Source organism: Chaetodon auriga, chromosome 10 (assembly GCF_051107435.1).
Source record: "Chaetodon auriga isolate fChaAug3 chromosome 10, fChaAug3.hap1, whole genome shotgun sequence".
In the NCBI taxonomy this organism is placed as follows: Eukaryota; Metazoa; Chordata; class Actinopteri; order Chaetodontiformes; family Chaetodontidae; genus Chaetodon; species Chaetodon auriga.
This window is the reverse complement of record NC_135083.1, coordinates 13,932,825-14,035,573: the sequence shown is the minus strand read 5'-3', so window position 1 is coordinate 14,035,573 and position 102,749 is coordinate 13,932,825. Positions and strand designations below refer to the sequence as shown.

Below are 102,749 nucleotides of genomic sequence, written 5' to 3'. Positions count from 1 at the left end.
TCCAAACGCCAGCCACATCAGCAACCCAGGAAGTGTGCAATCAGTGGACAGGCCCTGTAGGAGAAGAGAGCTGTTGAATCTACCTCTGCTCGCCCACTTCTCACTCCTTTTCTATCTTTGGCTCTGTTGCCTGTCACCTTTCTCTCTCTCTCTCTCTCTCTCGTCGCATCAATGCTTTTTTTCCCTCTTTCCTCGGTGTACTGTTGGCTCACTGCTATCTTTTTTTATCTTTTTTCTGTCACTCTCTGTGGCTCCAAGCACCTCCTCAACACTCTCAGCACGTTCTCACTTTCTTATACTTTCTTCTAGCACCGTGTTCGCCGCACACTCCAGTGGAGGAGTCCGGACAAGGGCTGCCACATATGATCCTTTTCAACATGGATGACATTTTTTTTAAACGTTTTGATTGTCTCTTTAATTATTTTATGACTGAAAAATGGTGAAAATGTCCATCACAGTCTCTCGGCGCCAGTGGGCCTTTTTCACAGCAGACATTTTTGACGTATTACAGTAGGAGAAGCACAGGTGTTCCCACTGTGAAATGCCAAAATGTCTGCTGTGAAAAAGGCCTATAGTGATGTCTCCTAATAGCTTGCACTGTCCAACCCAAAGATAGGCCTTTTTCACCAAAGACTTTTTGAGATCACACTCGGAAAAGCACAGGTGTAAATGATAAAATGAATACTGTCACTGTGGAAAAGGTCTGTGATATAAAGCAGAGGAAAGCAAAATACTCACATTTGAGAAGCAGGAACCTGCAAATGTTTTGCTTTTTTTTTGCTTCATACATAAAAAAATAGATTTGGGTTAATTTTCAGCCACTTAAATAATCAGTTTATTGACTGATTCCTTCTGTAAGTCCAGACCAGCCGTCCAGCAGTCCAGTTGCTAGAACTTATTTAGGCTGCAAATATACTTTAGCCATCAGGGGAAGGCTGATTTTAAAGTCTTAGTGCATCCAAAAAGGGCCTTTACTCATGATCTGGCTCAGACACTTTGTGTACACAGCACAGAAGAGAAGGCACAAGTACTAAAATGTGATCTGTTATGAAGAATGCCGGGCAGCTTTAAATACAGGTCATGCATTTTATTAGGTAATTCAGAAGTAGACATTAACAATAAAAATGGATTGCATGCTAAAAAACAGTACCATAGCCTCCAAACAGCTGAAGAATGAGGAGTTTCAGTTGCAGCAGGTAAAATGACAAACCTGTATTTTTGATTTATTTGTTTACCTCTCTGCATTTTTATTGTGCTTTGTTTGTTTGGTTGTGTATCTGTTTTCTCTCCAACTAGTCGAGCAGAGACTGTTTGTCTGGAATGGGTTGGGAGGGGATCAATTTGATGTTTGTGTTTATTCCTGTGTTCATGCTGTTTTTACTCTCTTGTCTCCCAAAAAAGAAAGAACATAAAGGTTTTTACACAATAATTTTGAGTAACATACAGAAAGCTGTCTTTCTGTCTCTGTCTCTGTGATCGCTGCTGTTGTCACTTGCATCCTTGTTTCTGCTTCTTTGCTCAGCTGCCTAGTAAGAAAAATATTTCTGCAAAAAGAAGGAAAACATTGATGTCGCTGAGTTTCTCTTTATAAGCAGGACATTTCCCAGAATAACACAGTTAGTCAATCAATCAATCAAAGTTTATTTATATAGCACTTTTCATACATAATAAAATGCAACACAAAGTGCTTTACAACAGTTAAAAACATTATAAATGAAAACAGAGAAAACCCATCCCTCCCACCCTCCGTATGTACTTAAACACACCCACAATTACACACACACACACACACGCACATATGCATGCACACACACGCAGACAGACATTCTCACCACAGACAGTAGCGAGACGTGCCAAGGCACTGAGGATCGAGGAAAACGCCACCTTTGGGGCCGTCCACACTGAAAGGAGTCGTTTCAGACTATGACCACAGGAGGTGCCGGCACCCGGGCCCCCCTGACTCCGACAGACAGGCAGACCCCCACACCAAGGTGGGGAGCCCCCCGACCAGCCGGGCTGAAGGAACCCGAGGACAGCACCCAGAGCAGCAGACCAGACACAGCTCTCAGTGTGGATTCAGATTGAGCATGAAACATCTCATGATGGTCTTTATTTTAGTCTTTCAGTTTGCTTCTGTTGTTATTCCTCCACTGCTGCAGCTGTTGCGTCAGCTGTTGTGTCTGTTGTAGGCTGCTGTGACTGTTTTCTCCTTTTAGCCTCATCCTCCTGTGTCCATGCAGCCTGGTATTCCAGGACGTACTTTCTATAGATCTAATGGGCACTTGAGGACATGACAGCGATGTCAGCTTTTGTAGCCTGTTTTTTTTTTTTTTTTATACCTGGATGTATGTATATGTGTCCACCACACCCCCCTCTCTGACCCAGTGTCCTCTTCTCCCTTCCTGATTTAGTCTGGCATGCTCTCCTCAATACCTCTTCCCCTCTCTCTCTCTCTCTCTCTCTGAATCTCCACACCCATACTGCAGCAATTTACTATATTGCCTCCATCCCCTCGCTCTTTAAGCTTATGGAATTGTCTCTCTGCATTTTGCTGACCGCGTCTGTTTTTCCTGCAACTCCAGACTTTAAGTTGTTCATTCATAGCCTTCCCCTCTCCCTCTCCCCTCTCCCTCTCCCCTCTCTCTCTCTCCACCCTCCCGTCTTCCTCCTCATATATCATTCCATCTCTCCCGCCAGTCTGCCAGCTGACTCACTTACAGTTGAGTCGGGAGGAAGGAAAATGAGCGGAGAGCTTTTTTGCAAGGGCAAGTAAGAAGTGTCTCACAGATGAATGGTTTTGAGCGAAGGCCCGGCCAGTAGGTGCTGTAGGAAGGAGTGACGGCTGAGGTAAATGTCTTCTTACAGATAAGTTTATGCCGCAGAGGTCAGGGAGGTGGATTTGCTCTCTAGCTTGGGTCTCTTTAACATGGAAGTCTGACTATGAGCAGGTGAAACAGTCAGACAGGAGAGACACTCCGTATTGATCAGTCTGAATGAGACTTCCGACTAGCTGCATGCTAATTTTCCTCTATCAACTTGCAACTGCCTTCTAAATATTACAGTGTTGGTTCTGTTAGTAGCTGGCTCTGAGTGGAGGCAGTGAAGGTGAAATGACTCAGGCAGTGGTTCCCAGACTCACACTGAATTTTAGATCCTAGTAACTTCCTGTTGATGAAGTAAAATCCAGTTTGCGTTATTTATTGTGCCATGTGCATACAAGTGTTTTTCATTCCTGACTCTTCGGGGTCTCAAAAATATTACAAAATGGAGTGGATTGCTCCTTTGGGACAAACAGCTGTGTGTGTGATTCCAGATGAATCTGTCCTGTCCATCCTGTCTCCCATCCTGTTTTTGTTCCCACTCCTGGCGTTTATCCAGCCACAGTCTTGACCCTCAACTCACAGCCTTTTCTTCAGCCGTCCGACCTCTCCTGAGGATAATGGCAGAGGTTCTCGCCTATCTAAACTGGCCTGATCAATCATTATTCCTGTGCTGTCTGCTTCTGTGGCAGCTTTTGTCTGCATGCCTGGCATATCCTCGGGCACCGATGGCAGATGGGCCTGCTGGCAACCCCAGGTTGGCGAGGCACAAAGAAAAACTACAGCAGCATAGTGCGAATGGGGTTTTCTGACTGGACATTGTGCTGCCCCAATTACCTGAACTGTACTTTATTTTTAGGTGCAAGTGTAGAATGAGTGTGTGTTTGTCCTCATGTCTGTGTGTTTCTCACCCCAACTTTTGTCTTCGATTCTCGATCCTCCTCTGTTCTTATTTCAGGAACAGATTGAAACTCACCTGAATATATGAAGGGGTCAGCACTGCCCAACCTACAGCAGAGTGAGTATTGTGTCATTTAACTATTTCGTCTGTTTATCTCTAAAGTACAACATACAGCGGTATTAGAAATACAACTAGATGTTCAAAGTTCAAACAAATCATTTGTCACATATTCTAGTGGACTACTGGGGCTAGATTAGTTTATTCATCCTGAGGGAAACATGAATGTCTGTACCAAACTTCATGGCAGTCCATCCAATGGTTGTCAAAAACCCATAAATGTGAACCTCTTGGTGGCACTAGAGGAAAAGTGAGAGGATTGCCAAAATCAGTAGGATTCCTCACCAAAGTTAATTTATCCTGTTAAAATCTGTTCAAAATTTAATGACAGTCCATCCAACAGTTGTTGAAATGTTTCATTGTGGACCAAAGTGGAGGATCAGCTGCCATTGCCATCCAGAGAGCCATGCTGCTGGTGTTGGTAACAACAACACCAAAAAGCATAGGAGACAGAAACAAAGAACAAAAGTCATCATGTAGTTACAACAACAACTTTGTAAACTCAAAGGCACTGCAGTTAGTATTTATTATATGCAGTGTTAGTTTCTACTTGCTCAAGGACTACAGTTGGAAAGAACGTAGTAGTTAAATATGGTACAAATCATACAATGTCTTTGTTTTATGAGGATATTTTTGGACATGGTCCTTCCCAAATTTAGTAGAATGAAGACGTAAAGATAGAAATGAAAAAAAGAGTCATTTTGAGATATTTCTTTGAAAATGTCAAAGCCCTCCTGGCAGAGAGATGCAAATTGTTTAACAGTCTGCAGGCAGCAACGGGGAAAACACAGCGAGTTTCACATTTTCACTGGAAGCGTGGAAGAGAGGAGTAATTGTTTGGAGGATCTGAGGGGTTTAAAATGTAAACTGGTGCCAGTCCAAGCAATGCTTTGAAAGCAAGAAAAATAAGATTGAATTTTGTATTGCTGGATTTTGGATGAGCTGGAGGGGAAATAAGGCCAACTGACCAAATTCACAGTAAACAAGATACAAAGAGATAAAAGCACGTAAGATAAAACATCTGTAGATCTCTATCATCATTTGTGATAGTTGCCTCGTGACACTTATCTTGTCACAACAACAGCAAACACAGACAGACAACCCCTGGATTACTCAGCCCTTTATTACCCTGAAATCAGTGCATCTCCTCGACCCGCCCCCAAGACTCAGATAAGAGACGGCAGTAATTCCTGACACATTTTTATTCACCAGCATTATGTAACACTCATCCCAGTCATGCCTTTGATTACGCTGTAATGAACTGAAGCCCAGTCGATGTATTAGTGGCAGAATGAATTAAACGAGCTTCTGAAAGTTGAGCCCAGTAGAGCGTAGAGATTATAACACAAAACCTCATTCTCCTGGATTGGTGCAGGAGGAGAAGGGATAAGAATTGCTGAAGGGCTATATGCTATGTGCTATATGCTAATGCACAGGATGCATTATTATGCTTGGCACTGCATGGCTGAATGCAAGAGCAGTAATAAGAGCAGCTACTAATTTAGACTGTAAACAGGGAGGAAGAGGAGGACAGAAGCAATAGATAGAGGACAGGAAGAGAGGGTGGGGGGTGGGGGTGGGGTGGGGGGGTACAATAAAGGAATGGCCAGAATCCACAGAGGGTGAGGTGAAGAGAGAACGAGGGACGGAACAGAGGAGGAGGAGGGAGGGAGGGAGGCAGGGAAGAAGGGTGATGTCACCTCTAACAGGCAGCCAATGAGAGTCAGGGAGGGAGAGAGAGAGAGAGCGGCCAAAGGAGGGTGTGTTTTTCTATCACTGCAGCATCAGCAGAGAGGAGAGGGGCACAATCAATTTCATAGAAAAGAGGGAGAAAAGGCACAAGTAGATAAGGAGAGAGAGAGGGCAAAAAGGGACGCAAGGGGTTGTCAGAGGAAAGGAGCGTCACTGTGAAGGTAAGAGGATGTTTTTGTGACGAGGTGCACAGTTTGTCATTAAAGAGAAAGAGAGCGGGGGAGAGCTGGTGAGCGGATTAATTAGGCTGGTAGGTGGAGGTGGCTTGTTATGGAATCACACTTTTGCCTCGTCTTCCGTTGGCAGTAAAAGATGACAGTCTGGTTGATGTAAATCACTTTAACAGCTCCTTATTTGAATGTTTTCTCTCTGGGCATTTCTCCTATCTCCATTAAGTGTGTTGATGTGTCAGAAAACTATGAAATTAGAGCTATTTCAAGCCACTTAGTTTGAAAAAATGTGAAAATGTTAGAGCGCTTCTCTAGTTCAGTAGTAGTGGCGGTTGTGATTAAATCCATGTTAGCACTGCATTACTTTGAATTGTTAGAAGAAATTTGGAGTGTTAAAGTCAGGAGTCATGGATAACCTGTTGGTGCAGATTACTTTGAGAGAAAATGGCTTTTCTTTTGTTTTTGTGTGTTTGTCTTGCTGATTGAACATTCAGTGCGTTGCATGCAACAGGGTCTCCTCTGACATTAATATTGAATATGCAGCAGTGCTGTGTGCCATTGTACTGCCTCATTTCCTTGGTCAGATTACAAGATTTACTCTCTAAAACTGTACAAACCTGGATGCGTTTTGGATTAGCTGTAAAGATACATGTGATTTTTAGTACCTGCAAAGTGTACTGAACTGCACTTTGAATCTGTTGCATTACTATAGATTTATAGCAACGGTGTACTTTACGATTTCTTACCAGATGTGAAAACTATGTAATGCAAATATACTTTTTGCAATTCATGTCACATTATGCATTTTTCTGCAAACTGCATTAAATTTCTCAGGCAAATTAATTTCTTTGCCTGCCCTCCTGCTTCACTACTTTAATATGAATATTCGTTTTCTCTCCACATTCCCCTCCCCCAGCTAATAGCTGGCTTAATGCTAAAGTACTGCCCATGATTGCAATGTGCTGCTGCGAATTTCATCGCTGTGGAGGATGAAACTCAGCTGTATGGTGAACAGTACAACAGAGCAGACAACAACAATTTTCCAGTCTACCAATCTGATCTCCTGCAGCTGCAGTGGGTCTGTTTCGCAAGAGCAATGACAGAGATGGGTAACCTAAGACTACAGACCTTGGAGGGAAAAAAGAGAAGGAATCTAAAAAGAACTGGAGGAGGGAAAGAAAGAAAGAGAGATTCAGATATCAACAGGAGACGGAGAGTGAGAGATATTTATACGGAAGGAGATATCAGGGGAAGTACAAATAAGGGTGGGGCAGCGATGGCAGCAGACTGTGGAGGTGTGCCCATGAAAAGGAGGCACTTACCTGGCTGTGTGCCATACAGCTGCCTGCTGTCACCCTCTGCGGCCCGTCACACATCTGTTCCATCCAAAGGCAGAACATAGACAATGTTCCAGCAGTTGTGTTAACGTAGAAAACTGTATTGCCAGAAGCAGCTGCCAAAGGCTGCGAGCTTGTTTCGTCTGTAGGTTGTTTTTGCACGTCTTCCACTTCCACTTCCATCGTAAAGCTCTGACCAGAGTCCCAGAAATATGACCGAATGCACAAAAATATGGATGTGTGCGGATATACATACATATCTTTGTGCATCTGCTCATATCATACCAGTGCATGTGTGTGCTGGTGTTGTAGTGAACCCACTGTCTCTCTCTCTCCCTCCATCCCTCCCTCAGTAGCCTGCAGCTTGTCCCAGATGAACCCAGTCAAGGGACTGGAGGGGAGGGAAGGCACTGCGCCTGACAATGACTTGTTACCATCTGTACAACATCCATAAACATACTGCACTGCACACATTCACACAATAGATCAAGATACAGCTGCTGCTGAAGAGGGCGTGTTGGAGTGAATGAGTATGTGTATGTGTATGTGTGTGTGCCTGTGTGCGCGTGCATCCTCTCTGTGGCTGCAATGCTCCAGAGACCCACTGCTGGTCACATTATCATACTATTTAATGCAGTGAGGTTTGTATGGCAGTGGCAGGCAGATCTCTAGACGGTGTTGGGAGCTGCTGGTTTAGCAGGGATGTCGGAGTAGCTCGACTTGGACTATATGATTACCTTTGCTATAGTGTGGTGCAGAATGTAATCTCCCCTTTGACGCTGGGTTGGTTAATTGAGCTGTACCATCAAAGAGATGGATGGAAACAGGGATTTATGTGAGGAGAGAGGGACACAGAGACCGCAAAAAGAGAGGGAGAAGGCAGGGGAGGATGGCAACATAAAAAAGAGAGAGGAGGAGAGAGAGTGGACTTCCTTTTGAAAGGCAAAGCACTTTGCATCCTTTAATGTATGTGTACTGCTATAGCTATTGAAGAGGGTAGAGAGAGAGACAGAGGGATCAACTAGGATATAGAAAAGGGCAAGGTCACAAGGGAGGATGGGCTGTGGCAAAAGAAGGAAGCATAGAAATGAAAGGCGAGAAGATTAAGAGGAGGATTTCCAAACATTGTTTTTTACAGATAACTGATTATGATTGAAGAGTATGAGGGAAAAGCCCTGCAATGTGTGCTCTGATATTTCTGATTTTACCATATCAATTTTTATGGGATGATAATGTCAGAAGCTGGCCTTTTTCCAAATGCCTTTAGTCCTGCAGGTGAAGTGTAGAGCTGGTGTTGTGTAGGAGGAGAGGAGCGATCTGCTCTCACACTGCCAGCTAGGAGCAGCTCCAGGGAAGAGCAGCACTGCACTGGCCCTTTGCTCCTCAGCAACCTGTGATATCCTCAGGGCACCTTCGCCAGTCATCCTGCTCACCAAACACAGATATACCAACATACACGCATAAACACATCTGCGCACGCACAACTTCTGCAACACGCGCAGGCAACCACTCTGCAGAGATCCTGTTGCAGTGCGCCAAATTAAAGATTCTCTAATGTTGTCTCCCTGGCCTGATTACTTTAACGTCTGCTGCTGATCAAAGACCGCACACGCCACTTTCTGGGGATTCAGCCATTAAAACAGCGACGGGGTAAAATAAGGGTTAAGAGAGAGAACTATCGCTTAGACTGAAGTGCCAACAATAGCTGTTTCATCTGTGCTTTCCCTTTTATCCTCCTTTGAGAATAATAGTTGTAAAGTTACAAACTCACAAATGCAGATTCAAAGGTATGCGAGCGAACTCCCTTGAGTTATCTTCCAGTGTGTGCATGTCTTTTCGATGCCCTGCACGTGTGTGAGCGGACTTGCATGTGCACCTTCAGGATGCTGTCAAGATGGAGTCCCCCCCCCCCCCCCGACCCCACCCTATCCTCCCCTGTTTCAGCTTGGAGGCTGTTTGATTTAGACTGTGCAGATGGGAGTCAGCCCACTGCGTGTCAAGTAGGGGATCGTGTAGACATGCTGTCAGGGTTTGGAGGAGAATACATTGTGGTGATTTAGGGAGCTAAGGGTCAGATGGATTGACAGGCCAGCCATGGGTAAATGATTATAGAGAACCGAGGAGGAGGGAAGGAGGCCAGGAAAAGGGGAGAATGAAATTTGCAGAGGTGAAATGAGGCAGGCAGGGAGGAAAACCTAAAGCTGGAAGGGATTGATTTAAAAGGCAGCAGGATGGTACGGAGATGGCGGAAAGATAAAGGCTGTTATGGAAGATGAGACAAAGTAGAGGAGGATTGTCATGGCAATCTCTCTGAACCACCTTGTTCCAGTCATCACTTAAGAGTCACGTTCTCTTCTTAGAAAGCCAGAGCAAACCTTTCAACCCAGGTAATTCATTTTTCCTTTACCGCCTCTGCATGTCTGTTCTTCTCCATGCTCCTCCTGCCACGCAGTTCTTTGGTTTCACAGTATTCATTCAGTGGTGGACAGAGAAGCCATGTCGGGATCTTAATCAAAATAATGACTAAGGCTCCTATTAGTCTTCCTGGAAAGATGCTCTCAGACAAAGACTCATAAATCCAACCCCGTTATACAATTGAACCTGTGATGGAGACGAGGGCACAAATAGAGGCGTCATGTATGGAAATGAATTTAATTTGGCAGAGTGAATTACCTTATTAAAGCGTTCAGGAGTGATGGCATGAAGGAGGAGAAATTGTCGAATTCCCCTGGGTAAGAAATATGATATTGGCAGTTAAAATTACAAAACTGGAAACCCATAGTGGATATTACTTTGAATCGGGAGAGAAATTAATCACTGCCAAACCAATAACGGAGGCGCCAGATATTGTTAAAAAAAAAAAATCTTTAAATGAGAGAATTAAAAAAACTGCAGTGCACATTGAACACAGAACCAGTCAGGACAGCAACATAGCAATAAAGCTACACTGAATATGACTTAAGGCACAGAGGAACCTCGTGTCTGACCTTCTCTGTTTCGTCTTAATGCTGTCCTCATCTTTTTTTTTTGTCTCTAACAAAATTATGTCTTTGTCTCAGCGAAACAGAGAATTCCCCTTAGCGTTTCTCCATCTGGACAACAGTCAGCTCTATCAAAGAGGCTTTATTGTCCACATCAGTGGCTATAATTGGACTAAATTGACCCTCTGTCCAGTGTGTTTCCCAGTTGCGTCTATGAAGTGTTCTGTTGATTGTCAAAGATGTTTCTCTGTGCATTTATGCGCATGCTGGGCTCATAATGAACAGTGGCCAGTATGAGATGCCCGCATGAATGAATTAATTGTACATCAATACCAGTGTTGGATTATTGCCTTTCATTTGTGAAAGATAATGTCAAGTGTCAGATGATCAGTAAGTACGTTTTATGGCTTCTCAGTGAAAATAGCTTCAAGATTAGGTTGCGTCATACCTTTTTTCTGCCTCACAGAAAGTTATTAATGGTTTCATTTTGCCTCTAATTCTTTCCACCAGAAAGATCTTTTCAGTGCAGGAACTTTAACTTGCTAATCTGCTAATCGTTTTCAAAATCTTTGTAATCATTAAAAACTTATATAAAGAGCCCCTTAAGATTTTATCAGAAACTGAATTGAATGCTAAAGTTAGCATGCTTTTTGACAAAAACATTCATTTTGTGGGTTGTTTTATAAAGTATTCGATATGTCCACGGGGAAAACACTGTCTCAGAATCCAAATGATTGAGCATATTGAGCTTCAATTGTTTTCCTCACATCTTTTGCTCTGAGAAAAAACAACCGCAGACTGTAGCTACATTAAAAGTAATGTTAGATAAGTTAATGGTCAGTGAAGCCACCTAACCTCCATCATACTGCCTTTGGGTGCTTTTGGAAATTCCAAATAGCAAATTTAGAGTATAAAACATTACGATATAATACGTTCGTTTGTTGTATATGCTCATTTCTTAAGGACAATATCTCAGACAACTGTGACCATATTGTGATACTTTGGGGAATTATAGTCATTGCACCGTCCTGGCTTTGATTACATTGCACAGGCTGTTTATTAAGGGGACATGACAGCATTGGTTTACTAATTTATTGATTTGTTGCTGAAAGGCCAGCTGCATTTTTAATTAAACTTGCGGGCATGTTGCACATATCCCAGTACTGTCAGCTACTTCAGCACTGTTGCTTTGCTTGTTCTGGTAAGCTTTTTACAGGCCTTGTCAATACTGTTGGAATTAATTCTTCAGTTGTGCTCTGCGTTTTTCTCACCGGGTTCCTCTTGACAATGTTTCTTCATGTGAGGCCCAGTTTTTTCCTTTGCCAATACTAACATTTTAAAACAAACTATTTATTCCGATTACCATTCATACTCACCTACATCTGTTTCATGTGTCATATTTGACTTTTGAGTTGAAGAAGTTTATGTTCTGGCACTGAAGCATTATCACAGTTGAGTTGTTGGCATGTTTCCGTTTGCTCCATGAAAGCCTGGACTTGATTGCAACATTGAGGCTTATGCCAGAGAATATCCAGTCATTTGAAGCATCCCAGAAGCACATCCAAGAGTTTGCTGATTAAGATGATGTATCCTGGAACTCTGAAATAAACTTGTAGATTAATTAAGTCTATAAATTGAAGTGAAGCAGCGTTTGGTGTGTTGCAGCCAAGAGATGCATAGTCAGGAAAGCAAACATAAATTGTGCTTTCCGAGGCCTCGGTGTGCTGAATTGAATGTGACTGCCTCACACTGACTGAGCGGCGCACATCATCATTTTCTCACAGGTGAAACACAGTGTGGTTTGATTCTGTCCCAATCCATCTAAAGACTTTTTTATTTGGATTGTTTACATTGAAGTGCATTGATTTTGTTTCAGTTGGCTCTTCCCCACTCAAACCCACACTTCATTTGAATTAACTGTAAATGAAATAGATGGGGTACGAAACAAGAGCATCCATACACACTTTAACACAGCATCCTCAAGTACTGCAGGTGATGTAAGTAAACATGCTGTCTGTATTTGTCTCCTTTTCATGTCTCTGTGATGTTGTGACTGCAGTTTCTCGCAGGCGCTTTATCTGCTGTGTCAGCCATGATATATTCATTAGGGTTGGATTACAGAGAGTGGGAGGGGATCAGGTTTTGAGTGGGTTGTAATCCCCATACACTGGCCTAATTTAATCTCACCTACTGTGCCATCCTATTACACACTGCACCCACCACATGCATGCAGGCGTTGGCTGGGACAGAGCAGATGAGGGCCATGCAAGGTTAAAACAGGGTAATGTCAGACAAGAGGCATGGAGACAAAGAGGGAGGATTGTAAGAAAGGAGCTGCAGAGGAGGGAAATTGATTATGAGCAGCAGGAGAGGGATTCAAGTACAGGGAAAGAAACAAAATGTCAAGGAGTAAAGAAATGTCAGGGACAAAAGTAAAGACAGATGGGATTTAGAGAGGGGTGCTCTCTGTAATTCTGTCTGTCATGAGTAACAACAGGCGTATTGGCTTGCTTCTTTTCCTTCTGAGTGGGCAACCTTGTCTTTCAGAAAGCATATGAGAACACTTCTTTCATGTATCTCATGATATAAATGCAGGGAAAGTGTGCACATATAGAATTTAGTTCAAAAAGTTTTTTCCTTTCTCCTTTTAGCCTGTATTCACAGTATGTGTGTCTGCCTTAGTTTTTAAGGCACTGGCTACCCCTTTGGCGTCATTTCTCGAGGTGCAGGATAATCTGATAGACTTCTATAAACTGACCGTTTTATCTCCCAACATGTAAAATGTCGTTGTATAAAGAGTGAGAAAAGTCCACCTGTGGAGGAGGTTGGAGTGGTTGGATTGGTCAAACACAGGACTTTCATCCAGGAGACTGGGCTTCATGTTCATCCTGTGTGAAAACCAAACCAAAGTGCAACTGTTTCATAACATTAACCATGTCCTTATCATTGCTCTCAGCAGCCTTTATTTTGAAAGTCTAACTGGACACTGGTGCCAAGTGCCCGACTACATCTCCTCACCTCAGCTGGTGATGAAACATTAAAAAGATTGTCCTATATTTTTTGCATTTCCAACATCATAGTCATCATTATTGGCTTTTTTTGGTTATTAGACCTGTTGTGTCACATTTTATTACACACTCCCTACCTCACATTAATTCGTCATTATTGGGTTGGAAATAAAAACATTTACAGCCTGTCCACTGGGACGTCTCCCCATCTCATTCTATTTATTTGGCCAAGTTGCAAATAATTTGCACGTCAGGGAGACTTTACACTGTGAAGTGAGGGTTTATACAACATGTTCTGCTGTTTTCTTTACCAATATGACCTACATCCCTTTCATCATCCCTCCTTATCTGCTCATAGCCAGAATAAATTAGGCCATGCTAGGCTGCTACATACTCTTTCCACCTGAAGAGCTGGATGTCAGTGACTCTGTTCTGGTTAGCCTCTTCTAAATGCCGGCTTTGTGTTTTTAAATCAGGTTGTTGTTGGAGTTGTTGGAGTTTGTTCTCTGAATTGATCAGGGGTAATTGTGCATGGCGCTACAGAGAGCCTCGCACAATGCCCAAGCTGCAATAATGAGACACTATATTTAGCTATAAAACTGTCTGTTTACATCAGCCATCATGCTCTATTGCACAGCGGGAAGAATTGAGCAATTGTGTTTTTGTGGCCAAACTTCCAGGGCGCACTTTTCGTGTAGCGATTTTTGTAAATCATTTGTTGAAGAGAGGACTGAGTGATGTAGCAGGAAGCGATAAGGAGACATAGGGTGAGGAGGCCTCTTGTTAATATGAGGAAAAGATAAAAGGCCCAATCCCCAAGAGAAAACACAGGAGCAACAAGAAGGAAAAATAAATTTATTCAGGGGTACAGATGTCACATCGGGGGAAGGTGGGAGATGAGGAGAGAAAAGATGCAGAGCAGAAAACAAACCACATGGAGATAAAGAGAGATGCTGGGGAGAGTAGACAGAGCGCCCGGATATTGTTAACGAGCTTAACGAGGTAATTATAAGCAAAGACTTCATCCTCCAGGCCTTACACAGTTGGGTGGGGCAGGAGAAGCAGGAGAAAAACACTGAGAGAGAAAGAAAGGACGTTTATTATCAGTAACCTTTTAATAATGTTGATTGTACCGCTAAAGTGTGATCCTGCTCGTGGCTATGAGCAGGAAGTGTGAGAGGGTGGAGGTTAAGATGGGAAGACAATGTGGGAAGATAAAGAGAGAGGAGATGTGGGGAGCAGAGAGAGATGGCGGGGTAAAGGACAAAGATCCTGTCGCGATTAAAATGTCAGTGTACGCGGAGGCAGATGCACACCTGCCAGGCACACACACATTGACACACATGCACTCACCTGCATCTTCGCGGGCTGTGTACAAAGCGACTACGTGGCGCTAATTAAATAAGAGGAACACAACCCCTTACACAAATAGTAGAAGTCCCTAAAGGCTGAAGTGACAGGATAAAATCCACCCGGATGACTTCATCCTCAATTCTCATATATCATCCGTCTTTATAGCCTGTGTCCTCATAACTCTAGTCCCCCCCCCCCCCCCAACGCCTTTCCATCTCTCCTTCCATTTCCTCCATCCAGTGGTCCAGACAGTCTGTGTTTTATTTATGAGTGAGTGGTGAGCACTGTTTTGACCAGCCTGTGGTTCGGAGGGGGACAAACAGTCCAACGGTAAACGTTAGTGACAGGGCTGTTACTAGCCGTGCGGCCGTCATACACACTGTTCCCCGTGTCTTCGGCCTGTCAGCCCGTCTGCCTCCACAAGTCTCAGAAAAGCTGGTTTCTCCTTTCAGTTTGAATCAAGGAAAAAGTCTCTGAGGTGTCTGAGAAATGTTGTCATGCAAAAGCTGTGTTTGTTTGGCTATTACTAGCTGGCAGGAGTTGCTGACATGCTGTGTGGGTGTCCTATATAGGAACCTGCATGATCAGCATGCTTTAAGCAATGCTATCATGGGATGGAGATGATTTAGATATCTGCCACTATCGCTGGGGATTTAGCATACTAGAATATTGCCACAGGTTTATTTTCACCTTGAGAAGGTGTGGATCTGTGTGCGTTGTGTTGCTGTTTAGCCGTGGGAGTATACACAAGAGTATCAACAGCTGGCTGCGAGCATCTTTGCTTTGCGTGTGTCTACAGTATAAATGTGGATTGTCAGACCTCGCTTGCCTAACTCTCTATGAAAAGCTCATCAACTGGTTGTTTAGCTGCAGGGAAAGGTCACCACAGCTTCCTCTGCATCCCTGTGGCCTCTCTCTCTGTTTCTATCTGTTTTTCTTTCTCCCTTTCTCTCTCTGGAATTGGGGCCGAACCCTTTCTGTCATCTCTCATAACTGAGGCAAAATGGGAGGGAAAGAGAGATGAGAGAGTGCGGTGGAGTTGTGGCCACAGCTGGGGCTTCAGTGTACGGGGCAATACCCCAGGAGGAAAGGGAAGAGGGGGGGAGAAAAGAGAATGCAGGTGGAGGGGAGCGAGGAGGGAGAGGAGCAGTGAAGCTCTGCAAAACAGTATAAATAGAGAAGAGATGAAACAGCAACCTCACTTTTTTTTTGCTTATTCACTCTGTCTGCCTCCTGGAATAGATAATATAATACCAGATATACTTGTCACTTCCTTTAACTGTCTGGCGGGAGATGACGCACACACATGCACACACACAGACTGACGCAAACGCAGGCGGGACGGAACAGGTTGTCTATTTGCTCTCTTTCATTTTGCGCCTTGCTGAAAATTGCTGCGCGTTCCGGAAAATGTCATGTCCTTGATCTCTTTGCACCACTACACACTGGTGCGTGGAGGGGCTGGAGCTGCGTGGAGATGTGGGGTGGGGGATTTACAGAGATGTGGGTGGGGTGGGGGGGTCTGCAGCAGAGATGGGGCTGTGCGCCTCAGATAACGCTGCAGCTTTTGATGGAGCCTGGCCCTCCTGTGTTGGAGAGCACAAGCCGCTCCGCCTCAAATAGATCTCCGCTGCGGACTCCATTGGTAATGATTGGATTTAGTTACAGAGCAGAAATGGTGTGCTGATGATAATGATAACAGATGTGATGGGAGTTAGTCAGCCACTTAGGGTCGCGGGATTGTATCGATGCTGTGCCAGCCTGCAAATTTCCCCTCAGACTGGACAGTCTCTCTCGGGCTTGATAAAAGTTGATGACAGAGGTTGATAGAATGCTACCTGTAATTGCATTGTGTATGATCTTGGCTGGGTGGTAGTAATGAAGATGTAGTGCAGGACAGACGGAAGGTAGTGTTCCATAAGCTTCGTTCTGCAGGAGACTGGGAGGGAGGGGTGGGGTAACGGAGTTCAGGGAGAGAAAAAGGGGGAAAGAGAAGTTTCATTCTGATATAAGGAGTGAGAGGCAATCAGCGGGGAGCAGAGAATAGAGAACAGAAGTGAAATAGTTAGAGCAGTGCAAACAAAAGATAGACTTTCTGCAAAGACGACAGTCAGGAAGGAGCAACTCTTTCAAGTGTGGGGAGCATGTAGACATAACGGGAAATGGAGAAAGCTGGAGATGGGGAAAGAGCAAGAGATGGAGACACTGGAGACAGGAGATGAAGGTAGAGAGTATAAAGTAGAGATAGATGAGACAGAGAGGGAGAGAGGGTATGGGGGGATGGGGTGTGGAGGATGAACATGTATGAGGGGGAGGGGAGAGAAATATTTGCTGTGTGCGGCTGAGCTGGAGTCAGGAGGTTGTCATGGTGATAGCGGGGTGAGAAAAGGAAAGGGAGGCAGGAGTATTGACACCTAACCCTAGACACTGTGCACACACACACACACACACACACACACACACAATCACACATGTACACACACTACAACAAATAAAATCAGTCATGCATAACAACACTGACCTGCCACATCCTAAGTAAACACACTCACACTTTTTCACACAAACACACTCGCACAGGTGGCGCGTACAAATAAGCTGAGACCATGTTTGAAGCTCGGCGGCCATGTCACCATGCAAACCCTGTTTCCCATCTCTCTGCTGCCCTTTATCCTCACTCAGCCTTATTTGAATGACAGGCAAATCCCCTTAAACTGACTCGTCTTGTCAGACAATTACCTAAACTTCAGTTTGCTGCTGCGTGTGTGTTTGTGCATGTGTGCAGGTTTGAGCAACTGTGTGTGACTGTGTGTCTTCACATATCTGAGCCGTGCTGTTTGCCTGTGTGTGTTGATGGCACAGAGAGACGAGAGACAGAGGCAGAAACAAGCTGATGCAGAGACAAGCAGCACCTCCAGTGGGGTGTGATCTTCTGAGCTGGTGCACTCTCTTATATAATATCTGTATTTGTATATTGATTTTTCTTAAAAACAAAACGTACATAGAATGAAACTGCAGCAGAAAGAAACATCTCCAAACTGCAGCAGTCGCTGAAAGAAATGTAAAAGTTATCACTTTCTTGCATCAGAGTGCTCACAACAGCAGATGTTTATATGAGCTGAATGAATGGTTCATCACTGTGACCTGTTAGTACAGAGCATTTCCATAGAGAATAGTAATCTACTGAAGTGAAAATGAGTGTTTCTACCTTCAAAATGGAATCGAATCATATGAACTTTACTGACATTAGAAGTCTGCCTGAAAATACCTGGACCTCACACAGATAAATAGGATAGAGATTGACTTGTCGCTGCTCTGTGGTGAGAGAGTGTGGGGCATAAAAGAAATACAGCAAAGTGCAAACACAGCAGGAAGAAGGAAAGATTTCCATACTGGACAACAAACAAATCGATGAAATTGCTCAGTCAGAATGTTAGCACTTATATAAGACGTGGTTTTAGTCGTGTCCTGAAAGTAGACAGAGTGCTGGGGGATGCAGTTAAGGTAGATGATGGGACTGCGATCATTTTAGTCTGGACTTAGGAGACTGGACTGTTTGAAGAGAGCTACAATATCCATTATTTTCTCTTCTCTCGTTTCTTCTCATTCATCCACACACCATCACCCCCTTCTATTTCCACTCTGTTTCCACTCGATAGACATTTACTAGGTGTTGAGGGGCGTTGCATCTCCTTCCTCGTCCCCAGAAGGCTTTGTATTTGATTAGATGAGGAGCACTTAAAGGGAAGTGCTGCTTTTGCAACTTTTAACAAAGTTAATGGGATTTCCAAGAAGCCGTTGGTCTGACCTGGTTAATCATTTTGAAGATGCCAATCACCAAGTCCTGTGAGCTAAAACTGCATCTGCTCCGCCTCTAGTCAGTGACATCTGACTGGTTATGCTCACACTGTTTTTGTTTGCTTTTGTTGTTAATTTTTTTTTTTCTCAACTGTGGCAGTGGTGGTGTGAGTTTGTACAGTATTTTCTGTTTGTGGGTGCAAGCATGTCTGATGTATGTTTTTTATTCATGGTCTTCATGTATGACTCCTGCATGTCTACACAAGCCCAGTACTGGGCTAGAAAAAAAAAGCTCCAGCCACTTTCCCACAGTCGTTGAACCACTGGGGCCCTTCCATGCAAATGTGTTAGCAAAGCACTATGTGTGACCTTGCCCTGGCAGCAGCTCATTTCCCTGAAGTGGTGGGAAAAAAAGGATTACATAAAACCTAAGGAGACCTTGTCAGATGTTTCAAGTTTAAATCTTTGCAAGAAGCTGTCTGCAGGGAAGCTTAGAGCCAAAATACCTTTTGAAATTTTATAACAACGAACGTGGTTAAGAACCTGGGAAACACAGAAATGTCATCAAAACAAAGACATGCCACAATTTCAGGCAAATTTGTATTTTTGTTATGTTTCTTGGGTAAGAGGGCTTTTTTTCAGTGTGACACAGGTTTCTCAAGTGTCTAACCTGTTGTGATAGAGGTTGAAGGTCACACACACACACTCCGCCCCTCTTCTCGGGGTGTGGCTGGCCAGTTTTCCCTGTGGAGGCGCACACGTGTCCTTGCATGTCACACGAGCCTCTGGCAGCTGTGTCCTCCAGCACTGTATGGACCACTTATCACCTGACCCAAGGGACCACTCCCTCCTCCCCTTCCTCCCCTCTGTCTGCTGATGACTGACTGCACAGCCCCTCCTCAGACATCACTACCTGCAACAGCTAACACGAACCTGCCCCCACCTGCACACTTCACTTGACGCAACCCAGAAACACATACAAGTGCACACATATGCTCCCGTTCACACCTGAGGCTGATCAGATAACCTTAGCACTACAGCTCTCTCTTTGAGGCTCGTAGAGCTTTCTCTTCTGCTGCTTTATACCGTATTTATGCATGGCTGACTTGAATAACAATGTGACCTGTATGGAAAAATCACCATTAAGTCATGTGTAAGGTTATGTTTTGTTCCCTTCTTGCTCATATATGTGTTTATATATGTTAATGTGTACACACACACACACACACACACACACACACACACACACACACACACTATGACTGTTTGAGCATCTGCTTCAGTGGCTGATTTCCCTCTGGTGCTGTTGCATACTGTTTGTTGTAGCTGGTTTGTCATCTCCAGCAGTGTTAAGCTGCTGCATCTGGTTTCAGGGCTAACACTGACAGATAACTATACTGATGTCAGCTTCTTTTAACTGGCCTGTCTGGCTCCAGTTAGATCCCTAAAGGCTTTACTAGCATATTCGCATAAAATCTCCTTTTCACCCGCCTGATCTCCCTCTAATTTGTCTCTCCAAGGGATGCACGGCCACATACAAACACGTTTACTGTAGAATCTCGCCGAGTATCACTTCCTCAAACAGCACATATCGTCAGGGAAGAAAGACAAAAAGAGAGAGAGAGTGGCAGTGAAGGTCAAAAATGCTCATCAATATAAAAAATACAAGCGAGGCTGTTAGCTCAGAGGAGAAAAGGGGAGAGGCTGACTGTGAGAGATAAAGAGCGAGAGAAAGCAGGGGTATAGGACGGAGCAGTAATAGGAAGCAGGGAGGGGAGAGAGGGAAGGTCACTCCTAATAGCTCTTCCACGTAATTTCATAATGTCATGATTGCCTCTATTTACTATAGCAAACGCCTTTAACCATCTACTGTATGGACACTAAACCATTCTGCCACAAAAATGTACCTCCATGAGCCGCATGCATTCATCATTTCATATTCCTGCTGCACACAGAGTGCCTGTGAGGATGTGTGGCATGCACAACGGCGTTTGCATGCATCGAGTCTTATATCTCCTGCGTGACACGGAGGGTGTGTCTGTAATTACTATGCTTTGTGCTGCAAGCGAAGAATCTGACTGATGCTGCAGCTAATGAAGCAAATGACGCCCACAGGCAACAGTGCAGCAGTGTAAAGAGAGTTTATGCATGTGTGTACGTACAGAATACACATGTCTCATTTAGAATACAGAAAGCATTTCTTATGTCTCCTTGTCTGTGTGTATTTTTCCATTGGGACAGAACTCTGTTTTTGTCCATGTCTATTGCCGTTAGATTACAGGCAAATTCAAAGGAAATGCAAAGAAATGGAAGAAGAGATTCAGTAATGCAACAGTGTCCACATGTTGTACCCATTTAACCTTTCCATACAAAAGTCTACAGTCATGTTTTTATCTTCCCCATAACACAAGCTGCGCTCCATTCTGTTTTCTTTTGTGTATTGATGCCATGCATCTCCATTTCCTGTTACTAACTGACTGACAGGCAAGCCATAAGCAAATTACCATATTAGTTGTGGACTTAAGTGAGCAGCAGCTAACATACTAGAAGCAGAGAGAGCCAGAGGCAGCGCTCCATCTGCAAGACTGGCTCCATTAGCTGACAAGAGAGATTAGCTGACCTGCCGACATACTGGCTGATCTTTGCTGATATACACCGCAACACACATGAACTCACATGCACGCAAACACTCACACATACAGGGAATCTGATACACTATTACATGAGGGTAACAGCCCTGTTTTTGATCATTACCGAGGTTTTACCGGTCAGTGATCTCATAACCTGATCTCCTTCTCTTTTCACATCTGTCATTTACACTTGTCTTTATTTTTTACATTTATTTCTGTTCCGTCTTTCTCACTTCTCACTCTCTTTGTTTTCACTTTCTATTAATTTTTCAGACTTTTTGTCGTCAACCCACCCTTTGATCTCCCGCCGGTGTTGCCCCTGTTTCTCTTTGTCAGTTTTCTTTCCGCCGTCCCTCCTTCCATCCATCCACCTCTCTGTCTTTCTCAGCCCTCACGGATGTCTTAATGAGTCCACTCCCTTCCCCTTGAATTATTCACCACTTCTTTTATTCTACCATTCCCATTGTGTCTTAAGGGGGAAAACATCAATAAATAAATCACACCAGAGGTAGCTGCATTTGCAGTCTTGGCAATAGGAGGGATGACTGTCTGTGTGTTTGTGTGTTTGTCTGTGTGAGGAGACTTTGGGAATCTTGTACTTCTGTTTTGCATCTAAAATTTCAGTTGGATAAGTCTGTGAATGATTTCACCTCACAAATCTTTGAGTAACTCAAACACATTTCTGCCAAGCCTTTGTGTTTTGTCTGTTAAAGTGTGTGTAAACAGTAAAGACATGAAGACATTTAGTATTTGCACTTAAGCATGAATGTGTGTGTATGTGTGTGTCTGAGGGACGGCCTGTCAGTGTGCGCCAGCAAATGACTGAACGTGTGTACGTGTGTGCGCATATCTAAGTGATACCGCAAACCTGTTAGTGTCCATGTGTGTGAATATCTGAATTTGTATGTACAAGGGGGGATGCTGCGTGGAGACCCTGTTGTCATGGTAACCAGGAGAGAGAGGGAGGGAGGGAGAGAAAGTGGGCGGTTGCCCTCACGGCTCTTCTGACAACCTTTATTTTCTCCAGCTTTGTGTCACTCCAATATTAACCTCTAACCTTTGACTGAACGAAGGGGGGGGCGGGGTGAGGCGGGGTCTTCCAAAGAGGTGCAGGCGTTTGGAATATGAGGAAAATTTGGCGTGCACTCTATCGCTGCATTTGACAGTAGTGGGAGTAGCAAAGTATGTAATGGCCAAGCTTATGCTAATAGTGGTATTGATAAATGTGCTGTCTGTATACTCTGATTCCAGATAAGCTGTAGCTCTGCAGCTTTTTTCCTCTGGTAAATTTCCATTTGGTGTTGACCATGGATCATCGGTCTTGAAACACATACGCGTTGGCCTTTTAAACAAAGAGTACCATCAAGAGGGAGATATTGGTTTCCCACTGTGCTGTAAAGCCCCTTTTCCATTAAAGTTGCAAATATTGAATTAATCAGCCGCGTTGCCTATTGTCCAAGCCAGAGTGCTACCGCAAGCAGTTTATTAAATTGATGGAGAGAGAAAGCGTTGAATAGAGAAAGAGGAGAAGGAGAGGAGAGGAGGAGGGACTCTGAAGTGTACTGTGAAAAGTGATCGGAGGGGAATTGAAGAAAGCTTTTAGTGTCAGCTACCAGGGGGGCTGAGAGAGGAGAAGGAGAAGACTGATAAAAAGGTGACAGGAAAATGGGCTCTCATCAGCCTTGGACAGTTCCTATTATAAGTCTCTGCTCCTAAGCAGAAACACTTGGAGAAAACGTGAAAAAAGCTTGTAAGAAATGCAATCTTCACTGCGGTGAATGATGAAAGACGTCTGCATTGCGAAGTGAGCTGTGGAGCCGAGTGGAAACAGGTAGCCAGTGTTATTTCACATGATTTGTGGTATTTTTCTGCTGTAGCGACAAAGTGGGTCTGAGACTTGTCTCACTGCAACAGGCTCATGCATTAAGTATGACCCTGCCAGAGAGAGGAAGCGGGGAGGGACGGAAGGAGAGAATCAGACGGCCACACCAAAGACACCAGGTATAGATGGACGGCATCAGTCTGGGACCAAACCAAATGTATTGCGAGGGGTGGGAATGAATTATGAATTTGGGTGAATTTAGGGCAAATTGCGCCTACAGGAAGGGGATTTCTATGAATAATTCACTCTGTAGGGGGCCTGATCATCTACCCCCCGCCAGGATCACCTTGTTTCTAAGCCCCCCCCCCTCACTTTTACTATCCATTGACCCTTATAATCTCTCACTGCCTTTCTCCTGTAATTCCAGTCCATTTGCCTTAGTGAGCGCTCTCTTTTTTCATGGCTACATCACTCCCCTTCGTCCTCCTGTCCCTCTGTCCGTCTCTTTTCAGCCTGATGATTCACCAGACAGACGAACCCTGGGGGAAGAGTAGGGGGTAAAGGGGGGCATGTATTCATTTATTTTTCTCCCCCCGCCTCCCTTATCCCGCATCCTCTCCCCCTACACATCTTCACAGCTGGAGGTAGTTAATATTTAAAAGCAAGGCATGACAGGACACGAGACCTGCACACATGTTTGAACATGCACATGCACACGCAAACACAAACACACACTCGCTCGCACACAAATCCAGTAGAGCAGCACATCTGATCAAAGTACAGAGAAGCGTTCAGAATTGATATCTGCGTGACTCACTGTGTTGAGAGAAAATACACCACGCTGCATTCATCAACATCGCAGCTCCTCAGACTGATATGTGAGGATTTCAAGCAAACAGTGAAAGTCTCACATGTGTATGTGGGTGGTTGGCACGACGGGGATCAGAATATGCGTGAATCTCAGAACATGATTTGACTCTTGAGGTTTGATCTTGTGTGTCCTCAGCCTATTCAGCACTGGAAAGTCCTTGGCAACGCCCAACATGTCTACTCAATCCTAATCACTACATTTTGTTGCGCATAGAAGGATGCAGTTTTCTGTCTATTAGATGACAAGGTGGGCACACGCCACAATGATGTGCAGCAATTAAATTCTGCTTTTGATAGTGAGACTAACAGCATAATACAACATGCTTGGCTTACTTGTATTTTTGTAAGCAAAAAGCCTCATGCAAGGAATTCATGAATAATTGAAGGAGTAGCAAAATTGGCTTGTACCATTTGCCTTGTTTGATACGTGGCCTGTCGGCGGCTAATTTTCTGCCGTCAGTCTTTCTTGCGGGAAACAAGGAAACAACCACGCCCTCAAGTCTCAACACAGCGCTGCTCATTCTACAATCTCCCTGTGATTGAACGACTTCTGATGGCGCCTGTTGACGTCCCAGCGGTGATAATAGTTTTTAAAAGCACTCAGGAACACCATGATGGGTCATCTCAGCCCAGCTGCAAACAGTCATTGTAGGAGTGACCTTTGACCCTGTCCAATGAAGCAGGTAAAGGGGCTGGGATTGGATCTCTGACAGCTGCACAGCAGACACTCTGAAGAAGTGAAATCAGGCATCTGCCTCGATGTCAGTGGCTCTCACCCCTGTGATAATGGAGTGCCACAAGGCTCCATGCCGTGCACACAGCTCGGTCCGTGTGTCCGTGTGTGTGTGTGTGTGTGTGTGTGTGTGTGTGTGTGTGTGTGTGTGTGCGTGTGTGTGTGTGTGTGTGTGTGTGTGTCAGGCCACATCAGTCTGTGCTATCAGCATGTTTGTGGTGGCTGGGTAATCCTCATTACATGGCAGCCTTCCATGCCACTTCTCTCTCCCTCTCTCTCTTGCTGTCTCAGCCTCTGTCTCACTCACTGTCCCTCCTTTACAAACCCTTCCCAACCCATTATAGTGTTCCCCTTTACTGCTCCTACTCAACATGAATGGAATATTCCTTGGCAAGGTCGACCTGCTGACTGGAGCCCACTGGACCGTGCCCTTTTATTTGTCTGATCTCTTCTGTCAGACCACTGGAGGTGTGTGTGTGTGTGTGTGTGTCTGTCTGCCTTCCTTTCTGTCAGTCTATCCATGCATTACAAGCTTCTTTGTATGTCTGTTACTGCCCATGAGTCTCAGCGTATGTGTGTGTGTGTGTGTTTGCCAGCTTGTGCATGTGCATCACACTCCCTTGGTGAATTGTGATTGGCGGCATGACAAGCTACGGCGCGCCACATCGTTAATCAGCGTCTTGCTTTGCTCCACTTGCATCTCCCTCTCTGTCTCTTTGGTGGGGGGTGGGGGGCACTGATAGGCAAGCTCCCACCTTAGATCACATTAACACTCACACTAATACCCTGACTAGCCCCGCTTCATTCATCTGCTTCTAATGGTATTTTGGAGAGGCCTGTTTAGGGCCGGATCACTGTAATTGGCCGCCTGTCTCCAGAGAACCAACAACCAATTAAAATGGCTGATGGAAGGACAGGAAAATAAGAAGCAGAAGAAGAGAAACAAGAGGAAGAAAGTGAACAAATGATGCGCACTGATTGGGAGAGCTTGCACGTGTGTGTGTATGTATGCGTGGATGGATAGGATTAGTGTCACAGCTGCCACCCTTTGTCATCCCTCCTCCTCCTCCCCTCTTTCCACATCCCTCCACTCCTCCCATCACCTCTCACCCCCCCTCCACTCTGCCTCTCTCCTCCTTCCCCTCCGCCTCTCCCTCTCCACTTTCCTCCTCAAACCCACTTTTCCTCTTTATCTTCCCCTAAAGTCCTCCACCCACATCGCCCCTCCTTCCTCTCCCTCTCTGTGTGTTTGTTGTGCCATTCTTCTGACAAGGCAAGCAAGTTAGTGTAATGGCTCATTTAATCCTAAAGCCGTTAGTTTAAACTGCCTTATTAAGGGATCAGCTTTTGTTTGGTCTTTAATTTAATCTAAATTGGCTTTATTGATGTAGACAAATCCCATATTCCTGTTTCTTTTTCTTAGATGTTGTTGAAAAGGTTGTTCACAGAGTGACGTGGAAAAATCCAAAGTAATTACCCGGCCGGCCATTACTCACTGTAAATCCGTCTCTCCGTCCTTTTCTCACCTTCCACTCTTCTCCATTATCTTCATCTCCTCACTTCTCTGACCTTCCCCCTCTCTCCAAGGTCACCCATCACTCCGCTGTGGCATTGCCAGCAAACAGAGCGGTGCGGAGCCAAGACTCTTTCAATCAGGCTGCCATTATTGCAGAGCTGCCAAACGGGCAACCTCTCTCTATTATCGCCATTTTCTTTTGTCTCACATGTACGTCTTAATCATGGTGCGCTATAACAGTCCTTTGTGTGTGATACTGAGTAGTGTAAACAGTCAGCGGGCTGCGCCACGTGGTGCTGCGGGGGAGGATTGCCTGCATGTCATGGCGTGGATTGGATCCAAGGGTACAGATGGAGAATGGACAGACTCCTAGCAGGGGTGGCTCGCCTTGCTCACCATGACTGATAGCATCTTTATCGCACACTTATCGCAGCACCATCACCCAAACGCACTATGAACTGTTCAGTTTGTGCAAGCAGCTCTGAGCAGTCAACTTAATTATCAACTATTTGTTTGGCTGTCTTGCGTATTATCTGATTTGACACTTCATCCATCTGCATTTGTCTGTCCACAGCCCATCTGGGAGCTGGGAGGCTCTGTTCAGCTTCTTGTTGTGGTATTCTGTCCATCTGTCCTGCTGACTGGTCCTTCCATATGGGACACTGGCTGTGTAATTAACCAATGAGAGATCTTTCTTTGTAGGAACAGGTTCAGTGATCGGCATTGTTGGTGTCATTGTTGAATCTTGATTGGCGTGTTAACTCCATGTCCTAGTCTGTCTATAGGTCTGACCACATGGTGCACGGTAATTTTTCTCCCATTCTGACACATGGCCCCCTCTCTGCCCCTCCCTCTTGCCCCCCCCCTTTATGTTTCAGAGAGGGGACCAGCAGGAGGGCGTGGACCTGACTTACAGAAGAAAAATAAGAGAGAGGAAAAAAGAATAAAGACAAGAGGGACCAAAGACGTACGAGGCAAAGCCAAGGCCTCCTGCGAAAGAAACATCGCCTCACACTTGCTCTGCACAAGTGTGTGTGTGTGTGTGTGTGAGGTTGTCCTCTGTGTGCATTTTACTGTACGTGTGCGTGAGCAGGTGGGACTTTGATGGGACTTTGAGCAATGCCTCACACGCAGCGACAGCAGGTTGGCAGTAGGGGGCAGTGCTCCTCATGCCTCCTCCCCCTCCTCCTCCTCCTCCTCTCCCTCGCTGCCCAGCCCAGCCAAGCAGCCATACACATACCCTCCAACTGTGAGTACAGATTCATATCGTACCATTCATAACAATGGCAGCTGAATGCTTCCATGAGGTTCAAAGATCTATTTGTTGTGTTAATTACATTGTTGATTCATCAAAGCACGCTAATAATGATCTTTCATCATGATTAATTAGTGCAAATGAGCAGAGTGAACATGTGTTTCTCTTTCAGTAACCTCAGTATTCAGGGTTGGATTGTGCTATTATGCTTGAAATACTACACTGTCTGAGGTTTCTTTGGTTAGCACTCATCTGTGCCTGGTGTGTCTAATTACTTTGTAATTGAGCCCCTCATTCTGCATTGATTAGCCCCACTATTGATCTGGTTTCCTTGGTGCAAACCAGAATCTGATTGCGGAGTAATTTAATCAACGATTGAGCTACACAACAAAAATCCAGCAAGCTTTTTCCTCAGTCGCTTTCATTTCTTCTGCCTCCTCGATGCATTATGTGGGCATTAGAAATACAACTGAGCTTGTGGCCCTGCAGCGAAATTGATCTTCATCTTCTCGGCTGCTGCCGGCCTACCCACAGAGCTCCAATGGAGGGAGAGAGAAAGAGAGAATATTGTTTCCACTGCTGCCTCTGTTCACTCTTTATCTAAGACTACTTGCAGTGAGTCACAGTCCTTCACCGCCCACGCAGCTTTCAAAAGTGTGTGTACAAACAAGCAATCGCACATGCGTGGACACACATGTGCTCACACACTCACAACCCGTAAATGTTGATGAGACACAGTAAATTTCCCAGTCTAATCCCAGAAGGGGCGAGGTGACACAGGGGTGAGAGGGCCGAGGAGGATGAAGGGATGATGATGAGGAGGAGGAAGGAGGAGCGGGTCAAAGATGTGAAAGGTCAAGGTGTCCCCTGCCTTTCAATTAGCAAGGCCCTGCCACGTCAATGAGAGCCACTGAGGCAGTGATTGGGATCAATAACGGAGATGCATTAGAATCTGTGTCAAGGAGGCTGGGGTCAAAAGCTGCACCCCATTACAGGAGACATTACACTGCTTTATCGTCCATGTGTCATAATTGCTGTTCAATTGTCCATCTATCTATCTATCTATCTATCTATCTATCTATCTATCTATCTATCTGCAGTAACTTTCTATGTGCCGGTTTTTCAATCTGTTTTGTGTTTAAATATCTTTCCCCTTCTTGTTTACTGCAACTAAAATCTTTTTTCCCTCATTGCCTTTTCTGTTGCCACCACTGTGGACAAACAGACCACATAACTGATCGTAAGTGCTTTTAACTTTGTTGATGTCTATCTGTCTTAATGCAGGTGCTGGCAAAGCTGGTTGTAAACACTTACACTCTGCCAGAGATGTTATTTTCCATCCAGCACACAGCAAAAGTCTTGTTGAACTGTGCTGCACATTAATGAATCTGGCATTAGTGTCCATTTGCAGAGTGTGCGTGTTTATGCATCTGTCATCGTGCATGTGTTTGTATGTGAGGAAGTGTGTATGTGTGTGTTGTACTCTGCGAATGTGCCTGTTTCTGTGTGCCTCGTTCTGTATTTGGGTGTGTGTTTAGCCTCATTGGCTCCCAATAGGTGAGATCCCCGTGAGAGCAGGGAGGAGGAAGTGTGAGGAGCTGCTCTCTGGAAGGAGGCAGCAGGGCTGTCAGATCAAAGACACAGAGAAATAAAGAGGAGTTAAAGCACTAAGCACCGGCTCCTCTCCTCCTCCTGTGCCAATAATGGAGCAGCGCCTGCAGCCTGAACTTCAATTTGATCAGCTGAGGACACGGGCTTATTTCTTCTATCAGTGGGAATTCTTTCATTAAATTCCCTCACTCTCCCTATCCATCCCTACCCCTTGTTTGTTTGTTTTTTTTCCCTCTGACTCTGTCTCCCTTTGTTCATTTTTTCTGTTGCTCTGCTTGTGCTCTGTCTTTGCTGCATTTCCATCCATCTCCCCTGTCCGCTCGGCTCTCCATCGCCTTCTTCTCATCCACCGCAGCGCCCCCCTCCTCCATGCTGTGTCCTCCTTTACCCATTTACCTACATAATGTAAATTCATCTGTGACTCGGGCTCTGTCTCTTTCCCTTAAAGTAAAATGAAAGACTTTACCAACAAGTACCAAGCTGTGACCTGTATCCTGCTGCACACAGCCGATGTGTGTAGTTACTGAGGCTCTGTGGAGAAAAAGATTTAAATTTCTGTCTATAAGTATTGAAAAGCAGAACATAAAAACACGACATGGGCAATAAAGCATGTGGAGGAATCAAACACGCTGGGTCAATACATTGTCACACAAAATCCCAGCATGTTGGTTTTTATGAGTCTGTTATCGAGGCTTTGCTTTATGGCTGTTGAGGACAGCGGTGACAGAGAAAGAGAAACCTCTTCTTGTGGTCATTACTTTCTCCCCTTTGAAATCCCTGCTTCATTTCCCCGCAGACTCATTCCCTCGCCCTCCCTGTCTCCGAGTCTCACCGGGGGCACTGTACCGTATATCTCTTTTACATGTACTCTCCCTTTTACATTATGCTATATCAATTTCCTCTCATCTCAACCCATTTTCTGTGCCTGCTCTCTTACTCTCACTAGTTTCCCCGGCCTACATTTCATCTCTTTCTCTGGGGAGTCTTTTTAAGTGATATTGACTGAATATACTTATCGGCAGCTGTTAAACTATGAAAATGAGTGGTATCTCTGGTTATTCTCTGCTGTTTGCTAAGCCTCCTAAAAGCCATAGCTACGTGTGTGTTACGATAGGATGATATATGAGTGCATGTCACAGCTGGAGCTATTACAGCAGCGTGCAGAATGAAAGCAGGTCATGTGAAGACTGCTGCACTATTTTTGGTGTATGCATGTGTCTTTATCTATTTTAACCATATAGGTGTGTAACAGTATATACACGCCTGCTTTTTAACTGACAGAAGTAATTCTGTTTTTGGTCCTTGCAGTCAAGAGGCCTCCAGTGATCTCCACACAGCCGGAGTCTGTCACCGTCTTTAGCGTGGAAGACCTCGTCATGAGCTGCGAAGCATCCGGCAACCCTTCACCCATGTTAGTCAGCACACACACCCGTCCACACAAACCCATAAAGTCTGGAGATGCTATATTAGTCATGGAGGAGCCTACCGGTTATCTTTTTAGACAACTGGGAACACTGACCTTCTCTCTCCTTGTTCAGCTGACATCTACATATTAGTATTACATGAGAGCACAGATTCTCCCAGTCAGAGTTCTCATTTCAACAAGGGATAAATGTCATTAAGCCCTCGAGCAATCTTTTCAGAGTGTCTTAGCTGCTCTGAAGTGGAAAACTGCTCCAGTTGCCAAGGAAAAGATGAATATCGCAATTACACAGTGCAATCTTATGAATCCCACTGTCGCATCTAGTGTAAATTTTGCAGTTATTCATTTGTAACCTCAAATTCACTGACATGTAAGGGCATTTTGTGGTAAAAACTGCTTTTTTCAAAGGCATGGAAATGATTTGTCTGACTTTGATATGTGCGTGAGCCCTCTGCCATCAGTGTTACTGATTTTTTTCTTCTTTGCTCAAGTTTCCGATGGACAAAGGATGGAAGGGAGTTTGACCCAGCCAGAGACCCGGAGCTGAAGGTATCTGAGCACCCTGGCTCAACCGCTTTCTACACACTCAGTAATACTATGGACACCCTGAAGCAGTACCAAGGCAAATATGTCTGCTACGCATCCAACGAGCTGGGGACAGCTGTGTCTAATGAGGCCATACTCCGCACTGATGGTAAGAACATACTGATGGCTGATTGATCCTAAAGCAACCACTGACCGGTTATTGAGAAAGAGTCACTACACTTTGACCGTTTAACATTCAAATTGACTGGCTGAGTATTTACTGATTTGTAATCGTTTGAGAGACAGATCACACCATTTGAAATAGCATCAAACTAATCAAATATCCTCTGAAATGTCTTCAAACAAGCTGTAACACATCAGAGGAGCTCCGTGTCTTTTATAGATGTCAGCTTCAGCGTTAGCGCTCCTGTGAGTGCCTTCAAGGTCCAGATTAGAAGCGAGCTGTGTTGTTGTTGGTTTTATCAGCAATAACAGAGCGATTTACAAAGCTGTGAGCGGAGCCGACGTTTAAACCGTTCCTTGCCCTGTTTTATAGAGAGCTCATTTGTTAGCAGATGGAAGCTCACACCGAGAGCTCCCGGTGCCGCCACCCAGAACATAATTACATGCAATAACATGATAATCAGCATATACTGATGTACACACAAGCACACGCGCGCACACACACACACACACGGACCCCTGGGCAAAAGGAAAGAGCACCTCTGTGTATCCATCCACCTGTGCGACTGGCTCTCTCCTGGGCAACCTCCTTCCTTCACAGTTTCCCTGACAACGGTTTCCCCAGAAACACTCTTGAGTTGATGTCATGTGAAGCGCTCTTCAGCCGCTCCTGTGGGGTTATCAACAATGATCGGTGAACACATGTGACTCACAGATTATGTCGTTCCACTTCTGCGAGACAAAAGACAACCTGGAGCCTTCTCTGAACGCACTTCCCTTCAAATCCTTGGAGTTCCTCAGATACTTCTCCTCATCCAGTGCACCGTGTATTTAAGTTGCGTTGTGATGTGGATGCTTCAGGAAATCTTGACATGATGCAGTAAATGTGTGCACAGGTGGTTGTGTACATGCTTGTATGCACTTGTGTGTATCTAAGCACACTAACAGGTGTGTATTTTCTCTCACTTGCCTCCCTTTAGCTCCTCCATCTCAGCAGAAAGAAAAAAAGGTCAGTGTGAAGTCCGAAGAGGGAAACAGTATTGTCCTGAAGTGTAACCCCCCGCAGAGCTCTATGGAGCCTATCATTCACTGGATGGACTGGAGTGAGTACATTACCTTTCCATCTCTCCTTCCATTACCTCCTTCCTGTCTCCTCTGCCACTTAGACCATCTATCCATACGTTTGTTGTCCACTTTTATCACATCATAGTGAAGTACTTGATTATTTAGTTCTGAAATAATAGGATCTTTTTCCTTTCTCAATGTCAAGAATATCCTTTCATGCATTTATCTATTCCTGACGTTTTTTTTTTTTTTTGAAAATGTCTTCAGTACCTTTTGTGGACAGACTCTATTCTCACCCCTATTCTCCGACATCTCTTTATCTTCATTTTTCTATTTCTCTCATCCTATTGTATCTCTAAGGCCTCCCTCTTATATTCCATCTTACTATTTTATTCTTAAGCTCCTCTGTCTCTCTCCCTCGTTTCTCATTTTTCGTCTGCCACTGTTTGTCATCATTTCCTCTCTCTTATTTCCTCCCCCCCTCTATCTCCACAGGTCTGCGTCATATCCAGCTGAGTGAGCGAGTGGTGGTGGGGAAAGATGGCAACCTATACTTTGCCTATTTGAAAACTGAAGACAGCAGGGATGACTACACCTGCAATGTCCAGTACCTGGCAACACGCACCATTCTGGCAAAGGAACCCATCACTCTCACTGTCAGCCCCTGTGAGTTTTGCTCTGGATCAACTGATCTAAGCTGATCTGAACCGAACTGAGTTCCAGAGATGCATCTTCAGGCTAAGGCTGCTTTTATTCAGATTTTAAAGTGTCATGGGCTTGCTCACCCTACGGATAATTGTACTGCCATATCAAGAACATAACAAATAAAACATTACAGGTGTCCAAACTTTATTCCAAAAATGGAGTTCAATGGGAAGTGCAGGCCACATTACATTATACAGTATGTATGTATGTATGACAGCCCCACTTCTGTTCATGTATTCATAAATGATATCTACTCACTTGAATTACAAAAAGATGTTTTGTACCTCTCACAGTGTCTAGACAAGTAGATAGATTTGGGTTTCAAGATATCTGCCTGTGAGATTTCTGCTGCCACTTCACTGACAAATTACATTTTAAAAATTCAGCAGCTACAGCTCTTTCCAGAAACGCTTGAGAGAAAGTACTGTCAACAGTTTTTAAAAGGACAATTTCTTTGCTGTAAAATACTTTAAATGAAAAGTTAAAGTCGGCGCTAGCGGCTCTGTGAGGCTGTACTTAGGCACAGTGATGATTGGAGCTGAATGCTAATGACAGCATGCTAACATGCTGATGTTTAGCAGGTATAAAGCTTACCATTGTTAGCGTGTTAGCGTTAGTGTACTGGTTAATTTGCAAAACGTGTTTTTTTAGTCTAAGAAATAAACAAACTGAACTAAGACCAGCTTAATTGCCAAGTCAACTCATCATAAAACACACTTCATTCAAATTCGACAGAAACAACATAAAACTCATCAAAACCATCTTGTTTTCCCAGTGTTACAACAATCACCAACTCTGGTTTGGTTGTCCGACTCAGAAGATTTTGGCTTTAGATGCTGCTTTTGTGATGAAGGGGTGACCTTGCTGTCGCTGCTCTCCCATGGCTTTCCTGTCCCTGCTTGCAGCTAACTAGCTGACGGCAGCACAACTACAACCAAAGATCCCTATAGAAAAGACAATAGTGAGCAGTAGTCAGCCAGTTCTTACACATTGTACCTTTGATGCGTGTATTTAGTTTTGTCATTAATTTTTAAAGACAGCCAGTACGGTGTGAGAGTAACATCTCCTTAAAATCAGTCTTCTTACTTGTTTTCTATATTTAAATAAATCCCTTTAAGTAAAATACTATATAGGCCTGTATATCATATTGGCACACACAAAGTGTGATAAATAGCATAACAATCTGTTGAGAGCAATTGAGGCCCCATAGTTAAACCAAAGTCAACTCACCCCCATGTGGTGGCATGTTGTGCTGACCAAAGCAGTACCGTATCCAGTAGACGGTCCCAGAGCACGCAGGGGGCTCATCGCCTCCTCAGTCCAGCGGTAATGAGATGCAGCTCACACTGAGTTGTGGCTGCCAGCATCTGTGGCCTAACTAGAGGTCAGAGAGATGAGTACATGTTAACATGAGACCTCTCTGTATGAGTGTGGGTTGAGAAAATCTGTATGATGATGCATTGTTTGAAAGGAAAAGTCTTCTCCACATGATTCCACACCCTGCATCTTTGTGCGTGTGTGTATGTGTGTGTGTCTGAGTCTCTTAAGTGGCTGCTGTGTCAGCAGCAGGGCAATTTGAAAATTACCCATACATATGTATGAGTCTTCCTCTCTGTCTTTGTGTTTCCACCTTTATTCCTCCAGCCAACTCCGTACTGCGGAACAGGAGGCCCCACATGATGAGACCGACTGGAAGCCACAGCACTTACCATGCGCTCCGGGGCCAGACCATTGAGCTTGAGTGCATTGTCCAAGGCCTGTGAGTATCTGTGTGTGCATATGTGTGTGTTACATCCCCCATCAATCAGAAAGCTTGAGCCGCTCCTTTTAATCAATCTTACCTGTCTCTCATCCATCTCTCTCCCCTCCTCCTACCTCCCTATACTTGCTTGACTCCATTATTTCTCTTATGCTGTCTCCTGCCAACTCTGCCTCTCGCTGTCTTCTCATTTTCATGCATTTCTTCTCTTCTGACCCTGCATGTCTCTTTCTTTCTTTGTCTGCCTTCTTCATTTTATGTCTCACTTTCAAACTGTATTCCCCACTTCGACTTCTCCTCCATACATCCCGTGTGTCAATTCCTCTCCTCCTTCCTCTGTTGCATCCCTCCATCCACATCCTCCACATTCCTATTAAACCTCTTCCTCCCCTCTCTCCTCCTCTTCAGTCCAACTCCCAAAGTGTCGTGGCTGAGGAAGGATGGCGAGCTCTCTGAATCTCGAACCACTAAAGACATGTTCGACCGCCGCCTGCGCTTCAGTAACATCTCTGAGAGCGATGGGGGCGAGTACCAGTGTATAGCCGAGAACTCCCAAGGGAAGGCCACGCACACTTACACTGTGACCGTGGAAGGTATGTCACACACACAATGGTATCTACAAACTGCAAAATCATTATCTTCTCTTGATCTTCAGGAATCAGGTGAAAGCACATTGGTCAGAAGAGGCAGACAGATGGAGTGCCCTTTTAAGTATAACAGATCAGTTTGATGATCAGTTGCTTGATTTTCGAGACTTTGACAACTTGTACGGTGTGACCGATCAATCTCTACCCATCAGTCTCACCGAGTACTGTCTTGTGTAAAGCTTTGCTGCTGTGTAATTTAAGAATGTAATGTTTTGCTTGTACTGTATGTAATTAGTATATTCTGTCTCTTATAGCGGCTCCATACTGGATCAATGAGCCAGTAAGTCAGTTATATGCCCCGGGTGAGACAGTCAAACTCGACTGCCAGGCGGACGGCATCCCGTCTCCTACCATCAGCTGGACCATGAACGGGATCCCCATCTCAGGTTGGTGCACAAAGTGGCCTACAAATACAAACCTCAGCACACAACCTCAAACAGTGTGTGTGTGTGTGTTGACTGCGTGGTTTTTTTTTTTGAACAGCAACTGACAAGGACTCTAGGCGCACCCTGACAGCGAGTGGATCTCTAATCCTAAAAGATGTCAGCTTTGGAGACACTGCCATCTACCAGTGCCAGGCCTCCAACAAGCATGGAACCATCCTCTCCAACACCAACGTCTATGTCATTGGTGAGTGTTTGCTTTGTTCACTTATTTGACAGAGTTTTTGTGTGTGTATGTCTGATTGTGTCTCATTTCCCCTTATGTGTGTTGTTTCAGAGCTGCCTCCCCAGATCCTTACTGACGATGGGAGCACATACACATTTACAGAAGGCAAGAAGGCTTTACTGGATTGTGAAACCTTTGGCTCTCCTAAACCTAAAGTCACATGGTGAGGCACACAACCTACCTTGTTCTATTCTGTTGTGTTCTGTTGCGTTGCATTGTACTGTATTGTCCATTCTAGTGTGTTTGGCAGATTTTCATATTAACAAATTTCACAGAGGTGATATTTTTGCGTAGTTAGCTATTCATATGCATAAATTAACAGCCAAATGCTGTTACATCTGGACTGTGACTGTGAATTTTGTCAGTGTGACTGATCTCCAACCAGGCTTTGTTCTCTCTGGTGAAATAGGCAAAGTGGCAGTTGAACTGGTGAATTCATCAGCACCTGCTGCAGCTGAAAAGCTTTATTTCTACCTCTGCTTGCCAAGTTTCTAATGTGTGTTTTTGGATATGTGTGTGTGTGTGTTTGTGTGTGTTTGCCAGGGAGAGCAGCAGAACCGCCTTCCTTCTGGCAGATCCCAGAGTAAACCTGCTCACAAACGGGGGGCTTGAGATCTCTAATGTCACACATGACGACGAGGGCTACTACACCTGCTCTGTACAGAACAGCAACTTGTCTGTCAGTGCTGAGCTGGAAGTGCTCAGTGAGTGAGACACTGTGTCCCTTTGCAGCTGATGTTATTTGCACCTCATGCAGCTTGTCTCAGCATTGTGTGTCTCCTTGCTGTCTCCTCCAGACAGGACAGTGATCCTGACACCTCCACAGGCTCTGAAGGTGCAGCCTGGACACACAGCAATCTTCACTTGTCTGTTCCTTGTCGACCCCAAGCTTGACTCTCCACTCATTCAGTGGAGAAAGAACGATCAGAAGCTCTTTGAGTCCCACAGTGACGAAAAGTAAGCTAAATTCTATACATTAGAGAACTGACAATGATGAGGACAGTGTTAGAAATTACTGACAGGATGACTATAATTTTAGCCATTTGTTTGTTTAGTTGTTTTATCCTGAATTTCCAAGTCTAACTCGGAACAGTGTCCTTTATTAATTGTCTTTTTCTCACGTAATATTATCCCTGTTACATAAACAAACAAACAAATGCGTTGCTGTGGTGACAAAAAAAGGAAGGAGGATGAGATAGTGGCATAGAGGCAAAGAAGATAAAGGGGGAGGATAACAATGATGACCATATTCCCTCAGATACACATTTGATGGACCAGACCTGATAATAGCTAATGTGGAACCAGTTGATGAGGGCGTGTACACCTGTCAGGTCATTACAAAACTGGACATGGCTGAAGCCAGCAGCACCCTCACTTTGTGTGGTAAGATCACGGACCATATACTGTATCATCAAAAACCAGCAAGAGTCTGAGACTGAGCATACTTGTCTTGTAACAATATGCAAAATTTTGTAATTTTCTCCAAACTACACAGACCTATTTGTTTAAACTTGAGGTGTGGATAAGTCTGCTGGTAGTTCTAGTCATAATATTATTGTTGTCCCTTTCAGATCGTCCAGACCCTCCTGTCCTCGTCCAGATCACTGATGCTAAGCATCGCGCAGTCACACTCAGTTGGACTCCTGGAGACGACAACAACAGCCCTGTGCTAGGTTCAGTACAAACACAGACACACACACTCACACTAAGAGGCGCACACATCAGCATACAGCTGTCTGGCTCTTTCTGTTTTTATTCTGCTCATTGCTAAAACTATTTTCATATTGATAGTGACTAGAATATTTGGCATTGTTGGGAAATGTCTAATTTACCTGGACTTTTCCACTTGTGTCACTAAGTGAGAGAATGCACTGACACACACACACAGAAATGCAAACAGAATTGTTCATCTTGTCTAACTCTAACGCTCAGAGCAACAAACCCATATAATTTCTCTCTCTGGCAAGATGAAAGGCTGCTCCCTTTTCATTACTTGGACAGGATTATTATTTGAACATCAGACTCGGTAAAGCTCAAAGTGACGCTGAGTGTTTATTTACGTTTCTGTTGCTGCCTTATGGTTTACCTCCTGTCTGTCCCCATTCCTCCTTGAATCTCTCTTATTATCTCTGCAGAACATGTGGTTGAGTTTGAGGACCAAGGTTTGAAGGAGAGGGGCTGGGAGGAGCTAAAGAGAGTTGGAGGAAACGTGAGGCGTGCCAGCCTCCCTCTATGGCCATACATGTCCTACCGTTTCCGGGTCATTGCCATCAATGATGTGGGCAAGAGCGACCCCAGCAAGCCATCCGATATCCACAACACACCTGCTGAAGGTTAGAGTCAGTGTTTTGTAAGCGCATGTTTTCATTCTCAAAATGAACCCCAAACGGCACTGCAATGAACTTTTTTCCAATCACAGTTCCAGACAACAACCCTGAAGATGTTAGGAGTGAGTCCACAGACCCAGACACGCTGGTCATTGCCTGGGAGGTACGTCTGTTACCTCAATGTACAATTATCAGAGGCAGAGTCAAACAACTTCCTAAATACACTTTGTGCCTTATTGACTGCTGTTCCGGCCTCTCCAGGAAATGGACAAACGGAACTTCAACGGACCTGACTTCAAGTACCGGGTGATGTGGAGGCAAGTGGTGGGCAGTGGGCCCAACTGGCACACCAACTACACAACGGCATCACCATTTAGGGTCAATGACATTGGCAACTTTTCTGCCTTTGACATCAAAGTTCAGGCTGTCAATGAGAAAGGGGTGGGACCTGAGCCAGACCCCATCATTGGCTACTCAGGAGAAGATGGTAAGATATGTATTTAAAAAAAAAAAAGAAAAAAAAAAAAAGGGCAGCTAAGCAGTTTTTCAGCAATACCCTTTTCTTAGTATTCTGCCTCACATATCACCATCCTGTCTGTCATTGTCTCTCAGTTCCATTGGAGGCTCCTATGGATGTGGGAGTTGTACTAATAAACAGCACTACCATCAGAGTGACCTGGGCAGCAGTAGAGAAAGAGACGGTCAGAGGACACCTGCTGGGATACAAGGTACTGATCCTGTATCTCCTCTGTTGTATGGCCTAACATATTCAGCCCCTGTTCTCATGAATAATACATACATTGGGTTTAGAGTGGAGACAGCCAGATCTTTGCTTGGCAAGGACTTCAGAGTTCTCTTTAGTTTCAAGGTTGTGAAGAATAAAGCCTTTTTTATTTTAGATGATCTCACCTTCAGAATGTATCACACTCCAGTCGCACTGCTTCTCTTTCTGTCTTTTGGGTCTTTGCTTGTCTTTGATGTTCTGTTCAGCACCCAAGCCATACTCTTTATCATTTTCAAACTGTTTTTAGAAAACTCAGTTCTAATGCAATAACAAAATGTCTCAGATGTGATTACATCCCTCAAAATAGTCATGGTATGGAATGACTTAAGTATAAGACATGTGAAATGTTTCAGACTTCAAATTGTTTTTTGTGGTCCAGATCTACTTGACCAGAATCGGCTCCAGGGGCCACCACCGAGGCCGGAGGGCCAGGGAACCAGAGAGCACTGTGGTGGTGGAGACTGGGGCCAATGAGGAGAAGAAGGTGATCAGTGACCTCAGACCATACTCCCACTATACCCTGGCTGTCACTGTATTCAACAGCAAGGGAGAGGGACCCCCCTCTGAGACACTGTCCTTCAAGACTCACGAGGGAGGTGAGAATGAGAAAGAGGAGGAAAATCGGTGATGGAAGACGGGAGAGGGACAAGGCTGGAATGGGGGAAGATGGTAGATAATGATGGTGACAAGGTTTAATAACAGACAGGGAGAGAAAGATGGGGCAAGATGGGATGGATGGTGGGTTACAGCAGAGGAAATGACACTCATGTCCAGAGAGTAACTGGGTGGAGGGAAACAAAGAGAAGGAGGGTGAAATTGATGCAGGGATAGATATTATTGAGCAGGCAGGTGTTGGGGGAATATAGGTGACAGTAGATCAAAATAGTACAATAATGCCCTTTAAGCCAAGTGCATTTTAATCAGGCCTTTTTGTGTTGCTGCTAGTTCCTGGTCCTCCCACGTCCCTGATGCTGGACAGCCCATCAGAGACAGAAATGACCCTCCACTGGATGCCTCCAAGCCAGCCCAATGGAATCCTCATCGGATATCTACTGCAATACCAACAGAGTAAGCATCGTTTACACCCGATCCCACAAAATAAGGAACACGAGGAACATAAATTCTTTTCTTTAATAAGCTCTTTTATGCTGCATCAAAGACATCAGTAAAAACATCACCGGTGCGAATGACAGCACATGATACATTTACAGCTAAATCAATGACACTAGAAAAGTGTCAGGAGCATAGCCTCCTAATGATGCTCATCAGTCAGTCACATGTCACCCAGAACAGTGTGTCAACCATAACGATGTGTTGAAGATCAAGTAGTGATTGAATGTTTTTCTGGCTGTGCTGTGGTCAGTTGTAGAGAGTGATGACAGCCCCATGCAGGTAGAGACAATAGACGACCCCATGGTCACCCACCTCACCCTGAGGAACCTGGACCGCCACAGCCACTACCGCTTCTACCTGAGGGGGCGCACTGCTGCGGGGGACGGTGAGCCCATCATGAAGAAGGGGGCCACCACGCTGGATGGAGGTACGAAGCAACTTTCTTCAGCATCACAGATGTAGAGGACCAGGGCGCACTAGATCAAGAATTGAATTCCTCTCTCTCAATATCTTGCAGCGCCTCCTTCCAACATCAGCCTGTCTGTGGGGGAAAACTCAGTTAACTTCAGCTGGGTAGCCAAGAAGAGACACAGAAATGTTAGCTTCCAGATCCACTACCTCAAAAAAAATGGTATAGTATCTACACTAATAAGTGCATAAGGAAAACCTCATTGCATTGAACCTTTTAGTTCATCATGGCAATAGTCTCACAATCCTCAATGAAAAGGAAATCAAGGCTCATGTTGTGTCTCTGCAGATGGCAGCAATTGGAAGAAGACGGAGAAGGTGAACTCCTCTCAGTCTTTCTACCAGCTCCAGGGCCTGACTCCAGGCTCTCATTATCATCTACGCTTCACCTACAGCAATACCACCTTCTGGGATACTGACATCGAGACAGAAGGAACAGGTACTATGAGCGTTCTGCCTTCATTCATCCTCGTTCCTTTCATCTTCTCTGCTCTCTCCTCCGGGCTTCCCACATCTAAATATAAAGTCTGATCCTACTGAGAGTGTCTTGCAGTTCTCTCCATCGCCTGTGAAGTGCTTTCAAAGACTGATGTGAAAAGAGAGCTTGGTTAGCCATATGAAATGATCCATTACTCGTGTTTGTTTGCCGCATTGTGCTGTATTCTTTGGTTCCCGAGTGAAATGCCATCCTGTCAAAATGCATAATGCCCTGTCTGTTTTGCTCTAGATTCTTCTCCCTCTTTTATCTTGTTTCTCTTACCTTTTTCATTCTTTCCACTCCTTGTACCTGTACTTTCATGCTGGTTCCCCATAACAAAAAATACTCTCTCTCTTCTTTCTGTCTCCTTCTTCTTTTCCCACTGAAGAAGTTACGGAGGTGCAGCCGAGCTTTGCGACACAAGGTTGGTTCATCGGTGTTGTGAGTGCCATTGTGCTGCTGCTGCTGATACTGCTCATCCTCTGCTTCATCAAGAGGAGTAAAGGGGGCAAGTATTCAGGTAAGTGCAGTCTATCATCCGTGTTAAGCTGTCATCAGTACAGATGTTGAACTGTTGATGAATTCAAAATGTTTGAGGCCTTAAACAGCTTTTTGCACTATATTTGTTTGTCCTTCTACTACATCTGTATGCAAGAACAGTACAATGTTAGACACCTACTGAGTCACCCTCTACACAAGCTGTGTGGGCAACACTAGACAGTCTGGAGCCATAAAGCTGTCTGATAATGGAAATGACACTGTGGTAAAAAAAAAAAAAGAAGCCAAGCAATTACAGGAATGCACAGCAGTAAACAAGATTATTACTACTGGAAAGAAGTAAAATAAGATTGCACCATATTTAAAATTCTCGCCAAACAGCCGGCTGTACGATCCATATAGTGGCTCCAACTCTAGATAATTGGCCGGTTTTCACTCGGCCAGCTTTCTCCCTTGCAGCCTTAACATCAAACATGTAGTGAAACATACCTCCGAGTCTTCCTTACTGTGATAGTAAGAGAGAGGCTTTGCCCTGAAAAAGGACTGAAGTAATAATCACAAACCACAAGAGGAACTGCAACCTGCAGGCCACCGTCTGAACGTTCAGAGCAAAGCACCACTTTCATCCCTTTCCACAGGGAGAAACAAGTGGACGGCTCCCTGTAAAGTAGACCTAATTGTCTGTGCGTGCTAAAAGCAAAGACTAATAGAATAATAAATAAACCCATTCTGAACAATTAATTATTGAAACTGTTTTGAATTTGAACAGTAATTTTCGTAGTGGTAGCTGTTACACTCAAAGCCAGATGAGAAATGACATCAACCAAAGCTTTGTGCTCCACATCCACAAACATTTTTTTTTTTCCACTTGGTGTTTCTTGCTGTGCGACAGAATGTCATTATCGATGTCTGAGACAGTGGCTTAGAGAGAAACATGGTTGAGATCATCCTGATAATGAAATCCAATAATCTCCTTCTCAGTGAAAGATAAAGAAGAGGGTCCGATGGACTCGGAAGCACGGCCGATGAAGGATGAGACTTTTGGAGAGTACAGGTTTGTCGTCTCAATGCAGATTATGTTACATTATGTTTCTATATATCATTTAAAGCCTGACTCCTAACACAGCCCTGACTCCCTCTACACTGTTTGGCTTTCCTAACCCTTTGTGTTCCTTTCATTGTCCCTCTTCTCCCTAATGCCTGCTCCTGTTATGCAGATCTCTAGAAAGGTATGCTGTGATGTGACTTGCTATCCCAAACCCACCTTTTTATTATGTCCTGCCAATACCTTACGTACCTACTGACTTCCCTGTAGCATCTCTTATAATCATGGTGTAATGAATTATGTAGACCTGCAACTCAGGATCATTTTTAGTATTGATAATCTGTCAATTATTTTCTCTATAATGATTTGGTCAGTGAAGAATTAAAAAGCAGTGGAATGGCCATCACAGGTCATCAAAGGTCTTGTTTTGTGTGATAAACGGTCCAAAACTCAATAATGCTCATTTTACTATATGAAAAGCAGAAATTTCTCACATTTTAGAACCTGGAATGATCCAATTTTTGGCATTTTTGCATGAAAAATTACTTTACAGTTGCAGCTCTAATATTAAAAATAATTGTAGTTTTAGTATTCTAGCATTTTTCCCATGCCTTATGATAATATTTCTTGCTTTTGACCCCCTATGTGCACTCACATACTGTAGTGACCTTGAGGAGAAGCGCACGGCCAGCCAGCCGTCCCTTGGCGAGGAGAGCAAGCTGTGCAGCGAGGACAACCTGGACTTCAACGGCAGCAGCGCCATAACCACGGAGCTCAACATGGATGAGTCTTTGGCCAGCCAGTTCAGTCGGCCCAGCGAGGGGCCGGAGGGGCTCCGTGGCCTGCCGGACAACTCCCCGCTCAACCCCACCACCATCTCCCCAGCCACCAATGGGATGCCCAACTCAGTCACCATCCTCGATTAACCCCCACACATCCACCGGGGACCATCAGACCAAAACATGTCAACACATATGTGCCCATACGCTCCTGTTCCCTACTGAATTTCTTATCTGTAGTTTAACGACTAATACACAATCAATATATTGACTATTCAGATGCACCGGGTGGTCATCTGATTGACTGGACTATTTTGACCAAAGGAGTGTCCAAAGTAGTGGACAAGTCTGACTGACCTGAAGATGTCCCCCCCCTCCTTTATCCGTGCAGTTTACAACATATATTAATGACTAACATTCATTTCTCTCCCCTTCCTCTCTTTTGTTTGTTTTGTTTCTCTCCGCAGACAACTTTAAAGAAAGATAAAGACAGAATGTTGTATAGGTAGACATATCAGAGGGACTGTAGGTGTGGTCCTATAGAGATGCACAGTAGTGCATTGAAAGAGGAGGATGATGGTAGAGCCAAGTGTGGGGAAACAAGCAGCACACGCTGCTGTAAAAAGTCTTGAATCTTACATTTACCATGCCTTATATAATTTCACCGACAATTTTGTACGCCATTTGATGTCTTAGATTGGACTTCTTGCCAGTGACATTTTTTTATTTATTTTTTACAAATGTGTATGAATACAAAACATCATTTTGTCATCTTTTATTTATATCATCACTTTTTCATACTTCTACACTATTTGTTAAAAAACTCATAACTTCTCTTTATTGACACCTTTCATAGATCAAGCTGTTTTAACTGAAACTAAGTGAAGCCAAGTTTCTTACTATAAATAACATTGGATGCATAAGGGGAACTTGCTGTGAAAATGCTGAGTAGCATCTGGTGTATATAGCTGCATCTACATCTATCTATTTAGCCATAATACAGTATTATAGATATGTACATGCTCCTTCTAAGTTCCTGTGCCTGCTGGGTCTGCATAGAGCACCAGATTGATGTCATTACTCTCTCGCCTTCCCACCAGAAGTGTAATGTCATTATTGGAAATGATAGTGTAATTTTTTGTGTCGAGACCTATGTGTAGCTTTCTGTATCTGTCCTTGTCTCTTTCTACACTGTATTAAAAACATTGTTGTCTCTAATTAACAATCTTTTCATACCTGTCCATCTCATACTACTCAAACTGTTTGAGGAACAGTATTTATGTATATTTACAGATCAGAGAGTGGAGTCTTGTGGGGCAAACACTCCCAAGTTTTATTTTGAGACCCTCATCAATGCAAGTTGATATTGCAGACAGGCGTGATGATTGCCAGCTGATGTAAAATAAAGGCATGCAGTTGGTATATACATCAAACACAGAGAATGTATTCTTATTAGAGCTGGACAGACATTGTATTTACATGCTACTGATTAATAAAAATCTGAGCTACAAGGTAATGGAGAGATAAGAGTGGTTAAGAGAAGACCTGGAAGAACAGTTTTTTTTCCCCACAGAATGTAAATACAACCCTTACAGATTGTTTTGATGAACCCAACCATGTTTGATATAAAAATGTGAAAAATGTGCAGGTTTGAAACCACTTAAATTAATTTCAAAATGTTGCAAGTTGTCATTTTTCTTCTTTGTGCTATTGCTATGAATTCAAACTTTCCGTTTTTGACTAATGATTGCAGTGCGATTTGGCTGTTCTAGCGAGAAAAAAAAAAAAAAGTTCATAGTTGAGGAAAAAAACACAAAAAAGGGAAAAAAAAATCCACATTGTTCTGTAGGTGTTTGCAAACATTTCAAAATTTGAAAATCAAAAAAATGTACGTTCGTGTCATTTAGTGATAGTAGTAGTTACATTACAATGAAAGCTAAAGATTGCATTCATGCCCATAACCATCCAGCAACGCATTGCAGCGCAGTGAATATCTGTGGAGTTTTTGTCTGATGCAGTTATGAGAGACAGGGACGCAGCGAGACAGTTTGTGATTACCACAGGGAGTAGCTATATGCAACTTGGCTGCCTCAGTTGTCTCTTTTCAAATAAAATCTTGACACTGGCCAAACATCACCTGACACTCCCTGAGGTGAAAGTATACGGGGATGTCTAAAAAGGCTGGTGGCACTGACCGAGGTGTGTGTAAGCTCCCTGTTGTTGGTTATTCAGACACACTCAGGACAAATAAAGCTTTTAAAAAAAATCTATTTTCATACAGGAGCGGTGAATGACACAAAATATGCCAATATTCTAACTTGACTATCTGCTGCTAAACATCTGTGTTTGTCAGTGTTCGGGGCAAATGTTAGCTTTGAATGAGGAATGAGTGCACACACACAGATACTCACTCGACTGCCACTCACTCTTTGCTTTTCATGCGTCGAGGGGAAAGCTGAGGACACTGGCCATTGCTTTTCCGCTGCTGTCCCCCCCCCCCTTTTTTATAGTTAAAAGATAAAAACCTATTAAAAAGTGAATTGGTTTGTTTAGAGAAGCTTCTTCAGAACTCAGACAAGCAGATTTTAAACAACAATGCCTGAGTGGGAGGGGAGGGGTGAGAGAAAGTAGGGGAGGGAAGAGGGGAGGAAGGAGGGACAAGGAGTGATTGTCACTGCCGGGCTGTAGATGTGCCACTTTGTGGTGAGTGGGGGGGATTAGCACAGTGGGACTTGTGCTATCTATGTGTATCGTGGGTGAACGACAGGAGTTGGGTGGACTTGAACCACATATGGGGCCAATACAACTGTAACTGCATTATGAATCTACCGCTGTAACTGGATATATGACTGAAAAATAAAGTATGTGGAACAATCTGTATCAAAAACAAGGGTCCCTTTCTTTGTCATCAGTATCAGCCAATAAAATCAATGCGTATGTGCCACTTATAATAAGCAGCAAGTATTGATCACTGAGGATTCAATTCACACTGAGTGTGAGTGTAACAATCAATAGATTCTTTATTAGCACATTGTCACAGGAGGACAAGCCTGTGTCAGGTGTGTGGTGGTCAGCGGGAGCTGGTGTTGAATTGGGAAAAGTAGTCCTTGGTGGGTGTGTTGGTGTACAGCACTTTGTTCACGTACTCCTGACTAGGGCAGACAGAGACACAAATAAACACGCAGTGAGTAACTGTTTGCTTCATTAAATCTGAATTCTAACTTAGAGTACTTCATCACCTACACCCAAAAATACATCTGCTGACTGCTGCCTGAATACTCAGTGTATGTAGACGTGCAGAGTGCTCACTGTGCCTGCTGCTCTCTGGCCAGCTGCATGTTGCGACGGTCTGTCTGAATCCTCTTCTCTCTTCTCAGCTCTGCTTCTCTCCTCTCCTCCTCCTCTGCTGCTCTGGACAGCTTCAGAAGCTGGAGTTCCCAAGCTGCATTCTGAACCTTCTCAGCATCACGTTGTCTCTAAAGATGGCAAGAAATAAATGTTATTGCTATGTGACATCCCAGGTTTAAAAATCCTCTTGAAGTGACAGAGTGGCTCCCAAACTGGGGGTTGGGTCATTTGTTCTTGTATTTGTCAACCACCTGTGGTTTAATTCTAAGGGGATGCAAATCAAAAACTTGGGAACCACAGCTGAAGGTAGGTAGAAGTGAAGAGAGGCTTGGAGCATGAATCAATCATGGTGCCCTGTGAGTGTGTGTACGGGAATTGCATTGTGTTTTAGAGTGACTCCATTACCTGTTTCTCAAGACGCTGTCTTTCTCTCTCCATGTGGATGGCGCTCAGCTGTTCACGACTCATCCCCTTCCACCTGTCTATCAGAACCCGGGGAGGCCTCTCTCCTCTCACCTCTGCCTCTGCACACTCTGTCATCATGTCGGATGTCACTGTGTGCAAGATCTCTGCAAGATTCTCCCTTTGCTCTCTCCTGTGCTGCTCCTTCCATTTCTCTGCCTGCTCTGCAGCCTGTGGGAGGAACAGGATGTGGTGAGGCCTTACCACTGATCCAGGGACAGTTGATTGATCATTCCCTCGATGATTAGAATAGCGGGAGCTTTTACAAAACCAATCTTCCAACATGTGGTTACTCCTAGCTTAGAGGCAAGCCTCAGCCATATGGTGAACGTCCTCCGGAGAGATCCGCTCAGACAGTTGTATTTGCTTGTGCATCGTGCATGTGAGTGGTTATTAGAGAAACCTTATAAGTGTCATGAAAATTACCATGACCTGAAGGATTTTTAATGATGCATCCCAATGGAGGATTCAGCTGAGTGCATTCAGGCAAATGGGGGGAGAGCTAAATGGGGCCTTTTAAAAACAGACAGAGCCCACGCGTACATCAAAGCAGTTTAACCATCCATGCTGCTTGGTACCAACTGATGTGATGGCCACCTTCCTACAGCAAGTGTGTGTACGCATCACTTAACATTTGCAATTAGCAATTTTAATTTCACACTCCCACCTGAGAACGCCATGTCAGAGCTCAAACCCCCATGGGCTTGGCTTTGAGCATCCACATTAGCAGGTGGTATGTGTGTGTGTGTGTGTATGTGTGTGTGTGTGTGTGTGTGTGTGTGTGTGTGTGTGTGTGTGTGTGTGTGTGCATCTGTATGTCCATCTGTGTGTGCACATGCATGTACTGTACCAGAGCTTTATTGTAGTTGTCGAGGGCGATGCTGGCAGCTTTCTTGCACTCCTCTTCTAGTGCTTGCAGCTGAACCCCCCTAAGGTCCTGAAGCACCATCTCTTTGCTCACAAGCATCTCTGTGACACACACACACGCAAGTTGGAAATAACCTACAGTGTGTTTTTCTCACCTGCATTAGCCATTGTCCATTGGACAAAGCTTTTGAACGACACACTTGCACATGCATAATGGCTCTCTGGGATGAGCATCCATCAATGCCACCTGGCAGTAAGGGCTGTGCGTAGGAGTGTGCGATTGTTTGTGCAGGAAAGCATGAAGCATGTGTGTGATTTACAGAGGCTATAGTGTACAGCATGTTAGCTCATCAGTGATTACAGTGTGTGTGCTTGTGTTTGTCACCTCTGCGCTTGTCTCCCTTGTGCCTTCTCTCATTGTCTTCCCTCTGCACTCGCAGATCTCTTTCTGTCTCCTTCATTTGTTCTCTCCTCTTTTGCTCCTCTCCCCTTCCCTCTCCCTGTATGTGAAACAAAGACATGGTGCTCAGGGAGCAGCATGGTTATTTATTCACCATTCACTGGATTTTGTTCCACTGGTCTTTGATGCACACCAGGCACCTGCCTGTGAAGCCGAGCCTACCTGAAAGACTTGCATACTGGCAGGCCCCAGCTCACCCTCTGGAATGGTGATCCTGAATGCCCCCTTCAGGCCACACTTGAGATCAGCATCTCTAGAGTCCTCTGCACGCTGATGAGTGGCCCAATAACGGGTCAGGTCAGTGTGCAAAGCTGCCTGCTTCTCTCTCTCATCAATGTCTTGCTGCAGTAGCACATCATCCTGATACTTTCTCAGCTTATCTGCAATGTAATGAAAATAAATACACCTCAGTGCTCATTAGTGGAGATGGTCTAAGACAACATTCTTATTGGGGACTCAGTCGTATGTCCCTGAGCGAATTATGCTTGTGATTCAGCAGATTTAATTGTGGCCCCTTCCTGGCTCTCATCATGACCATAGTTTACCAAAAGCTTTGTCCCGTTGCCTCTCCATGTTTTGCTGGTGTTTTTTCTCCTGGACTTGTTGGTTGAGAGCATCAAGGTCGATGCCCATCACACGGAGCCGGGTGTTGAAGATTCGGGCCTTGCGTGTGCTTTCTGCAGACCTACGCCTGTCCACAGCCCTTTCTATGGACTGGTCAACAGGTAAATCCACTTTGTACATTTTCTCAGCTTCTAAAAAGTCTGATGGGAGAAGACACAGGCATTACAAGGCTCTTTCTTGATAACCTTACTGGAAAGAAATGATTGCATTAAATTAATGATCAGACCCAGCTGCATTCATCTAAAGCCAGATTTGATCCTATCCTGGCCTGATAACGTCACACTAAAACCTGGAGGGGCTTCACTGACTGTATATGGCAAGTTTTTCAGTCCAGTTGTATTTTGACAGTGATCACAGATCTAAAGCAGCACTTACCTCTGACGTCAAATGGCCAAACTATATCTGTTACTTGTGGTATTTGAGATCTCTGTAGCACCTCAGTGAATGAAGCTATTTCGCTGCGCCAGTCCTGTTGTGGTTCGAGGCCCTTGGTAACCATGGTAACATCTTCAACATGCCGCTGCACACCTTGTGCTTTATTGCTTTATTTGACATAAAACAAAACGAATGTCGTATGTCTTATCTGTAAACAACAATACATTAAGGCTCTCTGAAGTGAACATTATTTATTGAATAAGAGTGAAGTGGAATAAGGGGCTCAGTCCAGGGACAATCAACACGGTTTCATAGATGTGTGTATTCTCGCGATAAATCGTGAGGTTTCGTGTCTCGCGCGCTCGATGGTCTTCCTGTTGGATTGTAAAATGGCGCATTGTTGTTACAACCTCATTGCGTCTACCTGATTAAGATTATGAAGGCTGCTTAGATTATCAAACTAAATATGCAGTTCATAATGTGACTTGTGCATGGGCCTGCAATAGATTGAACAAAGAGGTTCATTCATTTGCGTGCATACTTCGTCTTTGCGATAGCTCGTTCGGCTTGTTAGCATTAGCTAGCTAACGTTTTACTCGCTAATATTCAGTGTAGTTTTCCTTTAGACTAGCAGCACAAATACCACGAAGATGGGTTATTTAAAACTCATAGAGATCGAAAACTTCAAGTCGTATAAGGGAAGACAGATCATTGGACCGTTTCATAAGTTTACTGCAATCATCGGACCTAATGGATCTGGTATGTTATGATTCCAAATAACTCGCGGCTAATGCAGACTGCTTGCTAACATTGGCTAACGGTAAACAGTGCAGTAATGCCCACCCGTCTTTATAGATAACATGTAGTTTATGCATAGAATTTGTGTCTGCGTCGCGTCTGACTTGCTGAACAGCAGTTTGACTACCTATCATACGACCTATGTAACGTTACCATTCTGCACTATTGTATATTTCAGCGTTATTTGTTATGGTTTATGACCATACACTCATACAGCGTTACATGTGTCCAAATCAGTTAATTTGTTGTGTACATGATCAAACTAAGTTTTTGTCTTTATAAAGGTTTACTATCACATTTTCTACGTGCGTTGTTGCTGCGTATCATCTGGGTTTGGTAAACACAGATAGGTTACGTCCAACATGCTTTACAATGCAGCGTGTCAACTAACTACAGCCTTTAAAAAGGCTGTAGATTTGAATCAACAAGAGTAAACTGAACAAACACTGTACTGAACAGAACTTTACACATTATAAAGATCATCGAAATAAACTTAGATTGTATAGTCTAAATGGGTGACTTATATTTGCATGTTGTGCTTTAATATTAGCTTTGCTTGGGTCACTGAAAATCTGATATGGCGGCGTTGTTGTTGTAGGGAAGTCCAACCTTATGGATGCCATCAGCTTCGTGTTGGCAGAGAAGACCAGTAACCTGCGAGTGAAGACTCTGAAGGATCTGATCCATGGAGCACCCGTAGGGAAACCAGCTGCCAACAGAGCCTTTGTCAGTATGGTGTACCAGGAGGATAACGGAGAGGAACGCTCCTTCACAAGAGTCATCATCGGTACGAACCGGCATTGACAATCATGTTGGAATGAATGATTCTGTTACTTCATTCATGGTTAAAAGATGTCAGTCTAATAACTTTGTTTGATCATTTTTACTGTGCTGTTCATGTATTCTGTGTCCTCTCTAATTGACCAAAGTTGAAGGGATTGAACTGAAAGCAACACAAAACAGAAACAAACTGCATTTCATTGTATGATAACAATAATCCTCACACTGCAGTAACCTGTCTGTGTTTGATCATCTTATTTTCTTAAATGTTCATGTTTTGTTTGTTTCAGGTTCTTCTTCTGAGTACCGCATCAACAGCAAGGTGGTGAGCCTGCCTGAATACAGCGAAGAGCTTGAAAAACTTGGTATTCTGATCAAAGCCAGGAACTTCTTGGTCTTCCAGGTGAGACTGAAATCCTAAAACTCTTTTCTTTGAGACGTGTATTCTGTTTTTCATAATGCTTCTGTATTAAGTTCCAAGTTTGCTCTCGGATGACTGTGTTTGCAGTGATCTCAGTACAGTTAAGAAGTGTTGTTCGTCAGTGTTGTTTTTTGCTTTATATTCAATAGAAAATATGAATCATTGATGATTAGAAGTTGTTCTTATTACAAACAGCCCTGGAAGCAGGCGGCCTCTGTTTTCTTTTGTGCCATCACTCTTTGGGATGCCGTTAATGTAGCAACGCATCTGCCTTCACTTAGCATCACAGCTTTGGAAGTGACTCGGCCAATTAGAGCAGAGCCCAAAATATTGATTTTCTGATAAATTAACATTTGGGAACAAGGTTTTGTTGTTGCTGTTGTTTTATTCACTGCTTGTTCTCCCTCCAGGGAGCTGTGGAGTCTATTGCCATGAAGAATCCCAAGGAGCGTACAGCCCTGTTTGAGGAAATCTCACGTTCTGGAGAGTTGGCCCAGGAGTATGACCGCAGGAAGAAGGAGATGGTGAAAGCAGAGGAGGACACACAGTTCAATTACCATCGTAAGAAGAACATTGCGGCTGAGCGAAAGGAAGCCAAGCAAGAGAAAGAGGAGGTATGTGCTTCAGTTGACATATAGTATCTGTGGAATTACATTGACTTGAATTTGAAGTGAAATGCTTCATGTAACTTTTGCCCCTGGATTTTAAAGTTTATTGTCCTATGAGACGAATTTGAGCTGCAGTAAGGGTTAGTTGTTGTGCTTCTGATGAATTTTATAATTTGATTATGCTGTTTTCCCTCATATTTTGTGTTATCTGTCGTATGTTATTTGATTAGATTCAACTTAAATTTACTGTCATTGCAGAGTGCAGAGACAATGAAATGGAGTGTTTGTCTGCATCCCACTGTTATTGCTGCCTGTTTTGACTGTGTCAGGTTGAATAAAGACCATCAGTAAACAAAACACACAGACATTAGTTCATCAGACTGTCTATCTCTGTCCTCCCTTTATTCCACCAGGCTGAGCGTTACCAGCGTCTGAAAGATGAAGTAGCCAGGGCCAGTGTTCAGTTGCAGCTCTTCAAGCTGTACCACAATGAGACTGAGATTGAGAAGCTGAACAAGGAGTTGGGCCAGCGGAACAAGGAGATTGATAAGGACCGTAAAAAGATGGACCATGTGGAGGAGGAGCTGAAGGACAAGAAGAAGGAGCTTGGCAGGCTGATGAGGGAGCAGCAGACCATAGAGAAAGAAATTAAGTAAGTGACAATTACTTGGTTTCACAGCTCACTTACTTGCCTAATGCGTAACTAATGCCATTTAAAACTGAGCGCTTTGTTAATCATCTGACTCTGCCCACAGAGAGAAAGACTCTGAGTTGAACCAAAAGCGGCCACAGTACATCAAGGCCAAAGAGAACACATCGCACAAGATCAAGAAGCTCGAGGCAGCGCGTAAATCATTACAAAATGCCCAGAAGATGTACAAGAAACGCAAAGCGGACATGGACGAGCTGGATAAAGAGATGAGGGCGGTGGAGTTGGCCAAGCAAGAGTTTGAGGAGCGCATGGAGGAGGAGGCACAGAGCCAGGGCCAGGACCTGACCCTGGAGGAGAACCAGGTATGATGTTGGAATATTGTACACATTTAAGCTCGATTCAGTTTGAGTAATTTATTCAAACCTGCATTGCAAAAAAGTTGGGACGCTGTGTAAAATGTAAATATAAACAGAATGCAATCCTTTTTAAATGAACTGTGTTAACCAAAATTGGTTTTACAAATTGTTCCAGAGTCCATGTAGTAACATCCTGTGTACATGTCATGTGTTCATAAAGCAGTGAACCTCACTCCATCCTTGCTTGTGAATGACTGAGCCTTTCCAGGATGCCCCTTTCATACCCAATCATGATACTATCACCTGTTACCAATGAACCTGTTTACCTGTGGAATGTTCCAAACAGGTGTTTTTGGAGCATTCCACAACTTTCCCAGTGTTTTGTTGCTCCTGTCCGACTTGTTTGAAACATGTTGCTGCGTCAAATTCAGAATAAGCAGATATTTACAAAACTCGATGATGCATATCATCTTTATACTGTTTTCAGTTGTATATATTGCAAAGAGGATTAGCAAGTTATCACATTCTGTTGTGTTTGTTTCACACAGCGTCCAAACTTTTTTGCAATCAGGGTTTTTACAAGATTTTATTTATTTGCTAAAATTAAAATACAGGCACTGCCATGTAAACAGTGAGTTTGTGAGTCATTTCTACTGTCTTGACCCGCTCTCTTCTGTCTCTCCAGGTCAAGCAGTACCATCGTCTGAAAGAAGAGGCCAGCAAACGTGCTGCCACGCTGGCGCAGGAGCTGGAGAAGTTCAACCGCGACCAGAAGGCCGATCAGGACCGCCTGGACTTAGAGGAGAGGAAGAAAGTGGAGACGGAGGTAAATGAGATAATGATGACATGTTTGTCCCGTGTCAGAATAAATAGATTTTAACTGATTTGAATGTGTGCGATTATATATTTTGTTGTCTCTCTCCAGGCCAAAATCAAACAGAAGATCCGTGAAATTGAGGAAAACCAGAAACGTATTGAGAAATTGGAGGATTACATTTCCACCAGCAGGTATGCAGCTCTCATTTCGCCGTTGCGTGTACAGTGCTGTGTTCAGCTTATTGATTCAATCGTTTGCTCCATTATACTCCCTCATTCACGCCCTCGTCCTGTTGCCCCTCAGGCAGTCACTCGATGAGCAGAAGCGCATGGAGGAGGAGCTGACAGAGGAGGTTGAGCTGGCCAAGAGGCGAATTGATGAGATCAACATGGAGCTTAACCAGGTACTCAATACACACCCACACACGCACAAACACAGAAAGAAAATCAAATGACTTCGAAGAGTCATCTCAGCTGACTGGTGATGATTTCAGTGTGCAGTAGTTGCTAGAGACCCTTCTCTGGAAGACCAAAACCATAAATGATGGCCAGGTGTGCCAGTACTCCTGTTGTTACTGTTATTTGTTCCGCCTGTGTTTGACAAGTGAAAATGTCAGCGGTGAAATGGTCTATAACCAATCCTGTTATTCTTGGCTTCCTCTGTAGGTAATGGAGCAGCTGGGAGATGCCAGAATCGACAGGCAGGAGAACAGTCGCCAGCAGCGCAAGGCTGAGATAATGGAGAGCATCAAAAGACTCTACCCTGGCTCTGTGGTAAGACAGCTGTGATAATATTCAGTACGATATTATCTTATTTCCAAGGCACCGTTTTTGCTTCCTGCTATATTTAGTGAAAGTACTGAATAAACTTAAACATAAATTCTTTAAAATACGCTGCTGTCTCTCTCTTCAGTATGGTCGTCTCATCGACCTGTGCCAGCCCACTCAGAAGAAGTATCAGATTGCCGTGACCAAAGTGTTGGGCAAGAACATGGACGCCATCATTGTTGACTCAGAGAAGACTGGTAGAGATTGTATTCAGTACATCAAGGAGCAGAGAGGAGAGCCTGAGACCTTCCTTCCTCTCGACTACCTTGAGGTGATTACTAGAAAGTACAGTCCACTCAGGAGGCTCCTCAGTGGAAAATAGCTTTATTTTAGAATTTACCCAATATGCTTTTTTCTTGTCTTATCAAAGGTGAAACCAACAGATGAGAAACTGAGAGAACTGCGAGGAGCCAAACTGGTGATCGATGTGATTCGGTATGAGCCTCCTCACATTAAGAAAGCCCTGCAGTATGCATGTGGCAACGCCCTGGTCTGTGAGAACGTAGAGGATGCACGAAGGATCGCTTTTGGGGGGCCGTACAGACACAAGGTATTCGATTTCACTCCAGTCACGAACTGATGGTGGAAGGATGTGAAATTTGGCTGATGTGAAATCTTTCCACCTAACCTCCCCTCGTGTCCCCGTGTCCAGACGGTAGCCCTGGACGGTACCCTGTTCCAGAAGTCTGGAGTCATCTCTGGAGGAGCCAGCGACCTGAAGGCCAAGGCCAGGCGCTGGGATGAGAAGGCAGTGGACAAGCTCAAAGAGAAGAAAGAAAAACTCACAGAGGAGCTCAAAGTAATTTGAATCACTGATAATACTTCTATCGTGGAGGCGGTGGTTCTAGTCCTGTTTCTTTTTGTGTTGAAAGAGTTTGTTGGAGTACTTCTGAAATGTCCTGGATAACCTCAGAATGTGATCTGTTTTTGATCTCTAGTCACTGACTGCAGTTTGATGGATCGTCACCTGAAGTAAACTCACTTCTATTTGATGTGTGTCTTTGTAGGAGCAAATGAAGGCCAAGAGGAAGGAGGCAGAGCTGCGTCAGGTGCAGTCTCAGGCCCACGGTCTGCAGATGAGACTCAAGTACTCCCAGAGTGATCTGGAACAGACAAAAACCCGCCACCTCTCCCTCAACATGCAGGTACAGCCTGGTCACACCTCAGTGTTCCTGAATGAAGCTTTGCATGTCTGCAGCCCTCTGCTACAGTGACTGTTGCATTACAACTTGGTCCATTTGTGTCATGCAGGAGAAATCTAAGCTTGAGAGCGAGTTGGCAAACTTTGGCCCTCGTATCAATGACATCAAGAGGATCATCCAGTCCCGCGAGAGGGAGATCACCGACCTGCGAGACCGCATGAACCTGGTGAGACGGATACGAAGCGGCGTCCATTTACAACCTGTGTGTGAAAATGTGGCGTTGCAGTAATGTCAGTATAAATGTTTTTGTTTCCCAGGTGGAGGATGAGGTGTTTGTCGAATTCTGTAAGGAGATTGGAGTGAGGAACATCCGAGAGTTTGAGGAGGAGAAGGTGAAGAGGCAGAATGAGATCGCAAAGAAGCGGTGAGTTAAGTCGTCAGTCAGTTGACTGTAGCTAACCTGTCATAGGTTTCCTGTGTGGACTAACCCGAGACGCATCGTTTTTCTTCAGTCTTGAGTTTGAGACCCAGAAGACTCGCCTGGGTATCCAGGTAGACTACGAGAAGAATCAGCTCAAAGAGGACCAGGAGAAAGTCATGATGTGGGAGCAGACAGTCAAGAAGGACGAGGCCGAAATAGAGCGACTTAAGAAGGTGAAAGACGGACGTGACTTTTGAACTATTTCACTCTCAACATCAAGTTTGTCAAACTCATGTTTGTGTCTCTGTCTTCTTTCTTATCTTCCTGTAGGAGGAGCACAGGCACATGAAGATCATTGATGAGACAATGGCTCAGCTGCAGGATCTGAAGAACCAGCACCTCACCAAGAAATCTGAAGTCAACGATAAGAACCACGAGATGGAGGAGATCCGCAAGAAGCTGGGTGGTGCCAACAAGTCAGTCACACAAACTTCAGCATTCATGTCATATAAACAGAAATAGTACATTTCAGTTGGTCTGTAGTACAAATGTGTTTTTTTTTTTATCTTCCAGGGAGTTGACTCAGCTCCAGAAGGAGGTGACGGCCATCGAGACCAAACTGGAGCAGAAGCGCAGCGACCGTCACAACCTGCTGCAAGCTTGCAAAATGCAGGATATCAGGTTGCCTCTTCGTTCTGGAACGATGGATGATATCAGCCAAGGAGAGGTACGCACAAAGCCGCTCAGGCAGGCTCTAACTTTTATACTACTGGGAGTGAAGCAGAAAATGTCAGCCTTTGTTTGCTGCGCTGTTCCAGGGAAGCTCCCAGACAGATGAATCCAGCAGCCAGAGGACGTCCAGCAGTGTTCTCGCTAAAGAGGCTCTCATAGAGATCGACTACAGCAACCTGTCTGAAGACCTTAAGGTGTGGTGCTCAACAATGCACAAAAGAGGGAACAGATCCATTTGTTATGACGTCTGTACTTTAAGCTACACCTTGCAAGCATGCCTAAACTTACTTCATCCCGACTTCCTGCAGGATGCGCTGTCAGAAGAAGAGATTAAAGCGGAGACAAACACACTGCAGCAGCGTCTGAACGAGCAGCAGAGTATCCTACAGAGGATCAGCGCACCCAACATGAAGGCCATGGAGAAGCTGGAGAGCGTCAGGGACAAGTTCCAAGAGACCAGTGATGGTGAGAAGGCATTATGATGAGTGACGCAGGTTCATGGCTTTTCTCGATCTCTTAATAATGCTGTGTCTGGTTTGTTTCTGTCCTCCCCTCAGAGTTCGAGGCTGCTCGTAAGAGAGCCAAGAAAGCCAAGCAGGCCTTTGAGCAGATCAAGAAGGAAAGGTTCGATCGTTTCAATAACTGCTTTGAGTCTGTGGCCACGAACATTGATGAGATCTACAAAGCCCTGTCACGCAACAGCAGCGCCCAGGTATGCCTCAGTGTTTTTTTTTTTAGCAATACATTTAGCACCACAGTACAAGTTGTGGTCAATGTGGTTCATGCTATGGCAGGTAACACACTAGTCACAGGTCACGCTCTTGGTCCGTGAACCTTCTACAATGAGTGTGTCCCTCATCTGCAGGCTTTCCTGGGCCCAGAAAACCCTGAGGAGCCGTATCTGGATGGCATTAACTATAACTGTGTGGCCCCAGGAAAGAGGTTCAGACCCATGGACAACCTGTCTGGAGGAGAGAAGACTGTGGCTGCTCTGGCTCTGCTCTTTGCTATTCACAGGTACAGAGTCTGAAAACATGTTTAAATTAAATAGAAAAAAAAAGTCTTTTCGGGAAGGTGGTGTTTACATCATCTCTCTTGCTCGTCTCCAGCTACAAACCCGCCCCCTTCTTTGTCCTGGATGAGATTGACGCCGCTCTGGACAACACGAACATTGGCAAGGTCTGTTCACAAATGCTGTTTGATTGAGTGACCTGAGCTTTTTAATCAATGCTCCATGTGCTTTTTTTATTATTAAGCTGCTCATGACATTAAACACAAAGTATAACTGATAGTTTCCCTCTATACCTTCAAGGTGGCCAATTACATCAAAGACCAGTCAGTGCAGAACTTCCAGGCCATCGTCATTTCTCTGAAGGAGGAATTCTACACCAAGGCAGACTCGCTCATTGGTGTTTATCCAGAGGTGTGTGTGACTCAATGTCTATAAAAAATACACTGCAAAATACTAAATAAAGAAAAGGCTAAATAAAATAGAGCCACAAAGCTTGTTATTACAGCATATCTGCAGGTGTTGAAAGTGGAACAAAGTGTTGAATTCACTTCCCTCATAAAGGACTTAGAAGTTATTAAAAAGTCAAATGTCATTTACAAAGACCTTTAATATTTTTTCTTGCCTTAATTAAACTGGTTAATCCATCCATCAAATTTCTCCCACTTTGTCTCCAAAGTTGTAAAATATAATTTGGTAAATACTACAGAAAGTCTTGGATAATAGATTTCATCGTAATGGATCATATTTGGAAGACTTAGTTTCAAACATGCCTGTAAAGATCCAGCAGAAACCAAGAATAATAAAGCATCTTGAGTAGTTAAATAAAAGTACTTTGGAAGCGTCCTCTGTACATATGATTGGAGTATTAACTCATTTTCCTTCTCTTCCCCTCACAGCAAGGAGACTGTGTCATCAGCAAAGTGCTCACTTTTGACCTCTCTCAGTATCCTGATGCCAACCCAAATCCCAATGAGTAGGACGAGCGCTCCCAACACTGGTATTTCCATCTGCTACTCTGTCTGGGTTGCTGACATATTCTGTAGTCACAGATCATGTATCCATTAGGTCCCACGTGTTATTTCCTCTTGGTTTTTATGTTTATGTATTTTTTTGAATATGCTAGAGTAGTGAATTAGTGAGTTTTTTTTTTTAGTTGTGGGGTGTCATCCATTATAGACAGCGACACCTGGGATGTATGTACATTTATAAAAGCCAGCCCTTTCTCAATTTGGACGTACAAGAGTGATTATAATAATCAGTCAAGATGCATTAAACTGATATGAACGAGAGGGAATCCGACCTTTTTAAAACACTGTAGAATTTGTATCCGTGTCGAATTTACCTGAAGCAAGTATTTGTTCTCAGAGCTTTTATACTGTTTATGACCCTCTTTTCGATGGTGTGCTTTCAAGCCTTCGCCTGTCCTCTGTTGTGTGTACTACAAGTATTTGCAATTTTCATGCGCAGCCTTTTTTTAAAGCTTAATCAGGAAACTGTTGTTACAGTATGGTGGATACATTCCCGTGTGTGATAGCTAAATAAAACCCCTAGTTAGCTGCAACTGGCGGTGCTATAATGAGATCGTGGAGCTTTGTGGGATCTTTCATCAGAAAGTGATTTCAAAGGAAATGTGCTGAGGTTGTACAGCTGGATGAGAAACGACAGCCTCTCTTTATATTCCTTGAGTGATCTTCTGAATCAGCTTTAGATGAACGGAAAAAGTCCACATGGAACTATTCTGTCAAGTCTGTTTTATTGATTTCTTTGCCTCAATAAATAAAATTTGAATTATTTAAGCTCCTTTATTTTGTTTACTTTTGTTGCTTTTACTGTGTAGTGCAAGCCTGCAGCTGTTTCTGATAGCAGGTGCTGCTTTTGGCAGCTTTCTCCATCATTTTTGAGGAAATTTTCTTCTCTATTTGAACCTACATTAAAGCATCCATGCTGCTGCATTAGTTTCCATTCCATAAGGAGTCGGTGTCTGCTTTGCTAGACAAGACTATTTATAGAGGCTCTCAGTTTCCACACTGATTTCTGCTGGGGGAGCATCCAAAGCATGCACCTATCCTTTCGTCAAGGCTCCGTCTGCACTAACGAGGCACATCTAGCATTATTTTGGACTATTATTTGTTGGCACAAACTAAGGGGTTTTTTTTCCTTCTCCAAATCACAGCCTGTGCTGCTTCCATATGTCCATCTTTGGTTTGTTTGCAGAAAGAAAACTAACACAGAAATGAATGTTTGGATGATTTATTTTCTTTGATCAAGGTGAAAAACACCAATGTAACAACAGCCATAATGGCACAGCTCCAGAAGTGAAGGACAGTCAAGGTGAGAGCTTGAGCTAGAAAGAGTTCACTCAAACTACCCTTGCAACGTAATGTTTGTATGACAGCGAAATGGGCTGATCAGAAGTTAATGTAAAAAAAAAAAAAAAAAAATAGTCCTCCCGTCACTGCATTCAGGCACAAAACATGAAACGAGTGCAAGAAATTATGCCCGTGCATCATGAATAAAACTTGTTGTCAGGTCAGGTGAGCCGTGAAGCTAAATCCACCATACTCCAGGTATGCTGAAGATACACAAACCGTACGGGTCAAACTAAGTGTCCCTAAGTCAAAGGTATGACATATATATGCAAATGAAGAGCACATACAGCCTGCAGCAGCAGAGTGACTTGAAAAAATAAAATCACATGCGCTGCTTTACTACAGTATGGCTTTCAATTGAACAAATACTCTACGACAGCTAAATCCTTGGATCAGTATTTCATAGTTTAAACATACCTCAGTGTCCAAAAAAAAAAAAAGACATTTCCTCTTTAAAATCTGCTTTCTGCTCACAAGAACAGTGGCGAGCAGGGGAAACTCAGTAAATAAACTCAGTAATAAAAGACAGCAAGTCCTCACTGATCAGAGGACGCTGCTTTACCAACAAAGAAAAAAACACTTGCATTGTTAAGTTGCACCACAGCCCTTCAAAGAGCGTGAACTGAATACTCAGTTGAACTTTTCTCGGCCTGGATGCACAAAAACTCAGTCATCGTCTCCCCAAAGTGGAGTCCTTTCCCGCTGCCCTCTCTGAAGGGCAGCACAATAAAGACGTCTGCCTGCTCCTTTTATTCAGTGAGTCATTTCATTCACTATCCTGCCTCCCTCGGTGAGGCCACAATAAGACACTCAGCTCACTTACGTGGTTGTCCCATAAGTCATGTGGAATGGATAACCTCAACAAACGCTACAAAGAAAGAAGTGCGTCAATCTGTTCGCTCTGAGATAACTTTGTGTTTTTATTAGTTTCCGTCAATCTGAGGATTGAGAAGATGTTTCATCGTCAGATATATTGTTTCTCCTTGGTTAAGTTTCTACCACACTTGATAATATATTAACCCTGAGCCAACCTGCCTGTAGGCCCTTGAGCCAGGCTAGGAGATACAGATTGTCACAGGGGGGCAACAAGCTTGGTAAAAGTGAGGTGAGGTGGAGCCACCTGCAGGTGTAAAAATCACAAGATCACCAAGAGAACTCAACCTCTAAACTTCGGAGTTGGCCTCAGCCGGCTCCTGTAAGGAGGGGATCTTGGGGATTGGACGTCTCTTTCTCCTCACAGCCGGATCTGGTTGGCCCGGTTCCTGTGCTCCCGCGGCAGAGGCAGGAGGAGGGACAGGGAGGGGACGTCTCTTCTTCACAGAGGTGATGCTGCCGGAGCGTTCGCTGAGGATGCCCTGAGCCACGCTCTCCATTTCATCGACCGTTGTGTGCATGGCATCAGCCATCTCCCTCTTAGTCACAGAGACAAAGCTGGGGTCTTTGGCCAGGGAGGCCAGACCGCCACCGACTAAAGCCTGGAAAAGAAAACAACATGCAGTGGCTCAGAGTACACACAGGAACAATTTCCTATTACTACTACTGGTAATGTATCACAGGTCTTGTTGTATTCTGTTATATTGTTGTCATGCCTGACATTTTGACTGATAGTTATAACATGGCATTTTATTATAGTCCAGGAGCACCCAAACTTTTTGCCTCGGAGGCCCAAAACTGAAAGTTAATACTGGGCCACAGGCCAAAAGAAAACACCTGTTGTATAGATTGTTAAGATGCAAAATGGTACATGGATCCCAAATTCCCTTAATTGACTGACATTAACTAATAACTGAACGGTGGAGTTTTTCTGAATCTGCCCTTCATCCATATAAAACTCACTTGAGTGTAACATCTCAAACAAAAATTAAGTGATCCACAGACGTGTGTCCTGCTGGTTCTAATGGTTTTCACAGCTGATAATTATGTGACGTTGCTGCTCTTGAATTTAATGAACCGAGTTCCCAAACAAAAACTGAACTTTAACTGAGTTTATTTTTCAGGACTAATAAGCGTGGTTGAGTCCAGGACACTCTGCTTCATTTGTGTCCAGGAAATGAGCCTGGTGCTGAAAAAGGAGCTTGTGCTTGTTATCACCTTTCTATGACAGATGTGCCAGTGGATCAGGACATTTCCTGCTGATAGAGCTGGTAATTAATTAGTGTGTGATAAAAGAGGGGGACGCTCAGAGATCCTTCCTCGCTTACCTCCTGGACGAGCTGGTCAGCTGCAGTGCAGGAGCTCTGACTCTGACTGTCACCATAGTCAGGGTAATATGGGAACTGCAAAGAAAAGATATGCATCCATACATTGTCTATAAAACCTGTTGATCATCGTTTACTCTGGATGAGTCAATAAAATATAACCTGTGTTTTGTCCGTCCTCACAGTGAAGTTCCAGGAACGCGGGTTGTCTAAACAAAGGTAAATAAACAAAAAACACATAGTGAACAGTTATGAAGAACAGAGAAATTCATCTTTTACTGTCCAGATTTTATTCAAACTACTGTTATTGATCTGGAATTCTACGTTTTGGCCCTGGTTAAATGTAAAGTGGCTGGAAAAGCATTGTAAAATACACACTGTCACCTCAAAAACATAAAGTGAGGCACCTTGTTATTCGTCTGTAAAGCGCTCTGAACAGCACTAACCTGCATGAAAGGTGCTGAACACATAGAGTTTGAGTGATGGGTTGACATACCTGTCTCTGCATCCTCACTGGGATTATAAAACTCTTCAGGACTGCCTTCTCTCTCAAATGAAAATCTGAAGGAAAACAAACATTTCCACCCATCAGACATCACCCACATGTCATCTAGTCCCTTTGATAGACAGCGGTGTGTGTGGTGCTCACTCTGCGAAGGCGTTGTTGTTTGTGTTGCTTTTTGGTGCAGTTGTGGAGAAGAATTCGGTGGCGGGCACCAAGCCAGAAGAGTTTGGTGGAGACTCAGGCTGGCTCTCAGAGAACTTGAGGGGCCGCTGGTTGGTCATCTGCTGGGACTGACTGTTGGCCGGCTCAGTGGAGAACGAGTCCACCCGGTTACCAAACAGACCATGTGTACGCTGGAAATACAGAGCAAGACACACATGAAGGCAGAATCCAGTATTAGTGTACACACTTAATCCAACTGACAAACAATAAATACGCTGCATTTTGTCTGTATAGCTGTTCTCTCGAGCTGCAGACAGCATGCTCACCTGGTAAATGCCTTCCTCTCCAGCCTCCTCCATAGCTCTATCCATCTCTTCCTCATTCTGCAGGTCTCCTGAAATGGCCCTGTGCATCTCTGGAGCCGCCTCGTCTTCTATGCTCCTCAGGCCCGCCTAGAAAAACACAAAAGATGTTAAAAAAGGAGAGCAAAGGTGGACAGCAGCGTGTTCACAAGGAGAGGAAGAAAAGGAAAGGTGACGCTTAGAGACAAGTACACTGTAGTGCATAGAAAATGAAACAAAAATCATGTATGCATTAATGTTTTTACATAGTATGCATTTTTTGAGTGATTTCCAGTTTTTATGCAGTCATTTCCTGTCTAACATTTCCAACATTCCAATAATAATGCGATATTGACCGCGTATTGACTGTTCACCTGGATCTCCGGGCCCGAGGCGCTCTTCTTAGTGGGCCGGTAGCCGTAGTACTCCTCCTGACGCTTCAAGAACTTACGGAAATGGTCCTGGAGCAGGAAGGTGGAGTAGAATTTCCCCACGGTCACCTCATCATCTACAACCAGAGACGTCACAGTGCTGTCAGTGTGAAAGGGGGGATTCTCTTCGAAAGGTGAAATTGAACTAATTCTGTTCATGCTGACAGACTGACCTCCTATGGGGGGGATGACCTGGTCTAACAGTTTCATACTGGTGCGCTTCCAGATTTGCTTTATAATGGCTCTCAGCTCCTCGTTGGCCTGCTCAAAGTTACCTGTTCAGAACAACCCAGTAAGATTTTAGGGTCATTAATTATGTACATCCAGTTGAAGCAAACACTCGCAGTGTATATCAACCTTTTGGACATCTGTACCTTCTGTTTTGATCTTGAGGGCAGTCCTGACCAGAGCAAACAGGGTGGCATTGAAGGTGACGGTGCCATCGCTGTTTAGAGGCATGTTCATGCCAACCAAACGCTGCAGACAGGACGTTCACAGAATACGGGCACCAGAGAGGAAGAGAACAATCAAATACAATACAGTATTTAAAGTATATTTAAAGGCTTTATAAATTCACATTTCATCATCATCATCAGTTTTTTTGAGCACAAACAAAAATACATACTTACTCTGAATTTGATGGCAGCAGCACATTTCAAACAAGTTGGGACAGGGAGAAGAAAAAACATATAAGCATGCACCACATGGTCTTCCACCGTGTTTATGTACCTTGCATGCAGCACGGTGAGGGCAGAACTTTCCAAAGCCCAACGGAGGCTGGATGCGTCGCAGCAGCGTCACCACGTCCAGATGTTTAATTCTCCCCCTGTTAGATCAGAGGAACATCTTATACTCACGGAGGGGCCACGCTCTGTAAATGTGGCCTAGTTCAAGTGTGTTCTGAGCATGAATAAATTCAGGTTAGTAAAGTTTCATGAGCTGCGTTCTGGCTTACGTGGCTTCGGGGTCATATTCAGCCCAGATCTTCTTAAACTCATCCAGATGGTGTGGACCAAGAAGTGACCAATCACGGGTCAGATAGTCAAAGTTGTCCATGATGACAGCGACAAACAGGTTGAGGATCTGAAGTAGTTGAGGAAAAAAAGACCTGTATTTAAACAGTTTTAACAAGAGGTTTGTTTTTTTTTTTTGCATCATGTGATGATCATTACAATTAAACAACAGGTTTGAATGCAGCTAAAAGATAAATGCTGACATTCTGCTGCTGCTCACCAGGAAGGCACAGAGACAGTAGAAGCTGAGGAAGTAGAAGACAGCGAAGTTGGACCCACAGGTGTACTCCTCCCCTGGCAGGAAGTCAGATTTGGGGTCGCACTTCTTTCCATACATCGAAGCCATCATTACTTCCTCCCAAGCCTCTCCAGTAGCACATCTGGAGACGTGAAGTGAGATTGTGGCTCAGTTTGTGCAACCATTGACCTTTAAACCCACGATCCTGACTCAGAGACTCACCGGAATAACATCAGAACGGCCTGAGGGAATGTCTGGAAGTTGTTGTTTCGGTTGATTTGGGTGCCATCCACTAAGGCCACCTTTCCAAAGATCTGAAGGGTTGTTACAATCCCAGTCAAAATACAGAAACTCATCTTAGTGGAATTTAGCAAGAAACGTATTATAAGTCTACAGTGTTTTACAATGTTTTGATCCAGAAAACAAACCCTGACTGTACCTGCATCCCGATGACAGCGTAGATAAAGAAGAGCATCACGATGAGCAGAGCCACATGAGGGAGAGCCTGTTGAAATAAACCAGACAGTTAGCACAGTGAGAGTGTGGAGATAAAAAAAATGAAAATGATGACGAGCGCAGTGCCAGACCTGAAAGGACTTGATGAAGGTCCACAGCAGGTTACGGATGCCCTCTGAGCGGTTCAGCAGCTTCACCAGACGCATGACACGGAAGAGTCGGAAGAACGTGATGGAAACTGAAGCATTTTCAGAGTCCTGCAGATAAAAAGAAGCAGAGGATTTGAGGAAAGAAAATACCGAAAAAGAAAAAAAACATTGCTGGTTTTAATGTGGAGAATGTGTCAGCTTACCGCAATCGCTTGCATAGGATTTGTGTCCTGCACAAAGTAGATGACAAAGTGTAGTTAGTGAATTGTATTTATAGAAGTTATGATTTCATTAATAAGGGGGCTTAACAGACATAGCACCGATCAGCTGTTAAACATTATTATGGTTTGATTTACAATCACAAAATAGGGTTAATATTAGAGACAATTCTTCTACCTCTGATGAGTTTCAAAGCCTCCAGGTCTTAGCTGCTGAAAACTCATTTTGTACCTCATGCGAAATGAACAATATAAACACACGTCCGACAAAACATTCTATGAGTTTTCAGCCAATCCAGCCGTATATTCTGTGCTGAGTGTGTAAACCTTCTGAGCCATACTGGAACACAAACATGTTGAGGTCTTATCTTACACTCGCTCTAAGATAAGACAGACAGCAGAAACACGGACGTTTCTCCAGCAGTTTGAGCCACGCGGTTCAGTACAGCAGTGCTACAGTTTAGTAGAGAACATAGTGGGGTGCTCACACAGCAAGGCTCATGCAGCAGTGCAGTGCAGTGAAGATCAGATATTTACAGCACAGCCATGGAGACAGTACAGTCCTCCACTGGAGGCCAGGGCAGTCTGTGGAGGATAGACAGATGAGTGAGGTGAGGTGCATGGAGGACAGGGGGATTGAGAAGGATTAAGAGGAAGAAAGAGGAAGTAGAAGAAGAGGAAGAATGGGAGTGAAATGGGCTTTGGAGGGAGAAAATTGAACTTGGTACAAGCTTGTGTTTGTGGATGGAAAAGGTGAAGACAATGAAGTGCAACAATGGCAGGAAATAAAACAGTGACTGGCTTTACCACATAAGATAACAGTAAAGTCTTTGACATTGTGCTCTGTTTAAAGTGCTGGAACAACACACAGAAAAGATAACATTACTGAAGTGGGAGTAATGGATAGTTTGGTGATATAAGGCAATGCTTCTGAGGTTGCACTGAGGATGGTGGGAGTGCGAGAGTTGGGGTGGGAATGGCCAACAACAGCACTGACCATGTCCTGTCAGCTTGCACTGCTGGCACCAGTCAGCTGTTGGGCCAGCATTATATGCTTCTGGGTCAGAGCATTGAACAGATACATTCAGTCACTTCAGTTCAAATCACGCTATTGACTGGGAACGTCAACAGCAGGGATATTCATACACAGCACCTACAATGATAATCTGATATCTGTGGAATTCGTTAGGATTGATGAACACGTTGTATCACATGTACTCACATCGACTTCACTCAGGATGACGTCAACGACGCTGCCGATGACGATGATGAAGTCAAAGACGTTCCAGGGGTCTCCAAAGTAGCCCTGCACAGAGAGGTAAAGCAGTGCTGCCACAGTAGGACACTAGATCGGATGAATAATCATTTGAGCTGCAAACATTGGAGTCAGTACCTTCGCTTTGAAGGCCATGAGCTTGAGGATCATCTCCACAGTGAAGAGCACAGTGAAGATCAAGTTCAGAGTGTCTGACAGCTTCGTCACAAAGTCCGACTGGTTGCAGTGCTGCTCAAAGTGAAATGCCAACATTATATATAACTTGAAGGAAATGCTAACAGACAACATCAGAGTTAAATGAAACATGTCTAGCTATTATCTATCATGTCCCTCCAAAGCCCATTTAGCACCTTTTTAAACAGCATCCCATTAATTCAGTGAGAACCACAATAATCAGGTGTTTCATAATGTGCTGCTCTCACAAACAGCTGTGGTTAGTGTTTTTTCTGATCATGTATTCAATTTGCAGTTGTCAGCACCTCTAACACTTCAGTAGATGCTGTGCACAAAGAAACAAAACTAAGATCCAAGCTGCAATAAAATGGATTAGCCCTCAGTCACAAATAAATCTGACCCATATTGAAACTTAAAAACTGGATCTCATCCACATTACCATAGTTACATAAAAGAATTTACAAAGTAAGGTTTTGTAAATGAAGTGATGGAAAATTATGTAGGGCAGCCTGCATTAATGCACTCCTAATCCCCACCATAATTAATTAGTCTGGGATTTTGCCAGAAAGTCATAATGTCCCATATTTTAAATAAAGTTTCAAGCTTCCTCTTGGTCATTAATTGAATGCTGTGATAAACACTGAACTCTTCGTATCTCTAAAGATACTGAGTATTGACACTGAATATTGACTGTCAGCAACCTCAATACAATCTCAATCATTTTAGGTTACAGTATGACTTTAATTTGCATACCTGCATCCCCAGACACAAGGTGTTGAGCATAATCAGGAAGAACATGAGGTACTCAAAGTAGCAGGAGGTGACAATGTACCAGACTCTGTACTGGTAGGGGTTTTTGGGGATATAGCACCTCAGAGGACGAGCCTTCAGGGCGTACTGCACACACTGACGCTGATGGGGAGGAAGAAGAAGGGTTAGAGGAAAAATAATGAGTCATTCTTCACTTGTCTTAGATTGTCTCATTGTGCTAAGCGTCATCTGTGAGGGTCTCGGCGTACCTGGTTCTTGTCCAGCTCACAGTCCTTATACTCCTCCTCGCCCTGCTCCTGGAAGGTGACAATGACGAAGCCCACGAAGATGTTCATCATGAAGAAGGCGATGAGGATGATGTAGATGATAAAGAAGATTGACACGTCCACGCGGTTGTTGAAGACAGGACCCATGTCTTCTTCGTCCGAATCAATGGCTCTGTATAACAGCCTGGGAACAAATGGAGTGATGTTCAGAGGAGACAGGAAACTGGCAGGACAAAGATCAAAGATCAGAGATGCAATAAGGGTAATTTTAGATGAAATGTATAATTCAACAGATTAAAAAGGACACATCGCCTCGATTACCATCTCTGGCTCCAGGTAATGGAATTACTTCCCAACTCAATATCCTTGTAATAAGATGTCCAGTCGTCTAACGCAATCAAACAGATAGGATCAAAAAAAAAAAAAAAAAAAAGAAGCAATTTATCTAATCAGAATTGATGCTGCTCTTACTGTGGCCAGCCCTCAAATGTGGATACAGTGAAGAGAGCCAGCATGCCGTAGAGCACATTGTCAAAGTTGAAGTCACTGTTGAGCCATTCTCTCTTAGCCAACACTGTGTCTTGAAGGGAATTATCCATGTGCTTCCAGAAGTATCCCCTGAGAGCAGACAGAGAGAACGATCACTCTAAAACACCTTTCTGATAGGTGGTGAAAGATGCGTGAAAGATGTTTGTCTTACTGGCATTCCTCCCCGGTCGTTTTGGATGGATCTGTGCAGCTGTAGAATTTACCCTGTAGGGAGGAAAGGACCTCTGTACTTAGAGCAGAATCATCTGGAAATATCAGCCTCACAGTATCAGTATCTTACAACATGTGGTGTCAATGTCTCCTTCTAAATACTCACCTTAAACAGCTGCACTCCTATACAGGCAAACATGAAGTTCAGCAGCATGGTGACCAGGACGATGTTACCGATGGTTTTGATGGCCACAAACACGCACTGGACCACGTGCTGTCATTAAAGACAAACAAAATATTGTTGATGCACTATATTTATCTAACAGTTATAATTTCAGATTGTGCATGAAAAATATTTATATCTAGAGCTTATAAATACAATGCATTGCTATAGATAGCACTGGTTTCCAAGCCTATTTGCACGTGAAAGCTGTGTCTGACATAACCACTTGTCAAGTTTCAGATGTCTGTACAAGACCCAAAGAGGTAAAAGTATTAAATATTTCACAAAAAGCTCACAACACCTCAGATTTATCTTTTGGCCCCTTGGAGGAGGCCTAGGTTGGGAACCACTGGCTGAAAGTAAGTAGTAAATAAACTTCCTCCACCTCGATCAGCTGCAACAGTAAAATGCGACTTATACATCAGTACATCAGTATTAACAATCTAATAATGTCATATACAAATATATGAGTGACAGAGGTCATTTCTGCAGAACAAGTACTTTTACCTCTGATAATTCAAGTAAATATTTCTCAGAATACTTTTGGATTTTTGAGTAAGATTATGAATGCAGGGCTTTTAAATGAAATAGAGTATTCTTACATAGTTGTACTCATAGTTTTAGTTAAAAAGATCTGATTACTTCCTCCACCACTGGACATGCAGACACTATCCCAGTGGAATGACTGTATGTAGGCATGTGTTGTACCTTTAACCCTTTGGCTCTATTGATGGCCCTGAGGGGCCTGAGCACCCTCAACACCCTGAGAATCTTCACCACAGAGATAGCACTGGATCTGCATACAACACATCGCAAAAAGCAGTCTTGATAAGCACAACTGGGTGTACTAAAACTTATATTTTAGGACAGAAATAACAATAACGATGTTCTTATTCCAGTATAGCAATCTGAGAAAGTTTACTCACTCCATTCCCATAGAAAGCAGGGAGACTCCAACCACAATCAGATCCAGGATGTTGAAGGAGTTACGGCAGAAGGAGCCCTCGTGCATGAACGCTCCATATACTGTCATCTGTCAGTCAGATACATGTAAGACGTGCAAAGAAACAATTTCATTGTTATGAGGGAAAATTCTAGTGGTCTGAGATACTCATAATGCTGTTTCAGAGGCATTTTTCTCTGCCAGGAAGAACATTAGAGACTAAATTGTTTAGATTTCTGTCATTTCTCCCACAAAATGATGAAATTTAACCACATAATCTATCAGAAAAGAAAAATTAGCATCTGCTTCAGAGCAAAAATATCAATATCTGTTATGCAGTATCTTGACTTCAAAGAACCAACACAAGTCAAACTCAAATAAGGCTGAAAGTAAAATATATAACACATTACCTTCAGTACAATCTCAATGGTGAACACGGTTGTGAAGACAATGTCAGCATAGGCCAAGATCTGCAGGAAAAGCACAAAGAGTTCCTATCAAATTTGGCCCTCTTCAAAAGTAAATGTTCAGCGGTAGACCTGATTGTCACCTGGTTTCTGTAGGACTTGGGATCAATGGGGTCCTCTGCTGCCAGGGAGATGGAGGAGAGCAGGATGAAGAGGAGGATTAAGTTGGTGAAGGACGAGGCGTTGATGATCTTGTAGCACAGCTTACGGAACCTGGATACCAATGAAGAGCTCATCAGTGAGATCAATCAAGCCACTGTTGTGTTATCATGATACAGTATGAGAGAACCCTGAAATAAAACCACTCCGAGGTCTGTTATTCTCAGGTTGGTACGTCTGGTTCTTACTTGTTCTGAGGGCCAAAAATGAAAAAGGAGCTGGCTTCAGGCAAAGGAACAGCTTCTTCCTTCAGCTGCAGGTCGGCCATTGGTCGGGGCCGAGGGCTGATGGGGATTTCAGGCTCTTCCTCCTCGTCATCACCTACCACGTGGAAGAAAATAGACTCAAAGTTCGATTATTGGTACAAGTCATGTTACACCACCACAGAAGAGAAAAACAAAGATCCAGCAAGTTAAATAAAAGTCATACTTTCATAAAAAGGAAATCTCTCTATTCTCTACTGGATCACGGTGTAGGCTTTATATGGTGGTCACCAGAGTAGTGTGAAAACAGTCTAACTTTAGACTCTGCTATAAACTTGGCTCAGGGAATCGGCTGAGTAATAATAATGAGGGGTTACTATACTTGTACTGTAACATAGCCAGGACAGCAGCAGCCAGTGTAATGAATATGAAGTCCTGCAATCAGTGACCTGCTTCTGATACAACTGTATCGCTGAGAAATGTGAGATCTCTAAGAGTCGGAGATGAGCAGAGGCTCAGGCGTGTTTTGTGTTACCTGGGAAGTCGTCAGGTGGAAATGGATCTTTCACTTCATTGACATTGGACTCAAACTCGTCAATTTTGAGCTGAAAAAAAAACAAAACAAAAATATGTCCATGTAATATAGATATAATACTTATGCTGCTGAATAATACATCATTGCCAAGAGTTAATATGTGACATGATACCTTGGCTGTGGTGGGCATGCCCTCCATCTTGGCCCTCTGCTCTGCCAGTTTCTTAGCTATCCTCTCCCTCTCCTCATCAGTCTTTTCAGGCATTTTTGACCTGGGACATAAGAGAGAAAGGGAATGGAGCAGAGTTTAGCTATGAGAAGACAAAGCAGATCATCTCACTTAGATTGAATTTTTGGTATTCTTTTATTTACCTTAGAAGCTTTCTCCTCATCTTCTCCTCCGCCTTTTCTTTCTGGGCTGAAGTCAGACTCTCAGCCTCTGCCAGGTTGTCGACGGCAATGGCCAAGAAGACATTGAGGAGGATGTCTGATGTCTGAGCTCAGGGAAACAAAAACCTTGATTTTTAAAAAACATTACTGCTGTGTATACAACTTCTAGCCATGCTTACAGCATGTGTTTGGATTGCAACGTTAGCTTGTTTGTCAGTCGGTCGGTTGACCTAAGACTTTGGTCCAGACTTAAATATTTCAACAGCTGTTGCATGGATTGCCATCCAGTTTTGTACAAAAATTCATTGAAACCAGATAATATGTGCAACTTTGGTGATTTCCTGACTTTTCATCTAGTGCTAAAACTTCTGTTTGTCCAATACTTTGGATTTCGACCAAATACCTGCAAAACTAATGACACTCCCATCAGGCTCAGCTGTACTTGATGTTGTGCTAATAGCAAATGTTAGCATGCTGTTAGCAAGATGACAAACATGATTAACATTATACCTGCTAAACATCAGCATAACAGCATCGTCACTGTGACCATGTTAGCATTTAGCTGAAAGAACAGCTGCTAGCATGGCTCTAGACTCTTCACTGTTAAATCCTAGATGACATTGTGAGTGTATGTGAAGGATACAGTTCCCACAGACATAGAGGATGATAAAGTAGATGGCGACCAGGATGCCAGGAAACTCAGGCCCTCCGTAGGCCATAATGCCATTGTTCATGATGGTGGTCCAGTCTTCTCCTGTCAGGATCTGAGAGATAGTGAAGTGTTAAAAAGCAGGTAATGATTCATTCCTTTATGCTATGAAAGGATGGGGTCGATGCTGCCACTGTCAATGCACTCCTGGTGTCTCAGCTCACCTGAAACACACTGATGAGGGCCTGAGGGAAGTTGTCAAAGTTACTGCGTCTGGGTCTGTGGTCGGGAAAGTTAAATTTCCCCCCAAACACCTGCATGCCCAGGAGTGAGAAAATGACAATGAAGAGGAAGAGAAGAAGGAGCAGGGAGGCGATGGAGCGTACAGAGTTGAGGAGAGAAGCCACAAGATTACTCAAAGAAGTCCAGTACCTGCAGATCAGTTGGAGAAACATACGTGTTAAAAGACATTAAAACACAGGACAACTAATCTAATGCAACATAATCCTTTGAGAGGGAAATGACTTACTTTGTGACTTTGAGGATCCTGAGCAGTCGGATACACCTGAGCACGGAGAAACCCAGGGGAGCTACGGCTCCCGCAGAAAACATGATCATCTCCAGGATCCCGCATAGCACCACAAAGAAGTCAAAGCGGTTAAACAGAGACATGAAATACGCTCGGGGACCCAGCGCATACATCTTCACGAACATCTCTATGACAAACAGCACCAGCAGAACACGACTGGCCACATCTGTTGAGACGAGAGGAGAGAGTCAAAGGATGAAGCTGTGAGAAACGGCATTTTTGTTTAAAAAAAAAAAAAAAATTCACAATACATTAATTGCCTACCTTGCAGAGAAGTGAGGCTGTCAGACTGGTGGTGGTGCTCTGTTGCTATGGTCAGTGTGTTGAGGAAGACGAGGAACATCACAAGCCAGTAAAAGCCCTTGGTTTTCACATACACCAGGCACTTCATCCTGAAGAAACGGTTCCAGCGACGGGCCAGGCGGCTAGAGACAAGAATAACCCTGGTTTACTGTGTCAAGTCAGAGCCAACATCGCATACAAACATTTACACATTTGAAGTGGACTCACTAGTAGTACACGATTCGACTCTTGCCTTCCAGGTCATACAGGCTGTCTGTGTCTGAATCTCCACTGGTCAAAGGCAGAAGTCCTGAAAAGAGAATAACACTTGTAATTCAACAGCATCTCTACGTGGGGCGGGTGCTGAGGCGGTTTATAATGCTGACCTTTGCCCTCTCGGTCGGCATCCAGGACCTCAGCGTGAGTGATCCACTCCATGTAGCCGTGCAGGTCTTCATCCAGCTGCTGACGCTCTCGCAACTTCTGGAACTCTCCACGTGACCTGGCCTTCTCTCGCTCTTTGGTAAACTCTCTGAGAGCAGAGTGGAATGCGATTATTTCTTGGTTTGTCCATTTGAAGAAGCAAGATGCAGGAAAGAGAAAGGATGGAAGACAATAGTTGTCTTACCCACTGAGCACACCAAGAACCAGATTGAGCACAAAGAAGGAGCCCAGTAGAATGAGAGGAACAAAGTAGAGCCAAGGCCATTCATTTCCCATGGCATCATTCACCTGAGAGACAACTCTGGGTCAGCCAAAAATACTGTGTTCTGTTAGGAATACAGCACACTTAACACAATAAATACCTAAAATGTAGACATATGTTTTGGTGGCAGGAGCAGATTCCCTAACACTGAAACTGAAAAACAGCTGAGGCGATGTCCAGTCACTGACCCAGTAGAGCACTTTGGTCCATCCCTCCATGGTGATACATTGGTAGACCGTAAGCATGGCAAAGCCGATGTTATCAAAGTGGGTGATGCCATTGTTGGGACCTTCCCAGCCTGGCCGACACTCAGAGCCGTTGATTAAGCAGCGGCGTCCATTACCAGCCTGAGCACAGGGTGCAGGCTGCTCACCTTCTGCTGTGGAGTAGATATCTGTGGGCCAAAGAGAAGAGGTGAATATCATTTTTGAATGTGGCTTCAGGGATTTAAAGGAGGTATGACAATAAATAACATATATAAAAGTGCAGCAGTGTCTGATTGCGTCGTTTATGCATACTTGTGCCTGTGTAATAGCAAGTCTTATGCATTTTGCACTTGAAGAGCTCCAGTCCCATGATGGCATAGATGGTGACCAGTAAGAAGACCAGCAGGGCAATGTGCAGCAGAGGCAGCATGGCTTTAAGGATGGAGTTCATCACCACCTGCAGGCCTGAAAGGGAACAGTAAAACCAAAACATCATATACACAATATCTCCAAATGAATGAAGAAGTGTGACATGGACACAGGGCTTTTTCTGCAGTAGTTTGGGATTATAGAAGAGGCTCTTACTGGGGACTCCAGAGACAAGACGTAAGGGCCGCAGCACTCTGAAGGCTCTCAGTGCCTTCATGTCAAACCCCCCACCTTTCTCCAATGGCACACCTGCTATCTTATTGATGGTGTCCAAGGCAAAAGTGAAGAGACTGTAGGAGAAGATTACAGAACCATAACTGTTATATGAGCATTACAAAATGGCCATTCAGCAGAACAATAATCCATGATGTGGCTATCAGATATGAAATTTTCAACTATTTAAGTGTCAGAGGCAGTTTCTTAGATGTGGTCCCAGGGAAGCTGTGTCCTTTGCTGGCAGAGACATCCACCTGCAGCTCAGAGCTCATCTTACCCCATGAAGACGATGACAAAGTCCAATATGTTCCAACAGTTCCGTAAATAGGCGCCTTCATGGAACACGAGCCCATATGCCACGATCTTCAGAAAGCACTCTAGCGTGAATATGATCAAGAAGATATACTCCAAACTCTCCTGCAGCAAGACAAAAACAGGAAATTGCATTTTATAAAGCTCACAACCTTCAGGCTGAACTCTATGGTAAAATATGGAATGATTGGAGTAAATGACAACTTTGGCATTTAAGCACCTGCTGGGTGGAACAGCAATAGATGTTGCTGGTATTAGATGAACTCATTAGCTTTTATAACCTCTTGCAGATTAAACACGACCTCAGGAGGTTTAAACAGATGGGTGGCCCATGAGTCACACTGTGATTAATGAAATAAGTTGAGCCACAATTTAAAAAGAGCTTTGTCAGGCTGTATGACTCAAACTGTTTGCAGAAAATTCAAATAGTTCGGAGGTGGTTAACAGATAAACATCAGGGTGGTTGAATTAATTCCTCTGTTTGCAAATTGGGCCCATATCAGTGTTTTTATAAGCAGTGTTGATATTTTCTGAGAAAAGAGGAGCTCGCCATACAGCAGATGTGCTACCAAAACACTCCAACGCACACATTTGCTTACAAAAGCAGCTTGAAACTGTCATCATTAGATTGACTACTTGGTATTTTGCTCTTCATTGCTGCTGTAAATACAAATGTTGTAGGAGAACCGTATGATAGAGCTCCTGGGGAATCCAGGCAGAATGACAGGTATCTTCAAGAGAGTTCATTTGAGGTACAGCGTACTATAAATGACATACGATAGGTTGTTTATTTCCCTTTGATCCTTTTAAACAAATCAGGTCAATAATGTTTGGCTGAACCAACCAGCAGCAAGCCAAGTCCCTAAAATCAATCACACATTCACAATAATGCATACCAAATTTCAAGAAATGCTATTCAAGGGAAACAATGCGGGGCCAACAAGCACAGCTGCACTTCTGTGTTGCAGCAGATCAGTGTTACAAACCATCATATTTCATTAGTATATGAGTATGAATGCGGTAATGTGGCAGCATTTTTGGACTCTCCTGTATCCACCTGCGTCAGTGTGGTGACGCTGTCTGGACCGACCTACTTCTAACAGCAGCGGGGGTGGGGGGAGCTGAGCAGCTCTTCTTACATCGCTCACCTCTGAGGAATGGCAGTGTGAGAAGTAAGGAGGATTTGGAAGGAGGCTGGTAAGTGGGCCAAAGCAAAGATGTTACAGAAAAGGATCAGTTTCAGGGCCAGATACCCGATGACTTGATGAAACTCTCTGGGTGTAGGTCAATCAGTTGGGTATCAACAACTTAGATTTTTGGCATCACTGGACAAAACATTCCATCACAACCTTTTAGCATATTGTAATTAAAATGGTCTGAGAGAAAACTAGACTTCTGCACCTCCTCTCGGATCTGTTCTCAGGCTTTAGAAAATGAAGCCTCTGATTGAAGACTTTGGCCTATCACAGGTCATTTCAGAGAGAAGCGGTATTGGCTGTTCTATATATGCAAACGCACATCCTTTGGTGGTGAAAGCCCGATTCGATGGTGGGAAATCCCGCAGAAAAAGCTGCAACTTGTGATGAATTTGCAATATGTCCTTTGCCTTCAACGGCGCGTGCTACAAAACACGTGTGAACACATCTCGGCTCCATGCTGAACCTCAGGCTCATTATGTTTGATGCCATGACATCCGTATTGACACCTGTAGTTATTGGTGTTATCAGTGTATACGGTTAAATACTACAGTTCTGGGGGCAGCAAAACAAACTACCGTTGCATTAAAAAGTCAATAAATGTCCTTTTTCAATCATTATGTGAGCAACAGTGATCTGATTTCATGCCGCCCATGGAGTCTATGAACAGCAGGGCACAGTGAAGGAGTTCATTACCTCCCTGAAAAGTTGAACGTTTGCAGCCTGTCGCCTGCAGCTCTTCATCAAACTGCTCACTGTGGCTGCTCCTCGTTCCATTACTACCTGTTACAAGATGCTGAGGATGACCCTCATCTTTTTTTGTAGACACATTTCCAATGAACGAGTGTCAGATGAAGTGTCAGTGTCAGTCTTACTGACAAACACATTGCATTTCCTCTGACTACCTCCAATTCGTAACACTGCAATTATATGAATATTACCATACTTTCATCAGTGGGATAATCCCTCGGTCACTGTTGTGTTACCTCATGTGGCCATAGTAACGTAACAGACATTTATCTCAAAGAAAATTTGCAGGATTATTACTTTGACCTAGTGATGTGTTGAGTTTATTCACTGAATGGTGGGACGCAGGTGATGGCTGGCTATGAGTGTTATACAGTATATTGACATTTGATCTGGAAGTCAGGCCTCTAAGAGACAGTGATCCACATATCAAGTCTGTCACAATGAGCCTCCTCAATATCATAACGCTAGTGTCAATACAATACTACAATCACTGTGCACTGGCAGGATGTGCACAGTGTGCAAACACATGTCCTTTGCTCACAACACCACACACACACTTTGATCATCCCATTCAGTCTCTGAGCTACATCCTGATAGCAGTGTAAACACACACCTATGAGGTCGAAATATAACACCTATGATATAAAACACATCAGCAGCTTCCATGGGTCAGACACCTGCCACCAGCTACTTTACACTGTCAATCACCTGCTGTCTCGAGTAAACTGTAATGTAAATGTAAATTTGCCCATACAGGGGAAAACTCCACACACACACACGTATCTGTCGTATTCATAATTAATTCTCATGCTTTTGTATTGCTGTCGTCTTTAACAGCCAGTTTCAGGTCACAGAAGGTTAAAGTAATCTCAGCCGGAGGATAAACTAATAGCACAGTTGTTTGATGGCATGTTCCTCTGCAGACACAGATGGGACTCCGAATAAAGGACTGGAAGCATCTAAATGAGGCTTGGCACTCGCACTAGCTGAAACTTTTAGCTATGAAGTGTTTAACTTGGCTGGCTCAAAGTAATCACATTCATTTGTTGGACATGGCGGCACAGTCATCTGCTGGTCATGGTAAAATACTGGACCCTTTATAAACAAAAGACCATGAGTTTCTTTTTCACAGCCAGCGTATTATGACAAACAAATGCCAATAACACATTCTGAGTCACACGTCAGGGAAAGTGTGTGTTGTCATACGTATACTCACTAAACTTGTGTTGGTGTTATTACTGTCTTCTTCAGGCATGGGCAGGAACACAGCCAAAGCGATACAGTTTGCAAAGATCGTCAATAAGATGATGATCTCAAAGGTTCTGGATGGGAAAACTCAAGATCATAACAGCAATGCACGACGAGGACTGGTAAAATCCCAGTTCCCCCAAAAAGAACATTAAGAGAGGTTTCATAATGACAGTATTTGAGTTATCATGTTCAAGCCTAGTAAATATTAACAATGGAAGGGTTAAATAAATTTGTTTCTGTGTGAGTTTCTTGAAATGTGACAAAACAAATTAAATCAAACAGCTCTACAATGCTAACAATGGTCAGTGCCTCTGAGTGCTGCTTGAAACATCATCCCTATGACGGCCGTATGTCTGCTGTGCTGCCTCATTCTCGCCCATAGGGGGCGCTCCATAAGAATTCCCCTGCCAGGTCAGCATCATGTCTGTCTGTGATGCCACGGGACAGCTGCACAGCCCAAGAATATGACCAAACCATTTAAACACAGACTACTCCGCAGTTAAAAAAAAAAAAAAGAAAAAAAAAGAAGCTGTTTGGTTATTCTTTGAGATACTTATTTCTATTTATTCTAAAATAAGTCAGCATTGATAGATTTTTTTTTTAAAAGCACAATAAAAAGGATTTCATTTTGCTCTAACACAGCTGTCATGCCCTGTGTCACAGAATCACATACCGATGTGATTAAACTGCTGCAGTAAAAAACTCCTGGCCTGGTTGAGCATACAGGCACAAAGTTCAGGGAAGCTGTTCAGAGAAACAAGAATTACGTTACAAAATGTTGTAAAAATCACATTCACTTCGACGCTGTGAGTCCTACTGTGAAGATAAGGTTGTCGTCGCTGGATAGATGGAAAGAGTAGATTCTATTTTCGCAGTTAAACACGTATTATCCCAGAATGGACATTGGGCTAAAAGCAGGAAACCCCCTATAGGGACCATAACATCACTCAGCAGCCTGCCCTGTGTTCATGCTTCATAGAGTGCCAACAATTCAGAGCAGATTTTTCCACATAGCAGAATATCAGCTACTGGGACACTAAGAGGCAGGCTCTGTCTTCCTGATGTAAGCTTAAGAAGCTCTGCAGGTGAAAATATGAAGGCTTCAAACAAGACATTGACAACGGGCAGCCAGACACATCACAAAAGTCTTAACACTTCAGGGGTCGTCTTAACACAGATCTGAAAGAGACTTGGCTCGGGCTTTGCTTGCCACAGGTGAACGACATGGCTGATAATTCACTGGCCTGCAGCTGACAGAATTCTTAATTAGGGCTCTGCGTGCTGTAATAACTGTCTAATACCTTCAGCATCTTACACAGTGAATATTCAAGAGTAAAACATGTGTTTTTAAGCCAATGTCTACTTTATAGAACAAAAGGCTGTGTGCTGTGTATAATGTAAGTGTGTGTGTGTGTGCGTGTGTGTGTAAGATATAAAGGATACTTCCACTCCACAATGTTGATACAGGCCTTGCGGAAGGGGTTTTTGAGGGTGAAGAGGAAGAGGGATCTGGCAGGTCTAGGGTTGCCCCCTGTGGCCTGTAGCTTCTTCAGCTTCTCCCTCTGCTTCCTCTTCAACTCCTCTTCATTCATGATGACCGGCTTGGCCGCCTCTGCGTTGGCCGCCATCTTGACGTCTTCACCTGAGACAAACTTCCAGTCCGGTAGAAATGTGTCCTCTCGCTGTATAATCCCAAACTGACGCACAGTACAGGTCCCCGCTGTGAAGGCCCCCTCTGGGTTCCTGCCGATCCTGTGTGCGCTCCTCCGCCGCCCTCTCTCCCCTCTTCCCCTCTCCCTCTGACTCACGCAGAGCCACAGGCCTCTCCTCCTGGCTGAGGGCCTCTGACAGAAAAAGCCCCCACGGCAGGGGAAAATAACAGGAGCCCAGAGTGGCTGGAGGAGCAGTTGGCCCTGCGGCAGTTTAAATTTAGACTGTGAACCACTGACAAGCCATGCTTGGGGATGGTTAAGAGGGTGGGGTGGGGGGGTGGGGGGTGGAAGGTGGAAGATGGGATCAAGGGGACAGGGGGGTTGGGGCAGGACAGCAGTAGCAGACGAGAGTACAAAGAAGTGGAGACACTAGAGTTTGGGGGGGGGTCTTGCAGTAGCACAACATCATCACCTCTACTGTGAAGAACTCTGAAACTGAACTTTCTTGCAATCTGTCACACCGTGTGACTACATGTGGGACATTTTTCTCCCTGTTTTGTCCTGGAAATTTGGGGTTGGGTGAAAGGGTTAAGTGTCACCTTGGTCTATATCACACTTTAATGTACCTGTAAGCAAGTTGTTTATTGATACATCTGTCAAAGCCTAGAACTCCTCCTGTGGGCACCGATAAGAGGAGGCTGGTGTACAAACAGATCATGAATGACGTTTGTAAAACACTGTTATAATAATATTTCTTCATAGAAGTTATAATTGCTGACAAATAGCGTTGATCAATTATTGAAAGTTAAATAGGTGTCAAAGTTAAGCGTTTCTAATGTGGGTCACAATATGAAAACACAAAAATAAACTAATCACTAATCCATTAAAGGGCTAAATTGGAATTACTTCAGACAAAACTGTCACAGACATATATCAAGAACTTGAACACCTAATTCTGGTGAAATTATTATAAAAATGTGCTCAGAATAATTAATTTGGACCACAGAAGTTTGTAAAATGATAGCAAAATATGCTCCCATAAGCACAATTCAAATGAAAGTTGACAATATAATATTGAATTAATGCTGAGTGCTTAAGCGTCTATTAGTCTGAACACTGCAACATGTGATCTTGGGGGGAAAAAATAAGCATGTACACAGTTTATGACTTCTAAAAGCATAATATTCAATATAACAGAGGTGAGATTACTGAAAGTTTTCCCAGAAGGTGAACACCACACCAGATGTGAGGAAGGCAGCTCGAAGGCAAAGCAGTGAGCCCACGTTATGTACTCTGTCGCCCCCTAGTGTCAATAATCAGTAGCAGTGACTTATGTTGGTAACAAAATAATACCCCTGAACACTGGGAGGAATTGGGGGGGGGGGGGGAGAAAAAAAATAAATTAAAAAAAATCTTGCAATCAGAGAAATCTTTTATTCCACATCAAGCTGAATGTATAGACTTGAGCAGTGCAAAACTTCACTTCAGCTGCAGATAAATAGAAATGCAAAACACTGAAAATAGTGATATCAAATTATACTTAAATCAGTCAAAAACACTTCAGTGATAAAACAAACCATCACAGACAGATAAACTTCAGTAGTTCCTGTCGTGCATGATGTAATGTGACTCAGTGTGCCTTTCTTTGTCCTATGAAAATTCCCAACAGGGAGCTTCAAAGAGCCGGATGTGAGAAGGAATTCACTGACACATAATGATGCACACGAGGCATCCTGATCCTGCCACACTTAACTGCATTATCAGCAGCTTTACAGATTTAGGACATTCTCCAGCGGCAGAGATTTGATTCAGCTGAGGATGGCTTTCAAGCTCTGTTAAATGCCCCGTTCTCTGCTTCTCTCATTGCATGGGAAAGCATGTTCCGTCAAACTGCAAAAAAACAGGACACAAATGTGGCCTCGTGCCGAACGGAACAAACGGTTTCGTGTTTTTAAATCAGGCTCTGCTGGTAAATTCAAGATAGAGGAGCTAATTTAATATACTGCTGCTACTTGGAAGATATACTCGCCAAACTTTATTGGCTGACCTTACTATGATGGCTAACATGAGCCAAGTTTTGTTGGAACACATTCACCCACACAAGGAGAGAAAGAGAAAAAGGCACATAGAGGGGCTATTTTCAAAGGTAGCCATGTCAAATCTTCACAAAGCTAAAACTCCTTTAATTACTCTGTTAGTGCAAATGACACTAAATATGCCCGAGTTACTATTCACAGCTTGCTAGGCAGCGGTGGCCTGAATGTTAGAGAGCTTCTGACTGAAAGGTCATCGTTTCAGGCCTTTAACTCCACCTGCTCCAGTGGAGCTGCCCACAGACCATACTGTGGTTGAACTGGGCAGCCTTCAGGTGTGCATGTGTGCGATCATGTGATAAGGGTGTTTCTGAAAAAGAGAGTTTTGCCCTCAGGGAAACTCGTCCAAATAAATAAAAAAGGTGGAAATTATTATTACAAATAAAATATTATCAGTGCTAAACCAGGGAATGTGCAATGCTTAGCAATAGCACAGGTAGAGTACTATTTCTATCCAAATAGCTAAATTGACTGTTCTTACTTAAGTTTACCTGTCCTCAGGTAACTTCATAAATTATGGTACAAGAAAAACTGCTTAATATTATATCATTTAAGCAGGAAGCTAAAAAGGAAAATTATCATGAGGATGCTTAAAAGCTATTCACAGTCTGACTAAAGAGACAAAAAAGATTCTTACATTATAAAGACATTCGAAATCTGTTGCATTGCAAATTGCTGAAACAACTGAGATGATTTTGAGCAGTTATGAGTGCGAAAACATGCAGTTTTTTTCACAAGTGCAAATTAGCCTAAAATGTTACATATGATACATAAAAAAATCTCTGCTTGTTAGATCAGTATGGAAATATTTCTTAGTGAGGAAATACTTAATCAGAGGGTGCAGTGCACAGCAATGACGAAGAGGTTAGAGATAGTGCAGCTGGTGACAGTGTAATAGCGCTGAAATCAGGGTTAACTACTCTAAACCTGGTTTGAGGTCAGCTGCAGGGTTTAACTAAGCATCTTGTGACGGTCAAAAACAGTCTTGCGCTGTTCCTGGACCTGCTTTTTCCAGCGCTGCTGTGCTCCCTCAACCCGCTCCAGCACCGTGTTTCCTCTGGCCTGGGCGTTGTCCGTCTGTGGACGCATCTCCTGCACACACACACACAAAAATAAGAATAGGATGAAGGACTTCACATTCAAGTGATAAGAAAGAAATGCATTAGTGTGAATGGTCACCTCAGAGTCCTCCTCATTGTGCAGTGGTTGGGTGTATGGGTCATGTTTGCGAATCAGAGGATCGACCAGCAGCAGGAACAGCATGTAGAGCAGCAGGGCACCAACAACAGACAGGTAAATGATGATGGTTACCTGAGACAGACAAGGAAACTTTTAGAAATGCTCACATAACTGGGTGTAAATATTTCAGTTTTAGATCTACAAGTATTTTAAAAATGGTTGATGTCAATGTTGAAAGTCAACTTTCCCATCAGAACAGGTGTGAGTCAGCAGACGCAGATCTTAAGCCAGCCTCTGTAAACACTGACACCACTGCACACATCTTGCAATTCATTTTGAGTAAAAAGACAAACTAAAAAGTCTTCATAATGTTTTAAAAAACTCATGTTGTGTGGCATACAATCACATCAACACCCTAAATCTTGGTTAGTCTGATTCAAGATGAAAGACTGAATGAGGCGTGTTGCCAAAAGTCAGACTAAAGCTTAAAGACAGCCGGCGGTACCTTGATAGTGTTGCTGCTTCGCTCCTCGTACTTGCACTCACACAACAGGCAGTAAGCCTCCACATCGTGGCCGGGCACCGGCATGGGCTCCACTACATGGAGGCAGTTACTGGAAAACACATTAAAGCGTCCACGCCTTAGACATTTCTCAAACGTTCAAAAGGGTTTTTTCTACACGGTCACAGTAAGAAGTTTCTGGATCTAAACCTGGCGGCCAGCTGGGGCTTTTCCGTGTGAAGTTTGCATGTTCTTTCCCCTGCGTGTGATTCCCCCCAACAGTCTCAAGAAGTGCAGGTTAGGTTAAAGACCATAAATTGCCTGAAGGTGTGAATGTGAGTGTCAATGGTTGTCTGTCACTCGTCCAATGTGAGCTAGGACCAGTCCTCCCATGACCCTCAATGATACAGGAATGGCATGATACAGCTAATGGACGGGCACTTATTGCTTATGTTTGTTTACATGGCAAAAACAAGATGAGTGTGACGCGGCTGACGGTCTTAACAACAGGTCTCTCTTACCAGTCCTTCTGGGAGACATTTCTGTTGTATATGTGTCCAGTGATGTTTCTGTATGGTGGGCAGATGCACTTGCAGCGAACGTCCTCGAAGTTCTGTAATTGTCAAGAAAATTACATCAAAGGTGGCCAAAACTTATTCAGCTGTTACTTCACGTTACAGCTTAGCTGTTTATTTCCCCCCAGAGCACCAGCCCTTTCTTTCTCTTATTAACAAAACAGAGTTGAATAAAAAACAAAACAAACAAAAAAAAAACAAAACAACCACACAGAAAAAACTGGCATGTGCACAAAGTTCCAGTTCTTTCAGTCTGGAAAGCATAAAAAGTCTGAATTGACTGTTTCACATTAGGGACATTAGATAAGAGAAACACCCAACAAAATCCACCAGATATCATTTAAGATCCTACCAACCATTGTTTACAGAAATGTAAAGACTTTAATGTAAAGTTTATTTTCCACAGGGAACTCAGAGAAATGCTGGTGCACTTGTTTTGATCTTCCCAGAAAACACTGTGACTATTTATTGCTGATAATATTGACCCTAAATTTACATTACTTTGGAAAATTTATTGTTTGGCCACACTGGGAATTTCTGCTAAAGATAAAGGTCTGTTTGACCTGATCCATTTATTTTTATCAAATATCTTTATATTAAGTTAAATTAAAATTAAAGTTTCACAAGTAGATACCTTTGCTGTTACCACGAACATAAAGTTATGTTTGTTTGCGCGTCAGAACTGTTCGATTCAGATAAAAGCAGCTGCAGACGCATAAAATGGCGATAGGATCAGTTTTTGGCTGACGATCACTGTTCGGCACAACACCCCCGTTACGGTGACTTAAGTTAAATAACATTACCTCTACAACGAGGGGGTAAAGAAACATATTGATAACCAACCAGAGTGTGAATGTCACAACTGAGACTTCCTGAAAGTAATGTTATCAGGTGAGGAGCTGCAGGTCTCACCTTCGCCTGTGCAAAGCCAATAACATCCAACAGTAACAAGGTCGCTACTGCGGCTACAGCAAAGGCCGAAGATCCTTCCCTGCGAGACATTTTCTCGCAGACAAGACTACTTCACAACGGATGCAGAATCACTGGCAGTGGTCTGTCAAAACACAACAGGGCAGGTTATTGTAGTTAGATAGCTAGCTAGCAAGAAAGGAACCCAGCAAGCTTAAGACTTAAATGCGATAACAGTGAAATTAAAACCGTACGATTCAACAAAACAAACAATATACTTAACTTACAGAGTAAAAGTAGATCAACTGTTTGATTTTGTTATGCATTCAGTATGTAGTTCAGACTGGATTTGGCGAGATGAAAGATCGCCCACAATAATTTCGGGCTTCCTTCTTCCGGTTAAACGTTACACGTCATACGCAAAGATGAGACGCGTAGCGATGCTGCCACCTACTGGACACAATACAAAAATTGAGATTAGAAGTAATAAAATAAAAATAATTGTTATAGTGGTGGGAAGTGAGTTAATTCAAGTTTTTTGTTCTTATACTCTGCTTGAAAACTTGAATTTTATGTTACCTTGTACTTTTAATCCACTGCATTTCAGAGTTGAATACTCTTAATTTTTTTCTGAGTTATTTCACAGTTACAGTTACATGTAACTTTACAGACTAATATATTTCATGCAAAACATATGATCATGCAAAAATGTGATGCACTGTTATGTACAGGGGTGTAGTACATAACATACACACATGTACACATACATAGTACATAAGTACATAGGTAAGGCTCTCAGAAAGCCTGGAATTGAAAATTTGTTTTTATCTGCAGTTTTCAAAATAAACTAGTACTACTGGGTCACATACATAGTTTGACAGACCATTACTTCTTTCCAAACAATATTAGAGCTTCTACATCTACATCTTAATCAGTTTTGCTACTGCCTTTACAAACATTTCTCATGAAAAAATAAAGTTGCAGCAGCATCAGAAATGGTTAATAACTTAGACTGAGTTGCTATTTAATATTATTTCCTCCCTGTATTAGGGCCAGTCAATTAGTTTGAGAGTGGTAAGTATCTAAAGTTGTATTAGGCTACTTCTGTGTTGTAACAGACTGTGCTTGCTCCTTTTGGACACTAATTTGCCCCAATTCTGTGAATAAAACATGATTTCAGTGACACCTGTTTTCTTTTAATATGAAATCTAGTGCTTTAATAGTCATTTGTAAGTGTAGAGCCGAAATAAGATGACTTTCCTCCTTTGTCTTATGCCTAGGATATAATGAAGACCTACAAATCCATCACAGAAGTAATGTTAGAGCTTCACATAGTATATACAGTAACTGGAGAAAAGAGGTCTGAAATATGATGAGATTTCAGATTATGCAGGCTTTCTTAATAAATACTTCATCACTGATTACCATAATAGCCACTACAGATGCATGTGTTTACTAGCTGATTCAGTTTTTTTTTTGTACAGCCGTTAAAAAGTGAAGGGGGCTCATTGAAGCTGCATACAGAACGCACATGGCCCAGATTTTGGCTCTATACTGCTGATCATAGATTAAACAACCCAACAGAAGAGTATAATCTTTAGTATAATTCATTTATGACAAATAACACACATCTTTTTTGAACACATAACCAAGGAATTTGTGACTCATCAGAATATTTTCCCATATCTCTCTGTCAACACTGTTCTTTTGTCAAATCCCGTCTTTCTGGTGGAATTTGAAATGTAAGCCTCAGCTTCTTGACCCGATCAATACCTCTATTTCCTGGTAATCCTACTTTCTCTTCTCTCTGTATAGTAAGATACTCATACCTTTAATAAGCCATAGAAATCAATGGCTAACAAATTCAGCCTGAACCACTTGAGCTTGTGGTCACAGAGATCAGTTTAGACCATGGTTATTTCTCTAATGAGCTATGATATCAGTGTGAACAACACAACCCCACCCTCTGTGTAACCTCAATCATTCGTGTGACCGTTGATTCAACTATTTAAAACAGCAACTTGTTTACAGCATATACAGTTTGAAGGTATTTTGGGATTTCAAATTCAGGCTGTGAACAGTGAAGCTGTGAAGTACAAGATATTTGTTGATGGAGACGAGCTGTTAAGTGGCATAAGTCAGTGTGTTTGAATGATGGGAAACTATGTAAGAAGCTACTCACGTGGAACACAGCCACAGGCGGTCGTTGGCCGAACTGTATCCGCAATTTATAAGAAAACAGGGTTTAATCAGCGTGAACCTTGCAAGATAACATCAATATTGGCATAATTAGAGATTTTTCTTTTTCAGTGTATTACCATAAAAGAAAAATTATGTATTCATGCTGAGCTCAGGTGAAGGATTTTGCTGTTACATCTAGACATTAGATGCATTTTTTTTGTCCTATATTGTGAGAAATGAGTTATTTGACCCCTCTTAACAAGCACCCTCTTGTTTGTGCAAAAGCCAGTGACAATGAATGACCCAAAGTAAAATGATCACTGCTCTTTAACATCTTTGATAACAGTCATGAACCTGGTCTCTTCTGAAAGGTCACTTTTTGTGCTCTATATTACATGTAAATTCAGTTGCAATTTTACTTTTCCGTTTCATAGAAACTATGCAGCTGTTGTTGCAGTAATCATGGGATCTTAAAATGGTTTGTACATTTAGAACTGACAGACTTTGTGTTTTTGGACAATGTGTAGTCTTGGTTAAAAAGGGTGCTGCAGCTTCTTAAGAGGCTTAAGTTAGAAAAGAGAATTTGAAAAAAGATTGGGATTATTTAATTGCTGGTAGATTTCTAAATAAAGAAACTACTGGTTGCACGTCACCTGTTTACATACCGTGTTGCACATGTTTTTATGGTTTAATAGAAATCACTTGCACTACCTGCACCTACCTCATACTGTTTATACTGTATATACTGTATATACCTCATGCCACTTGCACTATTTACATGTATATATATATATATATTTTTTTTTTTTTGGGGGGGGGGATATTTGACTATTTGCACTTCTGGTAAGATGCTAAACTGCATTTCGTTGTCTCTGTGTTGCACTCTGACGATGACAATAAAGTTGAATCTAATCTAATCTAATCTAATTTTGCTTTCAGATTATTTAGTGAAATGAGGGACATTAGGAAAAAATATGTTGTATAACCTGTTATGTTGTCAGTTTGCATGCTGTTAGCTGTAGGTGTGAAACAGATTTATTTTCTTTCTTTTGAATACGAGTGCTGCATGCTGAAAGCATGGAACTGACTTATTCATTCATTCGATCAATCATGCGTGCATTGATTCATCTGTGTAATAATCCCCATGCATTTTTGTAACCATAATGCATGTTGTGTCATAAACTCAGAAATTGCCCTCAGTTTCACTCTCCTTGTATTTCGTCCTCTCAGTCCTGTCATTGTAAGCCACTTAGTTTTCTGTCTTCTCTGATGCATGGCTGCCCTTTACACCCTTAGGCCAATTACAGCATAAATGACACTGGCCAGAGCTCAGTGCCAGGTCTCATTATCGGTTCAGAGCTCTCAGAAAGAAGAAAAAGGTGATTTGGTTTCTTTATAGGCAGATGTAAGAAAAGTTATTCATTCGAGAAAGGAAGGAAATACAGTTACATCAGATAAAATAGTTTATTAGTTCTAAACAAAACTGTAATTGATGCAGACAGATACAAATGTTCTGATAAGGTCTGTGGGAAGCAGACTGCACACATACTCTGACTATAAAACAGCAAAGGAAAATGATCCATAATGAAAACACTGCAGAGGAATCCACCTTACAAACAAGCTCAGAAGATGTCAAGTTCTCTTATTTGTCAAGGTACCTGAAGGTATTGACTGAATCACATTATTCCAAGCATTAATTTTCATGGGACTGAAAACTGCAGTCAGTTTGCCCACTAGGAGATGCTATAAGGCCCAAGGCAAGGCAAACTGAATCCAGACCTGCAGACTGTAGTCAGAGCAGATTTTGGAGTGGTCAGCAGGGATGCACATAAGATGTAGGAGGACATGTTACGTAAAACAAGATTGAATATGTTGTGAAATCCACAGGTGAAGCTACATAAAGAGCACATAAAAACAACCTCGTTGTTTTTTACAGAATTACATCCCTGGCAGGTCTGAAAGGCTGAGACGCTTTGAGTGATTGTGGACATTAACAGCAGCTAAAATTCTATGTGGTTTATAACATCCGAATAAAGTCATACATGTCCTGCTCAGGGAAGACGCCCGTGTCCGTCCTCATTCTCCTTCTTTCAAGACACACCTCAACCTTTCAACATTGTTCTTTTTGACCTTTATCATATCATCTGCTGTGTATTTTTGCTCTCCTCTCTGCCTGTGTATCATGCTTTTGTAGAGAACGCTGTTTGAATAACAAGACTATCTCTGGTAAGTGTTAACTCTCCTCTCAGCTGAGGTGATGCATTGTGGGCAGCAGGACTATTCTAATAGACACACATGGTAATTACAGTAGTGGGAGGCAGCAGACAGTGGTGGTCCAGGGACAGCACAAAACTATAAATCACAACTCCTGGTTCCGCCCTCCTGAGCGTAGCCGATCACGCTCAACCAAAAAGCAATTCTGCCAACATGTGTTTGCACATTTGTCTTCATCAGCCACTGGCTTGTTTTGGGCCTCTGCGACTGAATTTTCCTTCCCGCAGTGATCACACACGACGTGTTTGAGCCAAAGTCCGCTACATTAGTCCCAACAATTAGCCACTCTTGAGATGTAGCGAGTATAATTATTCTATGTTAGCAAAGAGCAGCGAGATGAAAGGTTGAAGAGGGCATTCTGTGTTTACGTTGAGGCATTATGAGCTGCTGAAGTGAAACCTTCAATCAAATCAGAGTAAAAACAAAGAAGAAATCACCTGATGTCACTTCAGCTACTTTTTTTTGTTTTTTTTGTTTTTTGAGGAGTAGCGTGAGATGCTTCCAAGAGAAGTGTCTAAATCAAAGAGGTGGCAATAACAAAGGTGTTAGAAAAGTAGGCAGTGATGGTGACTGCCCACTACAGTGTGTGTGTCCTCTCCTGCTTTATCCATACTGACAGCTGCCTGTCAGCCAGCTGAGCCCATGCAGGGAAGAGGTGTCTGCTGAGGAGCTGGTGTCAGCAAGGTGAGAGCAGAACCCAGCTACACTGAGCTGAGCTGAAATGGATGCAGAGGAGAGGAGAGAGCGTCTCCTGCCTCTGAGGGACACCGATTTTCAGCGAGGAAACAGAGACTGCTGGAGCAGGAGACTCAGCCAGACAGAACATGAAAGCCAGGAGCGGCCATGACACATGATGGACACAAACGCAGGAAGAGAAGCTGCCTCCGCCTCCTTCTCCCCTTTTCCCCCCTGCTCGCTATCCTTCTCCTTCAGCAGTGCTACGCAGAAACAATAGCCCTGAGGAGGAGGGGAAGAGGGAAAAGGAGAGATGATGCTTGAATCACAGTGGCTCCCAGTTGAACTCTGCCCCCCTGTAATGTGTGGTCTTTGATGTTGGCCAAGATGTTCAGAGAGATGCAGGGAAGCTTCAAAGAGACCTTCATAGACCAATCATAGAATCGTGGCATGTTGGTAGGAAGCAAAGGAAAAAAAAAAAACAAAACAGCAAGCTGCCAGAAATCCAAATGCTTCTTTCAAGAGAGACCAGGGGTCAGGCAAGAAGACAGCTGAAAACAATAGCGAGAAATGAAAGGTGACATGAATTGAAAGGTAGATAAATAGCTGCAGGGGAGGAAGGAAGTTTGTTGTTGGTATAAAAGGATGCGACTGGTCTTGGAAAAGCTGCCTGTTGGTTTAACGAGGCTTGGCAGGCCCGTCAATAGACTGTCAGCCATTAATGTCTACATTTCAATGATGGTAGCGCCCAGTGTAAGACTGATGTACACGTCCAGTGATGTATAGACTCCTTATGGAAAAAAATGTTACACACTCAGCTGATCAGGACAGCGAGTAAAACAACACTGATGCATGTTCGTCACGTATATTGCACCAATAAAAACCTGTATGGACGTTGTAATGTATGTCACCTGCCTTCCTGTGTCTGCTGCCTCAAAGAATAAGGCGAAACAAGCTAAGCGGTCAAAGGTCACAGAGTCACGGGTTTGTCTGACAAAACGATGACAGATCAGAAAACAACGTCGAGTCGAATCCCTCTGAGAGGGACCTCACGCATACTTTGTCCTGTTTGTGATGGGGGTTGGGGTCTTTCTGAGTGAGAGGGGCTTTCCCTTAATGGGATTGTGTTGAGTTGCAGTGATCTATTGATTCCACCCCTTTACTCTTATCTTCAGTGATTCCCTTGTTGTGGCAGTTTGTGATCCACTTGCCCCAGCTGCAGGCCACATCTGCAGGCATGATGGATTTCGTCTGCGGGGACCTCCTCCTCCAAATGCCACTGTGACTCACTGTCCTCTGTTTCGGCATTTACCGCAATCTGACCTGGCAGCGCAGTGGTGTGCCATAGCGGACTAGCCCCTGGCAGCTTCACAAACACAACCCTAAACAACAGTATACTTAAGACATCTGTAGACGATATAGAGTATAAATCCTTGTACATGCAGCATGACAGAATAACAGGCAGCCATCTTCTTCAGATGAGGAGAATATTGGTGCTTTTTCCCCATTGTCTTCCTTTCCCTGAGACCACAAGCGGCTTGCAGAGAATCAGATGTAAACAGGGAGATCTGAGACCAAACTTGTCATCTCTCAGCTTCAGAAATCAATAGAGCCCCATGTTCTCCCTCTAATCTTGGCACACATGTGGAGTGAAAAGGAGGCAGGGAAGCAGAAAGGGGAGTAAAGAAGGCAGGCAGACAAGAAAGAGAGGAAGAAAGGTGAAGATGAAGGAAGAAGGCGTCTGCCTGGAAGAAAATGAGGGAATGAAATCAGTTAAGGGCTTTCTTTACACAAAAAACAAAAAACAAAAAACACAACACATAGTTTTATCACTTTTGTCCACCTGTCCTGTGAGATTTCTACATCCTCCTTCTAGAATGGAAGTGAAGCACATTTTGGTTTCGGTGTTTACAACATTGAAAAATGCATTAATAAAAAAATATAATGTAGTGTGTCTTCTCAAAAACAGTGTTCCCATTAATTACTTTGCAGTGAAGAAACCGTCCTTGTGAAAACGGCAGCGTAACAGGGACACAGGAAAAAGATGTGTGCTGTCATTTTTCATTGGCGAGAACACCACAAACAATCTTATGTTCACCTCCATCGTTTTTGGATCTGCACGGGGATATGATGGCTGACCTTGTGAAAGGTACTTCATCAATTTAGCATTGCACTCCTATAATATAGTAGCTATAATAGTTAGTTATATAATAGTATAGTAATAATAGTAATAATAATAGTAATATAATATAATCATGATGGACAGTTTTTTGAAAAATATCAGCTGTGATCTTGATTACCCACAATGCAGATTAACAGTTTGGTTAGAGTTATGCTAATAGTGGCTAATGTAGCCTCAAGCCTCTAACCTCAAGCAGAGACGTGAAGCCGGCTACACAGGTCTTTCCAACTCCACACTCCCAGATTGTTTTCATTTGTCAACCTTGTAGTCTTCAGCCTCTGCCGACAGTGCCTCCAGTGACATCTTTTGAGGCAATTTGTCAGATTTCACACAGCTCCCTCTGGAGCAACAAAAGGCTTTAAACAACTTTTTTTCCACACAGGCCTATGCAGTGATACTCCCCAAGACATGTAAACAGACTTTGATGTGTAAAATCAGTGGAGTTCCCCTTTAAGTAAGAATTCATGTGTAGACTGTGCAATACGAGGCTACACAAGGACACACCTGCAGTGCATTGCAGTGGCATATTAGTGCAGTGAAGCAACATTTGAAATTATATAATGTTTAAAATGCTGCACAACCCTCGCAACGGTTTATTGGCCAGACACTCTCAGTTTCTCTAGTTTGTCGACGTGCTATCAGTAATTCAGTGCATTTTTATTTATTTTTTTTACCAACATTTGAAGAATTTCTTTGCATTAAATTAATCCCCACCATCTCTCCCACTGCTTTGCGTCTAGCAAAGCTACCCCACCCTGTTTATCACCATCTATCATATCACTCTCCGTATCTGACCTTTATTGACTTTATCAATAGGCTCTGCCTCAAAGGAAGAGGGAAGAGGCTGTTTAATAGACCTGAGGAAAGCAAGAAAGAGGGATCGTGAAAAGACAAAGAAAACAGAGCAAGAGATAGGTGCAGGTTGAGAGAGAAATAGAAAAGGGAAACGACAGAGAACCAGGAGGAGGTGGGGTTAGAGGGAGACGCTCCACTGCCTGGCTGACAAACAGAGGGTCCCTCCAGAGCCAGGCAGATGAGAAGGAGAGGAGGAGAAAGGGAGAGGGGTGAGAGAAAAGGAGGGGAGTTTGATGTGGGCAGTCAACCCCACCACCCTCCAACAGCCTGCCCTCTCTTCCTCCACCCCCAGCAGAAAATCTATGCCTGCTCTCTTAGTATTCCTCCCATCTCTTGTGAAGGCTCTGCGGAGGGGAGAGCAGACAAGTGGACTGCTAGTGAGGCCCTGGCCAGCCGTGTGTGATGCTGGCTGGGAGTTTTTTTTCTCTTCTTCCTTTTTAGGATGGGGTGTTTGCTCAGGGCTGACAGGACAGACAGAGCGCCCAGCCACTTGAAAACCTCCACCAGGGACCTGAACTGGACACATCCTCCCAGTACACCTCCTTTTCCTCTCCCCTCCCTCTTTTATTTAAAGAAAACCTGGAGATCAATGGGTCTGTAGTGTGGACCGCCTATTTTCAGAGGGCGCTCTGATGAAACAACCAGTGCAATTAAGTTGTCTTCTCAAGCCTGAAGTATTAATTCTTTATATTTACTCCACTGTCAAATGTTGCCCTAACTATGACCTAGCCTGCTGGTGTGAGTCCTCCTTGACTGGTGGATTTACTGAAAACAAGAAGACCGCTTGTAGTTCTTTTTTGTGTGTGTGTTTCACCCCATCAACTACAAACTGCATATACATCAATGCCAATGGTTTCTTAAACATACCATAAATTTTCAAATTGATTTCATACATTACAGGTTGCCGTTGTGTTTAATTTGTTTCAGATATAAAAAATCAATTTCATCTTCAAGCTTAATAGGTTTTCTGTCACGCTTTGACACCTTTTTGAACAAAGATGCTTACCCTGATACCTACCCTGCATTTTAAGTTTTTTGGACTATTTAGAGGGAAAATAAGAAGCATGTACACTTATGGATGTCAATGAGAATGACTTGTAATCTGACTTTTCATCTAGCGCCATCTTTAGGTGAAGATTTGTATTTGTCCAGTGCTTTATGTTTAGTGCTAATTAGCAACTGTTAGCAAGCTAACACGTTAAACTAAGCTGATGAACATGGTAAACATTACACCTATTTTGCATCAGTATGTCACCATATTCACTGTGAGCATGTTAGCATGTTGACTTTAGCATTTAGCTCAGAGTGCCACTGTGCTGACAGTGTGGCATGTGGGTGTATCCCTACACAACAATACCTGTGATAAAAAGAAATGTGACACATGGTCCACAGTGATGGATTTCCTATTTCATGCAAATCTCAAGCACATTGATAATGTCATATATACAAGTGACAGTTATGGAAAGCAATGCCTGGAAAGCAGGAGATCAATCCAAAAAAATCTTTAGAAAGTGGTCAGCAATATTGTAAACTAGGCTGTATGAAAGTTAGCACAGGTTCAGTCAGGTAGACTGATGATCTTCATCTCTCTCTCTCCTTTCCTGCTTGTGCTCAATCAGCTGACCTTGGGGGTTTTTCTCTTTTATCATATTTTGCCACGACCCCCGAGAGCCAACCGTTCCTTTCTCTGCTGCCTCCAGTTGTCATTTCAGTCAAATCAATGCGACCTTCCTCCACACCATTCACCTCCAGTCGCCATCATGTTCACCACCCGGGGTTCCCTCCAGTGAGCTCATTAGAAGTCCTGCTGCACATCACATCCATCCAGATCTTCAGCATCACTCCACCACCAGCGTATAGACTCCAATGAGGGGTTCTTTTGTATAACCCATGGCATCACTACCCCCTTAAGATGACATCAAGGTGGCGTCTAATCGCCAAAGACTCTTCATATTCTTGAATTTTCTTTCTTTATGAGAACATGTTAAATACATTAATCTAACCATTGTTTACATGTCTGCCTCGATCGAGTCTCTCCTGATGGAAATGTAATTGGCAGGTTCTGTGCTTAAACATGCAAAACCATTTGTACAATGCAAGGTCTCTGGTTCGAGTCCCCAAACCACATTGGAAAATGTAAATGGTGAAAATAAATAATAAAACCTCTTCTGTTGTGACTACTGTGTGTATGTGTGTGTGAGCAAAGCAAAGCATATGTGCACATTTAACCTTCCATGGATTAATAAAGGTTAAAAAGGTAAATAATGTTCCCGCCCTCCCACACTGTTGGCCTGTGTGATCTGAGTGAACATATTATCTTAAACTGTGTTTACACACAGTTAACCATTGTCCTCTGACAAAAATTACAGTGTTATTGATCACCTGTGTACCTATAATCTCCATGACCACTGCTGCACCATGACTGCTAAATCACAGACACACAAAGCTTTGTTGTCCTTAACAACATCCTCTTCCAAAGTAGCCCGCTTCTCTGTCACCTTGAGCCTGGTTCGTCATGCTTGTGTGATCGCTCTAAAGGTCACAGCTTGTAGCTACTGTCATTAGCTGTCACTCTCCCACACTTCCTCCCGCTCCCTGCCTCTCTCCTCCTTCAAGTCGCTCTCTGTCACGCTTTTCTTTCTTCAGCTCTGGAACACAGATCTAAGTGCCATCCTTAGTTGGGCTTTGAAGGTTAAGAGAAGTGGGAAGCGATCCCAATGCAGAATGAGCATGCTGTGTGCATGTGTATTATCTGATGTGCACACATGCACCGAGTGCAGACAAGTTGCTTAAGGTAGCCCTGCTGGGAGCACAGTATCTTTAAGTGCTACAGCATATCAGACAGTATGCTGGGTGCAATTACAGGTATGTTTGAGACAGAGGCTACGGCTATCTGAGGATGCACTGCCTGAGGCGAGAGGAGGAGAAGAGATGTTTTTCAGCACTTCAGCAGCAGCTAATCAAGGTCTAATATTTAGAATATCAGTTAGAGCATGGACTAATTGTATTTTTCATCAGGGACATGAAGAACAGTTGCACAATACTGTTTTCCGAACACAAACACAGCATTTAATGAACTGAATTATGCTTGAGTGCTCCTATGAATCCACATAAAACAGAAGAAATTCATCTTATGCCAGGAAATCCAACTGACAATATGAAACGCCGACAATGCCGAAGTCTCTTACATTCCACCACATGCAGTGTGACAGCATGTGTTTAATTGAAACATGTTTGAGTGAGAGGAAGGAGAAAAAGGGGAGAATAAGTAAAGAGACAGCAAACACAGGTGTGGCGTTTTATCTGTTGGAGAGGTGAGGGGTAATCACGGCAAATTTTAATCAGTTCAGATCAATTATTCATGGTCAGGGGCCCAACGAGCTGATTTCTAAAATGCCCCTTCTCTCTCTCTCTCTCTCTCTCTGACAGCCCCGTATGAATAATTCAGACTGCATTTACACAAAGAACTCAATCTCTGATACCTGATCAGTCAGTTAGAAACATTATGCAACAGGGAATGTCAATTAGAAATAGGGAAATTGGTCTTGGGGTATGTGCACAAGAAAAAGGAAAACAAAGCCACACAAGGAGAAGCAAGAGGATAACACACACCATGAAAGGTCTTGAAGAGCCCCAAACTTCATGATCTTGGGAGATTATTCTTTGAGAGAGGGGTTCTGGGGTTTAATGGGCTCAAGCAAAGTCAAGATTGTCCCTGTGCCGTGTGTCCACTCATCATCCATCAGTTTGTCTATTTGTTAAGTGAATTCCACCTGCAATGTGCACTACATCAAACCGAGGACCTAACCCGGCTCCATGTTCAAGCTTGAATCATTTCCCTTGCAACTCCCTCCTCCCACTCCCTCCAAAACACTGCTGCTCATTTACAATGATGCTGCTGTCTCATTTTCATCTTTGCCAAATTACCCTTGTCCCCTTCCTTTTGCAGCTACTCCACTGGCTGCCGCAGGCTGTTTGTAGTTAGATTAAAAACCTGGTACTGGTCTGAGACCCCACGCTCTTGTACCTCAAGGCCAGGGCTTCACGCACCGCTCCCTGCCAGCCATTGGGTCTTCTCTGGTCATCTTTCCACATGGTCACCACTCCTTTCTGCTGGGTCCCCGAGGGTGGAATGACCTTGCCTCCCTGGTCTGAAAAGCACCCTGCCGTCCATCATTTACTCAAGACTCATGTTTTCAAGCATCTCCATATCCCGATTGAATCTTTTTTCTGATTTCTCAACAAATAATTGCTCTTAGCTCACTTCTTAGCTCTTATTTAGTTTCTTTTCCTAACAGACTCTTGTACAATAAATTGGCTCTTGAAGTTAGACAGTATTGTCACGGCACATTGGGGATTCTTATTTTGCTTGCAATGATGGTGGTAGAGGAATTTTGCTTTGGATGAGACTGTCACAAATTAGTGGAGATACAGAGGTAGAAAGTACTTTTTCTTGCTTTGGTGGTTACCAAAAATGTAAATAGCCACTTTTCAAATTAATGCAATTACAGTCACTGAAATCTAATGGGCTGCTGCATGTTACTTTTGTCTTACATGAAAATAGAGGACAACTGCAGAGGATAGCAGATGAATGCAGCCAATTCCCATATGATCTAACATCATCTGACCTGACGCTGGCGCAAGATGGTTCAGGCAATATGAGCTTGTAACTGGTAAAGTAATGCAAAGTAACTGTAAAACGAATTACTAATTATCAGTAACTTCCAGAAAACTGGTCATTAGTGAAAAAAAAAATAAAAAAGATTAAGAGTCTACAGCCTTGCTAACAACTCTGTGAGGCTAGGCTTTGAGCTAAATGCTAGAGAGAAAGAGAAAAGGTCAAGGGATAACCATAGTCAGGAGGATTCATCCTCTGGAAACCATGAATACCAAATTATTATTAAATGATTTTTTGGCATATCTGCTGTATTTCAACTGTGAGAGTAAAGGCAGAGGAGAGAGAGGAGATGACAAAGTAAAAGGCTCGGGCTGGAATCGAAATCAGGCCGCTGTGGTATAACCTGATGCACCAGATGGTTTGTTACACAGAACCATCTGGGAAGTCGTCCATGAACTGTTTGGAAAAGGGCTGGCACTTTCAAAGAAATACTTGGCAGGTGATTGGATGAACCATCTGTCTATCACCAGCTAACTTCAGCTATTCACATCAATGAACCATATGATGTTTCAGGACTCTTGCAGAAGCCAGGCAGGAGAAGAATGAAAACATCTTTTCCATGGAGAAAAGCCTGCAGCGCTGTTCTTCGCTCTGCTTTCAATGAAGAAAGACTCTACAGTTCTGATATAACTGATGCTATGGAAGCAACTACGCCAACCTCTGTTGGAGCAACCATTATTGTTTTCAGTTGCTTCTCTCAGTCGTCACACCTAAACCACATCCGTAGCTGCTGGTTGTTCCTCAGACTACAATGATTGGTCTGAACCACTGTGGTTCAGACACAAGTGCATAACCTGAAGCCTGGCAAGATGGATTCTTGGCTTGCGTGATCTTGTGGGATCTTGTGCCTTGCAAGGTAAGCCATGGTAAGGACCCAGCGTTAACACATGGCCATCCACAGAGCCATGCCGCATGGCTAAAAGAAAAGCATATAAAAAGTGAATACTACAGTCATCACACATGCTGCTTCATTACAGGGCCTTTGAGGACATGCTGCCCTAAAAGTTAGTCTGAGAACTTGTAGCACAAGGACAGAGGAGGTGGAGGGGTGAGTGCACGGCAGAGAAGGGGTGGTCAAGCAGAGAAAGGCAGATAAATAGACGGCAGAGAAATGAGAACGTGTAATTCTTGCTTGGCACAATTTCTCATGCCGTACCTGACAGCCACCAACCATAAGTCACCAAATAATCACTCTCAATAATTCAGAGAGGTCTCTTGTGTCCTCCCTTACCCTCTGCCTGCCCTTGTAGCGCATTCTCGTGACACAAGGTCAAACCACATGCCCAATGGCACTCTTCATAAATGCAGTTTGACCAGTCCAGGTTTGACTCGACTGACTGTATTGCTGCGGTGCATGACAAGAGGTTAGAGGAATGGGCGGAGGGAGAAGCAGGATGCATCGTTCATTCCTCCCAGTGTTTCTTAGCGATCCTGCATCTCACCGGCTGGACTAATAGGCTATCAGAATTGACATCTCCATGGGAACGTCCCACTGCATCACTAATACACAATTCGCTGCTGTTTCCTTACATTCCGATAATATCCTGCCGCACTGTGCAGGCACTAAGAGTCAAAGCTGTTTTTGTGTTTCTCTGTCTTGGATATCCACCTGTGCTGTTTTATAAAGAGCACAGATCAATGCCAATTTTGTCAGTGGATATGAATTCTGCAGGATAGAAAAGATGTCACGATATGGGGTAAATGATGTACGTCTATGGGTGACATTAGAAATACAAGTTCTTGATTGCATGACGTCTGGCCAAAATTTGTGAAAGATCTGAGGATAATTGAACACAGGAACTGAAGGACTTGATCATGACTGCAGGAAATTATGAGGCAGATAAATGTATCATTTCTCCAGCAGTATGTGTCTTGGTTGGGATAGCTGGCCAGTCCATTCATCCTCGTCATGTTGCTGTCAGAGCCCCGCTGCAGACGAGTGATGACCACCCCTGTCAGACCAACGTGCTGTCTGTCTCCCTCTGAATGATAGAAATGTAGAGTGTGTCTGTACGCAAGGAAGGATCAATTTCTTTTACTCTGTCCTCTGCGTCTTCGTGCTTTCCCTTGTCATGCCTTTGAAAATCACTGTAATCTCTTCGCCTTTGAAAGAGAAGATTTGGACGTTGTTCCCCCCCCCCATCTCTATCTGAGTCTTAATCCACACCTTTCATACATCGGTATGGTTTTCGCTCTGACATCTGTCCCTGCTGTGTGTCACTTCTCGACCTTTCCGCTGTGTGTGTGTCCATCATCTCTTTTGTCTGTGACTACTGGCTTGGGTGATCATGTGAGCGGCGTGTGTTTATTTCACAGCGTGGGGCAGGAGGGGATCGCCACCGACTTGGGGATGCTGTGAAAATGTCATTGTTTGGTTGTGCTCCGCTTTATGATGGTGTTTATACAGCAGCGATGATTTTTCTTCCCCAGTGTGGCCCTCTGCTTTGTCTGCCTGGAATCAGGAACGGTAAATAAGTGGTAATGGGAGTGAATGGGAGGGGAAGTCAGCCAACGTCTTTCTGTCATCACTTTAGAAGGTTGCGACCCTAAAGCACGGTGGCACAGGGCTGCTAAATTATTCAGGCTGTGTCTCAAGCCCCAATCTCTGGAGAAGACGGGCTTGTGATTGCTGGGAGCGGACTGACTGACATTTGCACATGAAAATCGCCTCTGTTTTCCCCAAACACCCGTTCTGCTCAAAGAAAACAGTTGAGGGACCCTGCTTCTGCGTAATGGGGGCTGTGGGTTGTGGTGGGTATCGCTGGCATGGCAGAGGAAACATTGGTTTTTAGATGCTGAGCAGCGAACGATCAGTCTCACTCATGTTTGCAACTCCTGGAGAAACAAACCAGGAGAAAAGTTCTGTTGTGAGGTGAAACTGCAGTTCAGGGTAAATGAATATCCTAAAAGTGTCAATATAATAAGCATAAACGCAGCTTGAAAATTGGAGTGGCAGAACCAGACCTAGGGGACTGACTGACTCATAAATCATCTTTCTGAGTGGGGTCAAGGGCCATTTGACTGAGACATGAGCAGAAATGTGATTATAGTAATGGGAATATTTTCTCACCAATAATGCAATAACACAATGTGCATATCCTGGCATACATATTGATTAAATGCCAGCATTTTGTGTCCATAGAAATTCCAGATGGCTGGGATTAATGAAAAAATAAAGAATCAGTGTGTTCCAAAAGGCCACTGCATGCTATCTCAGTGAACGTTTACACATCTCTATAATGATGCATTAGGTTTATATGTGTTAGAGCATAACTATTCTGAAATTGAAAACCGAGGTTTGTTTTATTATAATTCATTACAATAAATCTTCAGTAGATTGTTACCAAAACAGTCCACACAGTCCGAGTTGTTAACTGTTATTCAGCCAATTAAAGCTGGAGAGCTTTTGATTAATCAGAGTCCTTCCAGAGTGCAGTTAGCGAGCAAGTGAGCAGGCAGGAGAGTGTGTGTGTGTGTGTGTGTGTGTGTGTGTGTGTGTGTGTGTGTGTGTGTGAGGGAGGAGAGCGAGAACATCCCTCTGTATGCTGGACCATGTCTCTGAGCTGAAGGCGAACGGAGCTGGGGTGAGGGGTGGGGGAGGCGCGGGTGGTGAGGTGCAGAGGATAACTGGCCCTGCTGGGAGGGAGGGTAGAGGAGAAGGAGGAGGAGAAGAACACAGCTAAAGAGAGGGAGGGTGAGAGAAAGGGAGAAGGAGAGGGTGGAGCATCGGACAGATGACAAATTGTGATTAATAAACGTGGTTCGGGACAGCAGTGTGGAGGGCTGTTATTAATAGAGAGAATTAGAGTGGCTGTGCAACTCAATCTGCACACTGTCACTCTGCATCAGGCCCCATAATCAGAGCCTAATGAAACAGCACAGCACCAGGATGTAGACACATCCACACCCATGCACTCTGCTTACAAATCAACACTGTACAGTAAACACATATGCTCAAGTGAGGGAGAAAATAATGCATTTCATGTTAGAGTGCAAGAACAGTGTGGCTCATGGACTAGTGGGCCTCAACAAAAAACTTCATATTCATCTTTGAACTTTCTTACCAAAAAAAGTGACACATTTTCCATAAATACAAGACATCCATTTCTTTTCCGTTTTACTCCATGATGTATCCCACAGCAGCCTTATTTCCAAGACCAATACAAGCATCAGATGCATCAGTGATTTACATTCACACATTCCTTTTCATTCATTTACAGACATGCAGTAAATACAGAAATGTGGATGTCTTTTTCCAGCATTGATTCCCTGGTTTTAGCCTTGCCCCAAATCACCTCTTTATATCCCTAATGACCTCTAAATTGATTTACAGGAGAGTAATCTACATGGCAAAGAATGCGAGCTTGGTAGCTGTATTCTTG

General features: G+C 43.6%; 5 protein-coding genes across 6 annotated transcripts; 2 read left to right on the top strand and 3 right to left on the bottom strand.

The window, feature by feature from the left end:
* The first annotated feature begins 5,588 nt into the window (after positions 1 to 5,588).
* l1cama (L1 cell adhesion molecule, paralog a) lies at positions 5,589 to 46,028 on the top strand. 2 transcript variants are annotated; one of them, XM_076740178.1, is made up of 29 exons: positions 5,589 to 5,750; positions 26,683 to 27,053; positions 28,285 to 28,299; positions 29,979 to 30,081; positions 30,585 to 30,787; positions 31,782 to 31,904; positions 32,362 to 32,532; positions 34,216 to 34,330; positions 34,739 to 34,923; positions 35,232 to 35,363; positions 35,461 to 35,607; positions 35,698 to 35,809; positions 36,190 to 36,350; positions 36,444 to 36,603; positions 36,905 to 37,029; positions 37,218 to 37,319; positions 37,782 to 37,979; positions 38,066 to 38,136; positions 38,235 to 38,460; positions 38,586 to 38,701; positions 39,137 to 39,353; positions 39,703 to 39,825; positions 40,121 to 40,297; positions 40,388 to 40,501; positions 40,628 to 40,777; positions 41,205 to 41,336; positions 42,296 to 42,368; positions 42,532 to 42,543; positions 43,024 to 46,028. In XM_076740178.1, exons 2-29 carry the CDS (start codon positions 26,924 to 26,926, stop codon positions 43,283 to 43,285), a joined length of 3,855 nt encoding a protein of 1,284 aa, XP_076596293.1. In that variant the 5' UTR covers positions 5,589 to 5,750; positions 26,683 to 26,923; the 3' UTR covers positions 43,286 to 46,028. The 2 variants fall into 2 exon arrangements, with proteins under 2 accessions (XP_076596293.1, XP_076596294.1); XM_076740179.1 differs by lacking the exon at positions 42,532 to 42,543.
* Positions 44,452 to 49,386, bottom strand: ribc1 (RIB43A domain with coiled-coils 1). Its single transcript, XM_076740180.1, has 8 exons — positions 49,275 to 49,386; positions 48,821 to 49,039; positions 48,438 to 48,655; positions 48,201 to 48,315; positions 47,799 to 47,917; positions 46,892 to 47,119; positions 46,448 to 46,614; positions 44,452 to 46,290 (listed from the first exon to the last, which is right to left on the bottom strand). The coding sequence occupies exons 2-8, from the start codon at positions 49,017 to 49,019 to the stop codon at positions 46,209 to 46,211; spliced, it is 1,128 nt and encodes a 375-aa protein (XP_076596295.1). The 5' UTR covers positions 49,020 to 49,039; positions 49,275 to 49,386; the 3' UTR covers positions 44,452 to 46,208.
* Positions 49,387 to 49,613: 227 nt separating this feature from the next.
* On the top strand, positions 49,614 to 59,636 carry LOC143326799 (structural maintenance of chromosomes protein 1A). Its single transcript, XM_076740713.1, has 26 exons — positions 49,614 to 50,033; positions 50,671 to 50,859; positions 51,143 to 51,255; positions 51,684 to 51,887; positions 52,295 to 52,533; positions 52,637 to 52,895; positions 53,575 to 53,715; positions 53,815 to 53,897; positions 54,010 to 54,109; positions 54,372 to 54,479; positions 54,619 to 54,804; positions 54,904 to 55,083; positions 55,186 to 55,332; positions 55,541 to 55,678; positions 55,785 to 55,901; positions 55,993 to 56,099; positions 56,188 to 56,329; positions 56,427 to 56,572; positions 56,670 to 56,823; positions 56,915 to 57,022; positions 57,137 to 57,293; positions 57,386 to 57,540; positions 57,694 to 57,845; positions 57,938 to 58,007; positions 58,141 to 58,251; positions 58,737 to 59,636. The coding sequence occupies exons 1-26, from the start codon at positions 49,925 to 49,927 to the stop codon at positions 58,815 to 58,817; spliced, it is 3,696 nt and encodes a 1,231-aa protein (XP_076596828.1). The 5' UTR covers positions 49,614 to 49,924; the 3' UTR covers positions 58,818 to 59,636.
* A 449-nt stretch (positions 59,637 to 60,085) lies between these two features.
* Positions 60,086 to 80,501, bottom strand: cacna1sb (calcium channel, voltage-dependent, L type, alpha 1S subunit, b). Its single transcript, XM_076740906.1, has 45 exons — positions 80,056 to 80,501; positions 78,578 to 78,683; positions 75,381 to 75,520; positions 75,044 to 75,177; positions 74,771 to 74,923; positions 74,441 to 74,646; positions 74,175 to 74,278; positions 73,933 to 74,078; positions 73,775 to 73,856; positions 73,529 to 73,689; positions 73,205 to 73,430; positions 72,900 to 73,107; positions 72,670 to 72,790; positions 72,009 to 72,123; positions 71,809 to 71,908; positions 71,637 to 71,706; positions 71,087 to 71,219; positions 70,823 to 70,952; positions 70,683 to 70,742; positions 70,256 to 70,362; positions 70,038 to 70,125; positions 69,273 to 69,380; positions 69,108 to 69,160; positions 68,879 to 69,025; positions 68,390 to 68,591; positions 68,124 to 68,282; positions 67,314 to 67,424; positions 67,143 to 67,226; positions 66,458 to 66,505; positions 65,906 to 65,932; positions 65,685 to 65,810; positions 65,537 to 65,602; positions 65,320 to 65,411; positions 65,080 to 65,239; positions 64,802 to 64,929; positions 64,576 to 64,672; positions 64,221 to 64,323; positions 64,020 to 64,121; positions 63,790 to 63,923; positions 63,401 to 63,526; positions 63,057 to 63,265; positions 62,904 to 62,968; positions 62,570 to 62,616; positions 62,411 to 62,485; positions 60,086 to 61,684 (listed from the first exon to the last, which is right to left on the bottom strand). Exons 1-45 carry the CDS (start codon positions 80,238 to 80,240, stop codon positions 61,373 to 61,375), a joined length of 5,556 nt encoding a protein of 1,851 aa, XP_076597021.1. The 5' UTR covers positions 80,241 to 80,501; the 3' UTR covers positions 60,086 to 61,372.
* Positions 80,502 to 81,678: 1,177 nt separating this feature from the next.
* On the bottom strand, positions 81,679 to 85,932 carry tmem9 (transmembrane protein 9). The gene is made up of 6 exons (XM_076741736.1): positions 85,810 to 85,932; positions 85,526 to 85,667; positions 84,560 to 84,651; positions 84,042 to 84,150; positions 83,537 to 83,668; positions 81,679 to 83,449 (listed from the first exon to the last, which is right to left on the bottom strand). The coding sequence occupies exons 2-6, from the start codon at positions 85,613 to 85,615 to the stop codon at positions 83,309 to 83,311; spliced, it is 564 nt and encodes a 187-aa protein (XP_076597851.1). The 5' UTR covers positions 85,616 to 85,667; positions 85,810 to 85,932; the 3' UTR covers positions 81,679 to 83,308.
* Between the last annotated feature and the right edge of the window lie 16,817 nt (positions 85,933 to 102,749).

What these genes read in the sequence shown, in the direction of transcription:
- tmem9 (XM_076741736.1), bottom strand. Translation starts at nt 85,615, where the DNA reads ATGTCTCGCAGGGAAGGATCTTCGGCCTTTGCTGTAGCCGCAGTAGCG. An exon ending in TTGGCTTTGCACAGGCGAAG is followed by an intron (nt 84,652 to 85,525) that starts GTGAGACCTGCA and finishes TGACAATTACAG; the next exon opens with AACTTCGAGGACGTTCGCTG. An exon ending in ACAATGAGGAGGACTCTGAG is followed by an intron (nt 83,450 to 83,536) that starts GTGACCATTCAC and finishes GTGTGTGTGCAG; the next exon opens with GAGATGCGTCCACAGACGGA.
- LOC143326799 (XM_076740713.1), top strand. Translation starts at nt 49,925, where the DNA reads ATGGGTTATTTAAAACTCATAGAGATCGAAAACTTCAAGTCGTATAAG. An exon ending in GGAACTTCTTGGTCTTCCAG is followed by an intron (nt 51,256 to 51,683) that starts GTGAGACTGAAA and finishes TTCTCCCTCCAG; the next exon opens with GGAGCTGTGGAGTCTATTGC. An exon ending in ACAACACGAACATTGGCAAG is followed by an intron (nt 58,008 to 58,140) that starts GTCTGTTCACAA and finishes TATACCTTCAAG; the next exon opens with GTGGCCAATTACATCAAAGA.
- cacna1sb (XM_076740906.1), bottom strand. Translation starts at nt 80,240, where the DNA reads ATGGCGGCCAACGCAGAGGCGGCCAAGCCGGTCATCATGAATGAAGAG. An exon ending in TGCCGACCGAGAGGGCAAAG is followed by an intron (nt 73,857 to 73,932) that starts GTCAGCATTATA and finishes TTCTCTTTTCAG; the next exon opens with GACTTCTGCCTTTGACCAGT. An exon ending in ACATTTGAGGGCTGGCCACA is followed by an intron (nt 68,592 to 68,878) that starts GTAAGAGCAGCA and finishes ATTTGTTCCCAG; the next exon opens with GCTGTTATACAGAGCCATTG.
- ribc1 (XM_076740180.1), bottom strand. Translation starts at nt 49,019, where the DNA reads ATGTACAAAGTGGATTTACCTGTTGACCAGTCCATAGAAAGGGCTGTG. An exon ending in GCAACGGGACAAAGCTTTTG is followed by an intron (nt 48,656 to 48,820) that starts GTAAACTATGGT and finishes ATTACATTGCAG; the next exon opens with ATAAGCTGAGAAAGTATCAG. An exon ending in GACAGCGTCTTGAGAAACAG is followed by an intron (nt 46,615 to 46,891) that starts GTAATGGAGTCA and finishes TGCCATCTTTAG; the next exon opens with AGACAACGTGATGCTGAGAA.
- l1cama (XM_076740178.1), top strand. Translation starts at nt 26,924, where the DNA reads ATGCCTCACACGCAGCGACAGCAGGTTGGCAGTAGGGGGCAGTGCTCC. An exon ending in TGGCTACTCAGGAGAAGATG is followed by an intron (nt 38,461 to 38,585) that starts GTAAGATATGTA and finishes ATTGTCTCTCAG; the next exon opens with TTCCATTGGAGGCTCCTATG. An exon ending in CTTCAAGACTCACGAGGGAG is followed by an intron (nt 39,354 to 39,702) that starts GTGAGAATGAGA and finishes TGTTGCTGCTAG; the next exon opens with TTCCTGGTCCTCCCACGTCC.